We start from the raw sequence: 144,179 nt of genomic DNA on the forward strand, positions 1-144,179 counted from the left end.
GCAACTGATTTTTTGGAGTTGATCTTGTATCCCGCCACGTTACTGAAGGAGTTTATCAGCTGTAGGAGTTCTTTGGTGGAGTTTTTGGGGTCGCTTATGTACACTATCATATCATCTGCAAATAACGAAAGTTTAACTTCTTCCTTTCCAAATCGAATACCCTTGATTCCCTTATGTTGTCTTATGGCTATTGCTAGAACTTCAAGCACTATATTGAAGAGATAAGGAGAGAGTGGACAGCCTTGTCATGTTCCTGAATTTTAGTGGATGGTCCTTGAGTTTCTCTCTGTTTAATTTGATGTTAGCTGTCGGCTTGCTGTAAATAGCCTTTATTATATTTAGGAATGACCCTTGTATCCCTAATCTCTCCAAGACCTTTATCATAAAGGGGTGCACAGAGCTACAGTATTGAAAACAGCTTGGTATTGGCATAAAAATAGAGAAGTTGACCAATGGAATCGAATAGAAGACGCGGGATCTTAAACCACAAACCTATGAACACCTGATTTTTGATAAAGGAGCCAAAAGTACACAATGGAAGAAAGAGGGCATCTTCAACAAATGGTGCTTGGCATAACTGGATGTCAACCTGTAGAAGAATGAAAGTAGATCCATATCTATCACCATGAACAAACTCAAGTCCAAATGGATTAAAGACTTCAATATTAATCTGAAAACACTGAGCTTGATAGAGGAGAAAGTGGGAAGTACTCTACAACAAATGGGCACAGGAGACCGTTTACTACTTATAACCCCAGCTGCACAGACATTAAGGGCAACATTGAATAAATGGGACCTCCTGAAGCTGAGCAGCAGCTTCTGTAAAGCAAAGGACACTGTCACTAAGGACAAAAGGCAGCCTACTGACTGGGAAAAGATCTTCACCAACCCTGCAACTGACAAAGGTCTGATCTCTAAAATATATAAGGAACTCAAGAGACTAGACTTTAAAATGCTATCTAACCCAATTAAAAAATGGGGCACTGAACTGAACAGAGAATTCTCAACAGAAGAAGTTCAAATGGCCAAAGACTCTTAAGGTCATGCTCAACCTCCTTAGCAATCAGGGAAATGCAAATCAAAACAACTTGGAGATATCATCTTACACCTGTCAGATTGGCTAAAATCCAAAATACCAATGATAACCTTTGCTGGAGAGGTTGTGGGGTAAGGGGTACACTCATCCATTGCTGGTGGGAATGCACACTTGTGCAACCACTTTGGAAAGCAGTGTGGCGGTTTCTCAGTAAATTTTGGATCAACCTACCCCAGGACCCAGGAATTCCAATCTTGGGAATTTACCCAAGAGATGCCCAATCATATTACAAAAGCATTTGCTCAACTATGTTCATAGCAGCATTATTTGTAACAGCCAGATCCTGGAAACAACCTAGATGCCCTTCAGTGGAAGAATGGATGAAGAAACTGTGGAATATATACATGTTAGAATACTACTCAGCAGTAAAAAACAATGACATCTTGAATTTTGCATGCAAATGGATGGAAAAAGAAAACACTATTCTGAGTGAGGTAACCCAGGCCCAAAAAGATGAACATGGGATGTACTCACTCATAATCGGTTTCTAGCCATAAGTAAAGGACATCGAGCCTATAATTCGGGATCCTTGAGAAGATAATAAGAAGGTGAACCCTCCAAAAAAGATATAGTAATCCTCTTGGATATCGGAAGTAGACAGGATCGCCGGGCAAAAATTGGGAACTTGAGGGTAGGGCTAGACGGGGCCAAGGGAAGATGGGGAGAGAAAAGCATGAAGGGGAGAATGGGGGGAGCTCGGAGGAATGGGATGCTTGGGATACAGGAAGGGTGGATATGGGAGCAGGGAAGCATATATCTTAATTAAGGGAGCCATCTGAGGTTTGTCAAGAGACTTGACTCGGGTTTCCAGGGAGATGCCCCCAGCTAGTTCCTTGGGCTGCTGAGGAGAGGGAGCCCAAAAAGGTCAGTTCCTATAGCCATACTGATGAATTTCTTGCATATCACCATAGAACCTCCACCTGGCGATAGATGAAGAAAATGAGTGAGCCCCACACTGGAGCACCGGACTGAGCTCCCAAGGTCCTGATGAGGAGCAGAAGGAGAGAGAACATGAGAAAGAAAGTCAGGACCGTGAGGACTACATTCATCCATGGAGACGGTGGGATAGAACTAACAGGAGATCACCAACTCCAGTTGGATTGGAACTGAGGGAACATGCGACCAAACGGGACTCTCTGAATGTGGCTGACGGTGGAGGCTGACTGAGAAGCCAAGGACAATGGCTCTGGGCTTTGATTCTTCTGCATGGACGGGCTCTGTGGGAGCCTTCTCAGCTTGGTTGATCACCTTCTTGGACCTGGGGGGAGTTGGGAGGACCTTGGTCTTAACATAGAGTAGGGAAACCCTGATGGCTCCTTGGCCTGGAGAGGAAGGGGGTAGGGGTAAAGGGGAGGGGGTGTGGGGGAGGAGGAGGGGAGGAGCTGGAAATTTTTAAATAAAAAAATAAACCATGAAAACCATGAAAAAAAAAGGAAAAAAATTACCAAAGCAGAACACACACACACAGACACAGACACACACACACACACACACACACACCACACACACACATACACACACACCCACACACACACACAAGAAGATGGGACAGAAAACCTGGTGTAATATAATAAAGGCCCCACACTGGGACTTCTGAAGAACAGAGGGAAGAGATGGATAAGCAGATAAGGACTGGACCACAAGACAAGACTTGGGATGCAGGTTAACACAAATAATCAATAAGAGACTTGTTCAACTATGAAGAGACAACTCAATCTGCAAGATTTTTTGGGATTTCATGACATTCTTGCACAAAATAATTCATAATTCATTGGTGATATTTGACTATGTTGGTCATGGGACTGCTTGAACAGTTACATGACCCCTGTATTTCAACTGACTGACTGGGAATGACTGTCAAAGGTATCAACCTCTGCTAATGACCCATGTAGGGTCTAAATATATACCATATTATATCCTTTTAGGCATGTTACAGGTCAGTGCTACTCTCAACCTTGGCTAGAGAAACTTCTTTTTGCAATGGTCAACAGTTAGTAAAGAGACTCATACCTGACTAAATGTTGAGAATGAGCTACTGTTGATTTTTCAATCATGAATAGGCACCTCTGCTTCATCCTTTCGTGCCCTGTCAATGATCAAGAAACATATGGCAAGCTGGGCTAAAAAGAATGTAAGACCTGGAGAATGGTGAGGGGTACTGTGAAATGGGAACAGGAGGTGCTGGGGATCTCAGAAAGAAGAGGGGGGAGTTTAGGGGTGAGTGCAATAAAGACATGTTACATAAAAAAATAAATAAAATATGTTCTAGTAAAAATAAGCTGTTATATTGCGTGCAATGTTCACAATTCTTGAAATATTACTCTAGCCTTTGAAAGTCTAATTTATGGATTAGCTTTTTTTCCCCTTTATCAAGTGAGACCTTTCATAAAGATCCCGAGAGTCATGGAGGACATGAGAGTCATATGATTCTTAGCAAACACAAACTAATACAGCATTGCATATCTAACATCCCAGTTACTCCTTTCTACTAATGGAAAGTTTCATGGCAAGATCAAATATTGCGGAAAAAAAGGTATATTTGGGTGAATGTAAAATTTCTGCCCAAAGGGTATTTATCTCCATGTCAGTTGCTGCAAACATCAAGTAGTGCCTTGTGTGGGTAGATTGACCCCCACAGACTACTTTCCTAGCTTTTTTCTTGACAAAAGATGGATATCTGCACTAAGATTGTGTGGAGAGAGGAAGTTATATGACCCATCTCCTTATTCTGGGTTCATACAAGGGCAGTAGCAATTTCCCTTTGCCAAGTGGAGGCTCTGCAGAACATTTGGTGACAGAAAGTCCTGAGCTAAGGGAGAATGGCAGAAGAGCTTATCCTGCTTCCTGGCGGCTTAGCTAACAAACTCTGCACTTAGTGAATTCTGGGAGCAAGACTGTGCAATGCCAAAGAATAAAATCAAATTTTCAATATAAAGAAAAAAATGACAAAATCTATTAGGAAGGACATTGGCACATGGAAAAATTTAAGGAATTTGCAATTTTACTATAGAAAATAACCCTAATGGCAGCTTGCATAGGTTGAGAAAGTACTTTGTCTATAGAACATCCTTCCCTATTTACATTAATATCATAAACATTTCCAACTCTGAAGAAAACAATAACCAAAATTTATTTGAAATCTTTTCTGGGAAGAAGCCTGTAGCAAAGTCATTGATCTATTTCCTTTTGTTCCTAAGCACACAGTATGGCTGTTTCCTGACTCCACAGTTGTCATGTGACTGAATCCCAGAAGTATAGGAAATGTGAGTCAATTCTCAACTTGGCTGTTTGAGCCTGTATGGGGCATGGTAAGTCTTGTTGGTTACAGCGTCCTCATAACTTATTATTACATGCCATCCTTTCATTTGGCATGATAGATGTTGGTTGTGTAGAGTCTAAACAAACTTATAAAATTGACAGATAACTTTTATCTGCTCAAACATAAAGCAAAAAAAAAAATCTTTGGCTGGCTTGTGTACAAACTGCAATCCATACATGTGTTAATGCAGACATGCACATTACCTTTGAAAGTTAGTGTGTTTTCAGAGAAAGAGGGTTAGACACCAATGAAAATGGGTAGCTCAGGTGAGCCAACCTTTGAGAGTGCCTCTGTATGTAGGGCCAAAAATGTGAGCTTATTTCCACCTCATCTGAAGGTCAGAGAGTTTGAAGCTGCCCAATTGTTAACAAAAATCAGGGCTACACATCCTGAATCAAGGCATGGTTACTGGGTTCTTTTGATATTAAGGTGGCCCATAGAGCTAGATCCACACATCAGGTGATTCAAACATACTTTGGCTCCTTCTTTTGAAATAGGAAGTTTGACCTTGGGAGTGTCTGCCTTCAGGATACTTGGTCTAGGGTGGGTTCACTGCCTAACAACAGAATGCTAATGACTTGATGCCAAGTCATTATGGAAGTATTGAAGCAAATAACTGTTCTAGTTGCCCTTTGTATCATGTTAAAGCAGTCTTTATCATATTCCTCCTGGGGCATTGGGGTATAAAAGTGTCTGAAAAATTAGGCACAGCGATTTCAGTATTTGCTGGAACTACCTCTCAATACTATTCCATGTTTTTTTTTTACTTTATTATTTTCACACGTCTTTGTATTTATTACTAATATTTCTAGATCCCCATGTCCCTACCCTAGTAAGAGGTATTTTTGTTAAGGCTGGTCCCCAACACCTCTGTTACAGTTTCCTTGGAGTTATATGTTCAGAACAACCTTAAGAATAACTTTAAGCTGCTCACTGAGATGGTCCAACCTCACAGATTATTCTAGCCAGGACTTCAGATAAGTCTTGCACTTTTACATTACATAGAGATTGGACAAAAATGTTATATCTTGTTTTCTTAGCACTTTACCATTATCTTAATTTTCTTAGATTTTCCTGGGTATGATATCACCCCAAACAACAGAAAGCAATGTAGAAAACACAATACCCATGTTTCCAAGAGGTGGGTAGTTTTTCATCATGAGGTAGATTATGGATATTTTGTCATTATTTAGTAGGAATATAGGAACACAAAATTAATCAAACTATTTTACATTGGTATATATTTTTGTGTATTGATACAAATTTAAGTTTCTTTTTTGTTATATCATATATATGTTTAAGGTATAGTACTTATATGTTCCTTTAAAATGTAATATAACGTTCTAGTGCTTTAAAGTTATTATCAAAACTGTTTAGGATAATTTTTAAAATGCCAGGTCTAGTAGTAGTCATCTATAACAATTAAACTTGTAGTCATGTTAGTATGGTTTCAAGGGTTAGATATATGTATTTTAGATAGGTGATATTCAAACACTTCAGGGACCTGCAGAATATGGTATTTAAAATGTTTAATAACCTAAGGCTTTTTATGACAGCAAGACAGCATCCTGACAGCACCAATCTACTTCATAAAGGATGCTGGGGCAATGAAGAACATCCATATGCATATTCACTTCGTTGTGTGTGGCAAAAACTAGCCATTTGGACAAGAAACTGTCCTTTCCCTCAACTGCGGACAGTACAATTATATAAACTGACCAGTCAGGACACAAAAGGAAAACTACTGACATACATTGGCAAGGGCAAGATAGGACAGTCCCTTCAAAAATTTCTGCTTCATAGAACATCCTGTTATATTTTCTAGGCATGCAGGATGAAGATGCCCCAACAATGCAGAGGGAAACTTTGAGTAACTATCTAAGCAGATTTAGCTGCTTCTATCATTTCTATGGTTTTAGAAGATGATTGGCTCTTCCACTTCTGTTTACTTGTATAACATTTATCCTTCTTAGGTCTCTGGACTGAGCTGAAGATGGAGGAGTCATAATTATAGCTTCCTTGGTCACTCAATTTGGCAAGAAGAACTTACATAAGAGATATAAGTATATAAAGTTGAGAAAACACAAAAGCTCAAATTGTTTTGATGTGGGATCCCCTTCTGTATGCTATGAAAATGTTTTATTATCATGGTTAATAAAGAAGCTATTTTGGCATATAATAGGGCAGAATATAGCAAGGTGGTAAATCCAAGCAGAGAAGAGAGAAAGAGGAAGAAGGTAGAGTCAGGCAGGCACCATGTAGTTGCTCAAGAAGCAAGAGGTAACAAACCATGAGCCTTTTGGGTAAAATATAAAATAATAGGAAAAGGGTTCATGTGAGGATATAAGATCTAACTAAGAATATTCCTGAGTGTTCGCCAAACAGTGTTTTAATTTAGTTTTTGTGTGATTATTTGTGTCTGGGCAGCCAGAAATAAAAGATTCAGCCTCCACTTACATAATGGCACCCAATGTTCTGCAACATACATCTACATATGTACATCCACATAAAGCCTAAGAAAACTTAAAAATGGGCTTCTAGATGCATAAAGACTGGAGTCAATTCGAGGTTCTTGGTAGCTTCATTTTTCTGATAAGACTGTTTGCTGGATGAAAGCAGAGGCACAGCTTCTTTAAGAGATGGCTTCCTGGTTTATACTTGTGGCATGAATGGCTCAGGCTCTTTTAGGAGGTCCTGCTATGGAGCACTTAAATGATGTTTGTGAGCAGCATGCAGCAAGTGCTTAATGCAGTGACATTGACCTGCTGCACCCCTGGAGCTGGGGCAGTGAATATGGCTTGCCAAGCTGGCAGTAAATGTACCTCCTCCATATTGAAAACTGAGAGAGGTGGAGCCAGCATCCAGGAACACAACAACCACACTGTTTATCACTTTAAAAAATGCTCCTTATCAGAAAAAGATTTCAGATACACAACAGGACAGATTCAGATACAAAAGACTCTAAATGGCACACAGTTTGTTTAAAAATGTACATAGGCTTCAGAGAGAGGAAGAAGAGTATAGACAGTTATAAAAAGAAATAATTTTAAAAATAAAACAAAGATTTTAAGAGACAGTAAAAATGATATAAAACAAATAAGCCTTGTAAAAATGAAAAATACACAGAGAGTCTGGATTATATGTATTACTGTGTTTTCTTTGAATTTTTTGTGTGCAGAGAGATATTTGATTCTGGGGCTGCTAAGCTAAACCAACATAAAGGTATGTTGACTTCAAAGCTTGAGTCTAAGAATATGTTACATTGGAAAAGAGGTTCTATTTTTGTTTCCACAGAGAATGGGAACCTGTGGATTCCTTCCAGGCTAATGTGGTTTGATAGAAAAGACCTCCTGAAATATCTCCATAAACCCTAAAAATAGTTTGCCTAACAAACAGCAGGGAGCAGTGTAAAGAAAACTATGCCAAAATTCCCAAAATGATTGTTTATAAATGCTAATTTTCATTTTAATAAGGTTGTTTATAAATGATTAATGGTCAAAATCAATTCCTAAAAATTAAGGGGTATATGATATAGAAAGGAATACTTTGCATTGGTATAAATCATGGTTTATTAAAACAAATTTAAGTCCCATTTTGTTATATATATTTCTACTCTTGTTTAAAGTATTATCTTTATACAGTTCATTAAAATGTAATATATAATTAAAACTTACAGATTAATAGTAATTTATAAAAATGAAACTTTCAGCCATGTTGATTAGGTTTTCCAGATATACAAAGATATATTTTAGGCAGATAATCTTCAATACTTTAAAGATTTACAGAATATAGCATTTAAAAGGTCTTAAGAACTTAGACTTTTCTTGGCAGTGAGAGATGTCTGCTTCTGGCAGCACCAATTACTTCAGAGGGGTTGATGGGCAAGAAGAAATATGTTATGGAATTTGCCTTCAATATGACAAGGGTAGCCATTAGGGCAAAAAACTGCTCTTGTCTGGACTGCTTGATGGTATGTTGTATAAATTGGACAAGCAGGACCCACAGAAAAATTACTGCTGAACTTGCCAAAAAAAAGGAGAGACAGTCCTTCAGGGTTCTTTCATTATGAATGATTCTACAAGACATTCTGTAGGACACAGAAATAAGTGACTGCCAAACTGTCAATATAGGCAGAGCAGTCTTTAAAATTTCTTGCTTCATGGAAAAGTTTGTCAGATACTATGGGCCTGTAGGCTGAAGATAAATGCTCTCGAAGGTTACAGAAATAATTTTGGTTGACTGTCCAGACAGCCAGGATGTCCTCCTGTAAATTCTAGAGTTTTGAAGTTGCTTGCAATGAACTTCCTGTTTTTAAGTAATATTATCTCTTTCCTGGGTACTTGAATAGAGTTGAATAATGATATAGTTTTTATCAGCAGTGTATAATAAAAGAACAAATGAGATATGAAACCTTTAGACCCTCATAAAGATTAAAATAGATGATAGCCAAACGATTTCTTTAATTTTTTGCCTTATAACGAATAGACTAAAATATTGCAACTGTATTCTTAATTCTTGCTTGATAGATGGGTTTTATTATGTGTAATTTTAACTATGTTAAAGTTAAAACCTTCCTTTTTATTTAGACAGAAAAGGGGAGATGAACGTGCAATTCCCCTCTTTATGCTAGGAATATGTTTTATTACCATTGGTTAATGAAGAATTAACCACTGCTGTTTGACCTATGGTAGGGCAGAATATATCTAGGCAGGAAACTGAATGCGGTAGAAAGACAGGCAGGGTCAGGAGGATGCCATATACCTGCCAGAAGAGAAAGATGCCAGAACTTACCTGTAAGCCACAGTGTCATGGCAATAAACAAATTATTAGAAATGGTTAATTTAAATATAAGAGCTAACTAGAAATATGTCTGAGTCATTGACCAAAACAGTGTGTAATGTGATTATTTGGGTCTTGGTGACTGAGAACAAAAGTATAATCTCCACTTACATTGTTTATCTAAGAAAATTTTTTGAAATCTAAAAAGATAACTTTTGGGTTGGTAAAACAAGTTAGGATAGCAAGTAAAATTAGGCATGCAACATTGGACTCACTAAGATGGGTAGATAATAAGCATTTTCTCTGAATTTGTCAAATGCAAATGGCCTGAATATTGTAAATATAATTCTTACTTAGCAAATTGTTCTTATCATATATAGTCTTACTATGTTAAAGCTAAAAACAGTTCATTTAACAAAAGTAGGAATGTTTGCAGAGTATTTGTTTAAAACTATGCAAAAATGTGCTGTATTTGTTTATGTGTCGAATATTTAACTATGCAAAGATATGTTACTTTTGTTTATGTTGTGGAATATTTGTTTAACTATGTGAATATGTTGTTATATTTGTTAATTAGGAAAGATGTGTTGCTGTTTTACCGTTGCTGGCCTAGGCACATGAATGAGCCTAATAAAAAATGGAGGTCAGTAGCAAGGGAGGAGGGATAGATTGGAACTTACAGGCAGGAAAGTGAGTAGGAGGAGGAATTTAGATTCAAGGAAGTAAAGAAAAGGAGGAGGACAGAAAGGAGATACTAGGTGGTCAGTCAGCCAGACATGAACTAACAGAACAGTAGGATGTACAGATGTAAAGAAGTCCAAAAACAAATGTAGACTCATAGAACAGGTTAAATTAAGTTAAAAGAGTTAGTGGCACAAGTATAAGCTAAAGCTGAGCATTCATAATTAATAATAAGTCTCTGTGTCCTTATTTGGGAAGCTAGTTGGTATTCCAAAGAAAATCTCAACTACTAAGAAGCCTGGCAATAAGGATAAAAGTCAACTACTGAGTTTTGCATTCTTTTCATTTCCTCCTCCTCCTCTTCTTCATGCCAGGGCCTAATGTAACCCCAGGACTGATTCAAACTCACTGTGCCTTTTGGTTCATTTGTTAAGCTATGGTATTAGGGTGGGAATTCTGGGGAGAAAAACTATAATCCCTCATTCAAAGACTGTCTGCCTCTCTCTTTGATAGGGCTTTCTACTGGTTCCTTGACCAAGTGATTGGCCTGGTCCAACTGGAATATTAGCTTTCCTTTTTTGGGTGTTTCTTGTTTTTTCTCCTCTAACAATAATATTTCAATTATAAGCATTAATTGGTAATGTATTCTAGGCTAATAGCTATCTGAATGGCAGTAGCTTGAACACCTGAAAACTAGTTACATCAAGCCAATGAACTTTTTCCTTATCTGGCACCTTGGGGAGGATGAACTTTATTTGTTAATGTGGAGGATCATGAGAAGAGTAAAAAGAAAAATTCTCTCAAAACATGTCATGGAAGTTCTTGGTGTGGGAGATCCCACTGCTTTGGATTTCACCAGTTTAAATTCTTCTCCATGCAGGTGACAGCATTTCCTATGTAATTCATGTGACAGGAGGCAAGTGGATACATTGTAAGGCTTGGCAAATATAGTATAACACAATTTTTGTAAATTTCATTTGTTTTGGTGTTTCTTTTTTATGAAAAAACAAGCAACAAGCCAAAGAGAAAACACTATAAAAGACAACTAGATCTAATGAGAGAAGAAAAAACAACAATACCCAGTTACCTTAAGAAGTCAAAGTGAATGAGCAGATAAAAAATACTCATTCCTCAATGAGGTTGCCTGCCTGAGTTTTACATCTTGGAAGGTCATTTGTCAAAGCAGAAGCATTATTGTTGAATTATGCACCTTGGTTCTTACCAAAGTAGATACCCTTATACTTATTGTCAAGTAGATCCTAGATATTTAACAATACACAGCTATTTAAGAATACTCTTAAGGACTTCTTTAGTTTCTGACCTTAAATATTGTGGCTTCCAAAAGTAGCAATGAGGCATGTCCATAGAAGCAATATGCATTATACACAATTTCCTTAAGCATAATATCATACATGCCTAATAATAAGCTCTAAGTTAGAATATGTAAAACATTATAAAGGAGACATGTGTGTGTGTGTGTGTGTGTGTGTGTGTGTGATGCTTTGAAGGAAGCAGAAGTGTGCATGCTTGAGTGACTGTCCTGGTCTACTATTCCCTGGGATAATGAGCCTCAGACAGCTTCGTCTGGGAAGGGCATTCACCTTCCACCCTTCTGGCTTCCACATTTGTTTGTCTGCTGTTTCCACAGGCAGGGTCAAGAGCAAGGTACAATTGAATAATGATTACATAATTGTTCTTCTCATTTATAAACTCTTCCATTTATTCTCGGTGTTCATTGTGAATCTGTTAAAATTCATTATGTTTATAAAGCACTTCAAAATGGTTGGATGTAATAATAATTTTGAACAAATCATAAGTTCCTAAAAGGAAAGGGACTCTCTGTTATAAAAATGCTGATTAAGTTTTCTTTCTTGATTAGTATTTGACAATTTATGATTTTTTTTGGTTCACAGATAGTGTGTCTTCTCTATTCAAAGATATTATACTTCTATATGTACCACATTGAGTGGGTCGATTGATGATTGCAAAACCTTCCACTAATCATTCATTTTTCTTTCTCTATTGATTGTTAAAAACTGTATATAATTTTTTAAAAATTCAGAGGTATGCTTTATGGGTCCATCGAGGTCTCTTTAGGTTTTTCTCATATTGGAAATGGTCACAGCCTAGTATATTTTCTTCAGATGTTTTATGAACTTAGCCTTGTGGTCCCAGATGTGCCATTCTGAGCTTGTGACCACATGCGAGGCTGTGGGAAGTACAACCTATAAGTTCTCACAACTTTGCAAATACTAGAAGAAATACTAGTGATTCAAGTTTCCTACGTTACAAAACAGCACATCACTTTTCAGAATCAAGGTTCTAAGGGACCACAGCTGCTTGAGATCAGGGAGACCAGACTCCACCCTCTCACCGTCACTAGGACTGTTGTGTTGTTGCCTCTGCTTAGTGACCATGGATTCCAAGCTTGTATCAAGTCAACTGGTTGCTTTTATCATCTCATCCCTGAGAGAGATGAGATGATGAGATGAGAGATGAGAAAGAGAGAGAGAGAGAGAGAGGAGAGAGAGAGAGAGAGAGAGAGAGAGAAAGAGAGAGAGGAGAGAGAAAATGGGTGAACAGTCTTACTATATAGACTCCAGAGGAGTCCAAGACCCTGCTCAAATCTTCAAGTCTCCCTCAGGAGACACAGTCAGAGGAGGTTGATCTGATCTCATCAGGAGAAAGGAGAGCAGAAGGCCATATACTTTATTAGATGTTAAGTTACAGCTTTACTTAACATCTTCACATGTTCTTGCCCCAGATAGTCACTTAGAGAAATGTTTAAAACATTCTACATCCTTGGTATGTCCAGTCTGGAATGCCAACTGCAGAAGTGCAGGTGAAGATGAGACATTCAGTTCTTGCAGTCACTAACCTCTCACCATGTGGGCTTTATCAGCTGTAGGTAGCTATTCTTAATCTTTTTAAAATTAGTTTTATTTGCTTTATGAGCATGAGTGTTTTGCCTGCAAGATGTCTGTTTACCAGTTGCATACCTGGTGCCCATGGAAACCAGAATAAAGGATCAGATCCCCTAGGACTGGAGTTAAAAATAATTATGAGCTGCCATGTGGGTACTGGGAACCAAACTCAGATTTTCTGGAAGAGCAGCTAGTGCTCTCAGTGGCTAAGGCATCTCCCCAAATCTTGCAAGTAGTTAAGTAAAAGAGAAAAAATTTCTTACCTTAAATATACAAGAGAAGAGGAAAGTCATGGTTCTGCATGGGTTTGTGACTATAAAACGTTCATCCATGCTAGACTTAAAATTCTCTCTCCTGTGTTTCTTTCTGACAGAAAGAATGATTCTTAGAAGGGAGTGAACCTGTTCTAAGGACACATACGCAGACTGCACATACAGCCTCTACTCTCAGCAGAACCTCCTTGCTTATGTCACACAGGGATGAAGCCTTCTGCTCCCGATCATAATATTGCTCTGCAATGTCATTTGGTAATACATGAAGTTCATAAACCATTAGGATAATGATTCCTAACATTACTTGTCAGTAAAATATGGAAATCATGTCTTGTTACCCAATCGCACTAATTTTATCTTACACTTATTTAGTCAGCAGCAAAATCTTCCAGTGGTAATTGTTTCCTACGGATTAATTTGGTTCTAGCATATCACTAAATGGTATACACCAACACGTCCCTAATTCTTTCTTACAGAAATAAAGATACAAAACCCAGCTATGTCATTTGAGAGGTCGCATAAACGTGGCCAAGATGGTTCCTGTCCTGAGATGCTCAGGGGCTCCTGTTGTCAGATTTCAGCTAAGTTAGGGCCCTTTCCAATACACTGGCCATGGGTTTTTCTTAGACACCTGTACAAGGTCCCCCACTCTGAACTAAGAGTTTATCTCAATAGCTGCAGATATTTAGATTGCAATCCATCCACAGTCCTTTCTGCTGAATATCTATTTCTTTAAATGCCAGAACATTTTCTTTTTCCCAGAGTTTTCCTTAGATAGCATTGGATCATTTGAGTGTGAGAGCAGTAAGACAGGGAAGTGTCCCCTGTCAACAAGTTTAGGACTTTGGTTTAGTTTCAATATATCAAATCTGTGCATCTAATTTGCAATCAGCAATTTCCCTCCCACACGCTCCTGTTTTGAATACTTCCTTTTCACTATGGTGGCACCTATTTTGGCATGTCCTGAAACCTTTAATGGATGGGGCTTAGCTGGAAGAAGAGGCTAGTAGGGTTGAGGTTCTGAGGGGTGAGTAGGCTATCCTCTGCTCTGTGTCGCATCGCGGATTCATGGCTTGCTTGTGATGTTGAAGGAGCCCTCTTCTGCTCGCCCTTTGCTCATAGCCAGTGAAATCCCCCAGGCCTACCCTACAAAGGATGAACTGAAGCCCTCTGAAGGCAATGAGCTAAAAATGAAGTCTTTCCTTACCCTAAATTTGTTTTGGCTGTGTAAGTTTGGATGCACAGTAACACAGAAGGAACTAATACAGTAGGAGTTTTTTTTTTTTTGGTTTTTCTTCAGAGACGGGTTCTTTGCAGCTTTTTTAGAGCCTGTCCTGGCAACTAGCTCTTGTAGGACCAGGCCTGGCCTCGAAACGCACAGAGATTCTGCCTGCCTCTATCCTGGTGGTGTACGAATGGATTGGTGTGTAGGAGGTGGGAGATGGGTGCCGAAGAAAAGGAGGAAAAATGCATCTTAGAGTCTTAGTATGAACATGTGTGTGCATGGCAGTGTCGGATGGGGCCAGAAGGAGGTGTCAGATTCGTTCGTGCAGGAAGTACAGAGAATTGTGAGTCACCCAATGTGCCTGCCAGGCCAGGAACTGAACCTGGGTCCTCAGTATGAGCAGTGTGATGAATGATTTTGGCTGCCAACTTGACTACATCTGGAGTCACCGAAACTTGAAGCAGCTTGGCAGCCTTTGAGAGATTTTCTTGACTGGATCCTAAAGCTGGTCTCCAGTTTTTTGGTGGCAGCCCACATAAAAGGGCTTGGAAGAGAGTTTTCCTTCTGCTAGTTTTCCCTCACTCTCACTGGCAAAGTTCTTTAATCCTGCTGCTGAGGCATTGCTTCCTTGCATTAGAGCCTACGCCTTCAAATTCCAATGGAGACTGAATCCAAGCAGCAGCTATCTAGGGATTTTCTGGGACGCCAGCATCAGATTGGAATAGTTGAGTCACCCAGTGTCATGAACTGAATCCTAGGTTCTTGGCCCCTGGGAGACATTGGGAAACAGCCATTGAAGTAAGCCAGTCACAAGGTCTAAGCCACACTAATGAATCATATGTACATATATTCGTCCATTTTTGTCAGTTCTGTTCCTTTAAAGAACACTGCATGACACAAGCAGCGAGTGCTCTTAGCCACTGAGCCCTCACTCCAGCCCAGGATTTTTTAAAAATCTGTTTCATGTACACACATACTGTTTTGAGACAAAACTATCACCTTGTCTTCTTCATTCTGTGTGCTTAGTCTTTGATAACAATGGCAAAAGTCGCGCAACACTTTCTAGCTTCCTGTAGTTCCTATCTCTCACTACCATGTACATGCTGCATGGCAGAACAACTGAAGAAGAAGGGATTTGTCTCCCTCGCTGATACTAGAAAGCTTGTTGAGATGAGAGTCCCTGAGTAAGAACCTCAACCCCATTCACTCAGTCATTGAGATCAAGAAATTTTATTTTTATCTCGGTACAGAAAAATGTGCACTATAGGAACTTTCATCCAATTTATGAAACTTGCAACTTTTTATTGTACCCTGACCTCTGCAGAATCCTGCAATGAAGGCTTTTGCCCTTTTCCCAGGAGAAAAGTATGGCTTCAAAAGGAGAAAGAAGGGATTATAGACAATGGGAAAAATTGTGTGTTATTTCTTTCCCTTCTCTCAAACACATGGTATTAATGCTTGCTCGAGTGATGGGAGGAGGGATTTAAACTTTCACAAGGGATAATCCAGAATTTTCAGAGACTCCCTCCCTCTTTCCCTGTCTCCTTCCCTCCCTCTGTCTCTCCCTTTGTCCCTCCCTCTAAGGGAAGGAACACTAGTCAGAGAGACAATTTTTCTCATGCTAAGCAAGATTGGCACCTTTAAGAGATAAGAATTGTACAGGATCATACGAAAGATTGCAGGCTCACAGAGCAGCAGTTAGTTGTTCAGGTGAGGGAATCCTACACAGATGCTCTTAGTATTGGGATGAGGGGCTGCTTCTTCAGGAAAGAACAGCCTCCCCACCCCACCCCCACCCCTTGTGTCTACCCTGCTTTGATGGATCTTATGATGGAAATCACTTCTCCTTGACACTTGTCACACACATACATTTTAAGGTTCCATTGCCAAAAGACAGTCAGTGTCATGGGGTTGGCGGCAAAACTCCTTATAGGTACCTAAGAATATATCTGGCAGGGTTTTTACTTATTCTAGTGAGGCTGATAGCTAGTATTTACTTATTACCTTAATGCTTGACTGGAGTAGATATTCTTAATATACAATTATAACACTAAGTTGTCAGTTAAATATGACAAACATTTCTCAGTTGGAATTATACTGGAGCACAATGTAATCCCACATGGCACAGGAAATCCTATTAAGCTAGACATCCAAAGATCATTCTCCCTCCAAGGCCTCTCACACACTGAGTGAAATTCCAAGGGGCTTTATCAGTTAATTGGCAGGGAATGCTGACAATTCCTTTATGCATGAGACTTAGAATTTAACATGTAAAAACAACCTAACAAGAAAAAGTTTCTGAGAACTGAATTCACAGCGCACGGTAATTATTTTTCAGATGAACAGGTAATAGGGTGAAATGCCACATTAAGAAAGTGGAATGACTGAAGCCCCTCCTTTCCTGAGACTTCTAGGCCAATGTCTATTGTTTTCTGAGATGGTTGGTCCTATGTAAGAAAATAATTCTGATCAGCAAGTGCCCAGTATGCCTGTCGATTCTCCTGTAGTGCTCAGAGATTGTTCTGCATTAAAACACTGATAGATTGGCTAAGATAAAGAGCACACATGAAGACTGGGGGACACAGCTTGTTTCTTGTTATACAGAGAATCACCTTTATTAGGGAAGTGAGTGGAGAGAACTAATTACACAGGCATATCTTCCAGATCCCTGGAGCTGCATGAACAAGGAACTTGCCATAATTGGAAAGATCAGAAAGAAATGAATTCTGATGCTGAACTCAACAAACCAAAAACTTCATTTGGAGCGCATATCTAGAACAGAGATAATGAGAACAGCAGCGATTTCTCTCCATAGATATGGTTCACATGGTGTAAGCCCAATAAGTAAGAAGATGCAGACTTCAAGAGTCACTGAGTTTCTAAAAGCATAACCTTGCAAGCTGGGAAGTTTGGGAGCTAATATATCTGGTCTATAGTCCCTCATGATGGCTATCATCCCAAGAAGTGATAGCTGGATGACATTGTATGGAAGAGCTCGGAGGTTTGCCGAATCACTCAGGAAGTTCAAACTATTCATAGAAGAAAGACTCTGTGTGCGCGTATTTCCCCCGTATAGGTCATCATATATATATATATATATATATATATATATATATATATATATGGACTAGATGCAGAGAAAAAAACTGCAAGCTGTAGATAAATGAGATACTTTCCTTACCAACATCCTGAACTGCATTCAAAGCGTAACTGCTCTAAGTAGAATTTCCTGAATGGATGAATTGGAAGACAGTCTGTATATCCCTGGGAAGGGAACAGACACATGTAGAGAGGGCATTGGCAGGAAGGTCAGGATGGCTTCCTATGGCCTCAGAACATGGAGCCTGGGTTGTGGCGCTGTTCTACTTGGGAGATACCTGCCTTTCAGCAGGTCAGTGAACCATTCTTAGCTTTAGTATTAGCATTCCTGAAATGCTGAATGATGTTATCCTTTAGAATGCTCATGAGGATGTCGTGTATTTCATTCTCCATTGCAGCTGTTGTGCAGTCAGCAAATAATGTAGGCGGTGATTGTCTGTGGTGTGGTTGATATTGTTGCAGCAAGTTCAGCAAATACTTCTTTTGATGGTCACCTTCCCTTTCTCCAGGCAGTGACACCTTTTGCATCCATTTGCTCTAAAAATGTCTTGTACTTGAGAGTTTACTAATTGTCACAGAATCCAGCTCATGGTCTGCCATCTGTTTCAAGATATAAAAATAATACAAAACAAAATAAATAAATGCACACAAAAACATTCCACAAAAGTATTATTGGTAGCAATTAACTGAGAAACAAGTATTTCTAATGATCAGGAAAAAGAAAGGATAGTATCAAATGATATATCACAAATTCAACACAGAATTTGAACATTTAAGGTTTTAGAGGAAAAATAATGTCTCTTAGATATTACATCTCTTAAAAGGCAACTGTATGCTCTCCAAAGGTGAATATTTGCCTTCTTATTTGCCAGAATATATCTGGCCTAAAACTTCAAAAATTAATGCAGCCATTCTCTCTCAGAGACAATGGATAGAAAATTTCTTTATAGACTTAACAAAAGATACCACAGACCACTGCCATAAAGAATCCAAACTTGCTTTGTGCTTGCCAGGAGATCCTGGGGACACATTACTGGTGCAGAAGGTTCTTACATTCTCATTCTTCCTTTTGTCTTGCATTCTTTTATTTTTCCTTTTCTGGGTTCATAATAGGTCCACCTTCTAATTACTACTTCTTCTGATAATCAAAAGGGCTCCCTTGGACTTCTCTGATGTAGGATTCATTTGTGCCAGGCACTAAGGACTCTTTGTTTTGCAAGATTCCTACGTCCATTAGGGTTCAATGGAGCCTTTGCTGGCAGACAATAGTCTTGATCTGTGGCCTTTCTGCTTGGCTAACCACTCCATCAATGCAAACAGTGAAAAGCGTGGGAGAAGATTCATATTACCAAAAAGAAAGAAAAAGTAAAAACAAAAGATTGAATGAAAAGGTTTGTACAGTCCAGTCCAGGAAGACTGTGCCGTGAGTCTATTGATGAGTCTCCTTTCTGTCATCTTTTCTACAGATAGAGCAAATGGCACTGTCTAAGCAACGTGCTGCCCACTGATGCTTTTGTGAACCAAAAGATGATCCTGATGATCTGTAAGCCAGCTTTCTCTTGACTTACTTTAATGAGTTCTCTTACAGCACTGCTTTCATTACACTCCTTTGTTCTGCCTCCGAGAAATGAGTTTAAACAACAGTTATTCAAGAGCCATGGCACTTATCGATTGGATAAACATAAGCCTGAGATCTGGTTGTGCTCCTCTTAAACCTGCTAGCTCCCATTTTTGCTTATCAGTCAGCCTTGTTTGCCATCCCACTTCTGCAAGGAAATGCTGTCCTTTGATCTGGGCTGGCATCATGAAGTCTGGAAGAAATGGGGGCTATGGCAGCTCAGAAGGCCTAATTCTAAAAATATTCTTAGACTCTCATAGGTTTCATTAATGGATAGATAAAAACATGAAATTAGGATTTTTCTACTTGTCAGAGAATGTGAACTGGTCCAGAAAAATACTGAACTTATTAAATGAATATCCAGTGAAGTTTTTGGTTAACTGCCTCAAGAACATTAGTATTCTGTAGTTTGAATATAGCAAAAGTTTAGCATTTAATGAGATTAATGAAATGTTTGCATATGTGTGAGGTTGGAAGACACCGCTCACTTTGGGTAAGAGATCACAAACCTTGTCACTAACGACACCTAAAAATACCAGTAAAATTTTTGCAGAGTGGTTATCCCCACACTGAAAATTAGAATTATCTGAAATTTTAGAAAATTCCAAATTCAATAAACTTTCGGCTCTATAACTTGTAATACTGGTTGGGGCTTGGCTAGAGCCTGAGTGTTGAAATAATTTTTCAAAACTCATTAGATGGTTTTATTGTATAGTTTAGAGTGGAAAACCCCATGACCTAGGTTGTCTATTAGGATCAACAGAACCTTCTTATTATGCTGGTGTCGCAGTCCCACTAGGACAAAAATAAAAAGATGATGTTAGGTACAAACACTCCTGAAAATGGCAACCTTGGCATTTGAGAAAACAACAAACAGTAATGTTTCTTTGACTTTCACCCACCCCTTTCCTCTGAAGCAGGTGGATAAAAACCTCTTGCCTTCCTTACAAAAAGGTCATAAATCCCCATGTGAGGTGGGTTACTGTATATCCGGGCAAAGGAATGTTCTTGTTGCTGAAGACACAGAAAATTGGAGAGTGATATCAGCAAGGAGTCCTGTTAAGTTGACCTAATAGAGCTTCCTCATTCTGGTCAATCCCCTGTCTCCACAACTGTTCACTTCTCAATCAAATAGCACAATTATATCAGGTGTTTCTGTTTGCAATCCTTCTTTTTCTTCCTCCTCCTCTCCAGTCCTCTGTCCTTCTTCCTCCTTCCTCTCACTCATTCCTCAACCTTTCTCTTCCCCTCTCCTTCCCCCACCCATTTCAATAATATAGCTACTGAGGATGTAAAATAAGAAAGTCACTGTTTGTTTATTTGTTTGGTTTTGTATTTTTGAGACAGGCCTTCTCTGTAGCTTTGCTGCCTGTCCTGGAACTCACTCTGTAGACCAGGTAGGCCTCAAACTCACAGAGATTCACCTGTCTCTGCCTCCCAAGTGCTTGAATTAAAGGTGTGCACCAATACCACCCAGCAAAAGACTCTATTTCTTAACCAAGTGGTAAACATGAAGGAGACCTTTATTTCTTTGTGGTTAATTAGTCATGTTTGCTGCTTTCCTCAGAAAGGTTTCCAGAAAGGTGTGACTTGTGGAAGTGCATATAATGATTGACTTGCTTTATATGGCTGATGTTCCCATTCAGTCTAAGATGTTTAGATACTCAACCCAAAGTGGCCTCATTGCCGTTGAGCACAGGAAGTTTCTTAAGCCTACAGCAGCAAGACTCCCAGAAATGGCAATGCTTTGAAATGTTCAAATCTCTCCTAAGAAAGAAAACCAGAGAGAAGGCAGAAAGCAGCTAGTAGTTGAATCCCCCAAAGCCAAAGCATTGGGTCTGGCCTGCCAGCTGCATGGAGGGGTCCTTAACAGATATTTAAAGGTTGTGAAGGTGCTAGGTATGGTGGCACATGCCTTCAATCCCAGCACTTGAGAAGCAGAACAGGTGTGGTATAGGAGTTCCTTCTGTATTTGTCTTGATTTCGTTGGTTATTAAAGAAACTGCCTTGGTCTAGTTCATAGGGCGGAACTCAGATAGGCAGGAAAGACAGAACAGAATTCTGAGAGATAGAAAGCAGAGAGACAGATGCCATGAATCTCCGACCTGAGATGGACGTAGGTTAGAACCTTGCCAGTAAGCCACAGTCATGTGGTGATACACAGATTTAATAGAAATGGGTTAATCAAGATGTGAGAGTTAGACAATAAGAGGCTAGAAGCTAATGGCCAGGCAGTAATTTAATTACCACAATTTCTGTGTGGTTATTTTGGGTATAAACTAGCCGGGAGGGATGGAATAAAGGGGGCCCCATGCCTCCTTACTACACAGGTGGATCTCTATGGGTTCAAGGTCAGCTTGGTTTATATAGAGAGTTTCAGGCTAGCCAGCCCTGCAAACCAGCCTGTTTTAGAAAAAGAAGAGGATGCGGAGAGAGTCTATGAAGGGCATTTAGGTGGTCTTCTCATCTGGGATGCACAATATGCTTATGTTTTTTAATATGGAAAAATAATAATAATGTCCCCTCCCTTTTTAAAAGAAAAAGCCCTTACAAACTCAGGTGACTTCAGGCAACAAACAGGAGGCCCTTCTGATATGTTTTGTGGTTAGGTAGGACCATATAGAGGGATGAGGAAAACCAATGTTGGCATTTTGAACTAAGAGTCTGTGCCATTACTCATAACAGGGCTTATCTACATTTCACACATGAGAGTGAACCCAACATAGCTATACATTTTATGGTTTTGTTGGCTAGTTGTTGTAAGGATTGGACACTGAAATTTTTTTGCTATCAGGCATTTTAAGTTATCTTGATAACATGAGTTACTTGTACATATTATTAGGATACCCTATTGTAGTTCTTTCATGCCTACAGCACCCATTGACCAAGTTGGAATAATTCTTACTATACTTTATGTCTGGAGACTTAACTTCTCTCAGAAACTGCATAATAGACTTCTATGAATAAGCTTTACTCCTCTCTACTATAGAACACCACAGCTTAACTTTGTATCCAGCTGTGATTGGCTATTGGGTCTTCATTTATGGAGACTCCCATATCATGTAAAACAACACTAAATGAATCTGTATGGTTTTTTTTTTCCATTGCTAATCTGACTTTCTTAGTTAGGATTTCTATTGCTGTGAAGAGGCACCATGACTACAGCAACTCTTATAAGCATTTATTTGGGCCTGGCTTACAGTGCAGAGGTTTCGTCCTTTATTGTCATGGCAGGAATCATGGTGGTACACAGACAGACATGGTGCTGGAGAAACCACTGAGAGTTCTACATCTGGATCTACAAGAAGCAGGCTCGAACTTCTGAGACCTCAAAGACTTCCCCCTAGTGTGACACACTTATTCCATCAAAGCCACACCTTCTGGTATTGCCACTCTCTATGAGCCAATTGGGGCAATATTTTTTCAAACCACCACACTAATCTTTTAAATCTAGGGTTCTTCTCCATGAGCCTAGAAATGGCAGGAATGACTTCCTTTTTCTTACAAAGCCAAAGCTCTGAGGAATGAAACTGGACACCCGATTTTTTTAAAAAGCCATTGTTTGACAGTTTCATATATTTATATAACAAATTTTAGTCATTTTCTTATAAACCCCATTCTTTTTCCTTATCCACTCCCTTCTTCTCACTAAGACCCCTCCTAACTCCATGACTTCTTTGTGTATGGACCTTTAAGTATCTTAAGCATTGCTTTCCTAGACATGGATGGAAGGTTATTTAGTAAGGCAATAGTAGTGTATTCATGACTATTCTGCTAAGGAAAATGATTCCCCTTGCTTAAAATCATTTATTGCCTGTCCCTGGGATTGGTGGAATTTCACAGGAATATAGATTTACCATGATACAGTGTTTCTTTCAAAGCTCCCTTTCTGATACCTAGTGAGAACTGAGGGCTGCAATCTTAGGGAGATATTTCAGTAAGAAGCTTGAATTTAATGTTAAGAACAGTTTTCTCATAGCCGAGGACTGACTGAAAAGGTGATTTTGATTAATGAGATACTGAACTTCTTTCTAGTGTCCTTGACATTGATGAAGCTTGACAAACACTGGCTAGAAGTTTTTGTATTGCTTAAGAAATAGTTTAAAACAGCTCCCAAATTTAGGGCCTTAGGGCTACCATGAGGATGCCTGCAATGTAAGAAAGAAATATTTTCTAGGTCTCTGTCTGTGTTCACTGTTCCATATTTTAAAATTGGTTACAAAACCATAACATATGACTTCATAATGCTTGGAAGATATTAAACAATGAGTAAAAGACAAAGATATATTTCTTCTTATTCAAGAGATGTAAGCCAGGAACTAAACCCTTTATTCGGTCCAATCCCCAGCTAATTTTCACATCTCTCACCACAAGAAAAAGGTGATAATACTGTTACTATTTTAGTAAGGCAATGATTTATTACAGCTCATTTGTATTAAAGTAATAATTTTAAATACCACATATTTGGTGTTGATGACATCATTGCTACACTATCATCTTCATGGATCCTAGTGTTATGTAAAGAAACATCAAACCAAACTACTTAATCATCATGAAGATGATCATAATTGGCTATCCAGGGCAGCCCAGTGAGGCTGCCATCTGGGCCTGGATTGAGCACTTTCAGTAGGTCATCAACAACACCTGCTCCACCGATGAGCCACTGGGCCATATAGAGGAGTAGGTGTGGCAGAACGGTTCTGTATGCACATCATCATAATGTAGATGAAGATCTCAGGCATGATTGTGATCAAAGTAGTGATGGTCTGATGTGGTCCAGAGACAAGAGGCTTTGAGCAAGACTGATGACTCATGGCAATGGATGGTCTGTGCTGCCGAAGGAAGCCATGTTGATGTCCGTGGACCAGGCTGCTACCAGAGACAGTGTTGGTACACATGGTCCGTACTGCCACCAGAGACCATGCTGAGGTCCATGACACATATTGATGCAGGAGGCCAGGTGGATGTATAGTCCATGCTGTCACCAGATACCATATGGAAGTCTATGACCCATAGTCATAAAGGACAAGGAAGCTTCTTCTGCAGTGTGGCCTGCAGACTCACAGTCGAGAAAAAACAGAAGGATTCTGTGACAAGCCCGTCCCCAAATCAACATGTTCATACTGTTCTGACAGTTCCACTTTCTTGTGTTCTTGTGAAAGAAACATAATACAAAAAAGCAAGAATAACCAACCTACTTGCTGTCTTGGCATCCAAGTTTAATACAAAGGTAAGTGTATACGTATGTGTCTTTGAATTTGTCAAGACATCTGATCAATCTAGTGTGATGGGCAGATTGTTGTGTAAGTATCCATAGAGTGTCCCACGAGGCAAAACTGAGGCTTGTCTGGAACCTTGTTCTAGGTTCGAGGCATCCCACTCAGATAAAAATGTTGGCTCTGTCTAGCCCTAAGCACTCAAGAGGAAATTATGCATGAGCCTTTGGCAGATCTTCGGTTGTGTGGATCTACGATTTTTACTGCAGGCTCACTGTAGGATTCTGTATCTCAGGGATTGCTCATGGGTAATAGTAGAGTGAATCAGAGAACAGAGTATGTATCCATCCATTGTTATTAGTCTCTAACTCTACAAAAAATGTATCACCACTTTTACAAATGCCAACAGTATGTTTTCCACTTTAGAAGCTAAATGGTATTTCACAAACTTCAATTCTAGGTTTTGAATAACTATCCTATATTAATGTGGTATAAAAATATAAACCATATTTTGTAGTTTTGACAACAAAGGAAAATGCGGATCTCATAGTGGAACTCCATTTGTGCAAATGACTCTCTTAGAACTTGAGGTATAAAGAGTCAAGAAAAACAGTCTAACACAGCCATTTTAATGAATTATATTTCTTGTACAAAAATCTTCCTTGCTAAAAAACACATTGTGAGATCTCTTAACTGCTTGTATTCTCAGGCTTGTTGATCTTCTGGATCGTGTGCTTTCATATTTAAAAATTAAAAAGCCACTAAATCAGATTCCCAGAAGTGATAATTTCATAGCTAATCTGTATCCTCCTACAGTTGATCTAATCATTATCTGATGAGATCTAACTCCCGCAGAGTTATTGTCTCACAGAGTGAAAACATTAATGATTTTCTTTTCAAAGTGAGCTCACTTATTAATGAATAAGACTTACATGTAAGAAGCATTTTCTTACTGACATCCATGGTGTTTGTCTCTTGCTTGTTGCTAAAGTCATTTATAAGTAATGTGCAATACAGTTTCACGAGGGAGAGATGCTGAGACCAAAGATGATAGGAGATGACTTAGGAACTCAATTGTGCAATTACTAAAACAAAATAGATAATAGATATTGAGAAAGCAATTTGCCATTATACAACTAAATCCATGCTTGATAATAAAAGAGGAACAAATGAAACTCCCTAATCAGAGGAAGGTGGGTGTGAATTGCCAAAGGACTTAATAGTGGTATAGGCATTTCACATGCATTATCTAAATTATTTGCTTTAGTTTCAACACAAGTACATTTCACTTTAAGAGCCAACAACTTAAATCAATAAATATTTATTAGTGCCTATGATGCTTGGACAAGGCAGTAAGCTGAGTTAGGTGATATCAAAATGAGTTAGTCATACCCATTTATTTAACACAATTGACTGAATAGTTTACTTAATCACTATAGTATCTGTCTAGACTGCAGACTATTAGCTTTTAAAAACAACTTAAGAAGGCATTCAATATTTGGATCAATATGATTAGACAAAAGGATTTGCTATTTTTATTAGTATTTTCTTGAGATAGAAAAAACCGTTAACATTAAAAATTAGAAATCGACTACCATTCAAGAAAATATATATATAATTTTCAGAAAGTCAAATGAAAAAAATATATATTTGCAGACTGAAGTCACTTAGGATTCTTATTGTTTCAAAAGAAAAGTACAGATTTAAATATATATGAAATGGCATTTATTCCCCAAATGTCACTATATTACTTTTATCCCCCTGAAAATATAATAACTGAATGAGATTGCCTATTGAAGAGCAAATAGAATCATATTAGGAAGTGTCACAGAAAAGCATTGGATAAATCTGCAAGCACCTCTGGGAAGCCAAGGAACATGTGATTCATTGTAGGGCATTAAATGATTAATCAGCTCAGTCGTGTTGTCTTTCAAATTATTGTCATCTACGTTTGTAAGTGCTGCAACGGGATACAGTTCGAACTGGGGTGACATTTTACTGCCCAGAAGGAGCAGAATAACAATTTTTTGCAGGATTATTTTTTCATTAAGTTCTGACCACATCATTTAAATAGGAAGGGCACAAACAATTTCTCTTCTGAAGAGTTTATGTCACTTCCTTTAGGGAACTGTCAGTAGTGACACCTGTCTTTTACCAAGCCAGGCACTTGGAAGTTGTGACTAGCACATAGAATTGGCAAGAATCCAAAACAAAGTATTCTTCCCATTTTACAAAGTAAGCAGCTTCAGCCGAAGCAATTTCAGTATTTAACTACAAATCCTATGGCCAAGTCAAGAAAGAAGTTTGATTAGAAATTAGAATTGGCCTGTTGCTACAGTTTCTAAACTCCATCGAAGATACTTTGATTAACTAGTTAGAAAGGCTTTACTTTGCCTAAAGTTTGAAGAGATGTGGTCTATTATGATGGAGAAGACATGGGTGCTGGTGACTATGGTGAGTGGAGAATGTACGGCAGTGTGGTGATATTTTGCTTGTGATCTAACAAATAAAGCTTTCCTGAAGATCAGAGTATGGAACTAGCCACTGGTTAGCCATAGAGGCCAGACAATGGTGGCGCACACCTTTACTCCCATCACTTGGGAGGTAGAGGCAGGCACAATAAGAACACAAAGATGAAGAGGCAGGTCCTGATTATCTGTGGAGAAACCGATTCACCATGCATCTATCTGGCTTTCAAGAAGGGTGAAGAGATGATCTATAACTTCTAGATGGTTCCAAAAAAAAATTCTTATGCTGTTTTTGATCTAGTCCAGCTTCCTGGAGGCTTTGTGAGCAGACTGGAGCCCCATAACTTATTCATATCCAGAACTAAATTGGTTTGTCAATGCCCAGGTTGTATCACAACATTGTTTTTATGAGCATGAAAGTATCTTATTGATTGATTGATTGATTGGTTAATTAAACCTCTGGTTTGAGAAGTCTTAGAGACTTCAGGAGAATTTTTGTAAGATAAGGAAACCACATATCTCAAATTATAAAATCACAGAACAGGACTGGGAGATAATATGCCGCAGAATATGCCTGGAAATGAGCCATTCCAGGAAGATATTTCTCTCTTTGAAGCCTTTGTGGATTTTTCCCTTATGCATTGTCATTTATTCAGGACTGCCACATACTAGTATGTGATTGTACCCTTACTTGTGTTAAGAGTTTCAGCAATGCCTTCAACAAAATCATAGCTAGACTGTGGCCCAAATTAAATTGTGATCATTTTAGATATCAGAAATAAATATATTAGTGTGGAGGCTTAAAACTGTGAGCCTGTCTCCACCTTGTCTGATGGTCAGAGAGTTTAGAGGTGCTTAAAACGGTTGACAAGTGTAGGTATACATCCTGACTCAGGATATGGTTACTTGGTTCTTTTGACATTAAGATGGCTCATACAGGTAGATCCACTCCTTCCTGACAGATGATCAGGATATGCAGCATACTTCTGCTCCTTCTTTGTAATATGAGGTTACTTGGGGGAATGACTGCCTTCAGGATACTTGGTGTACAGTGGCTTTGCTGTCTAAACACACAAAATGTTAATGACTTGATGCTTCAAACAGTTAAAGCAATGAACTGTTAGAGTTTTCCTTTCTATCATGTTAAAAAAGTCTTTGTTACTTCTTTCCCCTTTTGTGATGTGGTACAAAAGTGTATGGAAATTAAATGCTGGTGATTTCAGTATTCACTGGAATGCCCTCCTGGTACTATTCTATGGTTTCTGTTTTAGTATTTTTCATGCATCTTTGCATTCTTTACTTATATTTCTAAATCCCCATGCCCCTTTCCTGGCAAGAAGTGGTTTTGCTGAGGCTGGTCCCTGACGTATTCATATTTATAATTATATACATAATTATATTAGGATTAAATCATTGTTAAAAACAATGCATTTTAAGCAACAGCATTGTAAATTGAATAGGTAAAATATGACCTAAGTTAGGGGGATCCCAGAGACCCCCCTTGGAAAGGACTCAATAAAAAGCTTTTTTTTCTGGAAAAAAGAGAGGTTTAACACAAAATATTCATATAAGTAAAAGGCATATCTTCCAAGGTAGCTGAAGCCATGGAAGGCAGAATGGTAGAATGGTCCATGGTATAGCTATGATCTTGTTGTATACATCACAGAAACTCCTTAGAGAGGGTAAGGGTACAGTCACATATTAGTATGTTAGAGTCCTGAATTAATGACAGTATATCAAGGAATAATACCACAGAGTTTTATCAAAGTAGAAACTATGTTGCTGGAGTGGTTCTGTGATTTTGCAATTTGAGATATGTGGTTTTCTTATTTTACAATATCCCCCCTGATATTTTTGAGAATTCTAAAATTAGAATTTCTAAAAACACACTTTCATGCTCATAAAAACAGTGTCATGATTACAAGAACTCACACAAAAACTTCACTATCTTTAGAAACAAAGAAAATTTTCCCAGAAGAAATTATCATTAATTTTTTAAAATTGTTTTTATTGAGCTATATATTCTTCTCTATTTCCCTCCATTTTTCTCCCCTCTCCTCCAACCCTCTCCCATGGCCCCCATGCTCCCAATTTACTCAGGAAACCTTGCCCTTTTCTACTTCTCATACATTAGATCAACGTATGTCTCTCTTAGGGTCCTTATTGTTGTCTAGGTTCTCTGAAATTGTGAATTTTAGGCTACTTTATTTTCTTTGTTTTTATGTCTAAAAACCACTTATGAGTGAGTACATAAGATATTTGTCTTTCTGAGTCTGGGTAACCTCACTCAATATGATGTTTTCTAGATTCATACATTTGCCTGCAAATTTCAATGTCATTATTATTTTTTCTGCTGTGTAGTACTCCACTGTGTAAATGCACCACGTTTCCTTATCCATTCTTTGGTCAAGGGGCATTTACGTTGTTTCCAGGTTCTGGCTATGACAAAAATTGCTGCTATAAACATAGTTGATCACATGTCCTTGTGATATGATTGAGCATCCTTTGGGTATATACTCCAGAGTGGTATTTCTGAGTTTTAAGGTAGGTCGTTTTCCCAATTTTCTCAGAAATCACCATACTGAAATCCAAAGCATGTTTTCACTCCAACCACCAATGCAGGAGTGTTCCCTTTACCCCACATCCTCTCCAGCATAAGTTGTCATCAGTGGTTTTGGTTTTGGCCATTCTTACAGGTGTCATATGAATTCTCAGAATTGTTTTGATTTGCATTTCTCTGATGGCTAAGGATTTGAACATTTATTTAAGTGTCTTTCAGCCATTTTAGATTTTTAATGAAACTAAATATAATGATTTTCTTCTATTAAATGGACTTTGCATGTTTCTCAAATACATAATAACCACTTAAGGTAGAATATGGTATTCCTTTTGTTTTATTTTGAGACAGGGTTCACTACACAGCTCTCTCCATCCTATACCTTACTTTGGAGACCAGGCTGTCCTTGAACTCAATGAGATCCTCCTGCCTCTGCCTCTGCCTCTGCCCCCTGAGTGCTGGGATTAAAGGCATGTGCAATCACCCCAGAACTATTTTTTGCCATTTTCACATTTATTTTCACTGTATCCATATGAATTTTTACTCACTTTCAGGATTGAAGTTCTCCAAACATGGAGAGGGAAACTAAAAATCTTTACTATATATGATTTGTACCACTTAGATACAATCTCAATGGAGTCCCTACTCATTATTGTGTATGTACTTGCCTATTATTTGTATTTTGAAAGTAACAGACAAGTGTTAGAAAACAGGGAATGCCTTATTTGCTTCTTTCATGACCAAGCCACTGAAAGACGGGGGTGAAAGTTCTGAGTTTATTTGAAGGAACACTGCTGGTCCAAGAAATTTTCCAAATCCCTCTGCATGTTGAAGACAAAGAGAAGAAAACCTTTATCGACATTTCAGATCTCTCACGGAAAGATTTTGACCATTTTGAATATCACCATCACGACACTCTTTTCAAACATATGCTTGTGGAATAATAGTGTGACTATTCAATGGGGAAGATTTCCATGAAGGGAATGAGCGCAGTAGAAGTTGGCAGACATTTTACATCATGCGCACTCATCTCTAGAGAATATGGAAGCCAGGCAGGCAGCTGGTGCTATTAGGTAACTATGAAAGCCCACAGGTTAACATTACTTTGGAGCTGGCAGGCATCAAAGCACCATTAATTATTCTCGTCTCTGTTGTTTTCCTTTGACAGTCCACCTCAAACCTTACAGGCAAACAGGGAGACAGGCTGGATAGAATGTTCTCAGCCAAGGAGGAAGAACAAAAGGGAAGGTAAAATATGTGCAGTTTTCAATACACCAAGGGACTTTGTAGTCCTCTTAAATTCCAAAGCACTTGAAAGGACCAAGGGTTAAAATAGAATGGCAATTGTCCCAAGGGCAAGGACAGCAACCAGAATAGTCAGTGCCTTCTATAGTTGGCTAAGGGAAGTGGGGGCCAAGTCTATTCATATACTTGAGAGGGATTTGTTTCTTAAGTGATATCTCTCCAGGAAGCCAGCAAAATTACAAAGAGGGAGAAATAACCCTTTCTCCAGTTATGGTTAAGGTAGAGCTTTTTTACCATGGTATCAGCTTTATGAACTTCCCGGAAAATATAGAAAAGATGGGAATCGCCTGTTGATTAATAATAATTATTTTGCTGATTATTAAAAACACATGAATTTATCACTGACATTGTGTGGAAGATGCAGCAGATCATTGTTGTGGGAACATAAAGTGCAACTACATAGTGCCTACCCTCCAGGTCATTATAAAGTTAGGTTACTTGGAGTTAAAAGGTATTTAAAAATATAAAGAGTTCCGTATAATAAGCCAAATATTGATTTTTAACATATTGGTACTTGAAACAAAGATCTGTAGCTAGGGGATTAAGGATAGATGGCATTTCATCACAGCTCCTGGAGACTTTGGAGAAAACGTCTGTCAAAGAAGGCATCAACATGAAAGGTATATTTCTTCCAGGTCCAAAATTTAGCAGTCTTTTGAATTCTGAACAGGACACACAATTCTCAATACACCTTCTGTTTTACCACCTTCTGTTTGCAAAAAAAGGGGATTAGAAATGTGATATTTGTCTTTTTTGATATATTATCAATAAAAACATCATTCTATGCAGTTTGGAACACATTCAGTAAAAATGCACAAAGCCATTCATAGTGCAGTTCTCAGTACAGTAGTGAGATGTATTTCATGAGAGTCTTGCAGTACATACCTTTTAGACAAACTCTTTGTTTTTATTTATGTGGGTTATAACTAATCAATGATGTTTTATTGAATTATACAGGCATTTTTGTGCTATACTTTTATCTAATTTTAAAAATTATATGACATTTTATAACAATACAAAGTTGATGGATACAAACAATATAACTAAGAACTTTTGGGGCTTTATAGAAATAAAGTTAAAACATCAAAACAAAAGAAGATTGTTAGTAGCAGGATCTAGTTGTGGTAGTTGAGAACATTCATAGGCTAAGAAGAGATAACTAGTCATATAGAATGATTGACAGCCAATGAAAAATCTGTGCTCTATATAGACTCTGTCTATAAGGAATCTAGGAATTCAAACCATCATAGGAATTATAACACCAACAAACTAACAGTTTTAAAAATTAATCAGACATTAATTTGAGACTGACAATTTGTTTTTTATTTTAAACAAACTTCAGAGACCCAAAATGCACACATTATGCAAACATAAACAAAATGCTCATTTATAGCAAGCAAGGAAAATGGAAAAGAGAAAAACCAGTCATACCTTAACCATCCTATCTTTCTTGGAAGACAAAAGACATCCTGTAGAAAAACAGCTGGACAAAATTCCTATGAGGAACAACTTGAGTTTCAATTTTCAATAGAAAATAGAACCGCTTTGGGAACTTGTACTCAACAACTTCAGGTATGAAAGCCAAAAGTAAATTAATCATTTTTAGCAAATTTCCTATAGAAAATACTTTAAGATAAATGGTAATCAAGAACAGAATAATTTAATGCAAAATCTGACAGAAAAAGAATAAATTATTTTTTTCATAGAAATTGTTTAAAAATAACTTTGGCTTTAAAATAAAATACCAAATATCTGGATTACAATCATAAAAGCAGGTCTAGGATAAGTTAATATCAGTTGGCTTGCCTGGAATATGTAAGCCCCAGTTTTCAAACATAACTGTGTAAACAACAACAAACTAAATAAAAACTACAAACAAGAATAATGTGGGAAAATTGTAAGAAAGACCAAAATATCCTAAGATTTACATTTATCACACTCAAATTTGTCTTATTTTGGAATGAACAATGTATAATTTTAAATAATGAAATAAATGTCTTTTAAACCAAACTAACACACATACACACACATGCACACACACACACTTAAAAAAGGCCTTAGATTATATGCAATCTCTATAAACAAACAAAAGCCACAGGCCCAAAACAATAATCATGATATTATAAATAAACAAAAGCCAGAAAATAGATGTAAAAGAAAATAAGATGTAACAAAAATTTCATAACTAAACTTAGATGTATCAAATCTTGGATTTCAGATTATTTAAATGGCTGTACAAACATCAAGGAATTAACAATATTAGCCATGGATTTCAAACAAACTAATCCTGTAAGACATACAGAGACAGTATGGTTGTAAGGATTGGCTCATCATGTAAGACAGCGATAAAATTCAACGCAATGCCCATCAAAAGCCCAGCAAAATTCTTCAAAAAGACCCTCAAAAGAATGGTACTCAACTTCACATTGAAAGCAAAAACCCAGGATAGCCAATACAATTCTGTACAATAAAAGAACTTCTGAAGGCATCACAATCCCTGACTTCAAACTCTACTACAGAGCTACAGTACTGAAACAGCCTGGTATTGGCATAAGAACAGACAGGAGGACCATGGAACCGAATATAATGACACGGATATCAATCCAATACATTTTTGAACACCTGATTTTGACAAAGAAGCAAAGAATATCAAATAGAAAAAAGAAGCATATTTAATAAGTGGTACTAGTATAACTGGATATCAACATGTAGAAGAACGAAATAGATCCATATCTATAACCATGCACAAAACTCAAGTACAAATAGAATCAAAGGATCTCAACATAAAACCAGCCACACTGAAATCTTATAGAAGAGAGAAGTGGAAAGTACATTAGAAACACATTGTCACAGGAAACCATGTCCTAAATATAACCCCAGCAGCACAGATACTGAGAGAAACAATTAATAAATGGGACCTCCTAACTGACAAAGATTCTGTAAAGCAAAGGACACAGTCAACAAGACAAGATGACAGCCTACAGAATGGGAAAAGATCTTCACTAACCCCACATCAGACAGAGGTCTGATCTCCAAATATACAAAGAGCTCAAGAATTGGTGATCAAAGAATAAATAATCCAATAAAAATGGAGTACAGACCTAAACAGAGAACTCGCAACAGAGGAATCTAAAATGGCTGAAAGACACTTAAAGGAAATGTTCAACATCCTTAGTCATCAGAAAAAATGCAAATCAAAACCCTCTGAGATTCTATCTTATACCTGTAAGAATGGCCAAGATCAAAAACACTGATGACAACTTCTGCTGGAGAGTTGTGGGGTAAAGGGAACACTCCTGCATTGCAGGTGGGAGTGCAAACTGGTAGAAACCCCTTTGGATGTCAGGGTGGCGATTTTCTCAGAAAATTAGGAAACAACTTCCTCAAACCCAGTAATACCACTTTGAGTATAATATCCAAACGATGCTCAATCATGCCACAAGGACATGTGCTCAACTATGTTCATAGCAGCACTGTTTTGTCATAGCCTGAACCTGGAACAGACCTAAATGCCCCTCAACCAAAAGAAGATAAGGAAATGTGGTACATTTATACAATGGAGTACTATACAGCAGAAAACAATAACGACAGCTTAAATTTTGCAGGAAAATGGATAGAGCTAGAAAACATTATTTTGAGTTATTTTGAGTGAGTAACCCAGACACAGAAAGACAATTATCACATTTACTCACCTATAGGTGCTTTTTAAACATAAAACAGAGGAAAGCCAGCCTACAAACCACAATCTCAGAGAACCTAGACAACAATGCAGACACTAGGAGAGATTTACATAGATATAATCTACATGGGAAGTAGAAAATAGAAAAAAGAGAAGATATCCTGAGTAACACTGGGAGCACAGGGACCTTGTGGGAGGGTTGAGGGGTGACGAGAGAGACAGGGAGGTGAGCATAGAAAAATGTAGAGCTCAATAAATATCAGTAATAAAGACAGACAGAGATAGAGTAGGGGCTTGTAGAGGGGCCTGTGCACAATATACAGCGAAGGAGTATGGCTATAGGACTGATTCATCATGGTGGAAGCTGAAACATATAGTTGAATGCGTCTGCAAGCTGAAATTCAGGTCATCTGGTTATTGGAAGAGGCTGCTTACTCATCCTGGCTGCTCAGCTCCGAAATAATTACATAGAAACTCTATTAATTAAATCACTTCTTGGCCTATTAGCTCTGGCTTCTTATTGGCTAACTCTTACATATTAATTTAACCCATTTCTATTAATCTGTGTATTGCCACGTGGCTGTGGCTTTTCAGGTAAAGTTTCTAGCATCTGTCTCTTGGCAGCGCTACATGGCTTCTCTCTGACTCCACCTCCTTTTCTCCCAGCTTAGTTTTCAGTACCTAGCTCTGTTCCCCTATAGCTCTTTTACAGGCCCAAAGCAGTTCCTTTATTTATCATTGGTAATCACAGCATAGAGAGGGAAATCCTACATCATCTGGTGGTATAGCTTTAGCTCACGATAAAAGAACTGAGAGTCAGAGATGACAACAATATATGATTCAGTCTAAACCAGAAAGCTTGAGTACCCGTGTCCTGGGACACAGTAAGGGATGCTCCAGCCTCCAAGAGTGAATTCCACCTTTGCTTTGCCTCTCTGTTTCATTCAGAATCTTCAGGGGTTGGATGATGTGCATGTGCATGGCACGGGCTCCTCCTTGTTGGGTCTAGCCTAGGCTCTTCTGGAAACACTCCGTCAGACATTCTCTGGAATACCATTTCACCAGGTATCTGTGCCTTCTTGTCCCAGTTTGAATGATCCATAAACCCCAAATGCGCATTTAGATGTGTGATTCCTCGTAAGAGAAATAAAAAGATAAATAATAAAAGCATTAACATAAACTTGAGAAAATTTATTAGCAAATACGTAGAGAAAAATAAAACAATTGCATGTAGGGACTAGAATCTTTCTCCATTTAGGACATCTGATTCTGGCACATAGGAAAGCCAGAGGCAAGAGAGCACTACTCTCTTTGTAAGAATTCTTGTCTTCTGTGATGTAGTCTTGGGTGTCTTTGCCCATGGGCACAGCATCATGTTCATGCTGATGAGAGTGGCCTGGGAATTTGTGTGTGAAAGTGAGTAGTGCATCAGTAGGAATGGGGAGAGGATAAGAGAGTGAAGGTTGATGAGTATGACCAGACCGTACTATAGACATTTATAAAGTTGTCAAATAATAAATTAATAAAATAAAAAAGAATGCTTCGGATAATATTTACTTCTTAACCCAACTTTTCCATTTAATAATTTCAAATGTATTCCACTTAATGGAAAACAACCTAGAACTGTTAAAAAAAAAAAACAGTAAAATTACCAGTTAGTTCACTCTGTCAATTTTACCTTTAAGGTATATGCACTTTCAAATTATTATAAGGAATTTGCATACTGCATACAAACATACCCACAGTGCACTGGGTATCTCATGCGTGGAAGGTGGAGAGATGACTTACCCATAGTGAGTTTCCTATTATGCTTTTGCCTCCAATCATTCTCTTTAAAAGCTAGTTCTCTTAATTTAAACAATCTAAAGACACTTTGACAGCTTTGCAAGTGATTTCTCTATAGAGACACAAATGGCATGCATTTCCTTTTCCTGCCTATTTCTGCTTTTTAATAAGAACAAATGATTAAAAGCAAAACTGTCATAAACAGAGATACTGCACACCCAGAGACAAGAAGAAGTGTTCATTATCTTTAAAGATAATATACAGGCAAAGGTACATTTTAAAACTGGGATTATTGCTATCATTATCTAGAGAAAAGAAGGGACCAGCTTTGCTAAGTGAATTTTAATTCCAGTGAACCATGTAGCTCTGATGAACAGGTGAAATTGACCATGAATTTCATCTTTGTGGAGTGAACAAGGAGTCAGAGGAGAAATGCAGCACAATAATAAATTGTGAGACTTTAGTCTCTCGGACAGCAAAGCCCAATACCCCCTTAATTTTCCAGAACAATACAGTATTGGACATTGGGAAGTAAATCCTTATGTCCTTAAGAAAGCTCTTCTGAGGAAGCAAGGCTCTGTTTTATCAATGAAGCCCATGTGGTTGGTCTTTGAGAATTCTGCCTTCAGAGGATGTTGGAACACTGCATACATTTTGATGGTTTAAAAGACCATGGTTGGATTAAATCACCATTCTCTGGTCTTTTCACTAACCATGAGAGTGATTCAGTGTACGGAATTCATCAGCTCTGCCTCCTACCTGCGCTCACCCAGTGGTGCACTTAGCTGCTTAGCATGTGGACTTCCATTAGTTCTCTCTGCACAAATTGTTTCCACTGCTATTGTTTGAATTTTTAAAATACTTTCATATGTAAACATTTTGTATTTTTCTTTTCTTACTTAAAAACAACTGAAAATTTCTCAAAGACAAATTGCAAGAGTTTAGATATCTTCTTTTTAATGCTGCATAGTATTCCCTCTAGATATACCTAGATTATTTAACAATTCTATTTTGAATTATCTTATTTTCACTTGGAATTTTCTTTATAGGAGATTCGAGAAGTTTCAAAAGGTCTACCAATTACTAATTTTATGAAGTGCTGCTAGGTTGGTTTATTGACAGTCTTACCACCTCAAATTATATTACTAGGCAAGCGCCCTACCACCAAGCTATAGGCTTTTCTCCTTTTTATACTTCTCGCTTAGAGATGGGGCAAGCACTTGCCAAAATCAACAAATATAATTGTCAACATTAATGAGAGATCTTCTCTTTGCAATGAGCTTCAGTGAATGCAGAAACTGTCTTTTCAAGGTGCTAAGAATAAGTAAAGATTGCGTTCCCAGCACTAAACAGGAATTAATATCACCATCTCTAAGGTTGGATGATCATGGCATAAGATGGGGCAGAAAGGATGTAAGAGTCTAGGTCAGTGTGGTGCTGTCTTCCAAATCGGGCACAGACAATGAGGTCAAAACAGCAGCTGTGGCTGCCTGCTAGGGTCCTACACATTTCTGGGCCTATCAACAGTCAGTCATGGATTGAGGAGGATCTCATCAGCTTCTATCCCTCCATGAAGAACTATTGGGTACTGATTCATTGTTGGAGATGGACAACGATCATCTTGAATTCTGTACGTGCTGAGAAGCCCGCTGCTCTCCCATGGCTAGCTCCAAATCCACGATCAGAGATGATCCTGGTCAAACTGAGTTGGTCTCAAAATACAAAACAAAAATGCCCCAAATACATGAATATGGGAAATGACTTGCAAAGAGGAGGTGGTTAATAGAGGTGGGAGGTTAATTAGAGAAAGTGATCTTATGGTAATCAGAATACACCTTGTACATGCTTGAGAGGGTAATATAAATGCTCTGTGTAGTGTTGAGCTCTCAACTGTCACTCATACTCAGTACACTGAGTAACCCTGGATCTAAATTCATTACAGTTTATCGAAAAAGGTAGAGGAGTTACTTTAATCAAAATGCATTTTATACATGCATAAAAATTTCAAAGAACAAATTCAATAAAAATTGCATAAAAGAGATAAATAGCTGTGTGTGTGTGTGTGTGTGTGTGTGTGTGTGTGTGTGTATGCAACTAAGTATTATAGGCTGGCCTTGAAACTCACTTTGAATCCCATATAGACTTTCAACTTGACATTCTTTCTTCTGGCTCAGGCTTTCAAATAGATAGAAATACAGAACTGTGCTATGAGCCCCAGTGTAACAAATTATTTTTAAAAGAAAGCTATGCCATGATGGCACAGAAGTTGGGGTGACTGCTTTCTCCATTGAGAGAACCAAGATAGATATGCGGGTGGAAACACCATATGATTGGATTGCAATGATTGGTAACTTAGCTTTTGTTTGGAAATGGTGAATTAGTACATGCTTATGATATTAGTAGAAAAACAACTAATTGACTAACAAAAATGACCTGTCATAGACCAGTGTTTGTGTCATGGAAGAAGAATTACCATTCATTTGGCTCTGCGTCTGAGGTCAAATGGGGATGTTACTTTCTATGTGTGTGGCAGGCAATTGGGGCACAGTCAAGAGGGTTGCTAACTGTGCTGTTGTGACTACAGCGAGTGAAACATAAACAATGTGCATAGTGAGAGACTAGAAAAAAGTGTCTTATTTAGTGATGAGGTGCATTTTCTGTTTGCTGAACTATTTTAAAAAATTGTAGTGAAGTATAATACAGGGATTATTGTGCTCATTACCTGTTTGCACAAGTTCAGGTAGAGTTCATTTTAATTTTATTTAGTTTTCTTTATCTCCCAAAAGGAAGTTGTCTTGAGGCTTTTGGGAAGTGGTTGAAAATGGCAAGTTCAAAAATTTTAAAAGTGGACCATGCTAGTTTTCTTTCTTTCCTTCTTTTTTGTTCTTTCAATCTCACAATATTATCTTTCACACTTTAGTTAATGCCCCAGGTTTGTAGTGGATTATTCTGATGACAAGGCTACTCCTGGCATACTTAGCCTTGACTGACCACTGGCCTCTGAGTTCTCTGGTCATACCTGAAGATTAGAAACCTTCCAAGCCACTGGGTATTTTTCTCACCTTTTCATTCAGCACTCGGCTCAGAATGAATTCCATGTATGCTTATAGCTTAGTGAGAAGCAAGGCTGTGTTCCAGTTATGAGCATATTGTATTTCAATTGGCGTGTTATACTCATGTTTGTGGAGCAGTTATGCTCACATCAGCGGGAAGATTTTGTTAATAGTCATTTCCCCCAGATTTGTAAGAATTTCTGCATTGTGTTTTTAAAAAATTGTCCATATTCTTCATATTTGTTTTCTTTGAAACTTGATTCTTAAGGAAAGAGTCCCTCTTGGTTGTTATTTTCTATGCAAATTGCATTGATTCCTTTGCAAATGGTGCTAGATTATGATGTTAGAAGACTTTTATGTGCAATGTCAAAGATCTTTCTTGGATATTCATCTGGCTTGCAGCAGTGGGGACCCACTGGGTATCAAATCACTGAAGCACTTTTCACCTGGTTATCCAACAACTTCCCATGAGCCTCTCATACTCTACCACTTTGGGTCACTCTTCCCCTGGACAAATTTGAATGGCTCCCGAATGCCTCATATCCAGAGAAGCAGGACTTGGTCTGACTTGTGCTGTTGTTCATCATTGTTTCCAATGTCCATTTATTGACAAAAGCACTTTGACTCTTAACTCTGTGTATTTCTGTTTCATTTTGTAATTTAATAACTTCCTTTGAAAAAAACTTAGAGGAAAATGTAGAGCTCAATAAAATCAACAACAACAATAAAAAAATCCCAACCAAAAAACCTTAGAGGACTCCTCAAGTCTCCCAGAAACAGTATATAGTAAGAAAAGTAATTTTAAATTTATAATGACAATTATAACAATCAATGCAATTCCCAAGATTTAAAAAAGTATTTTTATAAATACATTGTATATAATATAGGTCATGTCTGTCTCCTATATATTTATTAGGAAGCGCTGAGACAGAGGGTCAAAGGCAAATAATCTATATATTTATCTATTGTAAGAGTTACAGGTAACACTGGGAAGGACACAGGAAAGTAATGAGAGAATAGGAATCCCCTAGAGCACACACTGACAGAGCAAGGTTGAAGAGTGATCTCACAGAGAAACTCTGGAAATTGTTCAAGTCACAAGGCATGTGTGCTTCAGATCCCCTCAACTATAGGGGAGTAGGAGGCATTTATCCACCCTGCTGGCCGTTGGTGGATAATCTTGATCCTTGACATCCATGCTCTGAGATCCAGAATACTGCAACCTTCAGCTGCAGAGGTAGCGCTGCTCTGTAGGACTCCTGCTTTCTGGGGTGACCCAATGACCGCACACCCTGAGCAGGGAGAGCGGGGGACTTTTCCTTTGCACCATTAGGCTCTGTGTTGTACAGCTCTTATGCTGCTCTTTTAATCCCTCCCCCCCCCCCCCCGCAGACTCATTTTGCTATGGAAAAGAACTATGTATTTTAGGCTTTTAAAGAACGACAGAATTGGAAAGTTCTTTTTTGAAAGGTCATGTTCCTTAAAATAAAAAGGCTTAGAAAATCTGAAGTGGTTGGGAATTCAAGTTGCCTTCCAATTCCAAGCCTGCCTTCTATGCTTAAGCAAGGCAATGTTTATTGCCATCTGTGAAGCTCCCCATGTGTTCAATCGATAACAGTTTATCTTTATTCTCCAAAACATTCGAAGATTCACTAATGTGGAGAATTTTCTCTTTTGTATAATCAAAATATAGACCTTGGTATGCAGGTGAGAAGGGATAATGAGAAGTCATTTAGGAGTTCAAATAAAAGTCTCCAAGTCAAGCAAGCAGACTCTGATAATAATACTCAAAATAAATGTTTTCGGTGACAGACACAAAGCATCATAATCATTTCCCTGCCCAGTGATAGCTACTGCCATTATTCACCATGCTTCCTTCCGCCCTGTTCAATGCCTTCCTCCATTACTAAAATATCACACGCAAGCACTCTTTCGGTTCTACAGATGATGGATTAGTTTTGTAAACGTCAGTGTGCATCAGAATCACCTCTGAACTCTCCTGAAACATGGAATGCTGCGTCACAGCTTTAGACCTCAGACCTAATCGGGTCGCTCTGGGATAGAATCTAAGAATTTCCAACTTGGTTACTCTAACAAGCTCCCATGTGATATTTGGTGGAGTTTAAAATATTGGTTGAGGATCACATTTACAGAAAAATATACATTCATAAATGTTATTTTTTGCATTTAAATTCTTACCTTGATTTGGGGCAGTGTGCCTACATGGTAGCGCAGCTGAAGCCAGTCTTCTTCCACCTGCCAGGGGCTCATGCTCTTACTCTTGACAGTTGTGTGAGGACATATTTGAGTTTAACTTGTGAAAATGTACACACATATGACTATTTAGACGTTTAATGCATATCTATAACTCTCCAAAGAGAAATATAGAATTGATTACAATAGTTTAATAACATGGAAATGATACCTATGCATGCATTTTAATATCTTACATTAATTTGTTTTCAGTTTTTTAGAAATTATTTGATCACAATGAAAGGCTGAAATATAAAAAAAGAGATTTGTATATTTTAGCACCGAGGCTGTAATGGCTTTTCCCAGATGATAGGAATTCCCATTTAAAGAGAAGGTACAGTTTAGATTAATGCTTCAGATATGGCTGTCTTGTTTGCAAGAAGTGTGTATGATATTTCTTTCTGGTCTTGATACATTTGAATACATGAGATGTAATTAACAGGAGTAATTTGCTTTACAGTTCTCTTGTACTTTGCTCTCAGAATATAGGTCACAAAATTCTTAAAAATATTTTTTCTTTTACTATTATATAGATTTTATCTATATAATGAAAACATATTTTCATTAAATAAAATGGATTTTGTTCTTTAGCTTAGCTATTACAAGTTTTTAAGGCACTTTACTGAAAAGCAGACATTAAGAGCAATCTCATTTTATTTTGTGTTTATCTCTAAATACTGCATCAGGTTGAACAGTTTCATTCAGTAACATACTGTCCATCCATCATTCCTGTGTAAACATGAGTTTGTGTGTGTACCTGTATGTGTTTGTATACATATACACTCACATATAGATACCCATACACACACACACACACACACACACACACACACACACACACACACACACACAGGTCCAGTGATAAATAGAAGATACTAATTAAACATTATGTTCATGTGTTGTAGCCGATAGAAATTTCTTATAGCTATGACAGGAGGTTGCTCTCTTTTTAGTAGTTTTAGTGTTTCCCAGTGCTCTCTGCTATTCGGATGAGTTTCTTGGGGCGGTCCCTTTGCAAGACTTAACTTCCTGGAAGGAGAGATGTTCTACTGAGACCCATGGGATCCTACTTTTGGCTGACAAACTATTGAGGCAATGGACCCAAGGAGTGGGGATTTCCCTGGGAATCCCTTGCTGAGGTAAGGGAAAGGTTGTAGCTCAGGGCCCAGCTAGGAAGAACCTGTTCCCAGGACAGAAATTTCATACAGTTCTTACAATAAGTAGACTATAAGTAGGAATTGCTGGGACCCCACAACAATGGAGAGTGAAGCTGAGCCTGGAAAAGGACTGCATATTTGTTTGTATACCTGCCTTAAGTGTAAGTTTGAAAGGCATGTCTGTAGCTAGAAGACAGACATGTTATTTGAACTGTGCTGAATGCACCAGGCAGCCAGACTTCATATTTTCTGGGATTCTCCCGTTTCCTTCCCAGTCTCACTGTAGAAACACTAGGGTGACAGATACACAGTACCATGTCCAGGTTTACATGGATTCTGGCATTTGAACTCAGGTCTTCACAAACGTCAGTGATATGAATTTTGCCATCTTCAAGTCTTCTTGTGGGAAGGGGCTGGGCTTAGTTGCATTCATTTTTAGACTTATCTATTATTTTATGAGTATGAAAAACTTGCCTGCATGTTTGCTTGTGCCCCACATGTGTGCCTGATGTCTGCAGAGGTCAGAGGAGGGCACTGTATGCTCTAAAGTGGAATTATGGACAATTGCAAGACAACACATGTGGAATGGCAGCTAATTGTGGATCCTCGGAGAGAACAGCAAGTGTTCTTAACTGCTACCCATCTCTTCAGCCCCTCAGAATCTTTAAGACAGTCATTTTCAAAGGTAATTTTATACATATACTACAATGCCAACGTTAGGAGGAGTCAGTGGGGAAGAAGCAATTTAATGATGACATTTAAAAACATAGTGCTATATATAATATGCATAAACAATATATATTATGTAATACATTATATATAAATACATATTATATATAAATATATATAATGTATATATAAATTATATATATATATATATATATATATATATATATATATATACCACAGTTGATTTAAAAGCATCACTGAGCACTTCACAGCCAATTACTGATCTTAAATGTCAGTGAGAGGATGTGTAAAATTTTAAGCAAACCCGGAGTGACTTTCCCATTTGAGCATCTGATGGAATTCTACATCTAAGGGACTTTTGTCCCATAAATGCCAAAATGGATGCCTGTGCATATGTCCTCTTGATGTATCAAGACATTGGAAATTGCACATGACTTCAAGACACTTGAGAAAATTGCTTTTATGAAATGAGTATTTTTTGTCTGTGTGTGTGTGATCATTTCAAAAGTTTTCTTGCTAGGTAATTACAGTGGATAACTAATAAAAATTGATTTCTAATTTTCTTGTCTGTTATTAAATGTGGCTAATATAATATTGGTTACTTAGCATTCAAAATTATATAACATAGAATCTGATGATATGCCCAAATCAAGAAATGCAGACATAGTTTTAGCTTGATATTCCAGCTAAAGAAATATTATGTTTGAAAGCAAAAAATATCCTGTCTGTGTGCATGTTGGCATATGCCTTTAATTCTAGCACCGAGGAGGCAGAAGCACATAGAATTTGTAGCTTTGAATCCAGCTTGGTTAAATGTGAGTACCAGTACAGCCAGGACTAAATAGGGAGAAGCCCTGTATCAAAAACAAACAAACAAATAAAAAAGAAAAATACAAAAACAAAAACTTAATCTTTTTATTGATTTTTTATTGTGCTCTACCTTTTTCTCTGCTTCCCTCCCTGACTCTCCCCTCCCTTTCATCCCTCACCTTTATCCCTCCCCCAAGTACCCCATTCTCCCAATTTACTCAGAAGATCTTGTCTTTTTCTACTTCCCATGTAGATTAGACCTATGTATGTCTCTCTTAGGGTCCTCATTGTTGTTTAAGTACTCTGGGATTGTGATTTGTGGCCTATTTATTTTATTTTTTTGCTTTATGTTTAAAAACCACATATGAGTGAGTACATGTGATAATTGTCTTTCTGTGTCTGAAAATGATGTTTTCTAGCTCCATGCATGTTCCTGCAAAATTCAAGATGTCGTTATTTTTTTCTGTGTAGTACTCCATGGTGTAAATGTACCAAATTCTCTTTATCCATTCTTCAGTTGAGGGGCATTTAGGTTGTTAGGTTCTGGCTATGACAAACAATGCTGCTATGAACATAGTTGAGCACATGTCCTTGTGGCCCGATTGAGCATCCTATAGATCTATACCAAAAAATGATATTACTGGGTCTTGAGGAAAGTTGTTTCCTAATTTTCTGAGAAATCACCACATCGACATCCAAAGAGGCTGTACCAGTTTGCATTTTCACCAGCAATGCAGAAGTGTTCTGTTGTGTGTGTGTGGGTGCTTGTTTGTCCCAGCTAACTGGCTAGTTTACATCCAAAATAACTACACAGAAACTGTATTAATTAAAACACTGCTTGATTAGCTCTAACTTCTTATTGGATAACTCTTACATATTAGTTTAACCCATCTCCATTAATCTGTATATCACCACATGGCAGTGGCTTACTAGAGATTCTAACTGGCGTCCATCTCAGGCAGAGGATCCATGGCTTCTCTGACTCTGCCCTTCTTCCTCCCAGCATTCAGTTCTGTTTTCCTTGCCTACCTAAGTTCCACCCTATCAGCTAGGCCAAGGCAATTTCTTTATTCATTAACCAATGAAAGCAATGCACAAACAGAAGGAACTCCTACACCAGTGTTCCTTTTACCTGACAACCTCTCCAGCATAGGCATCTGTGTTTTTGACCTTGGCCATTCTACCTGTAAAATGGAATCTCTGAGTTGTTTTGATTTGCATTTCTCTGATGACTAAGGATGCCGAACATTTCCTTAAGTGTCTTTCAGACATTTTAGATTCCTCTGTTGAGAGTTCTCTGTTTAGGTCTGTACTTCATTTTTTATTGGATTATTTGTTCTTTTGATGAGCAATTTCTTGAGTTCTGTGCATATTTGGAGATCAGACCTCTGTTGGATATGGGTTTAGTGAAGATCTTTTCCCATTCTGTAGGCTGTCATTGTGTCTTGTTGACTGTGTATTTGCTTTACAGAAGCTTCTCAGTTTCAGTAGGTCCCATTTATTAATTTTTTCTTAGTATCTGTGCTGCTGGGGTTATATTTAGGAAGTGGTCTCCTGTGCCAATGTATTCAAGTACTTGAAGAGAGTACTTCCCACTCTCTTCCTAGAAGGTTCAGTGTGGCTGCTTTATGTTGAGGTCTTTTATCCATTTGGACTTGAATTTTGTGCACGGTGATAAGATATGGGTCTATTTTCATTCTTCTATGTGTTGATATCCAGTTATGCCAGCACCATTTGTTAAATATGCTTTCTTTTTTCCATTTTATATTTTTAGCTTCTTTGTCAAATATCAGGTGTTTGAAGGTGTGTGGATTAATATTTGAGTCTTCGATTCAGTTCCATTGGTCCTTCTGTCTGTTCTTATGCCAATACCAGGCTGTTTTCAGTATTGTAGCTCTGTAATAGAGTTTGAAGTCAGGGATTGTGATGCTTCCAGAAGTTTCTTTATTGTACAGGATTGTTTAGGCTATCCTGGGTTCTTGGTTTTTTTATATGAATTTGAGAACTATTCTTTCGAGGTCTGTGAAGAATTTTGCTGAATTTTGATGGACATTGCAGTGAATCTGTAGATTGCTTGTGGTAAGATTGCCATTTTTACTAAATTAATTCTACCTACCCATGGGAGATCTTTCTACTTTCTGGTGTCTTCTTCAATTTCTTTCTTCAAAGAATTAAAGTTCTTATCATAAAGCCTTTCACTTGTTTGGTCAGAGTTACTCTGAGATATTTTATTTGTGGCTATTGTGAAAGGTGTTTCTCTGATATCATTCCCAGCCCCTTTATCATCTGTGTACAAGATGGCTATTGACTCTTTTGAGTTAATCTTGTATCCTGCTACATTACTGAAAGTGTTTATGAGTTGTAGAAGTTCCTTGGTAGAATTTTTGGGGTCACTTATGTAAACTATCATATCAGCAAATAGTGAAAGTTTGACTTCTTCTTTTCTGATTTGTATCCTGTTGATTTTTTTGTCTTATTGCTCTAGCTAAGACATCAAGAACTATACTGAATAGATATGGAGAAAGTGGACAACCTTGTCTTGTTCCTGATTTCAGTGGGATTGCTGGGAGTTTCTCTCCATTTAGTTTGATGTTGGCTTGTTGTATATTGCCTTTATTTTGTTTAGGTATGTCCCTTGTATCCCTGCTCTCTCCAAGACCTTATCATTAAGGGATGTTGTATTTTGTTGAAAGCTTTTTCTGCATCAAATGAGATGATCAGGTGGTTTTTATTTTTAAGCTTGTTTAGATGGTGGATTTCGTTGACAGATTTTCGTATGTTGAACCATCCCTGCATCTCTGTGATGAAGCCGACTTGATTATGGAGGATAAAGGCTCTGATGTGTTCTTGGATATGATTTGCCAGTATTTTATTTAATATTTTTGTATCAATGTTTATGAGTGAGATTGGTCTGTAATTCTCTTTCTTAGTAATGTCTTTCTGTGGTTTGGGTATTAGGGTAATTATAGCCTAATAATAAGAGTTTGGCAATGTTCCTTCTGTTTTTATTGTGTGGAATAATTTGAGGAGTATTGGTATTAGTTCTTCTTTGAAAATCTTGTAGAATTCAGAGCTGAATCTATCTGGTCCTGGGCTTTTTTTGGATATGAGAATTTTGATGACTGTTTCTATTTCTTCAGCAGTTATAGGTTTGTTTAATTTGCTTATCTGGTCTTGATTTAATTTTGGTAAGTGATATTTATCCATAAAGTTGTACATTTCCTTTATTTTTTTCAATTTTGTGGAGTACACGTTTTTGAAATATGACCTGATGATTCTCTGTATTTCCTCCATGTCTGTTGTTATGTCTGCCTTTTCATTTCTGATTTTGTTAATTTGGATATTCTCTTTCTGCCTTTTGGCTAGCTTAGATAAGGGTTTGTCTATTTTGTTGATTTTTTTTTTGAAGAACCAACTCTTTGTCTCATTGATTCTTTTTATTGTTTTCTTTGTTTCTATTTTGTTGATTTCACCTCTCAATTTGATTATTTCTTGCTGTCTAGTTCTCTTGGGTGAGTTTACTTCTTTTTGTTCTAAAGTTTCAAAAGTTCTGTTAATTCACTAGTGTGAATTTTTTCCAGCTTATTTATGTAAGCATTTAGTGCTATGAACTTTCCTCCTAATACTGCTTTCATTGTGTCCCATAAATTTGGGTATGTTGTATAGTCATTTTCATTGAATTTTAGGAAGTCTTTAATTTCTCCACTTATTTATTCTTTGACCCATTGATGATTCAGGTGAACATTGTTTAATTTCCATGTGTTTGTGGGCTTTCTGGAATTAGTGTTGCTGTTGACTTCTAGGTTTAAACCATGGATAATTGATAAGATACCTTGAGCTATTTCAATTTTTTTTTGTATTTGTTGAGGTTTGTTTTGTTACTGATTATGTGGTCAAATTTTGAGAAGGTTCCATGGGGTGCTGAGAAGAAGGTATATTGTTTTATGTTTTGATGGAATATTGTACAGATGTCTGTTAAGTTCATTTAAGTCTTAACATCTGTTAGTTCCCTTATTTCTCTGTTCATTTTTTTTTGTCTGACTGACCTGTTCAGTATTGAGATTTCCTCTTGATGAATTATTCCTGTGACTAAGATGAAATGTCCTTCTTTGTCACTTTTGATTGATTTTAGTTTGAAGTCTATTTTGTTAGATATTAAAATAGCTACACCCACTTGTTTCTTAGGTCCATTTGATTGGAATATATTTTCCCAACCCTTTAGTCTGAGATGATGTCTGCCTCTGAGGTTGAGTTATGTTTCTTGTATGCAGAAGAAGGATAGATTCTGTTTTTGTATTCTAACTGTTAGCCTATGCCTTTTTATAGGTGAGTTGAGTTCACTTAATTAAGGGATATTAATGACCAGTGATTGCTATCTCCTATAATTTAGTTTTCATTGTTGGTTATGTTAATTTGTGTGTTTTTCCCTTCTTTGGGATTTGCTGCTATGAGACCATCAATTGTCTGTGTTTTTTTTTTTAATTTTTCTCATTTTTTTATTCAAGATTTCCATCTCCTCCCCTCCTCCTCCCCCTTCCCTCCCCTCCCTTCCACCCATACCCCCACTCCACCCCTCTCCAAAGACAAAGAGCCATCAGGGTTCCCTTCACTATGTTAAGTCCAAGGTCCTCCCAGCTCACCCTAAGTCCAGGAAGGTGAGCAACCAAACTGACAAGGCTCACAGTGAGCCCGTCCATGCTGTAGAGTTCATGTTCATTGCCATTGTCCTTGGTTTCTCAGTCCTCCTCCACCGTCAGCCACATTCAGAGAGTCCGGTTTGGTCCCCTGTTCCATCAGTCCCATTCCGACTGGACTTGGTGGTCTCCCGTTAGATCTGTCCCACCGTCTCAATGGGTAAAAGCACTCCTCGCGGTCCTGGCTTCCTTGCTCATGATCTCCCTCCTTTTGCTCCTCATAAGGACCTTGAGAGCTCAGTCTGGTGCTCCCATGTGGGGCTCTGTCATTTTCTCCATCCAATGCCAGGTGAAGGTTCTATGGTGATATGCAAGATATTCATGAGTATGACAATAGGATCTGGACATTTCTGGCACCCTCTCCTCAGCTGCCCAAGGAACTAGCTGGGGGCGTCTTCCTGGACACCTGGGAACCCCTCTAGAGTCAAGTCTCTGCCAACCCTAGAATGGCTCCCTTAACTAAGATATATAATTCCTTGTTCCCATATCCACCTTTCCTATATCCCAACCATCCTATTCCCCCAAGCTCTTCCCATCCTCCACTTCACACTTTTCTCTCCCCATCCCCCCATCCTCCCATCCCACCCCACCCCCATGTTCCCATTTTTTGTCTGGCAATCTTGTCTACTTCCAATATCCAGGAGGATGACTATATGTTTTTCTTTGGGTTCACCTTCTTATATAGCATCTCTAGGATTTTTTTATGAATTATAGGCTTGATGTCCTTTATTTATGGCTAGAAACCAATTATGAGTGAGTACATCCCATGTTCATCTTTTTGGGCCTGGGAAGTACTCTACAACATTTGGGCACAGGAGACCGCTTCCTACGTATAGCCCCAGCAGCACAAACATTAAGGGCAACATTGAATAAATGGGACCTCCTGAAGCTGAGCAGCATCTGTAAAGCAAAGGACACTGTCACTAAGACAAAAGGCAGCCTACTGACTGGGAAAAGATCTTTACCAACCCCGCAACAGACAAAGGCCTGATCTCCAAAATATATAAGGAACTCAAGAGACTAGACTTTAAAATGCTAATGAACCCAATTAAAAAATGGGGCACGGAACTGAACAGAGAATTCTCAACAGAAGAAGTTCGAATGGCCAAAAGACACTTAAGGGCATGCTCAACCTCCTTAGCAATCAGGGAAATGCAAATCAAAACAACGCTGAGATACCATCTTACACCTGTCAGAATGGCTAAAATCAAAAACACCAATGATAGCCTTTGCTGGAGAGGATGTGGAGTAAGGGGTACACTCATCCATTGCTGGTGGGAATGCAAACTTGTGCAACCACTTTGGAAAGCAGTGTGGCGGTTTCTCAGGAAATTCGGGATCAACCTACCCCAGGACCCAGTAATTCCAATCTTGGGAATTTACCCAAGAGATGCCCAATCATACTACAAAAGCATTTGCTCAACTTTGTTCATAGAAGCATTATTTGTAATAGCCAGATCCTGGAAACAACCTAGATGCCCTTCAGTGGAAGAATAGATGAAGAAACTGTGGAATATATACATGTTAGAGTACTACTCGGCGGTAAAAAACAATGACATCTTGAATTTTGCATACAAATGGATGGAAATAGAAAACACCATCCTGAGCAAGGTAACCCAGGCCCAAAAAGATGAACATGGGATGTACTTACTCATAATTGTCTGTGTTTTTGTTGATGTAGCCAATTTCCATGGCTTAGAGTTTTCCTTCTCGTATTTTGTGTAGGGCTGGGTTTGTGGCTAGGTATTGGTTAAATCTGGTTTTGTCATGGACTGTTTTGTTTTGTCTTTCTATCATGATTGAATGTTTTGATGGGTATAGTAGTCTGGGCTGGCATATGTGGTCTCTTAATGTCTGCATACCATGGTTTAAAATTAAAATTTAACAACAACACTACTTATAGAAAACCTATAAAGTCATGGAAATTGATCAGTGAAGTAGTGAATCACCCCTGGGTCAAGGAAAAGATAAAGAAAAGAAATTAAAGACATCCTAAAATTCAACAAAAAATGAAGGCACAATGTACCCAAACTTATGGGACACTATGAAAACAATGCTAAGAGGAAAGTTCATTGTACTAAGTGCCTACATAAAGAAAGTGGGAAAAACTCTCATTCTAGTGACTTAACAGCACCTGAAATCTCTAGAACAAAAGAAGCAGACTTACCCAGGAGGAATACACAACAGGAAATAATAAAATTGAGGGCTGAAATTAATATAAAATACAAACAAAGAAAACAATACAGAGAGTCAATGAAACGAAGAGCTGGTTCTTTGAGAAAATCAACAAGCTAGACAAACCCTTATCCAAACTAATCAAAAGGCAGAGAGAGAACATCAAAATTAACAAAATTAGAAATGAAAACGAGGATATAACAACAATACTGAGGAAATCTACAGAATCATTAGGTCTTACTACAAAAACCTGTACTCCACAAAATTGGAAAATGTAAAAGAAACAAACCATTTTCTGTATAGGTACCACATACCAAAATTAAATCAAGACCAGGTGATCAATTTAAATAGATTTATAACTTACAAGGAAATAGAAGAAGTCATCAAAAGCCTCCCATCCAAATAGAGGCCCAGGGCTGGATGGTTTTAGTACAGAATTCTACCAGAACTTCACAGAAGAGCGAATACCTATACTGCTCAAAGTGTTCCACTCAATAGAAACAGAAGGAACATTGCCAAACTCTTTTTATGAGACTACAGTTTCCCTGATACAAAAACTACACAAAGATTCAACCAAGAAAGAGAATTACAGACCAATCTCTCTCATGAACATAGATGCAAAAATACTCAATAAAATACTGGCTAACTGAATCCAAGAACACATCAGAAACATCATCCATCATAATCAAGTTTGCTTCATCCCAGAGATGCAGAGATTCTTCAGCGTATGAAAATCTATCAATGTGATCCACATTATAACTAAACTGAAAGGAAAAAAATGATCATTAGATGCTGAAAAGACATTCAACAATATCCACCACTCCTTCAGGATAAAGGTCTTGGAGAGATGAGGGATACAAGAAAGATATCTAAACATAATAAAAGCAATATACAGCAATCTGACAGCCAACAACAAATTAAATGGAGAGAAAGTGAAAGTAATTCCACTAAAATCAGGATCAAGACAAGACTGTCCACTTTCTCCATATCTATTCAATATAGTTCTTGAAGTTCTGGATAGAGCAATAAGACAACAAAAGGAGATCAAGAGGGTTCAAATTCAAGAAGTTAAACTTGCACTATTGTAGATGACATAATAGTATACATAATCCAAAATCTCTACCAGGGAACTCCTACAGCTGATAAATACCTTCAGTAATGTGGCAAGATACAAGATCAACTCAAAAAAAATCAGTAGCCCTCCTATACACCAATGATAAAGAAGCTGAGAAAGAAATCAGAGAAACATCACCTTTCACAAAAGCCACAAATAACAAAATATCTTCTGGTAACACTAACCAAAGAAATGAAAGACCTGTTCAACAAGAACTTTAAGTCTTTGATGAATAAAATTGAAGACCACAAGAAGATGGAAAGATCTCTCATGCTCTTGAATAGGTAGTATCAACATAGTAAAAATGGCAATCCTACCAAAAGCAATCTATAGATTCAAAACAATCACAATCAAAATCCCAAGACAATTCTTCACAGACTTTGAAAGAACAATATCAACTTCAATGGAAAACTCAAAACCCAGGATAGCCAAAACAATCCTGTACAATAAAGGAACTTCCAGAGGCATCACCATCCCTGACACAAGCTCTATTATAGAGCTACAGTAATGAAAATAGCTTGGTATTGGCATTTAAAAAAAGACAAGTTGACCAATGGAATTGAATTGAAGATCTGGATATTAATCCACACACCTATGAACACCTGATTTTTAACAAAGAAACTAAAATTATACAATGGAAAAAAGAAAGCATCTTCAACAAATGGTGCTGGCATAACTGGATGTCAACCTGTAGAAGAATGAAAATAGATCCATATCTATCACCATGCACAAAACTCAGTCCAAATGCATTAAAGACCTCAATATAAATCTGACCACACTGAACTGACTGTCACTAAGACACAAAGGCAGCCTACTGACTGGGAAAAGATCTTCACCAACCCTGCAACTGACAAAGGTCTGATCTCTAAAATATATAAGGAACTCAAGAGACTAGACTTTAAAATGCTAATGAACCCAATTAAAAAATGGGGCGCTGAACTGAACAGAGAATTCTCAACAGAAGAAGTTCAAATGGCCAAAAGACACTTAAGGTCATGCTCCACCTCCCTAGCTATCAGGGAAATGCAAATCAAAACAACGCTGAGATTCCATCTTACACCTGTCAGATTGGCTAAAATCCAAAACACCAATGATAACCTTTGCTGGAGAGGTCGTGGGGTAAGGGGTACACTCATCCATTGCTGGTGGGAATGCAAACTTGTGCAACCACTTTGGAAAGCAGTGTGGCGGTTTCTCAGGAAATTCGGGATCAACCTACCCCAGGACCCAGTAATTCCAATCTTGGGAATTTACCCAAGAGATGCCCAATCATACTACAAAAGCATTTGCTCAACTTTGTTCATAGAAGCATTATTTGTAATAGCCAGATCCTGGAAACAACCTAGATGCCCTTCAGTGGAAGAATGGATGAAGAAACTGTGGAATATATACATGTTAGAATACTACACGGCGGTAAAAAACAATGACATCTTGAATTTTGCATGCAAATGGATGGAAATAGAAAACACTATTCTGAGTGAGGTAACCCAGGCCCAAAAAGATGAACATGGGATGTACTCACTCATAATCGGTTTCTAGCCATAATTAAAGGACATCGAGCCTATAATTCGGGATCCTTGAGAAGATAATAAGAAGGTGAACCCAAAGAAAAACATATAGTAATCCTCCTGGATATTGGAAGTAGACACGATCGCTGGGCAAAAATTGGGAACTTGAGGGTGGGGCGAGATGGGGCCAAGGGAAGATGGGGAGAAAAAAGCATGAAGGGGAGAATGGGGGGAGCTCGGAGGAATGGGATGCTTGGGATACAGGAAGGGTGGATATGGGAGCAGGGAAGCATATATCTTAATTAAGGGAGCCATCTGAGGTTTGTCAAGAGACTTGACTCGGGTTTCCAGGGAGATGCCCCCAGCTAGTTCCTTGGGCAACTGAGGAGAGGGAGCCCAAAAAGGCCAGTTCCTATAGCCATACTGATGAATTTCTTGCATATCACCATAGAACCTCCACCTGGAGATAGATGAAGACAATGACTGAGCCCCACATTGGAGCACTGAACTGAGCTCCCAATATCCTGATGAGGAGCAGAAGGAGGGAGAACATGAGAAAGAAAGTCAGGACCGTGAGGGGTGCATTCACCCATGGAGACTGTGGAACAGAACTAATGGGAGATCACCAACTCCAGTTGGAATGGGACTGATGGAACATGAGACCACACTGGACTCTCTGAATGTGGCCGATGGTGGAAGCTGACTGAGAAGCCAAGGACAATGGCGCTGGGCTTTGATTCTTCTGCATGGACAGGCTCTGTGGGAGACTTCTTGATGGAAGCGGGTCTTCTATCAATCTGTTGATTTCATTGGTTAATTAATAAAGAAAACTGCTTGGCCTAATAGGTTAGAAAATATGTGGGTGGAGTAGACAGAACAGGAAGAAGAAAGTGAGGTAGAAGGCTCAGTCAGATGCCACGCCTCTCCTAAGTTAGGCAGACTGCCTTGCCTCTCCTCTCTGAGAGAGTTGCGATGAAGCCAGCCACCAGTTCAGACATGCTGAATCTTTCCCGGTAAGACACCATTCATGGTGTTACAAAGATTATTAGTTATGGGTTAGCCAAGAAGAGGCTAGAACTAATGTGCCAGGCAGTGTTTAAAAAAATACAGTTTCCGTGTAATTATTTCAGGTGTAAAGCTAACCATGCATGAGCCGGACAGGATGAAAAGCAGGCCTACCCGCAGCTCCTCACTACACCTTCTCAGCTTGGTTGATCACCTTCCTGGACCTGGGGGGGTTGGGAGGACCTTGGTCTTAACATAGAGTAGGGAACCCCGATGGTTCCTTGGCCTGGAGAGGGAGGGAGGGGGTAATGGGTGGAGGGGAAGGGAGGGAAGGGGGAGGAGGAGGGGTGGAGATGGAAATTTTTAAATATAAAAAATAAACCATATTAAAAAAAAAAAGAAGAGACCACACTGAACCTGATAGAAGAGAAAGTAGGAAGTAGCCTTCAATGCATGGGCACAGGAGACCACTTCCACTTCCTAAATTTATAATACCAATAGCACAGACACTGAGAGCAACAGAAAATAAATAGGACCTTCTAAACCTGAGATGCTTCTGTAAAGCAAAGGCCATAGTCAATAAAACAAAAAAGAAGCCTACTGAATGGGAAAAGATCTCCACCAACCCCACATCAGACAGAGGACTGATCCCCCAAAATAAACAAAGAACTCAAGAAATTAGACATGAAAATTCCACAGCAAGAGCCTTTTCCTCCAGAACCATCTTGCTAGTCTCAAGCTTGCCATTTTTGTTGTGGCTTAGTGAAAACTATTTTTTCCTCAGTGTCATTCATCTTAAAGTTAACCTTTTCTTAGTTAATAACAATTCATCTTTTATAATCCCTTTTCTAAAATGAATTAGTGTTCAGTATCCTAACAGTGAATGTACCCTGGGTCCTTGGAATGAAGGCAGACAATGAATGTTAATTTGCGCTGGCTGTTATACCCTGACCATAATAGAAGCTCCAGAGATGTTGGAGAGAAGTGGTTATTGAGACCTTTTCCTAAGTGGTCTGAACCATACCTTACAGTGATAAGAGAGAATATACACTCAGAATCAAAACTAACAAATGAATGAATAAATCAAAATATAAAAAGCAGTGGTTCTTGAAGGAAGCATTCTCCAAAGCGTGTCTTTATTGGTTTTGAAATATTGGATGTCTGGTAGAGACTTTAGTGTCTTTGAAACAGGGATAGTTTACTTGGATTAATAAGTCCACACAGTTATGGAAACAATTTGCACAGCAAATCTGAAAACTCCTTAAACAACAATTATTGTGCTTACTTTAAGAAGTTCTGTATGTTCACATCAGCCATTCATAAAGTGTTGCTTTGTAAAGGAGTCCTGAGCTGATGGTATGCTTAATCTTGTCTGGGGCTCATGTGCTCACATAGATGGTAAGACATTGTTTTAAGGTACCCAACTGTTATGTTTGGGTGTTGAAAAGAAAGCACACCTTTGTCTCTGTCTGCCTCTTCTCTGATCTCTCCATCTCTCTGTGTGTTGTATGAATGTACATGTGTGTTGGTGTTTGAATAGGTTAAGCATGAATGTGGAGACCAAAGATCCACATAAGGTGTAGTCCTCTGTCAATCTCTAAGTTTTTTGAGACACAGTCTTAGTGAACATGGAGCTCTGCTATTGGCTAGACAAAATGACCCGTGAGCCCCAGGGACTCTCCTCCTTCTGCCTCCCCAGTAGTGACATGACAGAGGCAGTACACCTGGCCTTTTCCATGGCTTCAGGTAGTCTGAACTCAGTCATCATGCTTTGGTGACATGTGACAAGCACTTCATTGACTAAGCTGTATTCCTGGTTCCCAGTTTTCCATATTATGATTTATGTGCTTCTTTTCTAGTAATGTTTACCTGTTGAGGGTCAGGGTATGTTCAAATGCTTTTGTTTTTTCTCTTCTGTGGTTAACTGAGAACTCTATCAAAGCACTGATGGAGTGTGCCTTGCAGGATGATGCTGGTTTCTTGTCCTTGCCAAGGACTCCCAAGCATCTTGTTTAGAAGATGAGTGGCTTTAGTGGGAGGAAGTGAACAGTAGGCTGGTGATGCATCTAGGAGAGGTCACTGGCCATTGGTTCACAGCTGTCTTTAGAGTTCTGTGATGTCTTAGGTGAGGCAGATGGCCATACCATACCATGAAGTCACAGACTCTTCTCCCAATACACTTTGCTTTTGAGACATTGTGGTACCATTTTAAAGAGTGTTTCTGGGGAAACACGAATCTCTGGGGTATCCATGGGGCCAAGGATTATTTTTCTTGAATATTATTACCTTTCAGTCCATGACTAAGAACATGACATGGCATTTTCTTTCATAAACATACAAGGCATTAGGCAGAAGCACCTGGCTGCTATTGGATATTGCAGGATCAAACATCCTGTCTGTCTCCAGAAAGTCCCTTTTGGATGCCATGACTTCAGATTTTCCTCCTTATGTTAGAACACCGAGGGTGGAGGTGTGAAGTCTGGCTTCCCTGCAGGCTCCTGTGTGAGTGTAAGTGCTGGCGTCACAGCTCTCCAGAAACAGTCTGCAGATGCCGTGTCTGTCTGCATGGTGCCAGCCAATCAAGGGTTCCCTGACACCGGGCTTTCAATTCCAGGATGGTTTATCTATTTCAGCTGGTTTAGCTTTTTATTTTATAAAATAGGATGCTGTTGTTGATAACTGACTCAAATCCTCTGGGGTAAATGGACTGCAAAACTTCTCATGTGTGCTTTTCTGACCAACTGCTCAGATTTGTAAAAAGAGTAAGTCTTCAAGGTAGATACTCACATGATCGACATTTTAAACATGCAATTCAAATAGTTTAAACTATACAGAAATGCATTGAATCAATGGCTTTGTATTTAAAATCTCTTCATTTGAATGCCTGCTGCTTGTGTCTCATCTACTCTCAATCATGGTTCATCAGTTCACAAGACCCTTGACCCCTTGGATCACAACAGCATGCAATGTCTCTATGGCAACAGGTGTAAGAGAATGAATGATGCTGGTTCTATTCATTTGTAATTCTGGAGATTCTGGCCCCTTAGAGTTTCTACCACTCCCACAGAGCAGTTTTGTAGGATTTTTTAACTCTTTCAGTGACAACTGAGTGATTGAAGTGTGAAAGTCTTTTTAAACAGTGATGAGTGATTCATGAGACACTCACACACACTAACTGTTCATGGGTATGTGAAACTGTCCTTTTCTTTTGTCTCTGTGTTTTGTTTCAATTATTCATGCCTAAATCTGTAATGAAGCCTCTTCTTAGTAAATTCCAAATTTTCTTTATAAAACAAAATACAGTGATATATAATAACATGTGTTATGGGTGCTTATTGAAAAGTACTTTGATGTTTTCAATATTAAGTAATATCTTCTTTCCTTTTGAGACCTGATCAATACTTATATTCAAAATTATCTATTTTATGCCATTATTTTCACTATATTTTTATGTGCCTAGTGTGTGTATGCACATACCATGAGGGGCAGAGGACCGCTGTCAGGAGTCAGGTCTCGACTCCCACTGCATGAGTTCTGAGGATTAAACTTAGTGAGTCTTGACTGCTGCGCCATCTCATCAGTACTTAATCCATTTTTTGAAGGCAGTGTAGTGATTTAAAAGAAAAGCACCACCACAGGAAGTGGCACTATTAAGAGGCATGGCCTTATTGAAGTCAGTGTGGTCTTGTTGGAGAAAGCGTGTCACTATGAAGGTGAGCTCTGAGGTCTGATATATGCCATGCCCAGTGAGACAGACCACTTCCTGTTGCCTGCAAGTCAAGATGTAGGAATCTCAGCTGTCTCCAGCACCATGCCTGCCTACATGTCACCATGTCATACCATAATAATAATGGACTAAACCTCTAAAATTGTACGCTACCCAATTAAATGTTTTTCCTTTATAAGAGTTGACATAGTCATGACATATCTTCACAGCTATAGAAACCCTAAGTAAGTTAGTGGCAGAATGTTTCAGACAGGGTTTCTCTGTGTAGGCCTAGCTGTTCTGCAACTCACTCTGTCTACCAGGCTTGCTTGAACTCAGAGATCCATCTTCCTTTGTTCCTGAGTGCTAGGATTAAAGGTGTGTGCCACCACTGCCTGCTATTTTTAAATACATTAAATGCTGACTCAGGTGGACTTATCATTGGCATGGAAAAGCCACAGTCATATGAGGAAAATGATTTTCTAAAACTATGAATACTTCCTTGCTAAATTCTTTGGAGTGATTATACCATAACAATAGTTTTGAATGTTTAAGATTTCAGATTGAAATAACTGAATAAAGTCCACAAAACCATGCATGGGCTTTGGATATAGTTCAGTAGTAGAACCTTGCTTAGAATGGGAAAAGGCCATCTAGGTTTGATATCCAGGACCACAGAAATAAACTAAAATGCAAATAAACCAGCCAGTTGTACATTGGCCTAGCAGAAATACTAAACAAACTACTTGACCCATATAGAAAAGCTTTATTAGTTGTTTATATATCTGTTAAATAGTAAAAATAAAATATTAATTTCCATATTCTTATGCTTTGCGATACTCTAACAGGCTAAAATTCAGAAAAAAATGTTAATAACAAAACCAGGAAGGCTTTTTATCTAAAACATCCTTCATAAGCCATGTGCCATTTCCTTCTCTCAGTAGTTCTGATTACGGACAAAGGCCTCTTTGCCAGAAACTGTGAAATGTAAGTTTTTGAGCATATTACTTGACTACTCACTTGCCATGACCTGCTTTTACATTTTGCCAGAATAATAGAACCCCTTCTTATAAGCTAAGTACGTAGCCTACGGAGACAGGCTGATTCACTAGCTCCTCCGTATAGCTTATTGTGAGCCATGTGATATAAACAAACATGTAATAAATAACTTCAGTGGAGAAATAACTTGAACATGAATGATTCATTTCTGTCACCACAAAGGAGAGTTCACAGTAATAGCAACCTGCCAACTGAAATCGCTGAAAGGCTTGCATAAAGTCATATCTCTGAGGAGGATCTACACATGGGGAATACACCTGTGAAAACATCCTTAAAATTATTCATCTTTGAGAAAAACAAATGAATGCTACAATGAAATTAAACTTTACTACAGGACAAACTGTAGTTTGTTGTCCAGTGAAGACACTGGAGGGCTCACTACCTGATGTGAACATAAAGCCATACCACCTTGTAATATGTTTGGTGAATTCTCAATAAATTAAAAATATAACTTTCATATGATCTAGTGATTCTATTTTCAGATACACACACAGAAGAATGGAAATAAGAACTTTGGACAGGCATTTATATATTCATGTTTATGAGCGCCATTATTAAAAGTAACTAAAAGAAAAAACAACCCAAGTGCCCATGTGCATGTAAATGAAGAAAAAGGAATAATGTATAAAGCCAGAATTCTAAGTCTTAAAGAAGGAAATTCTGACACACACTGTAACTTGGATGGATCTTGAGGACATTATACCAAGTGACATAAAGGAATAACCAAAGAAAGGATAGTGTTCTTATTTACCTACACAAAGAACCCAGAATAGTCAAAGGCAAGTTCAGCATGTAGGGCTGTTTACAGCCAAGTCTGGCCACCTAAGTTTGGTTTTCCGTATAACATGGTAGAAGGAGAGAAATGGCACACCCAAGTTGTATTCTGATTTCTACACATGAGGTGTGGTGTGCATCTGTGTTCTCTCTCATGTGCACACACACATGCAATTAATGTTAGAACAATACAACCCAAAGAGCTAGAGCGGATGACAGATTATAGAGGTTCATGGAAAGAGAGAGGAATGAGACTGTCCTAGAGGAATTTTATATTTTCAATTCATTTCTTTCCTTTGAGATTTTTATATTTGCAAGGCTTAATGTTAAAATGTCTTCACATTTTTCACGGCTGTTATCCATGACTACAGACTGAATGCTTTTAGCCTACTGAATGTTAAACATCAAAGTGGAAGGCAGACCTGCTCCTTCTCCCTGGAGCATATCATCTTGTTTCCTCTGTAATAGCAGCCATCCCTCGCAGCCATACTTTTAGGCACTTTCCTCTACTCCTGTGTTCTCCTGAGGTTGTGTTCATGTGCTTGCCTGTGAGGAGGGTGTGAGCTGTGGCAGCATGGCTGTGTTTTGATAGGTGCCTGGAGAAATTAAAGCAGTCCTTGACTAAGCAGTTACACCAGAGAGTATCTTCCACCAAGCTTAGGGACTCTGGTCTAATATACTTCCTGTTAGTGCAAAAAACCCAAAGCTGTACAGTAGACCTCATTACACTGCACTGCTGGTGAATTAGCTCTCAAATGCTGTGCTTTGGTAAAGATGATGTGAAAACGTTTAAAGCAGAGCTCCTTCTGTGGGTGGATCTACATATTAATAGCCACGGCAGGTACGTTTCTTGCTTCTCTTTCTGAATGCGTGCAATGATGGTCAGTGACAGGAAAGGATATCTGCAGGCATCTGTGATCTCATGTGGGTCTGTGCTGAGATGGAAGGCAGAGACGAAGGAAAGAGAACACCTGGAAGCTCCCAAGGAAGCTAGCCTGGCCTGCACAGCTGCAGACAACAAAAAGATCAGTCTCAAGGCGGGGGAAAACAACGGGGCTCAAGGTTGTCTTTGTCTCCAAATGAGTACTGTGTCATTCATGTGCCCACATTTATACACAAGAACATGTTTACTCACATATATATATATATATATATATATATATATATATATATATATATATATATGATCAGTTCTAGGTAGTGGCATAAAATGTGGGGAGCTGGTTGTGATCAAGCCGAGATTGAAGTGATTTATGTGATATTTGGGTGCAACACTTATGTAACAAGGGACATTGTGGGTGTGATACTCAGATGCTGGTCCCATTGGGATAATACACATATGAGCTCCCAGGATGAAAGCACATCTTTGAAACTCTGCACAAAAGGATGAGAAAGTCAACAGCAAATTTAAAGCCTATTCTAGGGGAAAGGAGGGAGCACAAATGAAAAGGAGGGAAACAATAATAAAGGGTATAGAAAGAGTAAAATGAGGGTGAAAAGTTGGAATGAGTGATTTTAAAACTATAGAGTTGTCTGCAATGAGCCCTCATGAATTAATTATAGCAAGACATTCAAAGGAGACCGCTGGCATTACCACTGACTAGAACATGAGGTGCAGAAGCCCAGAGGGGTGAGCATAGAGTGCCTGCCTAGGGCCATGTCTGTGGGTGGAAGAGAAGCCAGGAGAAGGGCTGCTCAAATGCACCTTTTCTATTTGAAGACGTGAAAGTGGTGGAATGTGATGCCTGTGTGCTGAATGGAAGAGATCACATAGAGGAGAAGTGGTGGAACTGGGTCTCACAGGGAGAGTGTTCACATTGCTCTTTGTGTCAGAGGTGGGTGAGGGAGCTGTTGAATGTGCAAGTCTCAGAGGGGCCACTGGCAATCGTCCAGCCTCTTTAAAATGGCATATTGTACAAAGATGGTGGCACAGGTGGTAAATTTACTTTTTAGTCACAATAGCAACTAAGAAAACTACTCCAAAATGCCACAGAAGTAGAGGCAAAAATTTACTCCTTTAAACAAAATCTCTTTAGAATGCTCTAGGCTTGCCAAGATCAGTTAACTGACACATTGAGAATGTTCGAGCTCCCTTACTTCACTGGTCACCCGAAATGAACCACAGCTTCATCCCAAGAAGAGTTAGAATTGCCTTTGCAGTTCCTAAATCAGACTGAAGATTGGGACACCATGCCAGTATTTATTAAGTCTGCAAACCTCTTAGATCGTTTGCTCCTATCAAGAGTCCATAATTTATTCCTGAACAAAAGCTGTGAAAATTCTAATGACCATAAATAATTTTCCTCTCCTTATTTAAAATAAAATCCATACCAGTTTTGCCAGCTAGCTATCAGCAGGGCACAATACTTAGCCAAGGGTTGACTTACTCTGGACAAGTATTTAATAGCTCTAGATGGTGTGGACATACTTCCCTCTTAGTTCAGGGCTGTGCTATATCTTTTAGCATCAGTAATATTGCAGAGGGAAGTGGTGATTGCTTCCCTGCATCCACAGAGGATAAATTTTCCCATACTGACAAGCATTTGTGTGTTATAGGGTCTTGTGACATTAGGGTACATGCTTGAGTTTCTGGAATTTACCTCATGCTGTTTCTGAGTAGAAATATAGTACTGCACTGGCCCTGTAAACTTGTGTCTTTCTCTAGGACTTTCTGAAATGCCCTACAATGGACAAGGTGTTTCTCCAAATTCACATCTCTCTTGCCACACAGACAGTGCAATGAGATTGCCACATAATTTGCTAGCCGTGGCCAGTTTGACAGTCTTGTTCTCCTGATCTCTCATTGCTCCAGTCCACTTTTCAGCTTTACACATCCCCTTTCTTTGGTGAAAAATACAGAAGTTCTGGATTGTGTCTCAGTTGGTAGAATGCTAGTTTAACATGCAGGAATCTCCAGGTTTAATCCCCAACATGGCATAAAACACAAATAAGAGTGTATGCAACTCTAGCACTTGGGAGGCATGATGATCAGAAGTTGAAGGTTTCTCTATTGTTTCTAGAATCCTTGATTGCAGCCTAAAGAATAGGAAGAGATCTTCACCAACCCCATATCTGACAGAGAAGTGATATCCAAAATATATAAAGAACTCAAGAAACTAGATAACAAAATACCAAATAATCCCATTAAAAATGGGGTTACAGATTTAAACAGAGAATTCTTAGCAGGAGAATCTCAAATGGCCAAGATACACTTAAGAACTTGTTCGGCATTCTTAGTTATGAGAAAAATACAAATCAAAATGATTCTGACATACCACTTAAACCTTTCAGAATGGCTAAGATCAAAAACACTAATGACAACCTATGTTGGAAAGAATGTAGAGTAAGGGGAATATTCCTCCACTGCTAGTCAGACTACAAACTTGCACAACTACTTTGGAAATCAGCATTGGGGTTTCTCAGAAAATTGGGACTCAACCTACGTCAAGACTCAGTAATATAACTCTTGGGCATTTACCCAAAGGATGATCAACCATACTACAAGGACTTTTGCTCAGTTATGTTCCTAGCAGCGTTATTCATAATAGCCAGAACCTGGAAACAACCTAGATGCCCCTCAACCAAAGAATGGATAAAGAAAATGTGGTACAACTACACAATAGAGTATTACTCAACAGAAAACAAAACAAAACAATGACATCACAAAATTTGCAGGTAAATGGCTGGAACTAGAAAAAAAAATCATCTTGTATGAGGTAACCCAGACCCAGAAAGACAAATACTGTTGTGTACTCACACATAAGTGAATATTAAATGTAAAGCAATGGGTAACCAACCTACAATCCTTAGAAGCTAGCTAACAAGGATGACACATGGATTTTCCTGAAAATAGATGAGATGTCCTGGATAAACTGGGGCAGGGGGCTATAGGTGACAGGAACATGAAGTATCAGGATGGTTGAGTTGGGGGGCAGGATGGAGGGGCAGAGTAATGAAAGAGATACCTTGATAGAGGGGGGCATTATTGGGCTAGGGAGAAATCTGGTGCCTGGGAAACTCCCAAGAATCACAAGGATGATGCCAGCTGAGACTCCTATCAATTGTGATGAGGGTGCCAGAGCTGGCCTCCCCTTGTAATCAGATTGGTACTACCCTAATTGCTATTACAGAGCCTTTATCCAATAACTGATGGAGGTAGATGCAGAGATCCACAGCCAAGCACCAGGCCAAGCTCCAGGAGTGCAGTTGAAAAGAGGGAGGAGGGATCTATTAGCAAGGGGAGTCAAGATCATGATGGAGTAACCCACAGAGATAGCTGACCTGAGCTTGTGGGAGTTCACTGACTCTAGACTCATGGCTAGAAGCCCTGAAGGGTCTAACCTAGGCCCTCTGCATCTAGGTGATGGTTTTTGACTTGGTTTATTTGTGGGGTCCCCAGCAGTGGCACCAAGATCTGTCCTTAAAGACAAGAGATGGCTCTTTGGAACCTATTCTCTATGGTGGGATGTCTTGCCCAGCCTTGATGAAGGGAGAGGAACTTGATCTTTCCTCAACTTGATTTGCCATGCTTTGTTAACTTCCATGGGAGACCTTACCTTTCTTGAATGGAGACTGAGGTGGAATGGGGAGGGAGTTGGGGGGCAATAGAAGGAAGGTGGGTGAGGGAGTGGGAGGAGAGGAGGAAAGGGAACTGTGGTTAGTGTGTAAAATCAATCAATAAATTAATAATTAAAAAGAATTCAAATTATCTGCCATCACACATTAAGTTTAAGGCCAACTTGGTCTACATGAGAACTTGTCACAACACAACAGTGTGGTGGGATTCCCCTCTGTATGCTATGAATATGCCTTATTGCCATTGGTTAATAAAGAAGGTCCTTTCGCTCAATAGCTTAGCAGAATATAAGCAGGCTGGAGTCAGCGAGAAGCCATGCAACCACCACAGGAGACAGAAACCTCTGCTAGAGCCTGTCAAAATTTTGCCAGTAGGCCATGACCTCATGGTGATGCACAGATTAATGGAGATGGGTTAATTTAGGATATAAAAGCTAGCTAGAAATATACTTAAGTTATTGGCCAAACAGTATTGCAATTAATGTGGTTTCTGTGTGATTATTTCGGTTCTGGGCAGCTGGGAGCAAACAAACTGCCTTCCCCAACACAACAGGTTTTTGAATAGGGATTTGAATCAATGATTGGGAGTTTCAACTAACTTCCTATTGTGAGATGTTTCCTGCTAGCTTGACAGTCCCAATTCTTCTTCACCCATTTAACATCGTTTTGTGTCTCCATATCCTAAGAACACTTAGGTGAGCAGTTTCTGAATTTTAAGCTTTTCCTTTCTGTTTCTTCTTCTTCCCCATTTTTGGTCATTTACCCATAGACATGGGATGTATAATATTATTTATAAGAAGTCTTACTTTCCTACTGACTGGTAATCTACTTTAAATGAATAACTGTATTTAGAGAGCTTAGAAGTCAGGGTGATGTGAACCTCCAGGAAGAAATGTCTCCTTACACTGACACTTTCCCAGCTCTCTGACAAGTCTGGTGGAGGCAGCTCAATCCTCCTCCTTACAAAGCCTGATAATGGCTGAGCTGATGTATATTCCATTGGTGAGACGGTCATTTGCTAAGTAGACCAATGGAGCAGGGCTAGAAACAGATGAATGGGAAGAACCTATAGTAAAAATCTCATGTGTTATAAATGGAAATGTCTTACTGGGGAAAAATGAATGCCACTGTGTCTTAAATAGCAGAAACCTATTTGCAGTTGAGGTTTTTCAAAGAACCAGGCATGCATAAGACACAGGGGAGGTGAACTTGAATGAATTCTTAAGAAATTTACACTCTTATTACAAAACGTATTCATTACAGTTAATAGATAACAATAACCTTGCACAAGAGATTGAACACATTTGTACTTACCTAAATGAGAAGGGGATGAGACACCATGTATTCAAGATCAGTGCCTGATACTTGAATGTTACAGTGTTTTCTCTATCAGAGTACATTATGTAACAAGAAGAGCAACAACTGAATTTCAGCAAACCTTCAGCGGGAGATGATAATGCATTATTTATATGAACATGTATTTTTTTAATGCCAGGGATTGTTGTAGGTGGGCCCCTTGTTAGTTCCCAGCTGCTCAGCCCCACAATAATCACAAAGAAACTATATTACTTAAATCATTGCTTGGCTCATTAGCCCTAGTTTCTTATTGGCTAACTCTTAGATATTAATTTAACCCATCTCCATTAATCTGTGTATCACCACAAGATAGTGGCATACCAGCAAACTTTTAGCATGTCTGTCTCTGGCAGCGACTCCATGGTTTCTCTTTGACTCTGCTCTTCTTTCTCCCAGCATTCACTTTAGTTTTTCCTGCCTTATTCTGTTCTGTTCTTTTGCCCTATCACAAGCCAAGACAGTTTCTTTATTCATTAACCAATAAAAGCAACATATAGACAGAAGGACCTCCCACACCAACTTAGGAATTTGCATGTCAGGCAAACTCTTTACCATTGATCCACACCACAAATTCTATTATCTTTTAATTTAATAAAAAAAGATCAACCAGTCTATAAAATTTTCAGCATTCATAGGCTATAAGGCAAAACAAAACAGCGTTTTTGCATATAAGAAGACTCAAATTAAATATGTCAGCAGCATCCATTGCTTGTTGTGTTTAATAGACTAAGGTGTTTTAGGAAAATATAGTTTAAATACTGTTTACTTTCAAAGATCAATTTTTGGAAATCTTCAGTTATTTAGGAGATATATAACATATATTATATATCATATATATTATATATACATACACATATACACAAGTTAATATAAAACATGTATTATAAACTTCTCCAGGTAAGATAAATAAACATGTACCCAACATCAGGTAGGGTTCCAATGACAGACAGAAGGAATGATTTCCTCAAAGTTCGGCTTAGCAAACCAATGAGCTTATTGGTCTTACAGAGCATGTGTCAGGTACTACTCACAAGTTCATATGACCCCAATTGTATCACTGAAAAGGCTCACACATTACCTTGAGTGATGACTTCCCATACCTGAATACATTGAACCCATCTGTTTCGGTTAACCTACATCTATATATTGTGGTACCTCCCAAGACTATAAGACCACCAGAATATGGGGCAGGATTGCATACAGCTGGCAGGGAGGCAGGGGAAGGTGTGGTTCAATGACCCTTTCTAGCCCCTCCTTCTATGAAGCAGGGTCAACAGGCTCAATCTTGTAGTAATTGAGTAGTCACTGCTGTGTCTGATAAAGATGACTATGGTTGTTGTGCTAAAAAAATAGTGGTCTACAACAATCTATGTTAACTGCTATATAAAAAAATCATCATTAGAGGTATATGATTATAGGAGATCTAGGCTTTGCTCAAGAGACAAAAGAACTATTAAGATGGAAATATTACTTTAATTACTTATTCATGAGCAACGTCAGTGATAAAAATCCCAAACAACACGACTTACAAATATCAATCTTGGCAGTTTCAATCTTTTTGCTTGGCATTTCAAAAAAAAAAAATAAAGTTAGAAAAAATTCTTAATAATTGTCAAACCTAAGTTCAAAGAATTTCCAGAACTATTAAAAAATGTGAATTACTGAGTTCCACACATACTAAATTCAGAAGTGATGTGGCTTCCACTGAAACTAAGAGCCAAGTCAAAACAACAGAAATCAAAACAGCAGCTCTCTGCCACACCGCTCTCACACCTTTCTGATTCTGTTCACTTGCCCTTCCCTATGTACCTCCTCACCCAGCTACTCAAGGCAAAGTTGGGGAGGTAAGTGGAAATTTTAGGTCTAGGAGGTTTTGATGCAATGATGTTACCAAGAAACAGAGCCCAGGTGAAAGTACTAGGTCATCATCTATTAGTAGTATGCAGATACTTTCCTGGCTTGATACCCGGCACTTTGTCTGCATCAGGGTTCTGAGCTGTCAAAATTAGCATCTTCAGACATTGTCTTGGAAACACGTTAGCAAGCCCCAGGTTCCAGGCATTGAGCCAAGTCCATTTGATCTTGGCTTTAGATAACATATTAAAGTTGAGTTATCATTCACCTACCATACCATCTTTCACCCTGATAATATACATGATTTTAAAGAGGGTTATATTAGGTTCTTAAAGTTTACACTGTCTAATTCTACACATTTCCATCCAGTGCATTTTCAGTAAGTCTATGTCCACTACCAATCAAAACCCAGGCCCTGCTTCTTCTATTCCTAGCAAAGCTAATATGTGCTCTTTGTGTGCTCTTTCTATGGCTTCCTTCACACAGTCATGTTTTCAGAGTTCACCCATACCATAGCACATATTTACATCTTATTATTTCTCACAAAAGTCTTTCTGTTTTGGAAAGGAATCCTTAAATAACACTGGTTGGTTTTAAACATAGGGCAAATCCAAGCTAGTATCTACTCCAGTTACTAGAGTAACAGTCATTCTCAAACTTCCTAAAATGCTGTGACTCTTTAATGCAATTCATCATGTTGTGATTACCCCCAACCATACAATTATTTGTGTTGAAGCTTCATAGCTGTAAATTTTGCTACTGTTATAAACAGTAATGGAAATATTTTTGGTGATAGAGTTTCACCAAAAGGGTCTCAACCCACAGCTTGAGAACCACTGCCAATATGTGTTAATTTTAGCATCTCACTAGTTTGGGATTTCGTAAGGTAATTCCAGATTTAGTACATGGCATATTAAAGCTAGAATATTTAAACTATTTTGCAAAAAGGACTGGGTAATTAAAAAAATAAAGGTCTTATTCTAACAGCTACATTTTTCCTTGTTCTGGGCTAGTCTTTGATTCTTCCCATTGACTGTTGACAATCTGATCAGTTCTTTGTGACCAACATTAGCGGCAGAATCCAAAACAATAATAAACTCAGATGTTGAACTTAGTAGTGTCATGATATGTAGCTAACTTAAATTAACCATCTAACGCTTAAGAGCAAACCAAGTGGTAGGTCTCATAAAGATGAGGCCAGGCTGAAAAGATCCATTTGAGTGATGAGCAAAGTCTTCTGGGTGAATAGCACCTAGAAATTTCTGTCTTCATCTCAAATAGGTTGAAGGTCAGCAGAAATAAGTTGCTAAAGGATTTGCAGAGCCGGGTGAGTGCTGTGTCAGTTAAAATTTGTATTGAATAGACCGTGAGCATTTTCTGTGTCCTAGATTGCCTACTATGGGGGACTAAGAAGAGAAGCATGGATAGCAAAAACAAGAACGATAGTAGCATATTTAAATTAAATGTATTAATTATTGTGTTGCATGTGACAATTCTGTTTAATAAATACAGAAAGAGAAAATAAAAACTTATTATTCTCTTTGACTCCAGAAAGTGAACAATTGAAATATATTTCCTAATAAAAATGCAAGCAATATAATATTTAGCATTAGCACGTAAGCAAAAGAGGATTTATTTCTTAAGAAATGCTGCTTTTCCTCACACAGGAAATAAGAACAGATTACTGCTACTACCATTGGTCTGGCATGACTTAACTAATCAGTTTCTGGAATAAAAATACTTCTGCCTTACATTTTCTAAGGACTTCTGAAGAGGGACTTGTTTATTATAGTGATTATGTTATCAGCATAAATTTAAAGAAAACTCTAGGGCCAATTTGATGGAAATGGGCTTTCAGCATTTTTTTGGATTCAGTGATTTAATTTTCCCCTTCAAAAAGGAAATCTACAAAATGTGAGGTTGAAACACCTTGTTTTAATAGCCATCAAAATTCATGTTTAATGAGCATTGCCAGAATCTGCAATGAGGAGCAAACAGTCGGTTAGACAATACATATTGCAGAAATAACCCAGAAAGATGCAAGGTCTTGCATTAATCATTAGAGTAGGACAATCTCTGACCTTTTCTAATAAGGAACTGGGCATCAAAATTGAACATTAAACTGCATGGCAATCTTAGTTGCTGTGTATCTGTGTCATTCATTATGGCTGTGATGCTCATGTCTGGCGACTTCTGGATTCTGACTATCATACTCCACCAAGAGGGAAGAGTCTGATAAGCACAGAAAGCGTGTTCACTCCCCCAGTTTTGGCAACCTTAGGGCCATTAAGACATCGTTTCTCTTTCATTATGAAAGCAGAGCAGCTGTTGAGCAAGCAAGGTTAACAAACCCTGGAAAAACATTAAAGTTAATTTGTTTTTAGGGCTTTTCTAAGCCCAGAAGTTGGAAGATTATTTTATATGGGCCCATTAGTCTTTCAGTACTCAAATCTTCAGAGTTACATAGAAGATTTAGTCCTTGGGTTTTAGTAGATATTATCAAGGGTGGGCATCTGTTTAACTGGTATTTGGAATCACTGGGGGTTGCTGGGTTGCTTAGCAGTCCTTTGAACTAATGAACCTTATAGATACTTGACAGTCCTGAGATCCCTGCTCACTTTCTGAAGTTTAATAAGCCTTTGCATTAACTGGTGAACAGGGTATATCTATACAGAATCAAAACAACTACACCAAGAAAGCAAAAGTATCAAAGGTTATTTGGATGAACATAAACTTTTAAGTTAAAATCATAAACTCACTGAACCAAATTTTAGCAATGAGGTTGGAAGTACAGTGGGGATGGTATTTGAATCTACTTGTTAGGGACTAAAAAGTCTTGTGATATTCTTTGAAATGTAACTTAATCATGTCCTGAGTATGAAGTTAAAAGCAAATTTGAAGATTAAAGAGAATAGGTAACAAGAGTAAATATAATAAGTTTCTAAAGTATCACATGTACACTGGCCTTATGTAATCAATATAGAGGGATGTATAGATGGACCACATAGGGAGTCTGTGTAGGTTAAAGAATTACCAGAAATCATATAGACAGAGAACAAAGAGAAGTTTGATTGTTTGAAGATCTCAGTTTGATGTGGAGGCTCATGCCCATAATCAGCACTTGGGATGGTGAGGCAGGAGGATTGTCACAAAATCAAGGCCATTGAGGACAAGACAATGAGCTCCAGGCCACCTTGAGCTAGAAATTTAGATTCTGTTTTAACAAAATTAACAGAATTTTAAATTTAATTCTCTCTCTCTCTCTCTCTCTCTCTCTCTCTCTCCTCTCTCTCTCTCTCTCTCTCTCTGTGTGTGTGTGTGTGTGTGTGTGTGTGTGTGAACATATACACATAAAACAAATATGTGTATACTCAAAAAGAAATGTGGGGGACTAATAGGCATTTTTTGGCATTGTGACAGATAGGTAAAAAGGACCTATCTAATGTTGCTCAAAGTTTACCTATTTGTGTTAAATACTCTGGTGTGAGTTTTAGTCTAAAGACTCTTGGTGTGAATCATTAAACTCCTTTAAGCATTTGGAAGGAAGAGAACACCATGGCATTAGCATCCCAAAGGGCATCCAGAGCTTAGTTCCTCAGGTATCCAAGGGAAACCTAAGCTCTAGTGCCATGTGTAGAAATGCAGTCTAGGAACCCAGTGGCTGATGAGTCTGATTCAGCGTAGTGTTGATGAAGATGAGCACTAACGTTTAGTTCTGAAATTTCTAGAATCTAGACATAGAAAGCTGAGATCTGGGGCAGAAACTAAGGTCTCTGCTGAGAGGACTATATCAGAACTCAGGAGAAATGAGGAAAACTGGGAATATCCAGAAGTTATCATCATTATAATGTGGTTGCTCATAGCTAGTTTTCCCATATACTATACGGCCTGTTCCGTGTTCAGACTTTCTTCATCTGGCAGAGTGGTGGTTTCCAGACTGAGATCTTCAACACAATTCTCAGTGCTGGACAAGGTGTGTGTTACCATCGAGGGTACAAAGGCTTAGCAAGATATGTTCCACATCTTAATGTATTCAGGAATAGTGTGACTAGAGAGACCTCAGAATTTCTGCAAGATGCCCAAGAATCCTACAGCATCATAAAGCAATCCAAACAGAGTGTCCAGGGCATAGAGTCCTAAGGAACATCCCAGTAACAGGATTTGAAGTAGTTCACTTTCAAATATAAGATAGGATGAAGACTGTATTTGAAGATTTATTTTGATATTTGTACTAGTACTGAAGAGTTAGAAGAAAGAGGAGTATTTTGGTTTTAATTAAATAAAGTGAAAGAGTCATTTTGTTTTTTGTGGGACCTCTAACACTGACAGTGCGTATATTTCTGACTCTTTTGCCTGATCTTGAGACTCTTTTCCTCCTATTAGGTTGCCTTGTCTATCCTCGATATGAGTAATTTCACCTTGCCTTATTGTATCTTGTTTTGTCTTATCTGACTGTCATCTCTTGGAGGCCTGTTCTTTTCTGAAGAGAAAATTGAGGGGAAGTATATCAGAGGAGAGGAGAGGTAGGGAGGAACTAGGAAGTGTGGAGGGAGGGGAAACTGTGATTGAGATGTATTATATGAGTGAAGAAGCTATTTTTTGTTTCTTATTGTTTTTATTTTTTTAATTTTTTTTTTTTTTGCAACTTGAATTGTTTTTATTTGTCTGGGTGCTGAACAGTTTGGGGCTAAAAAAGAAAACAAAAGAAGAGAGTCTCGTGGACCATTTCTGAGCTGTCCAGTCCTGAAGATTGAACCGAGAGTCTTGCTAAACAATCCTGCTACCCATAAGCAGTATTCCCAGACAAAGCTGTTGTTTTTTTCTTTCTTTTTCTCATTTTTTTATTCAAGATTTCCATCTCTTCCCCTCCTCCTCCCCCTTCCCTCCCCTCCCTTCCTCCCATACCCCAACTCCTTCCCTCTCCAGGCCAAAGAGCCATCAGGGTTCCCTTCACTATGTTAAGTCCAAGGTCCTCCCAACTACCCCTAAGTCCAGGAAGGTGAGCAACCAAACTGACAAGGCTCACAGTGAGCCTGTCCATGCTGAAGAGTCCAAGCCCATCGCCGTTGTCCTTGTTTTCTCAGTCCTCCTCCACCATCAGCCACATTCAGAGAGTCTGGTTTGGTCGCCTGTTCCATCAGTCCCATTCCAACTGGACTTGGTGGTCTCCCGTTAGATCTGTCCGACCGTCTCAATGGGTGAACGCACCCCTCACACTATTTTTGATTAAAAAGAGATAATGACATCTTGAATTTTGCAGGAAAATGGATGGAGCTAGAAAACATTATTTTGACTGAGGTAACCATGCACAGAAAGAAAATTATCACATTACTCCCTCATAGGTGGTTTTTAAAACATAAAGGAAAGAAAACCAGCCTACAAATCACAATCCCAGAGAACTCAGACAGCAATGAGGACACTAAGAGAGACATACATAGATCTAATCTGCATGGGAAGTAGGAAAAGACAAGATCTCCTGACTAAATTACAGGCATGGGGACCTTGAGAGAGGGTTGAAGTGGGTAGGCAGGGAGGGGAGCAGAGAAAAATGTAGAGTTCAATAAAAATAAAAAGAGATACCAAAAAACAAAACAAAGCAAAAACAAAATCAAAAGAGAGATACAGAGACACAGAAACAGAGAGAATGACACACCACACACACACACACACACACACACACACAGAGAGAGAGAGAGAGAGAGAGAGAACAATAACAGAGGTTGTCTACCTTTTCTGGCCAGTTTGGTTGTTTCAAAACCTGTTTCAGTGGCTTTTATACCTCAGATGCTCTCTCATAACACTTATGGGGTTGATACCAATAATCTCCGCTAAACACACAGTATAAACTACTGGTACAAAGTCTCAGCATTCGTAGCAAAACTAGACTTCAAATCCAGATCCTAGAGGCCCAGATTTTCCATCCTATGTCAGGCTACCCTCTCATGTATGCTTTCTTCATCCTTACGGCCACTTAGATCCACTAGCAAAGGCGCTACACTGCTTGCTTGCTGAGCAGTCTCAGGAAAACACCACACCACTTTGTTAACTAGTACTGACTATTACTAGTATCGACAGGTACAATCTGCCCTGAACTTGCTGTAGTCAACTCCTACAAATTAAACATTACCACCGTGTCTTTAAAAGGAGCTCACTTAGTCACTTAAAATGAAGGAATCCTAGTTGATGTCCACTACTTACAGACATTAAGATGGATATTGGGCTAAATAGTAAAGCTCATGAGAGAGCCTCTTCTGATTCTGATGAAACTTCTGGTATAAAATAGAAGAAAGAAGCCAGTTTTGATAACTTAGAGCTGAATTATGGGCAGTCGAACTCACTCTGGAGATAAACTAAAGGATTAAGATAAAAGTTAACATCAGGAGGCTCACAACTTTAGACAGGAACCAGCCAAAACCAAATATATGTTTACATATGAATTCTTGGTATACATACATTATGCATATATATATATGTAGATTATATGTGTGTTTTTTCTAACTATTATCAGTTTAGATATAAGACATCTATAATGCAGACTCATTCATAGCAAAGATAATATTGATCATATGGTAGGGGTGAGAACTATTGCATTAAATTCATATTTTTGGTATTTCTACCTTAGGAAAAGCATTTTGGAAGAATGGGAGAGTGCTTGAGAGAAAACAAAGTTTTCCCACAAAACAGTCATCAACAAGAGCAGATGTCTGAAGGGTTGAGTCAAAGATGGCTTGCACCTTGCTCTTTAGGCCTCTGAAAGCATAGCATCCGACAGCTGCCTGGGTGAATAGTGAAGACTACACTTCTATTATACTGCAATTTCATGTCAAAACGGGACTAATTGTCCAGTCTCTTTTGCTCTTGATAGCTGTGGTCAATGAATTGGTCTGACACTGAAAATTAATGCCTGCCATATATTTTGTGTGAAATGCTGATGCTGTTCTCACCAACTTGTCAAGGCACACTCTTACCTTCACTGAGAAATCTATCTTAAGATTAGATTTTACAAAAATAAAAAAATGAAATATCTAAATCTTTTATCAATCAACCATACTTTTCTTTTGACAAAGCAGATCTGCATTCCTACCCAGGAAAGCAGTTACCTTGCAGTTTACTTAGAATAAACATAGGTGGTGATATTTATGTATAGTACCATAATGGCAGCTGGCATAGGACAAGCAAAGGACATTGGCAATGGGCAAAGTGGTCACACACACAGTAATCCCTCTGGGTACTTCACAAATACGAAATTTGAATCTGGCTCATAATGTCAATAAAGCAGACAATGTAACAGTTGCATGGGAAGATAAGCTCAAGTTTGAAGTTGCTTTCCATTTCTTTCCTCTCTGGTTTTTCTTCAAGACGTAGATAACACCATCCTTGAACAATGTTGGGGATCACTGATGTAACATATGTTAAATGAAATTGATTGTTCCAGGAGAAAAGGTCCTTACCGAACAGTAAGTGCTCTAGCTGTCAATTTTTACCTGATCTTATTGTTAATGAAGCAAATTAGTGCTACAAGAAAAAGAAGAATTAAGAAGTAAGTCCTTTGATTGAAATATGCAAAGTGATTTGGATCTAAAGTTGGGAAAGAAGAAATCCAAGTCAATGTGTCTCACAAGGCAAACAAGCAGTGTATTTAATATTTTGAAACATATTGATTATGTTTTGCTTAATTTTAGCTTTACTTTGTTTTCATTGGAAAATACAGTCAGCAGAAAATTAGCTTCTTAAACCATGATAAGCTTAATATTTAACACATGTTTACTGATCAATGTCTTCTAAGGAGGATACAAAGCTTCAAAATGTAAGCCAGATGTTTATATACAACTACTCAAAGCCACATAGATATGGTGTGTATTGTTAGTTATACATATATGCATACACACACATATATATATACACATATATGTTAAGTATCCTATCTTCAAAAATACAGTTCTGAAAAAAAATGTTGAAGATGTTTATTACTGCTCAGGATGCATGCCTTTCCTCTTGTTTGCATTCTGAATTTAAAATAAAACTTTTTCCTCAAGTTGCTATTTCATGAACTACATATTGGGACCTGATCGAGAGAACGAATAAAAGCCTTTGGATTTTCCTTGTTTAAAATGTGTAATGAAAACAAGAAGGCAAAATTCCAATGTCAGTTGGCGCCCAGTCTTCCTTACTAGATACTTGTTCTTCACAATGGCTAGACAAGGGAGACAAACACAGGTCTCTCCTGAGGATCTCATTTTTCCCTGTGATGGCAGTTTGAAGTCTGTGATTCGTCACAGCTCTCAGCAGGAAGTATAATGGCCAAGCATGGCTTAACATGTCATTTATTCAAGTAACACGGTCTTAGTTCTGTGGGTGGCAAAAATTCACTGTGTCTGTTTTGCCCTTGGCCACCGTTTTAGCCAGTGAGAAGAGTGAAGGAAATCCAAAGTCAGACAGCCAAGAGTGCCCTTGCTGTGTCGCATGGTCAGGAATGTGAAACATGTAAGAACAGTAGGACAGTAAGGACAGCACCCCACCATCAGTGCCGAGACCAGCTCCCTCTCTACTTATAGACAGTAAATGTGGAGTCCTCGAAAGAGCTTCCTAAAATTGCATTTCTTTATTGGTGTGTATGTGTGTGGGTGTGCTGCCATGGCACACATGTGGCAGTTGGAGGTCAAATTTAAGTAGGCAGTTTTCTCCTTCAACCACGAGGATTCTGCGGTTCAAGCAGAGGTCATCAGGACTGGCAAGTGACTTTAACTGCCAACCTAAGGTAGTTTTTTCTAATATATGATAAAAAAATTTCAGAGAAAAATATTCAAATAATGTATACAATATGCTCAACACATAATATATACATATTTGTATGAAAAGCTCCTTAGGTAACAGGGTATCATGTGCAATGATTAAATATAGTGAAAATTTAAAAAAAATATATTGCCAAAGATAAATACATACTAGATAAATATACAAGATCTAAGATGTTTTCAAAGCAAAGCTTAAGGTGTAATCCTGCTATACAGAAAACAGTGGTCTGGGAGAGCTGAGCATTCTACCCCAGGATCTGGGTAGAGATGCTCTGAGTAGATCGTGAGGAGCAGAAATGCCAGAGCACCACCTGATCTCCATTTGCCTAAAAGCAGGGCATAAATTTACAAAGATTAAAGATGTCTTGACTTCACCTCTCCACTAGGGATAAAAAAATGGTACCAACTGCAGGCTTTTGACATTTGACCTGTGAACGACACCAGGAGGCTGCCCACTTAGAAGCTTTGTTCGCTGACCTTCAGTTTGGCTCCCCATCGTTTTTGTCTGTCCCTTCAAGCTTTACTCCTGCCTACACGAAAAGTACACACATCCTTTTAAAATCACTTGTCCTGACATTGTCTCCTGCAAATGATACTCTGTCTTATAGAGATTTCCAGAAGCGATTTTTAATATTCCAATTTGAAAATGTAAACGACACACAACATCTCCCAGGTATTATATTCTAGGTTTCCATAAAATTAAAACTGTACATCTTCTCAGGGTGCTCCTAAATATTGTTGAGGAGGTGAATCAGCTGGTGAGTGGCTTACTGTGCAAAGACCAGAGTTCAGCTGCTTAGCACCTACACCAAAACCAGGAGTGGTTGTGCATGCCTGTAATACCAGCACTGAGGAGATGGAGACGGGGCAACCTCGAGTTTGCTCAATCTTTAAGTTCAAGGTCCAGCATGAGACCATCTCCCAAAACAAGATGGAGAATGATAAAGATATTTTCTGTCAACCTCTGACTTCTACAAATGCGTATGCAGACACACACTTAGAACATAAACAGAGACATGCACACATACAAACACCTCTTAACGGATTCCAAATATTTCCTGAGGAACAATGCAAAAGGCTTGTCTTGGTACGTATAATCAAAAGACATTTCAATTAATTGCTCTATGAGTCAGTGCTTCTTTATGAACCTTAACTATTTAATAATGACAAAGTCATTTCTCCAGGATTTATAAACTTACCATCTGGGCATGTTTAAATGGCCACAGAGATCCTAACATCTTTTCATGTTTCCTTTCAGGCATTTTACCAACACAGCCCAACACAGTGCTAAAGCACGTGACAATTCTTCTTGCTCCCATTATTATCACCTTGCATAGGATTTAGAGGGGCTTGCTGTTCTATGCTATTTAAAATGCTGCTTTCTGCCTTTATCAATATTTTATATTGTGTTTATTGCAGTTTAAATATTATGAAATAAAAGCTTCTTATTTTGTTTAAACTTTAAATGTGAATCCATAAAATCAGTCCTTCTCAGTTTTGATATGTATAATCAAATGGGAACTAGATCTTCTTAGAAAATTGGCAACGTGTGGGGAGGGTAGAGGGTGGTAGGGAAGTGGGGAGGGGAGAAGAATAGTGGGGAGAACATGAGGGATCGGGTTGGGTAAAAGACAGAGAGGGAGAGCCAGGAAGGAGATAGCTTGAAAATAGGAGTCATTATGGGGTTAGCAAGAAATCAGGCACTAGGAAACTCCCAGAAAACCAGAAAACTAGGAAACTCCCAGAAAAGTCCAGCTAAGAATCTAAGCAATTGTGAAGAGGGTATCTAAACTGCCCTTCCCCTGCAATCAGATTGATGACTACCTTAATTGTCATCATAGAACCTTCATCTAGAAACTAAAGGAAGCAGATACAGAGATCCACAACTAAGCACTGGACTAAAGTCCTGGAGTCCAGTCATAGAGAGGGAGAAGAAATATTATAAGCAAAGGGGCCAAAGCAATAATGAGGATACCTACAGAAACAGCTGACTTGAGCTAGCAGGAGCTCACTGACCCCAAACTGACAGCTGGGGAACCAGTATAAGACCAAAGTAGGCCCTCTGAAAGTGGGTGACAGTTGTGTGGTATGAGCAGTTTGTGGAGCCACTAGCAATGGAACCAGTATTTCTCTCTAATGCATGATCTGGCTCTTTGGAGCCCATCCCCTATGGAGGGACACCTTGGTGCTGCCTCAAGTGATGTGACAGACTTTACTGACTCTCAACAGGAGGCTTTGCCCTCTCCAAGGAGTGGATGGCAAGAGGGGGGGTGTGATGTGGTAAGAAGGTGGGAGAAATGGGAGGACTGTGAGGAGAGGGAACTGGGATCGGTATGTAAAATAAGATTGTCTTAAAATAAAAAAAATAAAATGGAAACCAACTCAGCTAATAAACAAATTAGAGGAACCTTCTATAGACTCAAGTATTGTTTTTGGAACAGGTAGGTTGATATATTGTCACAGAAATCAAACACCTGAATCTTATTAAGTCCGGACTCAACTGCACCAACTAGATAATGAAGGTGCTACCTCATTCCATACCTCATTTTCCAGATCATTATAATGATCAAAATAGTATTATCAATTCTATGAGATAGTGAACATTAAAAACCATAAAGGAGACACACAAATACTGTTGCTTTTACATTTACAGAAAACATATCAAATAAAGAGCAAAAGGCTGTGGGTCTGAACAAACATACCCATACTGGCTTCTTCCTATGCTCTGCACAGCCTCTTTCCATACAGAGCTTAGGACTCAGGTCAAACTTTGCATTCTGGGTTTGCTTTCTTATTTCAATTTCAAGAGGGCCTTTAGGTAATGACTATGTCATGCTTTTACACTTTAGAGCATAATCTCTTTCACAACAACAAAACAAAACAAAAAGCAGAGTCTTGCAATCAAGTATCATTGGCTTTTGCTCTACATCCTCATATTCCATTTTCATCTTTGGCAACAAGGGTACCATTTCCCACTATCTATAACCAGGCTTGAAGCAGGTAGCTGTTTGGAGTGTAAAATCTCTCCAGCCTCATCCATTTTATTACCTACCTCAGGGAGATGCTTCCTCCTCATTACTCCGTATCTTGGGGTACATAATATCTGTGACCAATCTCTATTATTTTTCTATACTTGTTGCTTTCTCTCCATTCTCCTATGTGTGCTGTATTTTCTGAAGCTGAACTCAATAATGTCACCACTGAGGCCGGGGTGAGTGGAGGAGCTTTGTCTGGAACACACACTTGCTCCCCAAGTACTTCTTTTGAGGTTTCATTTGGCTGACCTCTTAATGACTATCATCCTCCCTCCATCGTCTCATGGAGATATGACCACTGGGAGGCTCAGCATTGCACAAGGCTTTAACTGGCGCTTTGCAATGAAAATCAGTGTCTGTCTCCTGAGCAGTGTCCTTATTTATGTCTACTGCCCAGTTCACACCCACAAATCAAACATCAGACCCAAATTCAAACCCAATTAACTTTCTCCTAAAAGGAAGGAAGAAAGAAGAAAATGGAAAAATCAGTTTTTCCTCTAATTCTAATTTCTGACATTTGTGTCCTACCTTTTACCCAGGAATACACAAGGGAGTTCCTGAAGCTGTCACTCCATTGTTTCTTCACACTGTGTAGCATGTTTATTCTGCAAACCTTGTCAATTGCACACTTGAAGAAAACACACAAGCAAACATTGTACCATTCATGTTTTCTCCCATAATCACCCTTGATCTATAGTAGTGCTTCCCAACCTGTGGGGTGCGGTCACCTACATATCAGTTAATTGCATTATGACTCATAAAAATGAAAATGAACTGAAATTTATGCCCTGGAAATGCTGAAGCATACATGGGCAGCTGTTTATTGTGGTCTGTTGAACTTGCCCATTCTGGATTTTATGGACTAAGTTGATGAGGACAGTTGACCAGATCTCTTCCTCAAGAAAGCACCAGATCTCATTACAGATGGTTTTGAGCCACCATGTGGTTGCTGGGAATTGAACTCAGGACTTTTGAAAGAGCAAGCAATGTTTTAAACCAGTAAGCCATCTCTCTAACCCATTATGACTCACAAGAGTAACAGGATTACAGTTATAAAGTAACCAATGAAATAATTTTATGGTTCGGGGTCACCACAACTTGCGAAACTGCATTAAAGGGCCACAACATTAGGAAGGTTGAGAACCACTGTTCTAGAGCAAGTCACAGGACCGCCAACCATAATAAGACACACGTTACCACATTCTCCCACCCACCCACTTTCTTTTTTTTTTTCTTTTTCTTTTCTTTTTGTTTTTTCAAGACAGGTTTTCTCTGTAGCTTTGGAGACTGTCCTGGAACTCTCTTTGAAGACCAGGCCTGCCTCAAACACAGGGTCTAGTGCATTTTAGAGGCTCCACACACGTTCATTCAAAAGTAATTGATGAATATATAAGTGAAAATTATACATTAGTAGAGTTATTTATGAAAACTGTTGACTTCATATGTTGTCTCCTTATAAGGTCTGTTTTTCATTGCTGCAACATAATACATGAAGCTGAGTTTCATATAAGGAAAAGATGGTTACTTGACTCATAACTTTGGTGCCTAGAACTCTAAACAATATTGTGTCAACTTTTGACAGATAAGATCATGGCAGGATTGTGCACAAGAGTGAGTATCCACACGGTTGTGAACCAGAGAGGCATTCCATAACATTCCGTACGTCTTAAGACTTAACTGGCATTCCATAGAAACTATATCCTACATTGATTGTGAGATCAATACCACTAGTAAATTAATTATACCTCACTAGGTCCCATTTCTTCAAGATCCCATTGGCTCTTAATGTCACCATGCAAGGAGACAAGCTTCTGAAACAACTATTCAGGATCATCTAAACTATAGCATATCTTACATAGTTTGCATTGAGAACAAAACTCTATTCTTTTTTCTATTTTCTGAATTTATTGATTGCCTTTTGAGATAAACACACTTCACACTGATGTTAAAAGAACAAGCTCAAACAGAGAACAACTTTAGAGAGAGATTTGTTACTTACAAGTAGTCTGATCTGTGTAAGCATTCTCTACCACCAAAATACAAAAGACATGTCAGCAATTCTATTCTTCTTCTTATTGTTATTTTTAAATTGTACATCAAATGGTTGAAAATGGACATCTAATGTCACCTTTCTGTTTAGTCCTTGCTTTGTGTTTCTGTGCAAAAGTGAAGTTAAAAGTTTCCCAATTTTCCATCATAATATCTACCAAGCCCTTTGCATTGTGCACATAACTCATCTTTCCTACTGAGTTTAACGTAACTCTAGTCCTTTGGTGAGGACAAAGTTTACTTCCCTTCTTACTATTGAAGGATAACATTCCAGCCACAGTCCCTCCATTTCCTCTGTCATATACTAGTGTTTTCCTGGGAAATAATTCCCTTTTTTATAAATTTGCTACAATTCTTCAAGAAAAAAGAAATTCCTCCATCTTTGAAGAGTTAATAGTTTTTATTAATCCATTTTCAGCAGACCTCAAATTGTTGGTACCCAAGGCTTCTGCTTTCATTGTTCGAATTCTCTATAATTTCATGCTAAGTCATTCTTTCTTCTTCAACAACTCACTAAAACCTTTCTTCTCAAGATAAACTAGAGCTACCGTGTTGTCATTTCTGAGTCATTTAGATCATCATCTTATCCTGTTAGAAGCATTTGATAAAGGTAATCTTTCAATTTTTGAAGCACTTCTGTTTCAGACTGACTCTGATTCTTTTTTTTCCTTTCCAAGTCCTTTTTCTGTTCAATCATATTTTACAGAATCCAAATTTTGGAAGAGCTGGAGGCTCAATTCTTATTTTTGCCTAATTTCACTTCTACTTGATTTCATCCCTTCACCTTGTACTAAGTCTCATGTGTCTGACTCCAAAATGTGATATTTTCACTTGTGTTTGATTCCTGAACTCTGACAAACTTGTGTGACTATCTACTGGACATGTCTCCCAATGTCTTATAGGCAGACCTCTCTGTGTTCTCAGTTGTGCCTTCTCCATCCCTGCTTAAGCCGCTCCCACATAGTACTCACTTGCATCATTATCCATCCCATCCTATCATTGTAGGGATCCCAAACCACAAGGGCAGCTTCTTGTTTTATTTTATTTTATTTTTGCTCACAACAACAAGATGAATTATCACTTTCTCCTAAGCCAAGGTATCTTTATATTTACCTATTGTAATAGCCTCATAATTTAATTTGTTCCTTGTATTTTTCCTCCCTGGGTCTTTTATTTAAAAATCAATATATGAAGCAGAATTATACCTTAAAATCTAGGTGAAAAGTTATTGTTTCTCTGACTAATACTCCCTATGCCTTTGTGTATTAGAATAAGCACAATTCTTACCACAGTTCTAAACACCTCCCACAGCCTTGCTTCTCTGTGCCTTACAGACTACAACATTTTTTTCCTGACACACAGCTGACCAGAATTACTTCTTTGCCACATCTGGGAACAGGTCAAACATCCCATAATCTCAGGCCCTTTGCTCCTTTCCTTTCTAACAAGAAGCATTTTACCTGTATTCTATATTCTATTGTTCTTTCTTTAACTTGTTTTAGGTCTCTAGTTAAGTTTCAAGAGTCTTCCATGATCCTGCAGGGAAGCCACACACTTCATCATGGGCTATGCCTCTGTATCCTCAGAGTTATCTATCACCTTTGGAATATTGCATGCTTGAGTCCAACCTGTAGTGTTGGGATGTAGGCTCCAAAGGGCATTACTGATTTATCACCTTTACTTATGAGCTTCCCTTAACTTAGACGAGTGATTGGTAATGGCTAGGAAAAATATTTCTTGATTAAGCCTTGTGTACCCAGAGCTGTAAAAGTGAGATTGAAAATTAAGTAAGGCATAGGAAGTTCATAATGATATCTGACAAAACCACTAAAAATGATGGATGGTACCCTATTATTTCAACAGGAATAGAAGGCAGCCTATTGCATTTCACCACACAATTTGTTCAGAAATAAACATTAATGATAATTTAACTTTTAGCTAGGGTATTGATGACATGAGGGCAATCAAACATCCAAGAAAGACAAAGAGATAAAAATCAGGAGTACTGGAAAACCAGGAAGAATTCAATAATCAAATCAATATCATTATTTGAATGTGGCCTCCGGTTAGCATGTACCTGCCAGTTGACCCACAGAGCTCTGTAGAATCATGTTAGATTTTATTCTCACTCTCATAAATGCAGGTTATAATCATGCGCAGATAGAGTTGGGTAGGCTTTAGCTGAGTATTGGGTCCTATCATGGTTATAATTGACTACACCTGGCAGATTCACTGGATCAGCAGTGTTTTAACCTTTTCCTCTTGAAGGTGTCTGTCAGCCATTGAAGATGATCTAACAGTGCACAGTCCTCATCAGTTTGATATCCACTTGGAGAAACTTTGCTATGAGAAACCAGGAATCAAATGGGGGTCTCTTTCCATCTTATTGTTTATCCTAAAAGGCTGGCTGTATTCTAAAGGGAGAATTATATACATTGCAAGATGTACTTCAGAAAACTCACATATTTGACATTGCTTAATGTTTAAATTAAGTAAACATCAAATACACTAAATAGATTGGTATGTGGTTTTACATTATCTGAAAATACAAAGCTTAAGACTCAAAATGGGGCAAAAAGTAGAGAGAATGTAAAAAGTAGAACACAGGCACTGACTGCTGGGTTGGTGTTTTCTCAGCACAGATGGGTCGTTACCTTCAGTTATATGCTGGAGCAAGGGAAAGGGGTCAACAAGAAGTTACTTAGTCATTTCAGTTTTGGTCAGAGTTGAAAGTCAATAGGCATCACCTTCAAATTAGAAGACTATAAGTAATTTTAAAAGGAAATAATAAAGTTAGAAATTAGAACTCACATGTGAAACTTAACAAATTGAAAAATATCTACTGAAAAGAAAAAAGAAATGAACACTTTTGACAACAAAAGTACTAGTTTAAAAATAAATGCAAATAGGTGGAATTTAGTCTTTAATTCCTTCAGATAAAAAGCATAACAAAATTAAAGTTTCTATTGTCTACAAGACTATACATAAAACAAAGAAACTGAAAGCACTTTTATAAAAGCAAATAGAAGAGAAAACAAAAGAAGGCAGAGGAGCAAAGTGAATGGTTTAATAATTGATGTTGTGCAAGAATTTAACCCCAGAATCTCACTATCTTTATTAATTTATTTTGTGTACAAATGTGAGGGCAGGTTACACACTACAGAACTCATGGGGACAGAGGGACAACATTGGCTTCAATTCTCTCCTATCATGTGATCCCAGGGCAGTAAGCACCTTACCTGCTAAGCCATCTTGTTGACCTCATTACTCCCCAATGGCTGAGGAGAAATGAAGCCTAGAACTAAAGGCCATGATTGATGACACAGAGTTTTTATTGCACTGACATGCCTGAATGCTCAGATGTGCCCTTCATAAATTACAAATCTATGAGATACAAGAAAACCAGATAAAATCACCCCAAATCATAACACACTTTGTCATACCTACCACAAGTTAAAACCAAATCAATTTCATGAATATTGTTAGAATATAGAAGGCCTAAGAAAAACATCAATAAGGTGGACTATACATCTCTGTATACCATGTAGTGCAGCAATAACACACATTGTGGTTATCAGAAAGTATGAATATTCTGAATGCATTGACTACACTGTAGGCATTAAAGGAAGAATCAAAATGTCTAAAATGCAGAAATAATACAAACAAGGTTCAGACCACACTGAAACAAAGAAAATCATGAATGAATGTTTTTTTTTTTTTTTTTTTTTTTTAAGAGAAGAGCTGGTGATTTGAATCAAAAGAGAAATTAGAAAATCAAAATTACAATTCTTGAAGCCCAAAGTAAAACATTGCAGAGGGGGACTCAAAGTCAAGGTTTCTCATTGAGTAAATATTAGTTACTTTGCTAGAAGATTTAACAAACATAAGTTATAAAGCTGCAAGAACAAATGGGAAACGCCCAAGTGGGTAAGGCTCCTCTCGCTAAGTCTGATAATGTGAGGCTGAGATCCAAAAACTTTCAAGATGAAGGAAAGAATTGGCTGCCTCTGGTTGCCCTTTGATCTCTATATGCATGATGGAACAAGAATGTGCACATACATGTACATACAAATAATTAAATGATTGATTAAAAAGAAACTGAGTAAAAGCAAAACAGCAATGGAAGAAATACAAAGATAAAAATATACATTAAAAAACAAACAATCAAAATTTGGAAAAGTTATGGAAAAGACAAACTGTTAAAAAAAAAGCCAATTAATAGCTGGGTGCGATGGTGGCACATGCCTTTAATCCCAGCACTTGGGAGGCAGAAGCAGGTGAATCTCTGTGAGTTTGAGGCCAGCCTGGTCTAGAAGAGCTAGTTCCAGGACAGTCACCAAATCAACACAGAGAAACCCTGTGTTAAAAAAAGAAGAAAAGAAGAAAGAAAGAAAGAAAGAAAGAAAGAAAGAAAGAAAGAAAGAAAAGAAAAGAAAAAAAATATGAGTGAACAAAGAAGTAGATATACAATAGGGAGAAATAATCACAAGAAAAATATAATAAATAGGGGCTGGAGAGATGGCTCAGCGGTTAAGAGCGTTGCTTGCTCTTCCAAAGGTCCTAAGTTCAATTCCCAGCAACCACATGGTGGCTCACAACCATCTGTAAAGGCATCTGGTGCCCTCTTCTGGCCTGAAGACATACACACAGACAGAATATTATATACATAATAAATATTTTAAAAATATAATAAATAAGAATATGCTGCATGGAATTAAATCTGATGGTCAAGAAGAATGAACAACTGAGACCCCAGTAGATTCGGAAAGCTTAAAGTGACCATTTTTATACAAGAAAGAGCACTAAAGAGCAGCCCAGAGTAGAGGATCACACTCAGGTTGATTTCCAGGGAAACTCTATAAACATCAACACTTCAAACCAACCAACTTTAAACCCACTGGAAGAATTACAGAGAGTAGAAAGGAAAGGAGAGCACCTTATTAATTCTATGATGAAGTGTAACATGGATATTGATGATAATGAAGACGAACTGAAAGAGAGAACTCAGGCATCTCAAGCCCATCAATGCACAAATCTTACATGAAATGGTAACTTTACAGTACAGCATTGCACATTTAAACTATTACAAACTAATCAACTTGAATTCCTTCTAGAAAAATATATTCATATAATTTATAATACAAAAACAAATTCTCAAAAGTAGGTAGATCTGCATGAATATATTAGAATGAAGCAAACATCACAAAAACTAAAAACGAAGTGAAAGCAACTGTTCTTCAAAGTGACGAAGTATGTAAGATGTGGACAGGACTGAGAAATTCCAAGGCGCAGTTGTTCCTCAGAATCCACAAGGGACTGTCTCCGGAACTCCCCCATGCAGATACACATCTGTGACTTTTCAAGGCCTATATAAAAATGGCACAATATTTTCATTCACTATATAAGCATCCTTATTTTAATCATCTCTAGATTAGTGATAATCCAGATACAATGTACATGCTATGTCAAAAGTTGGGATGGTGTAGTGCTTAGGGGATTGTCATAGTTAGGGTTTTATTGCTGTGAAGAGACACCATGACCATAGCAACTCTTATAAAGGAAAACATTTAATTGTAGCTGCCTTACAGATTCAGAGGTGTAGTCTATTAACACCATGCCAGGAAGCATGGTGACACACAAGCAAACATGGCGCTGGAGCAGGAGCTGAGAATTCTACCTCTGGATTGGCAAACAATTGAAAGAGTGACTCTGGGCCTAGCTTGAGCTTCTGAAACCTCAACGCCCATCCCAGGGACACACTTCCTCTAACAAGGCCACACCTCCTAGTAGTGCCACTCGCTGTGAGCCTCTGTGGGGCCATTTTCATTCACACTACCATGCAGATAAGAGCAGAGAAAACAAGTCTGTACCCGTTCACTACAAAAATTATTTTTTTTCAGTTTCCATTCAAATATATCCACTCTATCCACTCCAAAGTTGCCTGACTCTGCAGGAGTAGGGGCATATGCAGTCCAACCATATTTAATTTGCATCTAATATTAGCACATTAAAGACTGTAAGAAAACTATTTTCTTTTGAAATGAAAGACATATATATCAGTATGCACCATGTGAACGGGCATAAGGAGCATGTGGAAGATGAGGACTGAGATTTCTCATTCCTATGAGGTCTCAAGATGTCGTCATCCTGGGCTTTCTCTACTAATAAAGGATCTAACATAGTCTTCAGTCTTCAGTTTACAGCTGAGGGATTGCCCGAGCAAGTTAAGTTGATGAGGTGTTACAAAGCACAATAATAAACAACTATTTATTTTCTGAAAACTTTGAGTGTGCATATGTACATGTGCATGTGCTTGTGTGTGTACATGTGCTTGTGTGCTTGTGTGTACGCATGCACACACGTACATATGAAGGCCAGAGGACTACCAGGACCCATAGAGCCTGCTGGCTCGTTCATTCTTAGACTGTTTCTTTACTGCCTTATTTAGCCTGCATCCTCCGTGCCCTGTGCCCACAATCTTTTGTTTTTTCTCTTCAGCTCTTCCCTGGTGCTGTGCATCTCCAGGAATCATCTCTGTTTCTTGTTGCCCTGATTGTCACACTCTGCTATAGAACATCCATCTGTTAAATTTGACTCCAGTGGGGTGGCGTCACGAGCTGGACCTTTCTGAGATGGGCAGGTTATAAGGAGAGATTCTGTGAATGGGAGTACAACGTTAAGAAAGAGGCAGCAGACAATTCTCCCTCCGTGCCTTTGGCCAGGCTAGCAACAGCCAAGGACTCTATCACTGCCCTGAGCTAAAGCTTCTGTCTCTAGAACTGCAGGAAGGAAATTTCTGTTCCTTATAGTCCGCTGGTTTGTGGTACTGTGAAGCCTATGGGAGCACCTCGGGCCGCCTCAGGAAACTCTGAGCTGACAGCAGCAGATACCTTCACAGAAACATCAAGGATCTTTGTGGAGGCCTCTTATTTCCTATCCTGAGAGCCCTGCTGAGCTTCATAACACCCCAGCCATTCTTACTTAACCTCCTCCAGCCCAAGAGGTTTGCACCAGGCCATTTCTGGTCGCCCAGCCTCTTACAGGCTACTGTAATTGGGCCCACTCCAAACTCCAGGCAGAAAACTGGGGCTCACTCGACAGTGAGGGAATGTTAGGGAATGAATGCACTTTTGGTTTCTGCCACGACACCTTTCAAAACATGCATAGGACAGACATTGTATACGATGTTTGCTCATATATGAAGGAATGTGAAAGCCGGCGCTTCTGTTTTGAATAGAGTAGCCAATATCCATTATCTGTGTTTTAAAGGGACGAGGATGGAGGACGAGAAAGGTTGAGTAACTTGGCGGGAAGGCATGGAGTGAAGGAGTGGGTTCTGCTCTCCTGCAGCCCCAAGGCCCGCTTGCTCATCACTGCTCTGACCTTCATGCCATGAGGACACTCAGTTTGAAGTCGGTTGTAAAAGTCGATGAAATGTTGAGAACAGAAAACTGGATTAAAGAGTGAAGATGTTTGAAGAGAGTTAGGATTTTGCTGAAAAAAAAAAAAAGCAAACAAACAAACAAGACCCTGGGGTCTGTGTTGCCAAGTTCCCTCTGCTCCCACGCTGTTCCCTTAAAGAAGTGTGTACTGCCCTCTACCGGCTCAGACAAAACACTACATCATGTTTTGTGTTGCTTCTGAAAATCAAGAAAGAAGATTAAATGTTGGCTGTATCCAAGTTACAAAGGGTTTGGCTTCTTTCTCTCATATCTGCTCCATGAATAAATTTATGAACTATTGTTGTCTTTTCTGATCATCTGTCTGTGCCATCGCTATCAATTAACTTGGGATTTAGCAAAAATGTCTACAGAGTAAAGCTGCAGTTTCATGAATGTGATTCTGGGGCAACAGGAGCTGGCATGCACGTGAGATAAAGGACTTACCAGCACGGTTGTTTCCTTTTAATTTTGGAACAGATTTATTGATGGACACAGGAAGTTTCAAATTCACTATCCCTTTCCTGTGTATGTAAAATAGACTATTGATTTTCAATAGATGAACTCCCGTATTCAGCCATCGATTTAACCATCTGTTTATTAAACAATAACTGAAGTCTTTGCATTGCTGTGTTGGTACTGGGGTAAATCCAGGCAGGAATCGGGTGGAGAGAGACAGCATAAACACACATGCAGCAAGCTTTGGAGACCCAGTGTGCTACATGGGAGGTGTGGGCGAGACCAAGTCTACCAGGAGACTGTGCTCACAAGAGAGAAAAACGGAACACATTTCAAAAAGAGCGAATCTTCTGTGCAGAGTTACATAGACTGTATGGAAGCAAATCCCTGGGTTCCATACCCAGTTCCCACTATACCCAGGGAACAGCCAAGTTAGATGAGGGATGACAAAAGGAAGAAAGTTAGGAAGGGACTGGCTGCACTACTTGTGGTACCGGGATTACAGACCGCAGATGTGACAGACACACTTAGAAAGAGAGCAGAAAACCAAGGGGGGGAAGGGAGGGAGGGATATGTTAAATCCTACCATGCTTGTTCTAATCCTATCTTATTCAATGTAAAATGACTACTTTACATGATAGAATTTGACTACTCTTAAGAGGAAATTGATACAAATTTTATTCTATAAAATACATTTCCAATTCTATATTCCCTGAAGTATTTTGATTGATGATTATATTAAAAGGGTAAGTAGCCAGTTCCCCTTAAAGTTCTATTCCATAACTGTATAGGCCTCTTCGCTATTGAAGTGAGTATGAAAGGGATTTTTGAGAAACCTTCTTTCTCTAATATATATCATTTAGCCCCCTCCAATGAATATAAATTTCCCACTATATTTTGTTAATATGAAACAAGTTTCCCATACAGTTTATCTACAGCTCAACAGTCTCATTTCTAAAAAATGAGTTTGCTCCTGCACTGAACAAGACTTTATATGGAGAAGTTGAAGAGCTTAGCCTCACACCTTCCCCTAATGAGCTCCATTGTGTGCTGTCTGAGTGCAGCTTGGATAGCCAGCCAGGGGGAAGTGCTCCAGCTAATGGTTTTCCAGCGTATGCATTTTAAAGAGACTTAGAGCTGTTCCATCATCGAGAATTCATATCCTGTCTCATCATTATGAGTTCATACCCAGTAATCATATGTGAGTTTAGAATTCAGATGATCCTTCCATAGTGGCAGTAATTTATTTTAATGAACAAATAGTTAAGAGGAGCTTGAGACAATACCAGCTTCTACAGTCAGGTAAATTTTATTAGCTATAGATTATTGTTTAAGTCTTCTGTCTCTAGGATCTTTCCCTGCTTTCCATATCTCTTATAATTTTGGCATTATTCAATTATGTGATATACTTAAAGTCTATGAGTGTATTATTAAGACTGATATTACTTCTACTTCACTGTGGGATAATTGCAACCCGTTCTCCTATACTCTGAAACACCCTACATAGTGAAGGATGGTGTGGCTTAATCGCTTTGAATTCCTCTCCTCCCTCATTTCCAGCCCTTCCAGAGGTGGCGAGCTTCTACTCTCAAGGGACATCCCTCCCAGTAATACCTGAGCACCTATCTGGAAATGTTGCCCTAGTAGTCAAATGACTTTAATTTTTGTAAAGTTGCCTAATAAAAGGCTGTTCCCTAAAATAACACCCCCCTCCCACAGTGGGAACCTGTCCATGTTTCTATAGCTCCCAGCTCATTTATAAACTGAGGCTAATCTGCAAAGTCAAATGTGAAGGACTGCCAGGTGTCACCTGGTCTCTGGGTTGGGGAGGGGAATTTGTTCCCTTTTCCCATAAAGCTCAGTCCCCTCATTGCATCACGAGGGTAGGATGCTGCTGATCCTTGGGTTCTAGGTAGACCAGTGTCCTTGTCTCTGCATGCAAGTTATCTACAAGGAAGTCACACTGTGCTGGTCTGCAGGGGACTCAGAATAGCCTTTGTCACTCTCTGGGCGCTATTGTGGGTCCTTTGTTTAAGGAGAAAATATGGGCTGGTGAGATGATTCAGCAGTTGAAGGACGTGATGCCAAGATGAGCTGAGCTCCATGATCAGGACTTACATGGCAAAAGGAGAAATCTGTGTTTTGTATGTTGTCTTCTAACCTGTACACATGCTACTTATAATAAATAAGAGCAAGTATATAGATAAAAGACTATTTTCTCATTTGCGCTCTTAGATATTACTAGTCTCAATGAAATTCGGAAGAGTCAAAAGGTACAACCTTTTTAGAGTAACTATTTCTCCCTAAATGCTCTCTTAACTTGTCTTCTCTCCTCTCTACCCTCCTTGGCTGATGTCTGTGGATTGCATCTTTAGACCCTTTATTGTATGCCTTTCTGTCAGATTGGTTCCTGGGAGGCTCAGACAGTGGACAGAAAGATAGAAGGAAGAAAAACTATTTACCAACACTGTACTCCTGCCAGGCCAGGGGGTCGTGGGGGCTGCATGCCTTACTACAACCTATAAACCTTATTTGTGATGGCCTTGGCTATGGCTGCAAGTCTCACATGGCACTGAGACCTGCTTGTCTTCTTTGCTCTTCAGGTTAGGGATGGTCATGATTTCCTGTAGCCCAGTGTCTATCCAGACCTCTTGTCTTCTCTCAGTATGGCTGACTCTTAATGTCCTGTGAGAGAAAGACCCTTGGGAAACACCTATTGAGTAAAGCCGTGTGAAAAAATTCCTCTCTCTCTAGTGCCGGCAGGACTGGTGAAGTTCTTTTAACTATGAAACGAAGATAAGACATTGAAGTTCACCCCCTTCATAAGATTGTGACAGCCTTGAAGATGAAGACAGTTTCACTGTGATCTACCCATGATAAGTGCTATCAAGCATACATCCGTATTACATATTAGAGAATCTGAGACAATTATGATAAAATTAGGGAGGCCAGTCAGTTCCCAGATATGCAGGCAGAAGCGGGAGGCTCATCGCATTCTTCCAGTTTGAGTTGACAGGCACAAGAACCAAGAAAGATGATTATGTAGAGTCAGGAAAACATCTGGAAGGCTTGGAAACTAAGAAGAGTCAATGTGCTGATATGGTGAGTCTTCACTGTTGGCATAACTTGATTTAGAATCACTTGGGAAGCACACCTCTGGGAGTCTATGAGGGAGCTTCTAGAGAGAGCTTACCGAGGAGAGCAGATTCAGCCTGGATGTGGGTGTCACCAGCCTATGGGTTGGAGGCTCAGACTGACTGGAGGATGACGCAAGTAGGGCACCGGCAGTCATCTCTCTCTCCTCCTCACTCTGGAACAATGTGATCAGACATGTCAGACTCCAACACCATGCCTTCCGTATCATGATGAACTCTTTTCCCCCTCACTGTAAACCAAAATACATCTTTCTCCCCATTAAATTGTCTTTTGTCTGGTATTTAGTTATAACAATGAGCGAAGTAACCAATATTTCAGACAACAAAATCCAAACCTTAATCTAGCTCAAAGGCTAGGGTATTTGTTTTATTCATGCTTTCAGTTGACTAGATGGGACCCATCTATATTAAAGACTGGAGTCTGCATTTCTACTTTCACTAATTCAGCTGTTAATCTTCCACTGAGACACCCTCATGGACACACCTATACAAACTATTCAGTCTGACTGAATGTACGATCACCCTGTGACCAAGTCAGGTTAATATATTACACAAGCCATCTTGGTTTCGTGTGATTGCTGAAGTCTCTGGCAAGCAAGAAGATGGGGACCCACAGATATACAACCAAGAGGAGGCATCAGCAGTAGCTCACAGTGTTCGCATTTTGCCAGTACCGAAAGGAATGTTCTAGCACTTCTTTCAGCCACGTTGGTAAGGCAGACTCCCAATTTCACTCTGTGAAACTTTGGCTTCAGAAAAGAGGTGAGAACAGCAAAGACTCAACAGGGCTGGTTGTGGGCTCAGAAATAAGTATCAGATTTGGAGAGAAACAATTCTCATAAGATCCCCACCCGGGGTTGCTGATGATTTTGACGAGTTACTTGTGTTCCTGGCAGAACTCACCCTCTTTCAGGAGGATATTTGCTGCCTCTCCATCAACACCTACTTTCTGGTCAGCAAGACACAGGATGATTCAGTAGCATCTACTTTCAAATTCTTCACATTCACAGTTCTATTACACATGATAGCTCGGATGTACTCTCCATGATTAGGTATTTGTTTGTGTGTGTGTGTTCTCCATAATATGCACATGGATCTTTAATGTCATTAAAAATCCTTATTTTAGGCCCCTTTGAAAGATAGTTTTTATTCATTAAAATCTTTCTCATGCCAGAAAAACGATAGTACTTGTTTGATCAGTTCAGTTTGAATACAGCAATGGGTTCTGTTTCGGACTTGTCTCTGATTTGTAAAGCAAAGGAAGGGGTTGATCTGTGGTTTTCCTCTGATGAAGGCAGAGCAACTGGCAATGGCATCCTTAGAGGGTTCCGCAATCAATAGAAATGGGGGGGGGTCATTACTTCTACACATGGATTATTGCAGCAAAAAACTATTTATAGTGAACTTCATCAATATGGATGACTGCCTTAAGCTACAACATTGTCCTTAGTATTCATCAATTGAAAGCCTTCAAAGGATTCAAATGACAAGCATATTAAAAAGCCATGCCTGGAACCCAGGCTGTTCAAATATGAGTCAATGGGAAGAGTGGGAAGAGAAAGTTTTCCTAAATAATTGATTACAAGTGTCATTGCTGATGACTGCTCTCTCCCTCATCTCTGTCCCTCTATCTTACTTTGTGTTTCCAGTATCTTGTTCCAGTCTCTGTCTTTGTGATGCACAAAGGCTTCAAGCTGAGGCAGTGCCTGTCCAGGGACACCAGGTGGCAGCAGTGGGTTTTAGCCAATGCATTCTCTCTTTACCAATGGGCAGAAGTTGCCATGATTAAGAATAGGCACCTTAGCTGAGGATTAACTAGATTTTGATTAGAAAGGAGGACAAAGGTTTTCTTTTGGCACTTTCAAAATGAGTAAAAGTACTCCCCAAATACTATCAGAATGTGAGCAAACAGATGAACTTTACAAGGAACTATCACAAAGGGCATGACTATCATCTATGAAAATCAATGAAACATGCATTAAATTAAGATTCTTTTTCTCATAAGAAGAAAACCTTCCTTTCAGAGAATCAATGAGTTCGCTGAAAACCTGATTTTAAATCGTTAGCAGTTACAACCCTGTACTTGGTCTCTCCCATTTGCAATGTGAAGCCAAGGAACTGGTCAACATGTGATTGATATGTGAAAGGTACCTTGAACTTTTGCTGATTTGTTTTTTTTTTTTTTTTTTTTTTTTTTTTTTTTTTTTTTTTTTTTTTTTTTTTGTAATGCTGCTCAGTGTTTCTAAGACTGTGGCAGAAATACCTTTATACACAAGAGAAATCTATCAGGCTTCCTGGAAATAACTAAATTGTGTGTCAATTTTTTGAAGTGAGAAATAACACAAGATTAACAATGCACCCTTAGTTTGGCATGTTGGGTCAAGAAATAAAGATGACACATTTTTAAAGATCTTAACAAGGTTTGACTCAGCATTTACTGCAAAGAAGAGAAAACAAGTGCACAGCAATATCATCTACAAGGATGATTATCAAATGGCAGAACTATGTCTGAGGTTTTGCTGTATTCTACCATTTCTAATTTAACCTGTATACACAGTTATTAAATAACAAAACCAAAGACCTGCAGAGATGGGTCATGGAAAAAGGTACCTACTGCCAAGCCTGAAGCCTGAGTTTGACCCCCAGGACCTATATGGTGGAAGACTGGAACCAGCTTAGCAAATTGTCCTCTGAGTCTATTCATGATGCATGGCATGTATATGTAGCACAGTAATACACATTCATGCACACACAAAACAAGTAAATTAAAAGCCTCCTGAAGTATATATAGTGTTTATATTCAAATATGTAAAGTGCATACATTGGTTTATATGACTTTCATTTAAAGAGTCTTATTATTCATTTAGTTTTAGTTTTTTTGAGACAGGGTTTCTTTGTGTAACCTTGATTGTCCTGGAACTACCTGTAGACCAGGCTTGTCTTAAGCTCACAGAGATCTGCCTGCCTCTGCCTTCTAAGTACTGGGATTAAAGACCATCACCACCTAGAAGTTTATATGACTTTTACATTTTTATATGAGTTTATAATGAACAGATTCCGATTTTCTTGGTCAATGATTAGTTGGCACATGAACTTGACAGAAAACATGAAGAATATGTTTGTGGTGTGTGTGTGTGTGTGTGTGTGTGTGTGTTCACACTCAGATCTTGCTCCTGATTTAGCACTCAGTCTAAACAGCATAACCACTCCTACTGCTACTTGTTCACAATGATGCCGTGTATCTATTTGCTTACTTTGCAAACTGCTCTTGAGAAATTGGGCAAATCACTAAATAATGCTGGAATCAAGAGAAAGAAATAATTACAAGTGATTTTGTTACACAGTGGACAGTATTTCTGTTTTTCTACTATCTTTCTGCCTATACTCGTTTTAAGAAAGCAAACTAAGCAGCTTCATATGGCACAAACAGAAACACCAGGCCTAGGGAACAAAGAACTCTGAAATCAAAAACTGTCATCCTAGAAGCTAGACATACAAGGCAGATGAAGAGTCAACCTATTCAACGTTTTTCATGTAAATTGGACTTTATTGCATTCTCAGAAATTATGGTCCAGATATAGAGTGTTTCAGGCCATCCTTTATTGAAATATGTGTAAGAATAAGGTGGTATAACTATCAATCAAATTAATTAATACTCAGCAAAACAGGCATGGTGGGAGTGGGAGGGTTACATGGCCAAGAACAGTTGCCATTTACTGAGCATTGGCCTTGTTCCCTACTGCATTATTAGTGCTTTCTTAGTTATTCTTCATCTTAGTATGACAAACAAATCTATATGGTTGATTATATGCAAGGGAATAAAGGAAGAGGAAATTTAAAGAAATTTATCATGTGGATAAGAAGCAGAACTAGGATTTAAACCCTGGAATTCTTGGTTGTAAGTCTTGTTAAGCTGTTATTTTAGATACTTGGTCACAGCTGAGATTTCTGCTGTTTCAGTACTGAGCTGTAGCAATGATGAGACTCCATTGAAGATTGAATTAGATGAACACGGAACTGTTGATGGATCCATCAGCTTCAGCATTTCTCTGTCTCTTTAAAAAGAATTGGGGCCAGGAGAGATGACTCAGCTGATGAAGGTGAGGCTCACAACCAAAAAACAAAAGAAAGAATTGGAAAATTAATACTAGACATGAGCAAGCAGTTTGCAAAAACCTTGCTAAACTCTTCCCTGCTAGTGTTAATGGAAAGGGTTTTTTTGTTTGCATTTTATATGCTTAAGAATAGACAATAGCCTTGACAGTACTAAAGGACTCTTGTAATTCTAGAATGAACCATATGAAAAGAAGTCCTACTGGTTTCCTGAGAAATAATCATACTCCATTTTCCTTTATTGGACCATGTCTCTTTTCTCTCATTTCCTAATGTACCCAACAATCCATAGACTGGGGTTGCTCAGAAGCTTCCACTTCTATTATTGTCATAACAGGAAGAAGCATCAGTTGTGTAAACCGTCAGCGTTAATGATTGCTTTCATGCAATACTGTTTTGCTAAATATGCAAAAGAAAACAAAAATATAGAGAGAAGGATTAAAACGCTAAGCTTCTGACAGATTCCATACTACATAGCTCTGAACTGCTGATATTATTCATGATTTTCAATAGACTGGAAAAAGAGCACAGAAGGAAAAACAAAACACCATAGTGGAGAAGAGCAAGCCTATGGGAATCATGCCATTGGACAAAGGAAATCTTCATTGGGGGCAGAACATTCTCTTTCATGTACCTCAGAAGCTACATTTTCTTTCTTGCCATAACCAAGAGCTGAGGCACACCAGGGATGATCATTTTATTTCACATTTTATTAAAACACTTAATGCAAAGCCACGTTATAACTGAGGGGAAAGCACAGAGGCTCGTGCAAGAAGCTCTTCCTCAGAACATACTAATGAGAGAATTACACATTAATCTGTGTATAAAGGCTCTTTAGAGATTTCATGCCTCCCGTGGTTTCATTTTTTTCAAGGATATGTGGAGAAAAAGGAGCTTCAAACAAATTGCTCCTTGTTAAACATTTCACATTCATGGAGCTCTGTGAAGACTCTGCTTCCATGGTGACACGTGTGCTTTCAGCTGAGGGCCTGCCTCATGTTATCAACCAGTCATTATGTTAAGCCAGGGCAGGCTGAACTGGCCCTTGGCCAGCAGACACAACTTGGACAGACTGAAGCTCTCCTGTTCAATACATGCATATAATTCAAAGTGATTAATATGTGATCTGTTCTAAAATTGAACCCAATCAGATGGTGACAAATGAAGAGAATTCTGGGCAATATTTACATACTGCTTATTTATAAATTGGTGACCACTCAGTCTGAAGTACCATCAAGCTGCTGGTCTCTTTTGGAAGCTTCAAAATGGTGGAAAGGTCAGAGGTGAAACTAAATCTCTTAAGTGTGCTGTGATGGCTAACCTTGATTGTCAACTTAACTTTATCTGGAATCAAATAAAACCCAGATTAATGGACACTCCTGTGAAGAATTTTTTCTTGATTATGTTATCTGCTGTGGGAAGACCTATCCTGAATCTGGGCCACATCTTCTAGTAGTAGACAACACAAAACAAGGTGGAAAAAAGGAAGCTTTTACTTTTTACTTGCTTGTTCTTACTTTTGCTGGCCACTTTGTCTGTTCTGCTGCTATGGTCTGTATGAAATCCAACTTATCCAGGATTCCTATCAGACTGAAAAACCAGTGGTTTTCCAGGAATTATCCCAGACAGCAGGTCAGATTGGGACTGCAGAAACAACAAGTTTTGTGAACTGAACATCTATTTGACTGCCTTTCTGTTGTGAAACAGCCAATGTTGGACTACTCAGACTGTATAATGCAATACTGTATAATAAATAACATATATATTTATCCTATCAATTCTTTTTGAGAATCCTGAGTAGTATGGACCACGGTACCAGGAGTGGGGTTTTGCTTGGCATTTTCCCCTTTATTCCAATGTAGATTTGGCTTCAACGCATTAACCTTCTTAACAATTGAAGCTTCTCTTCCAGTTCAAGTCATATCTCTTGTCTTCTCCAAACTATCCATTTTGTATTTCTCTCTGTTCTGTTTTTTCTTTTCCATTACAGTCTTGTGCATGAGTGATTACCACAACAGAATCAGCATTAGACTATGCTTTAAATTTTCCTCCGCTAAAAATATTAGTCAATTATTTTAAATTTAGGCAGGTTCTCAGGACAATATCAGAAAGCAGGCACATTCTTTGCCAACAAAGCACAAGAATGATTTCTATATTGGTTGTTAAAATAGTTCTCTTCTGAAATCTCTTGAGCTGGGCCTCAACAGTTCACACAACTCCAAATCTCAGTAAGATTTGCTTAAACTCTCCAACTACTTTTCTAGTCCAAAGTCCCAACATTTTCTACATTCCTCCAAAAAACATGGTCAGGCCTGTCATAACAATATAGTCCACTGCCTGCTACCAACTTCTGTCCTTAGTTATCATTATAGAAAACCTGAACTTTCGATAAGGAAGCTTATTGAAGGAAGGATCACTTTGGAGTTTCCCATTCCAGAGGATTAAGAGTCAATCACCACCACAGTGAGGAAGCACAGAAGCAGATGATAAACAATGAGGATGGAGAAAAAACTAAAAGTCCACATCTTGAACTCTAAGTAGGAAGCAGAGAGACGAAACTTGAAATGGCTCATGTTTAATCTCTCAGAATCTGGCCCCAGCAGCATCCTCCCTCCAGAAGTATCACATCTCGTAAACTCCTTCAAACAGGGCCTCCAGCTGATGACCAAGTATTCAAATATCTGAACCTATGGGGGTTCATATGCTATTGCCCTCAGAGGTTTTGCTCTAATTGGTCATGATCATCTGAGCAGATGATGAAGACGTGGGTGGCAATACAGTTGTGTTGACTGGGTGACAAGATGGATCTACTTGGAGTGTCATTTTTATTCTGTACTCCTAGCAGATATCTCTACCTGACCAAGAGTTCTGAACAAGATTCCTGTAACCACACCAGCTATTGGGTCATTCATATAAGAAAGATGTTCTTTAAAAATGTTAAGTGCCTTAAAGAAGAGGGGATAAAAAAGATTAACAGGGGAGAGAGGAGGAGAAAGAGAAGGAAGGTTAAGAGAAGGAAAAGGGACAACAAGAAGGAAGTGAAGAAGGAGGGAAAAAGGGGTATCAGGAGAAGGAAGACTAGGAAGAGAATTGATACAGATATATTTAGCAGTACATTCAAGATTTAAGGATCTGGTTTGTACTGGGGGAGCTTTAAACACCTTTATAATAGGCTAGAATGTTGTCTGCTTAATAGCAAGAGAAGGTAGATTTTATATCAGCAAAAGCCAAATGCAATCTGCAACCCAGGCCAGTTACCAAATGGTTCTTGTTATTATTAAAATGATGGCCAGGGAGTTCAAGGACTGGGGAATTATTTGAAATGGCTTTGGAAAGCATGTTGAAAGGATTGCCTCAAACCATTTTCCTTGGTGCTTGTTCCTTGTCCTTGTGCTGTAATATATAGCTCATGATAAAATGTATCTTGTGTATTTATAATGTGTCCAGAAAATGCCAAAGTGCTTATGGCTCTGACATTGTTTTCATTAGAGATTAATACTTCAGGAAATTCAAATGCCAACCTGTCACATTTGCTATATGTGGGCAATCTAAATGATGCCAGCTTTTAAAAATACCTTGTGTTGCGTGAAGCTGCAGATCAACTATGTGTGACCAGAATGGAGAAAGAATCTTGTCTAAAATGCAAATAAAGGCACCTATGCACCACTGATGGTAATGCTAGCGAAGACCCAGTAATTTGGCTATTCAGTTAACCCTGCTTTGATTCAGCTTCCCTAGTGGTAGTTGGGGAATCACAGCAAGGCACTGCAGATTGCAGCATTAGAAGCCTTTCAAGGTGCATTCCAACTCAGTCCTTTTCTAGTCCATCAATTCCTGTCTCTCAGTCATTTTACATGCACCAAAAAGAGACATTTCTTTACTGGCGTTCTTCGCATCAGAAGGGCTCTCATAAGCATTTGAAGAGTACAAAGTCACCATCTACCTCACATTTAAATGCCACTTTTCACTCAGTCCCATCACACCTAATCCTAAAGAGCTGAGAGAAGAGTTCTGATGCTGAACTCTCCAGTTCCTCTTGCAAATGAACATTATAATAATCCAAGCCAGTGATTTTCAAATCATCCCTGATTGCCTGTGAAATACTCTTCTGGAGTTTTATATGTATTGTAAAACCCAGAGTCACCCATTCTCAGTAGAAAGTCCAATGACTAGACAACTGTACTCAGGCCCAACTTACAGGATTCAGTTCTGTCTGCTCCACCTACCTAAGTGCTGCCCTATCAATAGGCCAAAGCAGTTTCTTTATTCAACCAATAAAAGCAACACATAGACAAAAGAACCTCCTACACCAGCGGGGCTAGCCATGGATACATAGCATTACACCCTGCCTGAAAGAAAACTCTTGTGACATCTTAAATATACTAAATTATAGAGTGTAATATGACTAAATGCCTAGTTCAACAATGGTGGGCTTGTTTAGCATAAATTCTGGGAATTGAACTCAGGTCCTTGTGTCTGCAGAACAAAGACTTGCTAAGCCATTTCTTCAGGTCTGAAAACAAGTGTTCTGTTCATCCTCTATCAGTTATACTTGTTACTAGTTAGCAGAGAAATTACAGGTAGATTTTAGGACTGAGCATTCTAGTTGTCATTGGAGCTAGAGATGATGCTTGCCCACAGACTCCTATCCTGTAAGCTGTAATCATGAATACCTTCTCCTTTAATGCTACTAGGCTATGATGGCCATTTTGACTCATATTTTTTAAAAATCTGGACGTACTACTTAGTCTACATCCTTAGACACACACACACACACACACACACACACACACACACACACACACAAATATTAAAAAGAAAACAGCAAATACTATTACAGTGTGCCACAGTGAATATCTTTATCAAAAGAGGCATATTTTAACATACTAGTTTTTAAAAATTGCTCATTTACTGATTGATTATAATAAATTAAATAAATATACACATTTCTCTTTCTCACTTGCTCTTCTATTTTAAGGGTAAATTTTTTCCTACCTTACAGAGTTCTGAGTTTGGCAAAACCTATGCATTGCAGCCAGAAATCTATTGATAACATTTTTACATAACTTTAAATCTCAAATTCTATGGCCATTAAGGTTCTTAAATCTCGTTTCCTGTTTTGTCTTTGTCATGCTGTGCTTGTGGTTGAACCCAGCAGCTTGCATATGCCTGGCAATTTCTCTTCCCCTGAGCCACATCACAAACAAAAGCTTATTTTAATCAAACTATAATTTCCTATTTATCCAGATATAAAAATTCATAAGACATAGAATACTTTTTCCTCTAGAACAAATTCTTAGTGTATTTTATTTTATGGAGTTTGTGTTTTCTTTCTCTAAAATATAATAAGAAATAATTTGTTTATGCTAATGTTAGAAAATAGTAAAGACAACTCACTACAGGTCAGAGGCACATTATCTTTCTAGTGCTATTAAGGTTTATATGATTCCAATATTTGTAAGTCTCTGTCTCAAGATACAGTGAAGACAAGTCTCTGAACTACTGGTACCTGTCCCAATGCAACAAGCACATGTGAGCCATACGCAACAGGGAAGCCTCACTACAGACTTCCTGTTTCTACCATAGGACTTCTGCAGAATGTTTCATGAACATCCCTAGAGTTGTCCTACCTTTCTCAGATAGTCCTTCCAAGTAAAACCAGCATGCTTTCCGGTTCCAACTGGTTCCCACCTTCTGTTAACCAGGTGAAATATGAACCTCATGATGTTGAGGCTATATATGACAATATCATTGACTTCAAACAGTAAGTTTAGACATTGAAATGGAAGGAATATTTCTGGAACCAATGATGTAGCTTGAAGAAATCCCAGTGACTGCATTAATGCCAGAAGTAAAGGATTTGTGGATTACACTTGGAGAATTTTCCAAGTTATTTTTCGATGTGAGAATAAAGCTCAGTGCTAGAATTACCAAATCCTTACATCATGTATTTCTGAAACAATTTGATGAACAAAAATGCAAATCACAACACAGTTATGAACAAAGTATGGCCTTCACTAAGGTCATCAGATATCATTCCAGTTGTTTTAAAATAGATTGAGCTGATGGATTAAAAAAAGATTAGTTTTTTATCTTCCCTAAGAAATAAATTTAAAAAAAATAAAATCATGATTCTGTCAATGTAGATAAGAACTTTCCAATTGCATTCTCAAGAATCACATCAGATGCCTACAGGGGTTATTCTTCATGTTGGCCATAGCACATCTGTGGAGGAAACTTTCTAAATCATTGTGCGACTTGTCTTTGTTAACTGTCTTCATTCTGACCATTTTACCCCAGAAAGATTAATAGGATGTCATACAGAGATGCAGGGTTGTTAAAACTATGTCCAAATGTCTGAAATTAGTTTGTTAAGAAATCAGAATAGTCAACTGAATATAAATTTAAATTTTTTTCTGGATATCAAAGTTGCATATGGACATAGATGCCGGAAGAGTGAATGACAGTATATCCCAAAGTAGGCATCTATTAACATTACCTTACATCTTACAGCTATAAATCAACATATTAGAAAGTGCTTCCAGCCATTTCTCACATGCTCTGAGAGACAAACAGCAGTTACATGTTCTTCTCCATTTAGGTTGGCTAGGATGCCAGGTTTTATTTTTCCTACTCGTAAACTACACCAGAAAGACAAAAATGTCCTTTTGAGTTAAATGAAACAAAGTATTCTCTACAGTGTAGTTCTAAGAGCTTCAGTCAGCACAGGTCCATGAACTTCAGGCAGGCACAGGTGGCAGTCAGATAGGGAAGAGAGACCAACACATTCTTTCCCATCTCTGTGCTCCACATAAACCAGAACAGAAGCAGAATAACGGTGCTGTGCACACTCTTGGGGTCTTCCAGAAAATGTGAGAATTAGTGAGAGCCAAGACTATTTGGAAGGAAGTAAAGCTAGATGCCTGATTCTCATCATGATCAATATAAATCCCATATGGATCTGACATTTAAATATAAAATGCAAAAGTGAAAAAACATTTTCTGAAGAGAAATGTGGGTACTTCTCTTCTTGATTTTGGGTGAGAAGTTTAGAAGTAGACATGGAAGAAACCCCAACAAATAGGATGATAGACATGCCATGAAAACACTGCTTTGCACTTGCACACACAAATTTCTGAGTACTAGTGAGGTATTCTTTAAAAGCCAAAGAAAAACTTGGGAAAGTTTGCAATAATAGACACAACACATTTGTATTTTGGACTGTAAACATTAATACCTTTGACAGAGTAATAGAAATAAGACCAAAAGATATTCAATGTGTAAGAAAAAAATTCAATAACCAATAGAAAGGAAACAATACAATTCTGCCAGTAATTCAATCTATAGTAAAGATATGTTACTTTTTCTACTATAAATGAAGTGGGTTTTTTTATAAAACAGATAACACTATAAGAAAAAAATGCCCAATATTGTTCAAATATTTCAATGCACTATTAGATGACTCGAAGATAATCTCCAACAACTTGAAATGTGGTTGTAATCTATGATACAACCTCTCTATAACCAATGAGTTGTCATATGGAAATATTCATTTCTAACACAACATTAGAGGAACTTGGAACAGCTCAGTGGAAAAGACAATGCTTTCATAGAATGCCTAAATGCCTTGGATGGATATGCAAAAGTGGTGTGGGATTCTCCTCTGTGTTCTGTGATTACCATTAATGAATAAAGAAACTGCTTTGGACCTATAGCAGGGCAGAATTTAGCAAGGTGGGGAAAACTAAACTGAATACTGGGAGGAAGGAGGTAGAGTCAGAGAGAAGCCATGTAGCCTCGCTGGAGAACAGATGCCAGAACTTTACCAGGTAGGCCACAGACTCACGGCAATACACAGATGAACAGAAATGGGTTAAATTAAGGTGTAAGAGCTGGCCAACAAAAAGCTAGAGCTAATGGGCCAAGAAGTGTTTTACATAACATAGCATCTGTGGTTATTTTGGTTCTGAGCTGACGGGAAGTCAGGAAACAAACAAGCAGCCATTATTACAACACAAAACTACCCCCAAAACAGGATAGAAACAAAAAAGAAGAATAAGAGGAGAAGAAGGATTGTGGGGAAAAAGGGAATATGGGAGAAGAGAAGAGAGGTAGAAAGAGAAGAAAGGAAGGAAGAGAGGGAGGAAGAGAAGGATGAAAGAAAGAAAGGAAGGAGAAAATGAAAGGGAGAAGAAAGGGAATCTCTATAAAATGCTGATAGGGATATAAAATAGAGCAGCCACTTTGGAAATGACTATATAGTCACCTTCAAAAACTTTATGGAACTATTGGATCCAGTCATCCTACCCCTGGGATATCCCAAAAAGAATTTTATACAGTTACAAAGATACTTGCATATTCATGTTCATTATAGCTCCATTTACATTAGCTAGGAGTTAGAATCAGCCTTGATACCCATCAACTGGTGAAAAGATAATGAAAACATGGTACTTCTACACAATGGGTTTTTTTCATCTATAAAGAAAAATGAAATTTGTAGGTAAATGAATGAAACTGATAAAATTATACCAAGTGATATAGCACATGCTATGCTCAGAAAGACTAAGGCCATACGTTCTCTCTCCTATGGGGATCCTGATCTCAATGTTTTAATTCTATATGTTTAATCTAGAATACTTCTGGAAGAAAGACAGGTGACAGTATAGTGGGGAGGTTTCTTGAAGGGATCAGAGATGGTAACATATAGGTAAACTGGAGATGGAGAAAGGGAATATAGAGGGTGTGTATTCAAATAGGGAAAGGGGGTGAGGTAAGGAGGCAGGAGGGGGCAGAAAAAAAAGAGGGAAAAGAGACATTACTGAGACACAAACAAACCACATGAAACCTAATATATGGTAATCCAATTAAAAATAGAGACTAGAGTGCTGGGGAAGGCTTCTAGTTCCTTTCCTGGCTGCCCAAACCCAAAATAATCACACAGAAACTGTATTATTACAGCCTGCTTGGCCTATTAGCTCACACTTCTTATTGGCTGGCTTTTATATCTTAAGTTAAGCCATTTCTATTATTCTGTGTATTGTCACGTGGTTGTGGCCTACCTGGTAAGGTTCTGTCTGGTGTCTGGCAGCTGTCTTCTGTGCTGGCTATATGCCTTCTCTATGACTGCACCTACTCTCTCCTCCTCTATCTGCTTGGAATTCCTGCCTTGCCCGATTCCACACTGCAATAGGCCCCCAAATCTTCTTTATTAACCAATGATATTTGCAGCACACGAAGGGAATCCTCACATCACTAGACTAGTGACAACTCTGGTTGTCACTAAACAATCAATGCCAGGTATGAGATACACAATAGGACTTGATTATGAAGCCTCCCAAGAAATATAGGTTTTTGCCTTTTCTCTTGATTGCCCAAATGAATGAGTTGATTAGACCAAAGACAACATACTGTTTGCATGCAAAATGCAGAGAAATCAGTGTTTAGCTGATCTAGAAGTTTCTCCCTGTTAACTAATGTCCATAGTTTCATATGATGCAATACAGGTTGCTTGGGCACAGGTCGCAGTCGTACCCATTTGTGAATTCTATGAAATACAATACCACTTTCCCAGGCAAGATGTGCCCACTGCTGCATTAGTGGTCCAGCTGTTAGGAGGATTCCTACGGCTCCATAATTGAATTTGAAGCCTGCTCTACAAGTGAGAACTCAGGTCTAATAATACAAATACAGCTGAAAACCTGTAATAGAGCAGGTCTGAGCTTGGGGGGGAAATAAAATAACACTTCATTGTGTGTAGTGTATACTTTTAAGCACTGATTTTTAAGTACATTATTAGTCATTTTCTTCTAATAATTTTATTAGCTAATAATTTATGTGAGCATAACAATGTCTGGGTTTTGAATTTTTGAAATTTGTGAACATATGTATGCAGTAGATGACATTAACATATACTTATTGAACTATTAAATATTTAGGCTTATGGGGTTTTATTTTTTAAATCTGAGGGTTTTTTATTTCTAGAGGGCTGTTTTGTTTGTGGAATGTAGAGTCATACATGTACCATGTTCAAAATGAAAATGTCAAATGAAAAATGCCAATTATTTTAATTGTATGAAGCAAGCAGTTCCATTGAATAATGTTTCAATATGAATCCCCTTTGATTTATTTTTTGTTTTTTTCTTTTTAAATTGATTTTTATTGAGCTTTACATTTTTTTCTGCTCATCTCTCTGCCTCTCCCCTCCCCCTTCAACCCTGAGATTTTGTGTATTTTAAAAACAATAAGACATTATTATACAAAATAATTGATGAGATATCTGTGTCATTTTCTTTGCACACTGAATTCCCTAATAACTATCTTGAGTTTCATGTCAAATGTCAAAAACTCAGAATGGTCTTTCTCAGATTGCCCTGTTTAAAATATAACATTCCAGAAACTGACATCAGCTACTTTCAGTAACTCACAACACTCAGTCTTAACACAGTGAATCTGTATCTTGTTTTTTATTTAGTCTGTTCATTATTCAACTTCCCTCAAAGGAATATAATCCCAAACAGGAAAGAATTTTACTGTGTCCTAATACATAAAAATATCCTACATGCATACAGTAGGTGATTAACATTTATTAAATAAGTGTGGGAATAACTGAATTAAAGACATATTTGCTCCAGTTTTCATGTCTATGAAAATATCACTAACAATTATATAAGTTGCTAGGGTTTGAAGCTTGGCAGTACGCATGTTGAGCTGAAAGTTGAGCATTTTAATACATAATTCTGTTTTTTTCTTGTTTGTTTGTGTTCTGGGATGAAACCCAAACTTGGGATATAATTGATCTGTCACTGAGTTAGGATTCCACAGTGTGAGGCTATTTAAAACTTGGTATTACTTATTTAAGATAGAGATTCATTTAGGACTTATCCATAAACTTTGCCATTGTCAATGATCTCCCAGATCAAAACCCAAACTTAAAGCAAAACCATTAATTTCTCACGATAGACTCCTGTAGCCATTGTTTTGAACAAGTAGAACTTGATTCCACTTAGAGGATGAACCATGTAGTTTCCATTTACATATAGTTTATATGCTGAAAAATTGTTTTAGAGTGATTAATGTAATGTCTCATGTCTTCAGTTTTGCAAATATACATATAGACAGTCATTTTGAGGCTTTGCCATCAAGATGCTTACCAACTTCTCATGTGACACAAGGTTTCTCCCCCCTTCTTCTCCTTTCTAAAGTGCATGCTTTTATTATTATCATTTTTTTGTTTCTACCTAATTAATGTGGAGTGCTGAGCACACATCTGAAAGGTAACACCTTTAGCTCTGTAGGCTTTTATCCCAGACATCTGATAATAATTACCACATAAATAAATTCATAACACAAGGCAGTCAGAAGCAGTCTAATTGCACCAATTAATTTGTAGACTCACCTAATTAAATTTTTCTAGCCAGAATGTGTTGTTTGAATACATCAAAGTTTATAAAAGAGAAGTAACAGAGCAGAATAAAAAATAATGCTGTCCTTAATAGAGTCCCCTGAGAAACTTCTAAGGTTAAAATAAAAATCTATCAATGCTGAACAAGAAAATGTGCAGTTCAGCAGCAATGATGGATGGCTCAGCTAACCTTCATGCAAAGCGATCCTGACACATATTATTATTGAAATAGAAATGAGCATATCTTTGTCTACTTTATTGCTTTTTTATAAAGTGGATGAAATGGGCTGGGTGTCTGAAAACCCTTCTTTCTATTGTACTGGGAAACATTAAGATGATCCTAATCTCTTTCTTCCTCCTGAGGTTTCCATAGCTACTTGCTTATCTGTTTCCCGCCTTCATGTGTGAACTGAGTGATTGCACAAACGCAAGCCAGAGAGAGGGACTGCGCAGCATGCAGTCTCCCCACCACAAAGGCACTTGCCTGCCACTGGGAGGCTGCAGCAAGTTCAGTTCTTCCAACCTTGAAAGATCCTATGTGCAACATATACGTGTCACCAGTAAAGAACGTTTTTCTGTTCCTTGTGCATATGTATATGTGCTGTGTAAATGAGTGTTTGTGTGTGTGTTTGTGTAGGATGGAGTTGCACACTGGGAGTCTTCCTTAATTGCTCTCTAACGTGCACATTGTAGAAGGGTCTCCTAGAGCCTGTCAGTGTGGCTAGGTTAGTTTGTTTAGCTTAGGGAGACTCGCTGCTGGAATGATCGTGGGTGGCCATGGCCACCTGGCGTTTATGTGGGTTCTAGAGATCTGAACTCAGGTCCCCACACATATGTGCAGCAAGAGCTTTAAACACGGAGCTATCTCTATCATTAACATGTCTTTTAAAGGACGAATCCAAACAGTGGCTAAAAGGAAGTAGTGCAGGTCAGTTTAACAGGGGAGTACTACTCCAACACTCTTTTTTAACTTTCTTTTTATTTATTCTTTGTGTCTTTTCACATCATGCATCTCGATCCCATTCATGTCCCTGTTCCTTCATATCCACCCTCTGCCCTTGTAATGCCTGTCCCCCCCCCCCAAAAAAAATAAATTTTAAAAGAAAAAAAGCAAAATCTCCAGGATCTGGCTATTACAAATAATGCTGCTATGAACATAGTTGAGCAAATGCTTTTGTAGTATGATTGGGCATCTCTTGGGTAGATTCCCAAGAGTGGAATTGCTGGGTCCTGGGGTAGGTTGATCCCGAATTTCCTGAGAAACCGCCACACTGCTTTCCAAAGTGGTTGCACAAGTTTGCATTCCCACCAGCAATGGATGAGTGTACCCCTTACCCCACAACCTCTCCAGCAAAGATTATCATTGGTGTTTTGGATTGGGGGGAGTTGGGAGGACCTTGGTCTTAACATAGAGTAGGGAACCCCGATGGCTCCTTGGCCTGGAGAGGGAGGGAGGGGGCTATGGGTGGAGGGGAGGGAAGGGAAGGGGGAGGAGAAGGGGAGGAGATGGAAATTTTTAAATATAAAAAATAAACCATAAAGCCGGGCGGTGGTGGCGCACACCTTTAATCCCAGCACTCGGGAGGCAGAGGCAGGCGGATCTCTGTGAGTTCGAGACCAGCCTGTTCTACAAGAGCTAGCTCCAGGACAGGCTCTAAAGCTGCAGAGAAACCCTGTCTCGAAAAACCAAAAAAAAAAAAAAAAAAAAAAAAAAAAAAAAAAAAAAAAAAACCATATATTAAAAAAAAGCAAAATCTCATTACGGAAACTGTCCCAATTCGTCTGTCATGACACTGGGCAGGACCATGCTTCCTCATCACAAAGAGATCATAATAGAGCCCAAATGCCTGGCGCCAGAGCCTCCTGATTAGTGTGGAGGTGTTGTTGGAATCCATTCACGACCTGGGCTGGAAAGCCAGGGCTTCAGTTGGGTGAGATTCCTCCACCCCAGCTCTATGTTATTGCTGGAGTCCATTTGCCTACTACCAACATTCTTAAATGACTTTTTATTTTTTAAAATTATTTGCCCATATTTTTCTTTTTATTGATCAAGTTGACTAACCTCCTCAGCATTTATTAATGTGTGTGTATGTCTATGTGCGTGCACGTGTGTGTGTGTTGAACTCTAATTTTCAAACTTGAGATAAAATTCTATGGTTTTACTGAACCATAGAATGTGTTCAACATATTTGGCCTGGATGCCTTTCTTTACCACTTCCTCCATTTCTCATTCCCTCTACCTTGCCAGAAGGAAGTCATCTTTCATGCTTTTCCCTGCCCTACAGGAGTCCCTGAAACTCCCTGAGAAGAAGCAGGTAAGCAGAGATCTTTGTTCTCATCTGGAGACCACCTTAGAATGACTGGTTGTCCAACCACTCCCAGATAGTAAGACTGTGCAGTGAGTTTCAGTTCATCAGTACACACTGCCCACCTATGATGGATTTTCTAACAAAACCTCATTATGGAATGTCAATATGGGTATTACCACTAAAGGAAATATTGTAGAATTCTTGAGAAGGGGACAATGCCTCACTTTCAGGAGCATATTACACTTTGCTTTTGCTGTAGTCAAGTAAGGCTACTTTGAAATTTGAGTAGGACTTAGAGACCCCTGAATCAGGGCACAAGCAAGAAGATCATCTTGTGTATCGTAGGAACTTACACTGTTTGTTTCCTAGTAGAAGAACAGATAGCACACAGAGGACATTTAGAAACCAGGTCAGAGGCAAGTCGAGAATATTTTTACTGCTTGTGATGCTGCCTTTATGCTCCATGTAGAAAATACAAATTTTCAGCTTTGGAGTGATGTTTTACAGAAAAAAAAATAAACATTATTGGCTTCAAGTTCTAGTGCTGTATTGATGTCATCATTATTTACTTCCTTTTCTTTCATGTATTTTTAAACCAATAGGACTATCTACCACCTTACTTTGTTGCCTTCTTTGAAATAGTCTTTTACACAGCCAAGCTGGTCCTGAACTCTGGGTCTTACACACCAGCCTCCTCAGGGCCAGGAATCCTGATGTGAACCACAACACTGGCTCAGGAGGAGACTGTTATGTGATAAGTGGAATTCTGCCCACATCTTAGGTTTCTTTCCATGCTGTTAATGAGGGAAGGTTATTTTTATTTCTTTTGGGCTCTATTTATGTCTCATGACCTATATTAAATGAAGGTGGTGAGTGCATGAGGATGGTAAATACTTACAAAACAAACAACAAACAAAGCCCAGAAAATTCCTTAAGTTTTACTCAGATTTTTAGGCCGATTTCCAGCATATTACTTGCACTCAAATTCACATACAAATGTAATGGCATATCATATAAAATATACAATGATCTTTGAGTGTATTAACAAGGCAGTCTTAGTACTCTTTTGCTAGAGAATAAAAATAGGAGCTTTCCATCTTTGTACCTAGGATCTATTATTTAATTTAGATATTTGAGTCTAATAAATTTAACTTTGAATGCATTTGCCAAAGGAAAGGTTTTACTAAGGAATTCAAGTCAAAATACAATAAAAGCAAATCCTATCCTCTGATGTTAATTAAATTAGAAACTCTCAGTGAAATAAGAGAAAAGAAAGAAAATGAAGTTTTGGTAGTGGGATCAACCTCCCCTTCTGACCTGTTTTGAAACATTTCTCTCCATGTGGCTTCTGTGACTCCACTTCCATTTACATGCTAATTCTGGGTATATTTTATTGGCTCATTTTTACCTGGATCTCTTTAGGGCTCCATCCTTCTTGGTCTAGAACAGTGGTTTACATACTGAGTCACCAGAATCAGTACTACCAGCAAACCCCGTTCAGAACTTACATTTTAAGTCTGCCTCCAGAATCTCATACTCTGCTTAGTAGATTATAATATACAAAATGAAACCTGACAATGATTCATTTTTTAACAAACCTTCCAGTGATTCTGAATGTACCTACAAGATAAAGAATCTTCACTCTCTTCTGAGTCTTTCTCAATCTAGATTACTGGCTTCCAGGTCTGCAGATGACTCAATCTGAGTTTGATGCTGAGAACCCATCTTGAGTTGGAAAGAGAGGACTAAAATCCAAAAAGTTATCCTCTAATCTCCATATGTACATTCATGTCATGCATATGCACACAGAAAAATAATAAGCAAAATTTAAAAAAAAATAGATTGTGCATCAATCTGTGGAGAGCACTGGAAAATCTACATACAATGTTTAACATTATGGATAGTCACCACTTATAAAAATTAACATTACTAAAGAAAGACATTCTCTCCTGACAAATTTTAATGAGTTCAAGAAAATTGCAAAGACCTTAGCCTATCAATAAATCCAGAATGCCAGACGTGTTTATGGTATAGTACTCACTGTCCTCACAAGGTTAGGTGTCTTCAAGCCTATTTCTGTCATCTTGAACATCAACAAAAGTAAGAAAATAATTAATTTTATGAGAGAAATTTACCTGAGTACCAAAGCTAACAGTTAGTACATCAGTCAGACAGTAATGCCATCTCACTTATGAATACTAGTGAAAAAACTTAGCAACAGAGTTTAACATCCTCATAAAAAGAGTACATCATACAGTGACCAAGTAAACCTTAGAACAGAAAAGCAATCTATGTGACTATCTCCACAGGTAATAAACATTGTGTGCCACGGTTTATTACAATTTGGATAAAAACCCAACTGTTTATGTGCTAGAGGCCTGCTCCAGAATGATACTGCTGGGAAGCAGGGCCTCAGGGAAAATTCTTAGACCATATTGGATGCGATCTTAATGGCTGTCCTGACTTCTTCCTTGTTTCCTTTTCAGTGTTTGGCCATGAGATAAGCAGTTTTGTTTTTCTGCATGCTTCCTCAGTAGTATGCCACCTGGACACGTCTCAGAGTCATCAAGCAAATCTGCCACAGATTTGAACCTTCACAAATCTAAGGCAAAGTAAACCTTCCATCTTCACTAGTTAATTATTGCAGATGTGTTCTTAATATGATCAATATCTAGTTAATATTTATAATGATTTATGAGAAAGAGCAACACCCAATATAGGAATTGATGTTTTCCTGATATTGTATCTGTATACATGTTACATGTGTATAGAATACATACATAAACTGTTCTATGGTACATCTTCAACATTTAAAAAATGATTATCTGATTCTTCAGTATTGTTTTATGGACAAAAATTTATTGTGTATTTCTAGAATTTTTAGGTTGAACCCTTAACCGTTAATGTGATGGTGTTGAAAGGTGTGGCCTTTGAGAAGTGAGCAGGCCATTAGAGTAGATTCCTAATGAACGGAATTACTGCCTCAGAAGCAGAAACACAGAATGCTTGTTTCTTTCCCCTTTTTGTTCTTGTTAGGTTCTAAGAAGAAACAAGTGTCTGCACAAGTTACCTCATCACTTCAGAATCTACCAGAACCTTGACATTGAACTTGCCAGTCCCTAGGCCTGTAAGGCATAAAAGTTTATTCTTTAAGCCACACCATTTCTGCCAAATTGTTATGAAAGACTGAGATGAAATGTATGACTTGCATACCCACGAATAATCTAGACCTGACTCTGTCTCTCTCTAGATGTCATTTATTATTTACTTCCTCCTTTGCTAAACTCTGGCTTCCACAGATACGATTTTAGTTTCTTAACTCTTCCACAGTCTCTTGAACCTGAAGGCTTTAGCTATCATCTTTTCTTGAAATCTCTCATCTCCATTTTTATTTACTAAGGTGTTTGTATTCTTTGGGTGCTATCTCCTATTCTACTCTCAGTGATGCTTCATCTGACATCTATGGTGTGAACCCTTACTGGCCTCTTCATCCTCAGCTAGCCTTGCTCTACTTGCATGCATAATTTCCTTCGTGGTATGTTAGGCAAGACTTAATTTACTTGCTCACTATGTTCCAGCAAAGAAAAAGAAGCACAGTGCTTATGGAATGCCCAACAGATAGAAAGCACTCTGGAATATCTATAGAATCAATTAATGAATGAGTGGCCCGGGATCCTGAGTTATAGCTTCTAACTTTAAAACATTGGGGTTGAAAGAACAGATATTGGTTTTTTTCTGTCATATTCTAATAATAACCTTTGATTCTCACAATCTTATTTTTCCATAACTCAGAAAATACATATTACAAAATGGTCTTTAACAGTCAGTGAAAAAATTGTGTTTAAGTCATTAGTACACTTGTTTGCAACACATACACATTGTTAGCAGTTTCTTAGTGTTGTTCATTACTAATATTGTTTCTTAGCTTTATTGTTCCAAGTGGAGTTGATAGCTATTAATGACACAATGCAACATAAAAGTTTTAAGGCTCCAGATATTGTAAGATAAAGTAGTGGAAACACCATGGACCATTGTCTGAACTTTGGTCCTTCTGCTTAGTGACTCAGGATTCCAAGCAGTACCTTGAGCCTCATGTGTTCATCTGCACATGATGATCAAGAGTTACTTCATAGAAGAGTAGAGCCTGACTTTAAAGGGAAAGAAATAAATTACCACTCCTCTTCAGGCTCTAAAACTTTATAGTCATTATATATGACTATATATGCATGTTTATTTAAAAATGAAGAGTGCTAGTTACTTCTTCATATGCCATGGGTACCAGTATGTCTGTCAGAAACAACTTAAAAGAGAAAAAATTTATTAGAGGGTTTAGTCCATGATTCCTCAACTCTCTTGATTTGAGCCACACATTGCTATGACTGTAAGGTCCCCTGTAGGTGTATTGTGTGTGCTTGACATTATTTCAGATTATGTAGAAACATTAGTATATAAATCTCAACTGGAGGGCATAAATCACTCAGGAGTGAGGTGTGCTCTTGGGGGTTATAACATACTCAGAATCTCCCCCTCTTTGTAGCTTATTCTCTATGAGGTGAATGGCCTCTGCCCAAGACTTATATTACCATGATGTATAACCACACCTGCTATTTCTATTTCTTGTACAAAAAGAAAAATATTAATTATATGGTAGCTGATGGAGGTCATATCAAATCCATAAAGTAGGATGTGAGTAAGAGTCTTTGAAAAAAGTAGCATAACATGACTTGAATTTTGAGTGAAGATAGTCTCAGACATGAAAGTAATATCCCCTTTGTATCTAAAGTAGATAGTGGTTTAATCAACTCAAATTTGAAAAAGAATTGTATATAAGAACACCAAAATGTCTGTTTCTGTCATTAATCCTTAAATAAAGAATGTCCAGTCTTTTGACATTGTTTCATAATATTGTCATCTACAAACTTCATACTCAAGAGTCATGTAAGGAGTTTCAAAAATAAACCACAAAAATTCTTACAATGTTTTAAGTAAATTTATAATTCTATGTTGGTCCCATTGGCTATCATTGACTGCAGGCTGCCTAAGGGTCCAAATTATGCAAATCAACAACTAGTTCTCTTTTGTCATTTACATTGTGAGGTGACTTGAATAGGCATGACCCTGTAGACTCATGTGTGTAAATGCTTGGCCCATTGGGAGTGGCACTATTAGGAGCTGTGGCCTTGTTAGAGGATGTGTGTCCTTGTTGGATAAAGTGTATCACTGTGGGGATGGGTTTTGAAGTTCCATATGCTCAAGCTACATCCAGTGTAAAAGTTTCCTTCTGCTGTTTGCTGATCAAGGTGTAGAATTCTCAGTTACTTCTCAAACAACATGTCTGTCTGCATCCCACCATGTCCTACCATGATGACAACAGAGGTTTGTTTGCCTTTTTCTGCTTCCCATGTGCGCTTTTAGAGTCTAATAGTTCTTAGGATCTATTCTCTCAGGCTGGGCTCCTGAGACTATAGGTGGTGTCTATCTAATCTCAAAACCAGAGAACAAAATTTAAGGCAATTCTAAGGATATAGTGGGTAGGGAGATAGCTCGGTTTCTAGAATGTTTGTTGGACAAGCATGAGGACTTGATTCATATACCCAGCATCCATGTCAAAACTGGACATAGTGTTTTACCCCTTTGTAATCCCAATTTTGGGAAAGCAAAGACATGTAGATTTCTGGAGCTCATTGGCTTACCAGTCTAACCAAACTTGTGTAAGACCTTGCCTCTAAATAAGGTAAGGAGAACAAGTGGGAAAGATACCATCATCGACCTCTAACCTACACACACACATACACACATATACACACACACATACACACACACACACACACACACACACACACACACATATATATATATGCACATACATGAACACATGTATAATACACAAGAATTAGAAAGGATAAAAGACTCAGGGAAAGAAGGAAAGAAGAAGGAAGGAAGTTTTCTGCTTCAATATTAGAATACTTTACTAGAAGTAAACCTCTGGTCTGTGTTTATTTTCTCCCGTCTTGACCTCAGTTTGAACTTCTGCAATAGATTTTCTCCTACATCATCAGTTCTAGCATAAGGAGATGTGCAACACCCATGGAAACAGAATTTTGTGTATAATAGGAGAGATCTATGCACAAAGGAACAACCTCTTAGAGTGCTAATCTATCATCTATTACCTGTGATAAAAGGACCATTGAGAAAGACCCTCTCAACACACCTCCAGAAAATGATGGAGATCAATATGGTGTAGATGAAAGCATGCATTTCAGAGCATGTGTACACTGATCGCAAGAATGGGAAGTTAATACACTTGGTAGGGAGTCAGCGTCTCTGCTCCTCAGTTGGCTTTCTTAAGGAAAGCACCAGCTAATTATGGCTATATTGGTCAGGCTACATCTAAGTGTTAAGGTGTCTTTTATTTAAAGTCTCTTAGATGTCACCTAGCCAGTGGCGTCTTGCTTTTCTATAAGCTCCCGTTTGACCGTTAGCTTTCACAACATTTATAAATTCATATGCTCTTCTCAGATGCATTTGGAGCTAGTGTATCCATTCCCCTTTCCTTTTAAATGAAAAGAAACTAGAATTGAAAAGAAAGCTTTCATCTCATTGCCTCTGCTTTGAATGAATGAGCTGGGCTTGAACTAGCGTCGCTGCCACTCATGACTTCTTGTGTAGTTGTTGAGTAGTTTTTCTTACAAAGCAAGCAGATGTACTCTGTTTTTTGAGAATAAAGAAAGATTTCTCCAAATATCATTCATCATCAAGTAGATATCCATTAGCACAGTGATCAGTTTCATTAAGTAACATGAATGCCTCTATTGTGTGCCAGAAACACTCATCCTGCTTCCCAAACTACACTGAAAATAATTTGATGTCAATTTCCATGGTGACAGAGAGGAAGGATACCTCTTAGAACTGCAGCACGTACGTATATTTCTGAGCTTTTGTGAAACACTGAATTGGTCCCTTTGTGTCAAGAGTTCTTTGGGTTTTGTTGTTATTATTGTTTCATTACCTGAGAAGAAAAATCGCTCTTAGCAAAAAATGTGGGGCAATTATTGAATTACATCCTCTTTCATACCTGGCTAGCCAATCAATTTTTATGAGATAATGTTTCAAAAGAAGGATCTTAATTTAGTGCTTGTGAAAATTTTGATAATGAAATTTCATCTTGGTGGATAAGGTTATATGTAACGGTGTCAGTGCCCAAGATGTCCTTGCTTTGCCAATAGCTTCTGTTTCTTTTCTGTAATTTATGAGGCAGGGTAAAGTGTGAGCAAGAACTGCAGAAGTCCTGCCTTCTTGTTCTTTCTTCCACTGCTTCTATTTATCACGACACATTAAATTCATACAAGAACATACTTATTGTTTATTACCAGTAAAATGATTTGTAGGGTATAGTTAGATTAGTTTGTTTTCTCTAAGTTTTAAGTCTTTTTGTCAGAAAGGAGCATCCTGGTACAGATTGGATCAAGATTCCAACTCAGGCATAGATATAACTGAAAATACTTGAACTCACATATTAAATTTTCTGTACACTTATTTTACTGAATACCGCAAAGTTATATAATGCACCCTCACTGATCAAAGCCCATCCTGATCAATCCCTAAATGAATTTCCTGGAGACCTAAAGCGTGTAGCCATGTTTCTATGGTGCTTGCCTCCATTCAACCACTCCTCAGATTTCCTGCTTTCACTGTTCTATTCCTACACTTTCTTGTCTGCAGCCTATACATGTCACCGTTAAAGCAGTCTCTTGTGTATGCCAGCTCATTTCCTGATCTTTGCAGAAATCTCTGCAGAGCTCTCTTTGTATTCCATGAGCCTGGGAAATTTTAAGCATTGGGCTGTCTTCTTTCCAGCTTCTGAGACAGCACAAAAATGACTTCCTTTCCATCATCCAGGAGTCCTTCCCATCTTTTACTTATTTATTTATTTCAAAGAAGAAAACAAACTATCTTTTTTTTCATTATACATACACAATCTAAGTTCTCACTCTATTGCCTCCTCACATTCCCCCATTTACCCCCCACCCCCATACACTTCTCAGAGAGGGTAAGGAACATTGCTTCAGGGAGGGTCCAATGCTCTCCATACTATATCTAGTCTGAGCAAGGTATTCATCCAAAGAGAATAGGTTCCCAAAAAGCCAGCACAGGCAGTAAGGATAAATCCTGGTGCCAATTCCAGTGGCCTCTCAGTCTGCCCCAGCCATGCAACTGTCAACCACATTCAAAGGGACTAGTTTCATCTTTTTCTTGTTCCTTCCCAGTCTGGCTGGTGTTGGTGAGCTCCCATTAGCTCAGGTAAACTATTTCAGTTCGTGTACCCATCACGGTCTTGACCTCTTTGCTCATATTCTCATTCTTCAGCTGGACTTTGCTCCAATACAGGTCTCTGCTTCTGTTTTCCTAGTTGCTAGATGAAGGTTCTATGCTGATATTTAAGATATTCATCAGTCAGACATAGGGCAAGGCTAGTTGGGACACCCTCTCTTCTATTGTTTAGGATCTTAGCTGGGGTCATCCTTGTGGATACCTGGGAATTTCTCTAGAGCCAGGTTCAAAATCAATCTATAAATTCAATGCAACCCCCATCAAAATCCCAACACAATTCTTCACATACCTTGAAAGAACAATAATTAACTTCATGTGAAAAAAAAAACCCAGAATAGCCAAAACAATTCTGAACAATAAAGGAACTTCCAGAGGTTTCATCATTCCTGACATCAAGCTCTATTACAGAGCTACAGTAATGAAAACAGCTCGGTTTTGGCATAAAAAAGAGAGGTTGACCAATGGAATCAAACTGAAGACCCCGATATTAATCTGCACACCTACAAATACCTGATTTTTGACAAAGAAAATAAAATTATACAATGGACAAAAAGCATCTTCAACAAATGGTGCTGGCATAACTGGATGTCAACATGTAGAAGAATGAAAATAGATCCATATTTATCCCCATGCATAAAACTCAAGTCCAAATGGATTAAAGACTTCAATATGAATTTGGCCACACTGAATCTGATAGAAGAGTAAGTAGGAGTAGCCTTCACTGCATGGACACAGGAGATCATTTCCTAAATAGAACACCAATAGCACAAACACTGAGAGCAACAATAAATAAATGGGACCTCCTGAAACTGAGATGCTTCTGTAAAGCAAAGGACAAAATTAATAAGACAAAAAGACAGTTTACTGAATGGGAAAATATCTTCACCAACTCCACATCAGAAAAAGGATTGAAAAAGAAATTAGACATCAAAATTCCAAATAACCCAATTTAAAACGGGGGTACTAAACTGAACAGAGAATTCTCAACAAAAGAATTTCAAATGGCTGAAAGACACTTAAGGAAATGTTCAACATCTTTAGTCATCAGGAAAATGCATATCAAAATAACTCTGAGATACCATCTTACACCTGTCAGAATGACTAAGATCAAAACACCATCGATAGCTTATGCTGGAGAGGATGCAGAGTAGGGGGAATGCTCATCCATTGCTGGTGGGAATTCCAACTTGTACAGCCACTTTGGAAATCACTATGGTGGTTTCTCAGAAAATTGGGAATCAACATTCCTCAGGATCCAACAATACCGCTCTTGGACATATACCCAAAAGATGCTCAATCATACTACAAAGGCATTTGTTCAACTAGGTTCATAGCAGCATTATTTGTAAAAGCCAGAGCTTGGATACAACCTAGATGCCCCTCAGCCGAAGAATGGATAAATCAAATGTGGCACATTTATACATTAGAGTATACTCAGCAGTAAAAAAAACAATGACATCTTAGAAAATACCATCCCTAGTGAGGTAACCTAGACCCAAAAAGATGAATAAGTGTATACTAAAAACATAAATAAGTGGATACTAACTATAAACAAAGGATATTGAATCTATAGTTCATGATCCTAGAGAAGCTAACTAATAAGGTGAATCCTAAGAAAAAACATATATAGATCCACCTAGAAAGTCAAAATAGACAAGATCGCCTGACAAATCTGGGAGAACAGGGGTGGAGGGAGGATGAAGGGTAGAAGTGGAAGAGGAGGGGAGATGGGGAGAGGTGAGGAGAACTTGAGGGAATGGGATAGTCATGAAGGGGGAAGGACAGAGATGAGAGCAAGGAAAGAAATATCTTGATTGAGGGATATCTTATGGGGTTAGCAAGAGCCCTTTCCCATAATGTGGTTACTAAAGGAATTTCTTTGACTTTAAATTTTCTCCAGATTGGGCACTGTTTAGAAATGACTACAAGATCAGAGTGGGATTGAATTCTTGAGGTCACTTCTGGTACTGGGACTCTCTCTTCTCTCTCTGACACACACACACACACACACACACACACCACACACACACTCCACAGAGTGTTTTTAACTAAAGGAGTTAGTACATGGAAAGGTTTTACATTGTAGAAAGTTTTTTTTCTTTTTTTTAATAAAAAATTTCCATCTCCTTCTCCCCCTTCCCTCCCCTCCCTTCCACCCATACCCCCACTCCCTCCCTCTCCAAGCCAAAGAGCCATCAGGGTTCCCTTCACTATGTTAAGTCCAAGGTCCTCCCAGCTCCCCCTAAGTCCAGGAAGGTGAGCAACCAAACTGACAAGGCTCACAGTGAGCCCGTCCATGCTGTAGAGTTCAAGCTCATCACCGTTGAATTTTGCATGCAAATGGATGGAAATAGAAAACACCATCCTGAGTGAGGTAACCCAGGCCCAAAAAGATGAACATGGGATGTACTCACTCATAATTGGTTTCTAGCCATAAATAAAGGACATCGAGCCTATAATTCATAAAAAAATCCTAGAGAAACTAAATAAGAAGGTGAATCCAAAGAAAAACATATAGTTATCCTCCTGGATATTGGAAGTAGACAAGATTGCCGAACAAAAAAATGTAGAAAGTTTTTAAAAATTGAAAACATTTATTGAATATTTACAAATATTTATAATATTTGTAAAGTCTTTTTAGTAGTCAGGAGGTGTGGCTCACATTTGTAATCTCAGCATTCAGGAGGATCCTAAGGCAGGAGGATCATTGAGAGTTCAAGCCCAGCCTGGGCTGCACTCTGTTTCTCGAGTTAACAGTCTCCTAACTACTCTACTGCTTTATATTGCCCCATAATCATTAATTTCTCCGTGTTTTTTCTCTTTCTCTGTCACCACTCTTAGTGTCCATTCATTTCCAGATTCTTCTCAGTCTGTTTCAGGATTAGCTCTTCCTATGTCTGAACCCAAACTCAATTTCAGGCCCCGTCAATCCCAGTGTGTTCAGGGAAACACAGTGCCAACCTCCTGCAGAAGATGGGGCTCAATGGCCTGCAGAACACGAAGTATCATTTCCTACAAAAACAGATAGGCTTTCACTTCAGGCTGTCTCCCATGATGCCGGTGATGGTCTCCTTGAAGTTTCCATGGCTAAGTTATATCACTGCATTTGACTTATGGAATTTTTTAAAAAAGAAATTGAATAACATTAAGCAGGAAGAAAGAGAAAGTCCTTGAAACAGGACCTTTGGTAGCTACAATGATTAATCTATGTTGGATATGTTTAATCTTAACATTAATCTGAATAAATACATTTGAAAGAGTACAAAAACTGTGTACCCATTCCTTACTAGAAATATCCCTATATTAATATATAGGCTAATATATGTGATGAAAAAGGACAGGATGTTTTCCAGAGGACACAAGACTCATAAAAGAGTTTATAACCTAATTACTTATTTAAATTTTAATTCTGTCACAGTTTTGCTTTTTTAAAATTTTTTTTCATGGTAGACAAATTAAGTTAGTGTTCTGGGTATTAACATAACAAGATTCATGAGAATAATTAAGTAAGTGTGAAGGTAAATAAAAAGTATTGGTTAGTTAAAGTGTAAAATTGAAACCCCATTGTTTCAGAGTGGCCGAAGTTCATTTTGGATGGATGGAGTTTGAGACTGGGCAAGTGTTTGAGTGGTGTCCTTAAACCAACTATGTGATATCTTTATCAGTGAGCTAATTAGAATAAAGAGATTTTATTTTGGGAACAAAATATTCCCATAAAATAATGTACTAGCCTTTGTGATGATGGAACTCCGGAGCCCATTCATGGACACTGGAGTCCCATTATCTGCCACACATCTGAACCTATATGAGTGAAACCAGTTATGTAATACAGTTCTTTTGAGATGGATATTAGATGTCATAATCATGGATCCCTTCGTGGGGTCAGCATTTCATTTCGAGGCTGTATGCTTCAGGCCTTTGCCAGGCCCTTCTGCCAGAGGCTGATGTCTTGGTCTTCCAAAAAAAATTTTTCAAGTTTGTTTTTCAAGACAGGATTTCTCTATAGTTTTGGAGCCTGTCCTGGAGCTAGCTCTTCTAGATCAGGCCGGTCTTGAACTCACAGAGATCCACCAGTCTCTGCCTCCTGAGTGCTGGGATTAAAGGCATGTGCCATCACCTCCCAGCCCAAACAGTTCTAAATTCTGCATTCATTCCTAGGCACCTAGTGAAGGAACAAACAGGACCTCAGGTCAGGACAGTCCTAACGACCTCATAGATTCTGCATAGATTCTGCATAGATTCTGCATAGATGTCTGGCTCATTGTCATAACTACTGGAACCTATCTAATCCTGGAGGAACTGTGGTTGTGATCAATGAACTTGAGGACCTTCATTTCGGTAGCCCACATTAAAATCTTTTTATTTGTTGGCAAGATTATGCCTCAGAGGAAAAGCAAAGTCACTAATTTAGTAAATTCTGCTTTCTTTATACACATATCTGTTCTCTGCAGCACTTCCTGGCATTTCCATCTTATAACTTCACTCGTTGATTAAGGTTACTCGGAGCACATTTGGAGAAGTTGAATAGAGAATTTGATATTCGTTAAAATAATTTTAAATTATCTAACATCACAGATAATAAGTTTTTAAAATCCTACAGACATATATTTACTAGAAAGTCCCGTTGAGATATTATTAAGGACTTTCATTTGTTAAGAAAGCCAACTATTGGGCATATGCTAAGTTTCAGGCAATTCCTCACATTGTACAAGTGTTAGTTTTGTAGGAATTAATGTTTTGGGGTAGTACAAGTGAAAAAAATAGAAGGGAACAAAAGACTTTAGATCTAGAAAGTGCAATGAAGGCAGCAAAGCACTGAAGAGCTAAAAGGGCTACCTCCTAATGCAAAGAAAGGCAGTAGAGAGAAGGCAGTGTAAGAAAAACAAGCAGAGATAAGGCAAATTAACTCTGCATAGATAAAGCATAAACAGAAACCCTGGACTGTAGACACTTCAGTTATTAAACTGCTTGCCCTGCAAAAAGGACCTTAATGCAATTTGAACCCACATTAAAAATGTGGGTCATGGTGCCCTGTGTTTTAAATTTTCCTACTGTGATGCGTAGACATGAAGATCCTTGAGATTCATTAGCAAGTCAGCATAACATACTTGGCAAGTTCTAGTCCAAGTTCAGATCATAGATCCCGTGTCAGAAAACAAACCAGGTGGATAGTGCCTGAGGAAACCACTTGGATTTACCTCACATGCCCATGCCTACATATTTGAGCACCTGCCATCTTCAGAGATGTGTGCATGAGAAAACACACACACACCCCCACAAACACGTTTTGACACCTGCACACTTGTCTAGAGAGGGGAGACTGAACGGAGATGAATTTGGGGAGAAACAGGGGTCCACACATGTCCAGGTCTACACACTCAAGCAATAAGTTTGGATTATAGTTTAAATGCAGATGATTATTGACTTATAATAAAGTTATACCCCCCAAATTCATTGCAAATCAAAATATTATAAATGTGTAAATGCAAAAAATATTTAATATACGTACCCTATTGAGTAGGACATCATAGACTAGCCTACATAAATCTAGCTTATAGCTGGGCAGAATTGACCAACAAAAACATAATTTATAGTAATATATGGCATACCACAGCTCCACACAAGGTAGACACTTTGTAGACATAATGGAATTTGAGAACATCAAGCCAGGATCCATGTCAAGATGATATACTACAGAGTGTTACTTTCCTTTCTGACTGTGTGGATGCCGGGGCCCTGTAACTTACTGTTACTGCCTAGCACTGAAAGAGAGAGTAATGCCACAGACATCAAGTTTGGAGAAAAATCTAAATTCAAAATTTAAGGTGTTATTTCTACAAATGATTACTATTTACAGCAATCAAGAGTTGAAAAATTGTTAGTCATTCTGGAACATCCAGGAGAAGTGATTTTTTTTTGGCATGTCATATGATAATATTGAAGTTTAAAATGTTATTTTTCCTACTTTTGCATAGAAACCATGGAAGAGATCAGATGGTACAATAACCAAACAAAATTAGAAGGAGCTATTAAAAGGCAGTGGAGTAATTCAGGAAGTCTGGTATGGTGAGCTGACAAAGTGGTAGTTGGTCCAGAGAGGAACAAATAGTTTGGAACACACTTTGGACATTGTCCAGTGCTGAGACACACTGATGTGCTTGCTGTGGGGGACTAGAGCTGAACGCAGATACCTGCTGAAGCCCTGTGTGGGACAACAAAGGTATATGCTTAAATTTTGGTGAAGGGAGTTTTGTCCACGATTAGTCTTTAGGATTGTCTGCATATACACTTATTTCTGAGACATACTGTGTTGGTCTTTTAGTTTGTTTTGTTTTCTTGAGACGTTCTGGCCTCCAACTGTAGCAATCCCTCCGCCTTTCCTTTACTGGGATTACAGGTGTGTGACACCACATGGCAGCCCATTTCTAAGTCTTTGAAGCCAACGTTTGGGGCTGTGCCCAAAAATCTGGTAGAAAATATCTTTCCAGGTCGGGTCAGAGCACAAAAGTGAAGGGAAGATTTATGGCATTTTATGTGAAGAGTCTCGGGTTCTCACTGCTCACTGCATTCATTAGAGTGCAGTCTGCCTTGGTTCTTTTAACCAAGCATTTTTTTTCATGGTTTATTTTTTTATATTTAAAAATTTCCATCGCCTCCCCTCCTCTTCCCCCTTCCCTCCCCTCCTCCTTCCCCTTCCCTCCCCTCCCCTCCACCCATACCTCCCCTCCCTCCCTCTCCAGGCCAAGGAGCCATCAGGGTTCCCTACTATATGTTAAGACCAAGGTCCTCCCAACTCCCCCCAGGTCCAGGAAGGTGATAAGAACCATGCTTGAGCTTAGTGACTTTAATGACAGACTAAATTCATTGCCCTTCGCCTTCAGCAAAAAGCCCTGTTACGTGGTCAGTTGGTCTTGCAGCAGCCTTGGTGTTTCCTCCCGGCAATTTTCCCACCCACATGCCATCCCCCACCTTGATAATATTCATTTTCCCCCATTTTATTAAGCTGAGCCTCATCTCTATCCCATAACTGCAAAACCTCCTTTGTCATAACTCTGCAAAGGGAGTGTGCTTATCCATCTCCAAGACTTTTATGAAAACAGAAAGACCAGAAGTTGAGTAGAAAATTAACAAGAACTAAGAGGGAAAGCAGAAGGAAATGCTGAGGAGGGATGCCGGGAAGCAGTGATCAATCACTGCGGTGAAAGCACCAGCGGCAACAGCTTGAAAACAGGCCTATCATTTCCTGCCACACCCGCTCACTTTTCCTCTTCCTGTTTGCAGAAGAGAGAAAATTCCTGCCTTTGTTGCCTTCCTTTCCCTCCTCCTACACACACATACATCTTCTTTTTGCTATTAGGATAAAAAATTTCCCCTTATGTCCTACAAATCTCCAGAATGCTCACAATTCCATAGAACTAGAAAAGCTCCGGAAAACTCAGTGTGAGTGCATGTGTGTGTGTGTGTGTGTGTGTGTGTATCTCTGTGTGTGTAAATATAAAGCACTCTGCAAAGATAGAGTACTGTGTTCATTGCTACTGTAATGCAAAGATACTTGGGTTTGTACTACTTGTAAAGTTCTTGATTATTTTCAATGTATCTTTCAGTATCATGTTTTGTAGATCATTCTGAAGCGTGAACACACTCACACACTTGTGTGTACATGTGCAAACACACACATGAGCACACACATCTATGACCTTGTGACCTTGAGTAAAAAAGGGCCGTTTTTCATTGTTCATTTAATCCCGTAAAGATTCGTCTTCACCTAATGCAGTTTGATTCAAACTGACAGTGTACATTATTCTGAAATTGAATCAGCAATTCAAAATCTATACAAATTAACTTTAACTTTGTGGTTCCCTCCCAATTAGGTGGATTTTGAGTAGGCTGACTAATATTAGTTTCAAAAAGTTGTAATATACTTGCAGTTCTCAAAACATAAACTTCAAAAAACTTTTTTTTTTTTTTTTCCGAGAGAAGGTGGCTCCGGTAAGGTTGCCTGTAATTCTGTAATACTGTCTTCTCTATTCTAGAATTTTGGTGGCAATCTGTTTCACCAGGTAAGTGGGACAGGATCACAGGGTGATTTCAGCCCCTTGGGTGTCTGAAATTTAGATTCCCCATCCTGCTATCGTAACAAGCACTGAGAATCTTAACTTCCACATGTCTTTGGTGTTAGAATTGCAGGTATGTGGATGACAGTCGGGTCAAGTCCTTTCATCAGTGGAACTGCTGAGTTGTAAGAGAAGCCTCATCATCACTGTGCAATCCCTCAGCTAGCAATCAGTTCTGTAGGCTTTGCACACTTGAATGGGAATAATGTCCAACCATGGCATTTATCATCAAGCCCAGAGTACTTACTGAGTTTGAGTATCCCCTTATGACTGAATCACAAAGGGCCTGTGAAACAAATTATGAGGGAGAAAAGAAAAGCATCTTTAGGCTTTTGTGTCATGAACAAAGAGGGAAGGTTTCGTGTAACAGCCTGCAGAAGATGCAGAGCCCCAAGGGAAGCCAGGGGATGGTGCTGTCACTGATGGCCAAGCCTACATAGGTTTTCCATTCAATTTCTAGGAAAGATAGCTGTTCCCTAGGATATGGTTTTTTTTTTCTAGTTTCTGAACTTGGAGATTTGTATTTAATATCTTGTCATAGTCTAATAACTTTTTTAAAAATATAGCTTTTATTTATTCTTTGATAATTTTTTATACATGTGTATTTACTGCTTTTTGATCACATCCATGCCCCACTTCATCCACAAACTCTTCCCAAATCCCTCCACCTATCAGCCTCAGACTTTTTTTTAAATCCACTGAGTTCAGTTAGTGCTGCCCATATGTGCCTGGGTGCAGGGTCACCACTGATGCATGGAGCAACCTACTGGGGCCATATCCCTGAAGAAAAGACTATTTTTCCCCTAGTACACCATCAATTGTCAAAAGCTCTGTGGATAGTGATAGGGATTCATGAACTCCCCTATCGTCCATGTTGGGATTGTGATTTCTACAGGTCTTGTGTAGGCAACCATATCTTCTATGAGCTCACAAGGGCAATGGCCCTGCCATGCCCAGAAATTGCCCCTTTTTAGCTATCTTCTCCAATCTCTGACTCTTACAGTCTTTACAACTACTCCACCACAATGTGTTGTCAGCCTTGGGAGAAGGGGGTTGGTATCAGTGTTCTATTTAGGTATTAGTGACCACCCTCAGTTACTTATTTATTCAATTCTAACAGCTTAAATCTTCAGGTTTTCTTTGCATGGAAAATAGGTCTAAAACAAACCCCACCACTTTCTAAGCAACTAAACCATTTCTTACAAGGAAAAAGACATTGGTGATTATAAACAAATGAATTGATTGGCATTGTGTGTATAGGTGTGTGGGTATTCAGGTGTGCATGAGTAGGTGAAGCATGGGTTTTCTTTAAGCAGCATTATCACGATTCATGGCTTCTGGCATAAATGGGGGTGGGAAAGGACTTAGTTTCCTGTAAGAGGCTGGTCACTGGGAGTTTGAAATTTTTTTTATTTTCTTAGGTGGACATCACTAGGGTAGGGGTGGATTTGGGAAGACCAGAAAGTGAAGATGATCAGGGTGAGATACCCAAATAATTAAGAGAAATACTATTGGAAAATATTAGTGTGGCCATGTTCTATAGGAGTGTGTTTGTTATATGAAAATAAATGGGTGGCAGTTTCTTGTTCCTATATAACACCCACATAGAAATGCTTCTTAAATCCTAAAAGCAAACAGAACAAAATCTTATACATGCTGTGCTGAAAGAATTCTTCCACACCAACTGAGTTGCAATTTATTTATTCTTCAAGCTGAGTTACCACCAGCATTGTGTGTGAGAGCAAGCCTGTCTGAGCAGAAAGCTTGGCTTCTCCTGACGTTCCTATTGTTTCCTTGTGGAAATCTGCCAGAAAGATGTACTTCACATTTTAACTGTCTAAAGAAATTAATTTATTAAATACTTGGGGATATCATTATGTAAATATAGTTTGATTATTCTATATATAACATATAAAATAAGTTAAACAGCAGTCACCACCAAAGTGGGGTCTCTCAGCACTATTTGGACCTAGAATTCATTTCTAAAAAAAAGACTTCAAATAATTTTAAGTACAAATAGACACGTAACTGTAGAGGACCATGAAGGTGACTGGCTACTCCTTCATTAGGATGTCTAGACATTCAGAAGTGTCAAGATAAGAGTGATTGGTACGGGAAGCTTTGTGGAGAGAAGGCAGTGAATTCAAAGTGCAAAGTAAGAGTTAGCTGCCTTGAGCAAGTCATACAAGGAGGGCTCAGGGAAGCCATATTGTTCTCTCATGTTATTATCTCCAATTCTACATGGAACTATCCAGGGGGCTATGGGCAATGGATTTAAATTTGATCCAGCCCTCACTAGAACAAGCTCCAGGTTCTGTGACATCTGCCACAGATGTCGACAAGGAGGAAGTTAAGTATTTCCAAAATCACCCTCGTTGCTCATTGTTGGGTTGTTGGAAAAGAAGTCAAATATAAATGTGTAATGTAATTATTGTAACTTGTAACAAGAAAACAGATGCACCCGATAAAACACAACATTGGGAAAACACTGGAAAATGCATGAGGGGGGCGGAGTTATGCCTTTCTCTTGGGTCTTTTGTGTGTCTTTACCACATCAGATTTACTAAAAGAAAGACATTAGTTCTATTTTCCCTCAGAAGGTCTAAAAACATCCCTAAATTTATTTGCACATTTATATTTCTATCTGGTGGTATTGTTACCATACTGTACTTCTTATAGGTAAGAAGTATTCTGAGAAACCTGTGATATGAGAGCACTATGATCTATTGTTAATGTATTATACATAAGGCTATCTTGGGTCTATTTTATCTGAGCTCATGCCATCTATTCAACTGTGAGTTTGCATAAAAAACTTATTCCTATTACCCTTACAGTACATGACATTTTATCAAAACTGACCTGCATGCTCCTGTGTGTTTCTGTGGCAACGATGCCTCAAGGGTCCCCTAACAAAGAAGCTTGGGTTTCTGAGAAACTAATGCTCTCTCTTTTGAAGACTGCGAGTTTGTAAGATCACACACTAGGTAACTGAAACCTGCAACATCATAAAGGTATTTTCAAATTTGGGCATTCTGTGAATGAGACATGAAATGAATTTCATGAGCATCAGCTCCCTGGAGCCTTGTCACAATCGATAAGGCCAAACTGAAGGATGCCACATTACTTCTTGTGGGCTACTGAGCACCATAGTTAATAACCGAATGATAATTTCACTGCAGGACACAAAGCTGCTACATTCTGTCCCCTCCTGATCCTTTATACACAATAGTGAAAGCAGAATTTCTTTCAAGGCAGACCAAGTGTTGAATATACTTATGTGTACATTTCTACAGTTGGTTTAAATATGTACCCAACATTCTTCCCTTTGTGAATATTTCATAAATTAATCCTGCCTTCATTTACTACATATTTATTTTGTGTGGCAAATGGTATATCATTTGTTCATTATCACTGCTATCATTATAGTCTCAAACATATTTATACTCTATGAAAAGTGATTTAGCCATCATTAACCTTCAAGTAGTGTGTTTCCTCCATCATTGTTGAACGTTATATCTTGATATGGCCAATGACATTTCTAGCCTATTAGTAAAGATGTTTGGAAAACACCAGCCATTTCCATCTCCTCTTTTGTTCTTACAGTTTTGTTGTGAGAACATGTCCAGCCTTGATGGACAAAGCAGAAACTCATGGACCACACATCCCATGTCTCATGAGATCAAACTCCAGATGAAGTTGTCACAGTAGGTATAGGGCAACGAAAGATTTTGTCTATCCCTGTGAATTTAGCCAAAGTCTGATAAATTCTACAAACAGATGTATTAATTCATATTAATTTTCTGAACGTCAAGATTTTTTTTCTTAATTATTGTACAGCTGAACTGTTCCAGTGTATAGCTGGTGAGAACTTTTGTGTATATACCTCAGTATCCATTGAAGATTGCTTCTGGACATAGATACATGGATACTAAAGTGAGCAGATGCTTAATTTTAATTTTCTCTGATATAACATTTGTATATGGTACTCTAATCATCTCTAGGTGACTTCTAATACATAATGCAATGTAAATTCAATGCATCAGTAGCTTACTGTATTTGTTTTAGACTAATAAACAGTAGAAAAAAGTCTTACATGTTCAGCACAGATGTAGGTTTTCTTTTCCAAAACAGTTTTGATTCCTGGATGGCTCAAACACATAGAGATATGATGTGGGAGGTTCTTCTGTCTGTGTGTTGCTTTTATTCGTTAATGAATAAAGAAACTGCCTTGGCCTGTTGATAGTGCAGAACTTAGGAATTTGGGGGGAGGAGACTGGACTGAATGCTAGGAGAAGGAAAGTAGAGGTAGAGACGCCATGGAGCTGCCGCCAGAATAAGACAAGCCAAAACTTTAGCTGGTAAGGCACTGCCACATGGCAATACACAGATCAATGGAGATGGGTTAAATTAAGATGTAAGATGTAAGAGTTAGCCGGGCGGTGGTGGAGCACACCTTTAATCCCAGCACTCAGGAGGCAGAGGAAGGCGGATCTCTGTGAGTTCAAGGCCAGCCTGGTCTACAAGAGCTAGTTCCAGGACAGGCTCTAAAAAAAGCTGCAGAGAAACCCTGTCTCGAAAAACCAAAAAAAGAAAAAAGAAGGAAAAAAAAAGATGTAAGAGTTAGCCAATAAGAAGCTAGAGTTAATGAGCCAACCAGTGATTTAATTAATACAGTTTCTGTGTGGTTATTTAGTGATGTGGGAGGGTCTTCTGTTTGAGTTGATTTCATTGGTTAATGAAGAAACTGCCATTTGATTTCCAGCCCTTAGGTGGGCGGAATAGACAGAACAGAATGCTGGGACGGGAAGTTAATAAATCGCCATGCCTCTGCTCTCTGAGCCAGAGTGTCGTGCCTCTCCTCAGGGAGAGAGATGCGATGAAGCTCCGGCCCAAGATGGACATAAGCTAGAATCTTCCCTGTAAGGCACCACTTCGTGGTGCTACATAGATTATTAGATATGGGTTAATCAAGATGTGAATAACAGGCTGGAACTAATGGGCCAGGCAGTGTTTAAATGAATGCAGTTTGTGTGTTTTTATTTCAGGGCATAAGCTAGCCAGGCAGCTGGGAGCCGGGCGGGAATGCAGCCCGCAGCTCCTCACTACAGAAATTTGGGGTCTATTTGGACTATTTGGGCAGGACGGACAAGTGGGCCCTCCTCCTACAGAGAGATATTGATACAGAGGCCAGCCTGTATTCATATTATGATTTATATTTTATAAACAGGGATATATTTATGTGGTGTGTCACATCTGTTAAACATTTTATTATGTTTCACTTAACATTAACCTTTTTTCTTTCCTGGATACTCTACAAGAAGCTACCACTGGCCCTTGCATCACCACCTTTCCTCAAAATGACTTTGTAGAACTCAGATTACACATTGTTTAAAGGAGGGATAAGTCATTGACTGGCAGAAAGCGATAATAAGTATTTACATATAACCTGAAAAGAAATTCCAATGAAGCCTGTGAAGATTATTGAGGTTACAATTGAGAAGATGAGAAAGGTCTATGGGGTGGGCATGCTTGCAGGACCATGGTAAATCATGTGCATGGTTAGCTTGTAGATGAATCAGACAGTGAAAGAGAAGCTGCTATACCCCATGAAGCACAGGAGCTAAGTCTCATTGCCCTCACTTGTGAGCCAGAACAGCCATGCATCTTTGTGCCCTCTCATCTCTGCCCCAGTGTTCCCCAACATTGGCATGCACCTGGCTTAGACTGTAGCATAGCATCTTTCATTTCTCTAAATAGCCACGTTATACCCTTCACTTACAATAGTCTTCAGAGTAGTTTTGCAACTAAAGAAAAATTGTGAAAATAAAAGGCTTACCAGGAGCCTGTACTTAAATCCCCATTAGTAGAGTCTTCCATTAGTATGATGCATGTGCCAAAATTAATGAAACAATAAAGACAAACCATCGGTGATGGAGGGAAATACTTTCTCCAGAGTCACTTGGTTTTCACATGATGCCTTTTCATGCTACCTCTAAGACAGCAGCTCTCTTCATTAGCACGCTTGCTCAGACTCATTTCTACTATGACAATTTCACACATTTTTTTTGTTTGTTTGAGATGATATTGACAACTTGGAGGAGTACTGCTCAGCCATGTCATAAAATGTCTTCCAGCTGGAGTTTAATTGTTGAGTGTCTTTTTATCAGATCTATATTTGTATAGGGTCAAGACTGGTTGCAGGGCCCAGTACCAACATTACCCAGTTGCACCAAGAGTGCTAACCATCCACACAGCTTTGCTGAAGATGTTGACTGGACATAGAGTGATAAAGTGTCAGGATTCTCAACTCGAAGGTGGTCTTTCTTCCTCTTCTTTCTAAGTTGTGTGTCTCAGAGGAAAATCAGTTTATAGAGATGAAATACAAGTGGTGGAGGGCTTTGCTCTCTGACCTTTAGGTCACCAACGTCAATGATCTGAAATTCTTCTGCAAACGATATTTACCTAATCTTATATCGTAAAATTTCAGCTGTGTGTTTAATGAGTATATATTATATATGTTGATATACAAACATGTATACGAGACACAGGCACAGATACACGCTGTATTTGAGTCTACAATGCAACATATTGTTATTTGTTTCTTCCTCTTTTTTGTTTTTTTTTTTCAAGTCAGGGTTTCTTTGGAACCTGTCCTGGAACTAGCTCTTGTAGCCCAAGCTGGCCTCAAACTCAAGAGATCTGCCTGCCTTTGCCTCCCAAGTGCTGGGATTAAAGGTGTGTGCCACCACTGCCCAGCTTTTTCTTTAGTTAAAATTTTCTGTCTTTGACAACTAGAAACCCTTCAGTTAGCTCTTATGTACCTGTGACCTTTGTGACTTTTTACACAGTTTTTTGCATTTAGGTATTAGGAGAATTCACCTGAGCAAACGGCTCTTATTGGTTACCACCCAAAATGGTCAGAGTGTGGGTTAACTTGGTTTCTTAGTTTTAATTCATTGTTACTGACATGTTTTTTTGGCTCTCCCTGTGTATGTCTGTATGCTTTCATCCATAGTTTATTTTCATGTAACTTATTGGGTGGAGAGGAAAGCAAGAGATAGAGGATAATCAGAATATAGTGAATAGGAAACAGAGTAGAATATACTGACTTCAAGAATACTCAAGAGAGAGGTCAGAGAAAGATCTCTTATTGTTCTGCCTTGTTTGCCAGTCAGCATATTTTAACATAGGTTTCCTGTCCACTTTTATATTACAGAGGTTACAGTTTTAGAAACACCCACATTTATAATAGTTTAACTCATTTGTTAATGGCAAGGATAACCAAATAATGCTAAAGAATGTCAAATTATCATTAAAGTGCAGTTTTTTATATAGAATTGTGGAGATGAAGCATTTTAGAGACATTCCATGGTGAGACCAAAAGGAGCTATTCACATATGGAAATAATAGTGTGGGACTATAAAGGTGGCTCAAGGGTTAAAGTGCAAACATGAAATCCTGCATTTAAACAGTAGAACACACATTACAAGAAAGCCACTGTGTTATGAGTCTGTAACCCCATTGCTGCTGTTGGGGAGTTGAAGACAGGAGATCTCACAGGCAAACAGCCTAGCCAATTGAGGAGTCCTAGTCTCTACAAATAAATAAACAAAATGGAGGGCAATTGAGAAAGACATCTAACATGGACTTGTTGGACTCTATTTTTCACATGCAAGTAAATATATGCTAGCATGCATCTGAGTACACATATAAACAGGTGAACACATACACAAACATCAGTAACTTGTTAGTATCTCCATGTGCTGATCTCTCTAGTGCTCATTTTGCTATTGAGGGCAACTCTGTGGGGTAGGTGATGCTGTTCCAGTTGGTCCTCTATTAGTGCTCAGGCGTTCATGGTGAGGGATTCTGCTGACCAAAGTCACACTATCAGTAAATATGCAAGCATGATTTGGACCCAGAATTTTTCAGATTCCTGAACCATGTTTTTCCCATGATTCTGATTAGCAAGTCCTACAGTTGCTGTATTATGTCAAAAGCTTGTGGTGGTAGGTAGGGAGGAAAGGAAGAGATAAAGAAGAGGGAAAAAAGAGAAAGAGAAGATAGAGGAAGAAAGATGCGACAGAGAGAATCAGAGATGGAGATCTAGTCACAAGAAATGTCATCAGGGTGATTTAAAAATTTGTGAGGTCCTCAAACAGCAGCTTACTGTAAACATGAATGTCTCCAGATCTACCCTGGAAAGTTCTCGAGTAAAGAATTGTCTTCTTTGTCACACACTGGGGGTTGAACCTAGTGATGCCTCATGTATACTAGTTAACAGATCCAGGTCTCTCTTTCCCAGTTTATTTTGAGACAGGCTCATGCTAAGCTACCTGGGCTGCCCTTGAATCTTCACTATAGCATCACACTGACTCTAACTTACTACCTGTTCTTTCTTAGGCTCCTTAGGGTCTGGGAACCCACACCTGTGTCATTAGGCAGGGCTAAGATTTTATAGTTTTCAACTGTCTACAAAAAATAAACTCATACAGATATTAAAAATAATGAGAATCCAATTTCAGAGTTCCCAGAACTCTGAACCTATGCATGCTTTAGTAAACTAGGGTCAGTCAGTACTTTGTATAGGCTTTTGTGTTATATTCCCTACAAAGAGATAAAAGAAAAATAGAGGAAAGAATAGAAGGATTTGAAGGATAGACAGTTATTCTATATGTTACAAATCTAGGTTTTGCTGGGTTAAGTAACGTATAACATTCCTGAGGACAGGCACTGTTCATGCCTCTGTCACACCCTTCAGCAGAAACGTTTGTGAGCTGGGCTGTTCCCCAACCTTCCTTCCTCTTCTACACTTTCAGATTGATCACCAATACCAAATGTGAGCCATGAACTTCAGCAGGCTTAATTTCATCTATGTTACCTATACTAGTCAATTCTGTCATTATAAAAGCTCATATTACATGTGGAATCATCACAGGTTTAACAAAAGGAACTGCTAAGGAAACAGAGTATACTGAAAAAAAGGAGAAAAAATATTGCTTTCTTTAATTGCCCTGAATATAAAATATAAAGTTTCCTTTCTCTCTCTCTCTTTCTCTCTCTCTCTCCTCTCTTCTCCTTTTTCTCTGTCTCTGTCTCTCTGTCTCTGTCTCTGTCTCTCTCTCTCTCTCTGTGTGTGTGATTAACATCAGGTGTCATCCTCTGTCACTTTCCATATTATTTTTGATGCAAGTCTCACTAAGCTCAGAATTCACATTTGGTTAACTGTCAGGGCAGCTAGGCCCCCAAATCCACCTGCCTCCACCTCCACAACACTGAAATTATAACATGTTGCTTGCCAAATGAGGTCTACATTTTTAATGTGTGTACTATGACTACAATGACTGAACATAGGTCCTCATGCTTGAATGACAAGCATTTCAGCAACTGAGCCATCTTCTCAGCCTTGAAACATTTTAATACCCTACTGAAGATGCTCTATGCACTCATTCTTTGTCTTGTTTTACTGAGACAGAAAGCTCACCATTTTAGATTCCTAATCCCTATGTAATATGTTCTTGTTGGCTTTGAAACGTGATTGTGAATAGCATTGCTGACATTTTATTGATGAGTTAATGACTGGACCCTGACCTGAGCGGAGGAGTGTCTCACTCATTATTGTAGAAATGGGGGTACAAACCTAGCTGATGGAAAGGGAGTTACCCTAATCCTAGAGATCCAATCCACAACTGTGTTTCTATAAATCATGTTGAATTACTATCAGGTTTTTATTGACAGAATTGGATAAGTGAAGCTGTTGCTCTTTGATTTTAAGTTTTGCCATCTTTAAGAATGCATGGTAGAGAAGTCATCTGGTTTGCACCAGAAATCTATGTTGTCAGGAATAAGAGTTTCCTGAGAAATGATTCAGCCTTGTCAGGTACTTGTGTTCCTCATCCCGAGGAAAGGCTCAGCAGAGTAAGTGTTCAACAAATGTGTGTTGGATGAATAGGGCTGCTAATTGTTCTACTTTTAGTCGTTCTTTTTCCTCAATAAATTTTGTATTCTGAGGAGACTTTACTCATTGTTTTCAATATACTTCTTTTAGTGTCAGTGAGGTGATATTTATGCGGGAGAAAATGGGTCTACTTTGGACATTTTCTCAGAACAAAAACAAAAGTACTTTGAAGAATTGAGTGAACTGGAGAAATGTTAATTGGGTGAAGGGTATCACACAGTCACAAAGAGGGAGAGCTGCCCCCTTACCACTTCTTCTTTCTGTCTTCTTAGTAACCCCGACTCTCAAAGTTCTCTTCCCATTTTTCAGTCCCATTCATCTCTCACCTAAGATCTGACTCCTTGTAAGATTCTTGCCCTTTCCTGGCCTTTGCACATACACATCACAACCATCAAATAGTGTAGTGTCAGAGGTCAACTGCGTCCAAGACACTGAGTGCTTTTCTGCTGCTGAGGACAAATAGACGTTTGATGAATACTCTGCCAGTGATCATTTATTAGTGATAGAATGGCAGTTAGCCCACAAGCAGAAAGCAAAAAGAGAAAACTTTAATTTGAGCTTCTCTGAGTAGTCTGGTAATGGTCATAAGAAATGAGCTGCTTCTGTTATTCAAGTCGTTTCTCCTCAGGCCATCTCTCTTCTATCCCCAGGCTGACCTTCTTCCCCCAGACTGGCCCTCTTCTTCTCTCCCCAGGCCTCCCTTCTTCTCTTTCCAGGCCTCCCCTCTTCTCTCCATAGGCCTCTCCTCTTCTCTCTGCAGGCCTCCCCTCCTCTCATGCTCTGCTGCCTCCCATTCGAAGATGATGTGATGTATAATTAAGATGACAAGTGTGACAAGTGTTCTTTAGTGCTACACCACCTCTTTGCTTACTAAGATGCTTCTTTGCTGTTTCCCTCAGAGCCAAGTTTCAAGTTCTGGAAGGACTCAACAATAAGGAAAACCTGAGAAACAGTCAATGCAATAGATATTAGCTGATTCAGTGGCTAAGTCCATGCCAGTGAGTTAGTGTTAAATACATGTAGAAACATTTTTGAGCTATGTCTTTGTGTTTCGATCCTTTTGAGTCTTGAAATGGGCAAACACTAAGCAACCTCAGACTATGTTGTTGGGTTAATATCTCCCTTTCTGACAGTTGATCTATTTTCAATCCTTCCCATGCTTTTCTTTTATGCTGTTTTGTCCTCTATTATTCCATTCCAGCATGATTTTATGTGTTGACGGAATTGTTCTCCATAGCATCAAATGTATAGTTACACTATCACATGTGGCTACTGAACATTTCTGCGGAGTTACTATGCCGTGAAAAATGAATATTTAATTTCACTAATTTTAACTTATAGTTCATTCAGTGAGTGGGCGCCATATTGGGCTGCACATTAAGATAGATTTGTCCAACCCTATGCCTTTGAAAACTATATTCATGATGATTTTATCATACGTTTTACTAGTGATATTGTCACTTATCACTGCTATTGGCTTCCCAAGCTGCAGATCATTTTCACAATGGCTGCGGATGACCTCCACAGTGGCTGTAGGTGATCCGCACAGTGGCCACAAGTGATCTGCACAGTGGCCACAGGTGATCTGCACAGTGGCCACAGGTGGTCTGCACAGTGGCTCTCTGAGTGTTCTTCACATCCCCATCCTGCCTCTCAGATGTCAGTGCTCCACACACTGCCAAACAGACCGCATTTAACAAGTGCATTCCTTTCTCCCCTGCTCAAACCACAGCGTTAGTTTTATTCCTGATGTCACAATCACCACAGCATGAGTCACTGAAAACATTACAAACTAATTTTCTTATATTGTCATATGATGTCTCCCAAAGGTCATAGTGTGATATAAACAAGGTATCCACAATATTTCCGTTCCCTTCCTCTCTGGACCTCCTGTGAGAGAACCCATCTTTTCACACTTTCCAGTTTTCAGAGTCCAAACACTGATTGGTGTGTTGTGTCTCTAAAGTCAGCAGTTTAACCTCATTCTGATCCAGCTTCTGTCGATACTTCTTCTCAGTGGATCAGACTCACAGAATGTTCCTTCACGTTACCATCTCCTACTGTTACATGGAGCCCACCTCGATAGCCCAGAATAATCTCTTCCTCTCAAGGTCTTGATCATGGTGAAACATCCCCTCATAATTTTCCAAGTTTGCAAAAGTGGCTATCTTGTGAGGAAATGACTCTGTTACCAATGAGTTGTAGGAGGTTCTTCTGTCTATGTGTTGCTTTGAGTGACCTGTAAAATCACTGGTCACATGCATGATCCCCACAACTTTGTGACTCTCTTCTTCCGTAGCTTTTGAACTGGTTTTCCACCATTGTACTTTATCTTGTTGTTTCATAAAACTCAATATTCCCTTCCAAAAGCTTTTCTCCTATTTGTTATATTCTGCTCATTATTTACAGAAGCTCTCACAAGTCTTATGAGAGTTCTATACCTCTTCAGTTTCCTTGGAGACACCATCCTGAAACACCAATTGCAGCACACTAAATACAACCTTCCCCAACCAGCTGAGACTTGGCTACTAGAATTAGCTCAGAAACCAATTTTTTTGACATTCTATTAAAGTAAAATTTATTTTTATGTATGTATCTCCATCAGTAAGTTTTAATCTGCAAAACAATCAGGGACACTGTCTTCTAGTCCATGATGTGATTCCTAGCACCTACATGATTGGGACCCGTCTTCTAGTCTATGGTGTGGTTCCTAGAACCTATACAAGTGTATTTGTTCTTAAATATCCACTGAATGAATGACTATACTAGTGTTGATAAATAATGTTTTTATATTAAAGAAAGATGATTTGACAATTCTTAATATATTTAATAAATTTCAATAAAAGCTCATTCTATTATGTAAAAGTATATATTTACTCATGGATAATGTATGCCCATTTATCTTATCCATTGTTAAAGGAACTTCTTAGGCAAATTTGACCTCATTGATATAATTTATAGAGGAAATATATTTCTTATGATTGCACTTAAAAACTATATTTGCTTATTGTACCATGTAAATATAGGTACATGATAAATTATGCTTTCATGAGAACAAAATAATTCTAATACAAGCAAGTGGGAGAAACACACTATTAATAAAATTAGATATATTCTTATTTTCAAGAGTAACTTTAATATCAATTTCACTGATTAAGATTGCATGCTCCATCATTGCAAAAGTCCCAAATTCCTCATTAGTACCTGTACATAGAATAACACGCTAATTGTTGCCATGGTAATTTACAAAGCTTGCAATTCTCAGGCATGGTTTGGCTTCTCTGTATTAAATATTTATAAAAATAATTAGAAGTTTCCATCCTGTTGCATGTCAACACTATGTGTCTGTCCAACAGCCCATATCTATATTACATGCTATAAAGCTAAAACAATTACATCTTAAATTAAGCATGGACTAGTTAGCAGTTATTGGGTATTGGAGCATTTGGAAGGAGACTTTAATAGATAGACTTTACAGTTTGGATGAAATCCATTTTGGCAACTGCTTACTGTGACCAGCTCAGTAACTGCTGCTCAGGGTTGCATAGTTTTCAAGTAGCCAGAAAGGAAGCTCCAAATAATTGCAGATTCATGGAGTGTATTCGATGTACCGTGGGAAGGATGAGTAAGTGCCGATGGGAAGCCAGGAGAATTGGTATGCAGAGATCTTAGAGCTTATTTCCCAGCCAGAAACAGGAACTTTATTTCATCAAAATAAAGAAAAGACTTACCAATTAAGAAAGAAAAAATATGATTGGCAAAATTCCTAATGGGTGACGACATTTGCTGCCAGGCTTTACAACCTGAGCACAACTCCCAGGAGCTACAAAGTAGAAGGAAAGAACCAACTCCCATTGTTGCAAGTTGTCTGCTGATTTCTGCACAACACAGTACACACACACACACACACACACACACACACACACACCACCCGACACTAAATAGGTAATTAACAAGTCATTAAAGAAGTAATTAGAAGTGTTTCCATCAGTACTACACACCTGTACATCTCCTTGTTTCCTGATCACTCTGTATTAAAGTACAAGTTGATCTGTAGATTCTTGAACCCAGTTGTCACAGTCTCTTTGATGTCACACTGTATGGTGTTTGTCTCTGGCACACCTGGTGCTAAGGCCAAGCTACTCTGTATTGTCTAAAACAGTGATCATTTTCATGCTGTGCCCTCTCATAAGAGACTCCACTTTCCAGGTAGCTTTAGGCCTTATTTTAAAAGGTGGAGGATGGCTGTGCACCTGTGTTAAGAAGCGAATAGTGGTAGCCTTTGTCCAGTACTGCCTATAAAGCAAAGACTGATGATCCGATTATCCCTGTGGGTATAAAGTGTGCTATTCTATAATTTATTGAGAAGAATTGAGGCCATAGGGGCAGTTGATCATATTAAAGTAATGTCATGGAAACCAGCTCTAAGAACTTAACAGGTGTGCCATGTCAAGGAAAAGATTCAATCTGGCCCCTAGCAACAGGAACTCCTGAAGCTGTGGTGATGACAGCCACCAATCTCTCATCTGACAACCCAGTGTGTGTCTCAAGGACCAGGAAGAAGAGCACATCAGACTGTCCTAGTGGCTTCAGTTCATCTTGGGCCTCACTAAAGATATGTTGCACTTCAACTGCTTTCCTCGTAACTTCTGTTCACTCACTGGAACTGCGGTCCACCATTGACTCATGCCTTCATTCCTTTGCCTGGGGCCAGCCCTACCCTTTTGCCTCTGTAGATGGAGTCAGTTCCAAAGCTGCCTTCTCAAACTGTTAACTGCTGTGGCTTGACTTATAACCTCTGCAGTATCTCTTGCTTCTTGTCTGGCCCCATTTGGTTACTCTTCTTATCAATCAGTTTCCCACACATTGGCTTTTCAGTGCTCTTTGAAACTCATGAGCTATTTCATCCTCTGCAACCATTACACGAGTTACATGTAGCCATACATATAGCATAGGTACAGTTATTGTGTGGTGTGTAATCTGTGATCTGAGAGTTAGCACCGGTAATGAAGACTAGAACAACAGAAACTTTATTCGCCCTGGTCAGGGCTCTCAGGAAGAGTGAAGAGTGGAAGGACTTGGGAATTTTCCTCACTAAAACAACAATACCTTGTAATTTCTTTTTATTCAGTTCATTCTGACATTGTGAGAAGACACAAACATGTTTGTCTATTTCTCTTACATAATGGGTTCACTGTATTGAGCTCACACAGATATATTTGTATCTGTAAAGATCTGGGTTGGGGGATGAATGTTTATTTAGTTTATTCCCCAACCTTGATATTTACAGTTAAAATATAACATAACACTAACAAATGTTTATGAATACGCATATCAGTTAGTGAATATGTCAAAAAATGTATGATTGATAACAATTATGGTCTACAATTTTCCCGTGGAATTTTAAGTCAGGTGTTGATAGATTTGCAAACACAGCAGATTATTCTAATTATACTTACTTAGGAGAATACATGGTAAATTTTAGTGCGTTATGTTGATACACAAGTCATACAAATCACACCCACAATTACATCCTTTGTGTAAGTGTGACTGTACAAAGAGCTAACATGCAGTTTCTGTAGAAATATTAGGACGTGAACATCTACTAGCAAGCAAAGACTGGTCCTGTCTCTGGTAGCGAAAGGTGGAGAAACTGAATTCTATTTACATGATAGACAGATAAATTCAATAAATGCATAAATGCTCCAAGGAGAATGAACCAGCTCAATGAAGATAGTGTCAATGTGGTGTAAATATGACTGTTTTCCTATACACCCAACTCCAGTAATTAAATATTAGAGATTGATTAGATAGTGATAATTTAACAAATTCCAAAGCAGGACTACAGATTTTTTTATGGTTATATAGTTATTCAATACCACTCACCATTAGAATCTTACCTTTACCTCTTTTCCTCTCTCTCTCTCTGCTTATTGTTACTTAGTTAAGTATAAGTATCCAAAAGTATAATTACTCTATCTCTCAGATAGTTCCTTACCAGCCAGGACCTTATCTAAATCCAAAGGATTCATGACATATATCTACAACTTATAATTCTATTATGGAAGTCATTCATTAGTATAATGTCATACTTCATTTTATATATGTATATAATATATATATATATAGTATGTGTGATAGTTATTTTAACACACAGTATATTTAGAGCTATTATAGTTTAAGTGTGAAATGTGTACTGCAGGCTTACATACTGTACACTGTGTTGTGAGCTGAGGGGCTCTGGGGAAGTAACTGGATGCTGAGATTACGGACTCAGCCAAAGGATCAATTCTCTGATGGATTAATAATATGATGGCATTGTCTGGAAGTGGTGAAACTTAGAACATGTGACTTGTTAGAGGAAGTAGTCACTGGGGTTATGTCTTGTCCTGGCTTTTCCTATGTCCTTAGTCTGTTCTCCAGCTTTCATGAGCTGGTGAACCTCTCTTTTCTCTCAGTTATCCCACCACCATGATATTCTTTCTAACAACATAAGTTCAAGTCACAACAATGGACTGAGACCTCTGAAATCTGAGCTCAATTAAATCCTTGCTCCCATAAGTTGTCTGAGCCAGCTATTTCTTTCACTGGGATAGAAAATTTGACAAACACAGGCACACAAGATCAAGCTTGCTTGATTGTTTTCTTTCTGTCTTCCTCATTTCCTACTTTTTATTGTGGTAGGACTTTTTATCTAATACCTACTTTCTAACAAAGTTTTGACTGTACACAACAGTGCAGCTGGTTGTAGAAACAAAGATATACAAATCTCACTAGAACTTATTCTTCTTGCTTAGCTGGAACTTTGGGCCTGTTAATTAATACTTTACTCCTTGTAGGCAGGACAAATTATAAGATGAAAGTTTTGAGGCTGGATTAGTGTCCCAACCCCTCCACTGGAAGTCTTGCCTAGTTACAGGAGATGGCTGGTTCAGGCTCTGTATCCCCTGTTGTGAAGAATTTTAGCAAGTGTAGTCCACATAGATTCCTGAGAGTTTACATTGCACTAGGGTTCTAGCTCTTCTCAGAGCTTCCCCAATTCTATTTTCTTTCCCAGTACTCTCTCCCTCCATCCTCCCCCTATCTGATCCCTCATGTTTTCATTCCTACCCTTCTCCTAGCCTCCTCTCTCATCCATCTGTGCTGTTTATTCTAGTTCTCTGTAACAGTGAGATTCACGTGTACTCCCTTGAGCCCTCCTTGTTACTTAGCATCTAT

The sequence above is a fragment of the Arvicola amphibius genome, chromosome 5 (genome assembly GCF_903992535.2).
Source record: "Arvicola amphibius chromosome 5, mArvAmp1.2, whole genome shotgun sequence".
NCBI lineage: Eukaryota > Metazoa > Chordata > Mammalia > Rodentia > Cricetidae > Arvicola > Arvicola amphibius.